At 39.9% G+C, this 144179-nt stretch overlaps 3 protein-coding genes and 1 long non-coding RNA gene across 17 annotated transcripts in view; 3 read left to right on the top strand and 1 right to left on the bottom strand.

Annotated features, from left to right (window-relative positions):
• Window positions 1-5687, top strand: part of LOC104067545 (serine/threonine-protein kinase SBK2) — a 9650-nt gene extending 3963 nt beyond the window's left edge. For both annotated transcript variants that reach the window (XM_009570299.2, XM_054059611.1), the window contains exons 2-4: window positions 3134-3323; window positions 4075-4277; window positions 4541-5687. In XM_009570299.2, the coding sequence (XP_009568594.1) occupies window positions 3143-3323; window positions 4075-4277; window positions 4541-5110 (954 nt within the window). In that variant the 5' untranslated portion in view covers window positions 3134-3142 and the 3' untranslated portion in view covers window positions 5111-5687. The remainder of the gene's footprint in view (window positions 1-3133; window positions 3324-4074; window positions 4278-4540) is intronic.
• A 19607-nt stretch (window positions 5688-25294) lies between these two features.
• Window positions 25295-33278, bottom strand: CCT5 (chaperonin containing TCP1 subunit 5). The gene is made up of 11 exons (XM_054059914.1): window positions 33106-33278; window positions 32106-32166; window positions 31849-32013; window positions 31134-31332; window positions 30162-30354; window positions 29124-29273; window positions 28689-28808; window positions 28105-28290; window positions 27038-27175; window positions 26476-26656; window positions 25295-25568 (listed from the first exon to the last, which is right to left on the bottom strand). Exons 1-11 carry the CDS (start codon window positions 33208-33210, stop codon window positions 25441-25443), a joined length of 1626 nt encoding a protein of 541 aa, XP_053915889.1. The 5' UTR covers window positions 33211-33278; the 3' UTR covers window positions 25295-25440.
• A 24-nt stretch (window positions 33279-33302) lies between these two features.
• On the top strand, window positions 33303-134242 carry ATPSCKMT (ATP synthase c subunit lysine N-methyltransferase). Of its 13 annotated transcripts, XM_054059922.1 has the most exons (9): window positions 33601-34955; window positions 37289-37426; window positions 38644-38694; window positions 44394-44645; window positions 62558-62656; window positions 64715-64857; window positions 66582-66643; window positions 82185-82353; window positions 84325-88330. In XM_054059922.1, exons 1-4 carry the CDS (start codon window positions 34677-34679, stop codon window positions 44589-44591), a joined length of 666 nt encoding a protein of 221 aa, XP_053915897.1. In that variant the 5' UTR covers window positions 33601-34676; the 3' UTR covers window positions 44592-44645; window positions 62558-62656; window positions 64715-64857; window positions 66582-66643; window positions 82185-82353; window positions 84325-88330. The 13 variants fall into 13 exon arrangements, with proteins under 13 accessions (XP_053915894.1, XP_053915890.1, XP_053915897.1 ...); XM_054059926.1 differs by lacking the exons at window positions 64715-64857; window positions 66582-66643; window positions 84325-88330 and adding exons at window positions 131784-131872; window positions 132171-134242; XM_054059924.1 differs by lacking the exons at window positions 64715-64857; window positions 66582-66643 and adding an exon at window positions 82895-83656.
• A 5612-nt stretch (window positions 134243-139854) lies between these two features.
• LOC128851402 (uncharacterized) lies at window positions 139855-142555 on the top strand. The gene is made up of 3 exons (XR_008448765.1): window positions 139855-140176; window positions 140409-140584; window positions 142403-142555. It is a non-coding gene; the product is annotated as an uncharacterized LOC128851402 (long non-coding RNA).
• Window positions 142556-144179: the final 1624 nt, after the last annotated feature.

The raw sequence follows: 144179 nt of genomic DNA, 5'->3' as shown, positions 1-144179 counted from the left end.
TCAGACTCACAGGATTGTCACTGTCCCTCAAGACACTCTCCCCATACCCTCTGACTGGCTTATTTTTCCAAGCTGACTATTTCACTTAGATGCTCTATTCTGTACCCAGATAATCTGCCCTCCCATGCCTGTGAGACCATGAGTGCAATAAGGATCCTGGCCACCTGTGTTGTAGTCACTTGAAATGTGGAGCGGAAGAGCGTTTTGGGTATTTTGATATTTGTGAACAGAAATGTTTTGACTCCCAAAGCTGGAGTGAGAACCAAGAATACACAGAGAAGCATATCCTCCCGTTTACAAAGCCAAGTTTTCACACAGTAAATAGGAGAGTATTAATGAAGCATATTAAAAAAAATAGAATATATGACAAATATAGTAAATAATTCAATGAGTATAAAAAGAGATTAGTAAATAGCTATTTGCAAATTATTTCATTATGGAATAATATATTCAGTGGATTCAACGAGAAGATTCTAAGCTTTAGGTTAGGTAGCACTAACAGGTGGCCAGCCTACAAGGGAAGAAGTTTTAATTAGCTCAAGTTTGAGAAATTAGGTTATCTGAGATGGTCATGAACCATTTGCTGACAAGAACTTGCATATGACCAATTTGATATAGGAGAAACACTGCCTCACAGAAGAGATCTTTTGATTTTTTTTTTCACAATTTGAAATCTCATGTGTTCTGCACAAGACAAGTAGACATCTCTCCTGTCATTCCACTCCCTAGTTGGTGTAGCTTTAGCCTATCTAATATCAAGTGGAGGTCTGTGTCTTTCAAAGGTCTGTTATATTTAAGTTTATTCCTAGCTAGAACTCTTTAAAAGTTTTTTGCAGCTTTCTTTTCAAGAATACCGGTTTGGAAATGTCAGAGACAGAGTGGGAGCTTTTGTGGGTTCTGTGATGCCCTTGCTGTGTGGAATTTTGAAATCTCTGCCAGCTGGGCAGCAGACAGAAGGACATCAAAGCAAAGTCTCTAAAATATTTTCCAGACCAGCTTTCCCTTTGAGTTTCTCCCAGACTTCCATTCATCTCCTCCCATGCATGCACTTGTTCAGTATGGAACTCTCTACAGACTGTACTAACTTTGGCTGCTCTCACACCAAGCCAAAGCCTGTGCAGAAAAGTAGAGTCAATTACTTGGTACTTCTGAATTGAATAAGATTTAGCAATGTAATTGAGGAAAGAAGGGAAGGGAAGGGAAGGGAAGGGAAGGGAAGGGAAGGGAAGGGAAGGGAAGGGAAGGGAAGGGAAGGGAAGGGAAGGGAAGGGAATTCTCCTACAAGTAGTCCCGTTCTCCAATACAAATCCAACCTTTTTGTAGTTTTTTCCTAGGTTTTCTAGGGTTCATAAGAATGACCACATTTAGTATTAGTAGGGGCTGGGAGTTGAAGGAACTGTAATATGTTCTGATTGCAGATAGAGCAGTGTAAAATCTAAAGGAAAAGGCCTCATTCTTCTGCTGCCACTCATATTCCTAGGATGATATCTTCCTTTTTAGCAATGCGAGGCCCCATTCCCTCTTCCAGAAGGCGTCATGTGAATCAGAATGTTTCATGGGAAGAGATCCTGAATTTGTAGGTGCAGAGGTGAGCCACTGGTTTTATACCACAGCTTTACCTCACTGCACACTGTTGTAGGCTCATCCAAGAATGCTGCAGCCCTCAGGTTCTTGGGTTGAATCTTGATCTGCATTATGCAAAGTGTTAATAGCAGGTTGAGGGAGGCGACCTTCCCCTCTACTCAGCAATAGTGAAGTCACGTCTGGAACAGTGGGTCCGGTTCTGGACACCTCAGGAAAAGAGAGGTGTGGATGTATTTGAACAAATCTGGAAAAGTCCATGAAGATGATTAGGATACTGCATCATTTCTCATATAAGGAGAGGTTAAAGAGAGTTGGGAATTGTTCAGCCTTGAGATGAAATGGGTCAAGAAGATCATCTTATTGATGCATGATAGGAAGGTGTAAAGAAGACACAGCCAAAATCTTCTTACTGATACTGAGTGAAAAGAAAAGAGGCAATTGATCGAAACACAAAACTCCTATTTAAGCATAAGAAAAGACTTTTTTTACAGTAAAAGTGATCCAGCAGTGAAAGAAATTGCCCAAAGTGGTTGTGGGGTCTCCATCCTTGGAGATATTAAAAACCAAACTGGACACAGTCCTGAGCAACTTGCTTTAGTTAACTTTGCTTTGAGCGGGATCTTGCACTGGCTTCAGAGATGCCTTCTGATCTTGACCATCCTGTGACTCTGTAGTTCTATGACCTTACTCCAAAGCCAGGTGAGCCTCCCAGGCTTGAGGTGCCTCTGTTCAGAGCACAAGGAGGTAGTCTGGGGGAGAATGCCACCACAGGTGCCTTAAAATGCTGCCTTACAGATGTCTGGGAGGACTGAAAAAAGCATTTCTCCAAAATGGGCCTGAAGCAGCTGTCTGTAACTCAAAATGCTATTGATAGCCAAGCTCTCTTCCTGCTAAGATTTCTTGGCTGCATAAATGAGTGCCTTTGGGTCAGAAGTGTCAGCAGTCATAAGGTACTGAGCTCCCTTTGGCTTGATCAGGGCATACTGCCACTGACTAGTAGTCCATTCTTTATCATGGGCTAGCTGTGCCTCTGTGTAATGGACATGTCTGTCTCTGCTGCTTTCTTCAATAAGCAGTAGATGTGTAGAGAAACATGGTCTGCTGCAATAGGCTAATGAGAACAAGAAGACTGGGTAATCTGGGACTCTGTTAACATTTGGTGTTGTCTAATACCTTGGAGAGTAGAATAAGAAGAGGTCTGGAAGGCCAAGCTTTAGTACACACATGGAAAAGGTGATCTGGGTCTTCGAAATAAGAGACTCCAGGGATTACAATTAGAGAGAGACAAGCACCTGTCTGGAGGCCAGAAAGGATTAGAGGGCTGAGGGAAGTTCCTTTTGGTACAGGGACCTTTTTATCATGATGATGGACTTTGCATAAAGGTCTACTGTATAAAAGCAGAAGATAGACTCTAGCACAGCGACAAGAGTGCTCAGGCTCCAAGTGGCAGAAACATGTCCTGCCACAGCATGAATTGTATGGCATGTCTGATCTGCTTTTCTCTGTGTGTGCTGTGATGTTCCTGACTCAGGCTGTGGTGTTTCTGCAGTGCTCAGTGATGGCCGAGAGCTCAGCTGCAGCAGCAGCAGGGAGAGTGGCGCCAACTATGATAGATGAGCTCCTGGAGATCACGGCTCAAAGTCTGGTGCGCACTGAGGTGTCCGAACACTATGAGGTTATTCGTGAGCTGGGCAGGGGCAAGTATGGCCATGTGATGCTAGTGACCCACAGGCAGAGAGGTAAGGAACCTATTGCACTCTGTGAGCTACTGTGCCTTGTCTCCTCCTCACTTGCCAGGGCACTGGGTGGGCTGATGGTTCCTTGAGACAATGGACCAGGTATGGTGGAAGGTCGCCAACGAGGCAGGTGGGACAGGGACCTCCCCAGCCTGGGACTATTCCATTGCACCCAGACAGAGAGCAAGTGATGCTAGAGGGCAGCCCAGATCATCAGGCAAGGTTATAGTGATGAGACAGGTCCAAGGTCAAGCCAGGAACTTAGTCCACAAGTCAGGATCAATAGGGTTCAGGTCTAGGTACGGGTGTGGATGTGATATAGCTGGAAACCAGCACTCCCACCACACAGCCCAGGCAGGGAGTGAAGTCTCAAACTTGAGCTTAAATAGCGCCCTCAGGTCCACAGACCGAGAGTATGAGTGGAGGTCCTAGGTGGGGTTGGCCAAGGCCATTGGCCTATGAGTGCCCACAGGACCCTCTTTCCCAGTAGTCCCAGCTCACACTGATGGGCTCATATAGACTGAATTTCCATTCCTCTGCCCAGTACTCCTGTGCATGTACTGACTGGCTTAAAACTCACAGCAGCAGCAGTTCCTGCTCCCAGATCTGGTGTCCACAGGATATAGTCACACAAAGTGCCAGGCGAGAGACCTGTAGCTGTGTGTCTGGACCCATGGCTGCTTAGTGCCCTCTTTGGCTGGCCTTGGTGTGAGTGACTTTCAGGGAAGTCTAACCCACTCTTTCCCATCCCCAGGGACTCCTATGGCTCTCAAACTGCTGCCCAAAGCCAGTACCAAGCTGCACACCTTTCTGTATGAGTATTGTGTGGCGCTTTCCCTCGCCACCCACCCTGCCATCATTGGCATGTTTGGAATTGCCATCGAGTCCAGCCAGTACTATGGCTTCCTCTACGAACCAGCACTGCACAAAGACCTCATATCTATCATCAAACCCCGAGTGAGTGCTACTATAAGGTCATGGGGGCTGAGGCTGTAGTGTTTGGCCCCTGTAGAGGTTGGTTGGGTCAGAGGGAGGGAGATAAAGGCAGTGGGTTGTGGGTCTCTCCTGTCTGGGGTCTGCAGCCTTGAAGCAGCATCACACTTGCAAGTCCAGAAATGCAAAGGTCTTCCCCAGTGCAGAGCATGCAGGTGAGAGGCCAACTGGCAAGGCTGCCAAGATGCCCTGTGTGTACTGTACTGCCTGTCTGTCTTCCCGTGCAGGATGGGATCCCTGAGCCAGCCGCCAAGCAGTGTGCCAAGCAGCTCGTGAGTGCGCTGGAGTTCATTCACAGCCGGGGGCTTGTGTACCGTGATGTCAAGCCTGAGAACGTGCTACTTTTCGATCCCGAGTGCCGGCGCATCAAGCTGACTGACTTTGGGCTTACGCGGCCCAAGGGTACCAAGCTGAAGCTGGTGGCTGGGGTAATCCCCTACACTGCCCCTGAGCTCAGCAACACTGCTGACACTCAGGGGGTGCCCATCGACACCAGCTTGGATGCCTGGGCCTTTGGTGTGCTGCTTTTCTGCCTGCTGACTGGCTACTTCCCCTGGGAGCAAAGCCTGCCAGATGACCCTTTCTTCGAGGACTTCATGCTGTGGCAGGAAACGGGTCTGGAGGAGGACCTGCCACGCCACTGGAAACGTCTGACAGCTGAGGCTGCCCTGATGCTGCGGAGCCTGCTGGCCTTAGATCCTGCCAAGCGTGGCCCTGTCAGTGGAGCGCTGCGCTATGTTGATTGCCCTTGGCGGCTGGAGGATGGACACAGTGAGGAAGCAGAGGTGAAGCCCTAGAGCCTGCTCCCCAATGGGGGTGGTCAGCGTGCTCCCCATGGGAGAGGTCTCAGCCTGCCAGAGGCTTCAGGGTCTGGGGCATTACACTGGCCTGGGTGCGAGAGGTCACGGTGACCCAGAGATCAACTTCTCCATCGCACTATCCCTGCCACCACAGAGCCATGCTCCTTCCCCAGCTGATGGTCCTCACCCCATGGCTCAGTGCTGCCCCATGCCACACCCTTGTGCTTTCTCAGGCTTTGAAAACTTCTCCTTTCTCTTGGAAATGACTATATGTGAAGCACCCACCTGCTTTCTGACCACAGGGACTCTAGGGTGGTTTTTACAGGCTGCAGCAGCTGCCTTGTCCTCAAAACAGGGGAGAGTATGTGTGTTTATGTTTCTGTATGTGGCTCTTTTATTCTTATAATAAAATGTCTGTGGGGCCTGCTTGCTGTGGGAGAGCAGGAACACGACAAAGCCTGTGGCCATCTCAGGACAACCCGTGTAAAGCAGGGGCCACCCCGGATGCTTCCTGGGCCTCCATCAGGACCTTTGAAGGGTGGCTTCAGGTGTATGAGCTGGAGGAGCTGGGCATCTTCCATCATGTGGCTGTGTATGGTAACTGACACCAGTAATGGTGCCCAAAAGGTGGTGGGCGCTGTGGAGGTGGTGTTTTGAAGAGAGAGAGACAGAGAGAACCACGCATTGTAACTTGCCAGTTGCCGTGGGTTTCTTCCCATTTCCTTGTGTTCAGGACCAGGTGACAGATGGGCTCTTCTGCATGGAGGGTTGTTAGCAGCAGGAGCCTCAGTGTCAGTTCGCACAAGTTTCCCCCACTAGTTCTTTTCACTCAGGAATCTGGCTTTCTGCAAACACTGTCAGTCCTGCTAAAGCACAACTATCCGCTCGCCTGCCTTAAGTTGCTTAGATGCAAGTTGAAAGGTGAGCTCACAGCCACTAGCACGCATATGTATGATTCATCTGAGAAGACAGCAGCACTGTCATAAGCCTGGGCATCACTGGGAAAGATTAACAGAAGACCTGGAACCACAAGTCACATCAATTTTTCTGTACAAATTCCAGAAAAATTTGTACCTCCAGAAAAATTCCCCTAGTAATACCTCCCAGCAGTGCTATGCCTTTGCCTTGCTTTTATTCCTAACCCTTCTCCACAGCGACCACAGCCCCCTCATACAGCCAGCCCCTCTCTGTACAAGCCTCCACTGCCACCTCCACTACCACGCTCCTATTCTCCTAACTCCCAAGGAACCATTTCAAAGACTATCCAATGCAGCCCAAGCACACCTGTTCTCTTGTACTGCCTAAGAGAATGGTCCTAAGAGAATGTCCATCATGCTCTTTTAGATGCCTGCTTACTTGGCTAGAAGTCCTGCCTTCTCCCATTTTCTGTCACCACTTTAACCCTTCCCCAGCAACATGCCTCTCCTAATCCCCCAATGTCCTATATGCACATTCTAATCACAGAAAGAGATAGCAAGGAGAGAACAAGAGGTCGGAAAGGTTAGAACCTCTTCTTACTTTGGTACCTCTTTCCAGTCCCCAGGATTATGCTGTTGGTAATCCCTTCCAGCTCTTAGCATGATCCTGTTGTGGAAAACATCTGCAGCCAAGTTTCCGTTTTCAGCGACTTTGTAACTTCTAAAAATGCAGTGCTCCAGCACCATACTTTCTAGCATACAAGCTATTCTTTCACCTCGGATCTTCTCTATAGGAGATCCAGTCTACACACTTTACTGTAGTTCTCCAGCCTCCAGCTCCTTTTTTCCAGCTTCTTCTCACCCACTGGCAGTTTACCATTATTTAGCTTCCCCACTGACATTTGTTTTCTACCACTCATCACCTTATAAACATCTTTCATTCATTCCTTTGTTGGCAACACCATCTTCCTACTACTTTTCCTGCTCCCTACAATGCTTTTCCTTTGTGTCTTCCTTCCAAATCTCCACCCTACCTTGTCAACCAGCAACGTACTCGCCTTGTTCAAGATACAGTTTTCATCTGTCCACTTCCATTTCTTAGAGTTTTTCATTACCCAAAAAATTAATAAATACTACCCAGATTTGGTTTTATTTACTCTCTGAGTACTGTAGGAATAGCAGAGGTATGTAAATGTCTCGACACAATTCCTGTATTTAAAATGGAAAAGACCTAAGACCAATGGATATGTAGGCCAGGTAGCTGACAACTATCCAGTGAAAAATAATGGAAAATCTGATACAGGTGCTTGCTAATAGTGAATTAAAGAATGGGAACATGGCTGTGTGGAATGTGACACACCGTGTTCTATTTGGTAGTAAAGTTGTGTTTGATGAAAAAAATTCATAGCATTATGGTAGACAATTTTTGTGAGGCGTGACCTATTGATATAAGAAAAATTACAATATTCTGTATGGATTAAAAGTATGTGCTATGCAAATTCAATAAAGCATAAGTTAATTGAGTTGAGAGCTTTCAATGGATAGAAGAAATAATTGTAAGTTGGGAATGTTCTTGGGTTGTTTTGATTGTTTTCTGCTGCGATCAACAATTGAATGAAAACTAATTAGCATTTCCATCCACAATTTGAAGGCAAATACAAAACCAATGTGAGTACAACCCTGCAGATGACACAAACATGAATAGGGTGATAAACAGCAAGAGGAATAGGCTACTCAAAGATACCTGGATAACTTGGTAAATTAGGTGTATTCAAACAAAATACATTGTGTTACAGGCAGGAGAAATGTATTCACATAGGAACACGTAGGAATAAAAGCCATCCTTATAGAAGGACTCAGGAAAAAACTTTGCAAGTCATAGAAGATACACAAGATTGCATGAGTTCTCACTGTGTTATTCTGTCAAAAAGGCTAATGGACTCCTTGCAAGGCTAAAGAGGCACATTTAACATGGCCAAATCTCCGGGAAAAGTACTTAACAAGATTTCTGCTAGCCTAAATAGGAGTGTGGGAAGTAGGAGGAACTGATCAGCATTTGACACCTCAAAGGGCACTCCTGAGGATGGCACCACATTTACAGGCAAGTTGGAATGCTGTAGATAGCTCAGGAAAGAACCACGGTGGGACTATGGTTTAAGGCTGTAAGAAAGTTATCTTAAATAAAGTAATTAGCTAAACTGTCTGAAATGAGAAGACTGAACAGTGATTTGGTTATAATATAGGATCCTGGGTAGAAAATACTTATTACCTAATGACCTACTTTAATCTGAGAAATGTCGAAGAGCAACCATGAGAGGCTGAAGCCAAACACAATCAAGTAAGCCACAACATTGCAGTAATGAGGGTTCTTGCCTGCTGAAAAAAACTGTCAGAGGAGGAGAGGCTGAGAGAGCTAGGACTGTTCAGGCTGGAAAAGAGAAGGGTCACGGTGGATCTTATACTTCTTTATACTTCTATGCACAAGTACAAACTCGGAGAGGAGTAGCTGGAGGGTAGCCTTGCAGGAACGGATCTGGGGGTCCTGGTTGGCGGCAGGCTCAATATTAGTCAGCAATGTGCCCTGGCAGGCAATAGGGCAAACCTCATCCCGGGATACATCAAACACGGCATAACCAGTCAAAGGAGGTGATTATTCTACTGCATCCAGCGTTGGTGTAGCCTCACCTTGAGTAGTGTGTGCAGTTCCAGGCTGCACAATATAAGAACAAAGTTGAGGTACCTGCATGCATCCAGAAAAGGGAAGCAAAGATGACAAAAGGACTGGAAGGAACATCTTACAAGGAGCAGCTGATGATTTTGGGCTTGTCCAGTTTGGAGAAAAAGAGGCTGGAGGGCAAACTCGTTGCTTTCTACAGCTTCTGGAGAAGAGGAGGTGGAGGGGGAGGTGCTGATCTCTTCTTCCTGGGATCCAGCGTGAGGATGCATGAGGATGGTTCAAAGTTGCACCAAGGGAGGTTTAGACTGTACATTAAGATGCATTTCTTTAAGTAGGGGGTGGTCAAACAGTGGAAGGGGCTTCCTAGAGAGGTGGTCAGTCCCCAAGCCTGTCAGTGCTTAAGAGGGATTTGGACAATGCCATTAGCAACACGCTGTAAGTTTTGGTCATCCCTAAAGTGGTCAGGCAGTAGGACTGGATGATTGTTTTTGGTGCATTCCAACTGAAATTACTCTACTCCTACTCTACTCTACTCTACTCTACTCTACCCCATTCTATTCTATTCTATTCTATTCTATTCTATTCTATTCTATTCTATTCTATTCTATTCTATTCTATTCTAATCAATGTGTATAAACCATCAACGGAAAGGTAAAAAAAGGATGCGGCCATAGTCTTCACAGTAGTACTGGGTGACGGGACAAGAAGCAATGTGCACAAATTGAAATACAGGAAATTCCTTTTAAACATAAGAAAATGGCTTTATGCTGATGGTGGCCAAACATTAGAACATTGGTTGTGGTGCCTCTGTCTTTGGAGATGTTGAAAAGCTCATTGGACAAGACCCTGGTCAACTTGCCCTAGATGTCTCTGTTTTGAGCAGGAGGCTGGGCTTGGCAATCTCCAGAGGTCCTGTCCAGTATCAATCATGCTGTGATTCTGTGACATTTTTCAATTTGAGGACACTCTGTGTTGCAGCTGGAGATGTGTGAGGCTCCCAGCAGCTCTGGTTTGGAACTGCTCAGCAAGGGAGGCAGTAGTCTCAGCAGAGCTGGGAACAGGATGCAAAACTGGATGATGAGAAACGACTAGTAATGTTTTAGGGTTTTTCCAAATTAAGGCAAATCTGGAGTGGTGGAACACTGGCATCTTAGGGAAAACAGATCAAGCTGCCCAGCTCCATCAGGACCAAGGCTGTTTTTCGCAGGAGCCAGTTACGCTGATGAGGATCAAACCTGCCTGACAAAGGTGATGTGACAGAGGCTATTGGCAGTGAGCGGTAGTGATATCCAGGATTGTTTCTCTGTCTCCTCAATCACAGTGTCTCTAAGATGTTGGCAGAAGGGGTTTCTGCTGCCAGAAAGTTGTGCATATGTAGTTAAGTGATGAAATCAGCACTGTGATGGCATTGCACACTTGATGGTGGTGTGGACAGGGTTGTAATTAAGCAAGCACAACAGTGATCACAGAAGCAAAAGCCCTGAGCCAAGTGCCCAGCCTGGGCTCTTTTTCTCAGTGGCTTAATCATCATTGTAGCTGGATTTCTTAAATCAATGAATAAACAGACCTGTTGAAGCCTATGCCCAGGGGATCTGAAAAAAGATCTTATCCTTATCACCCCTGCAGCAGCTGCTGGGAGAGGCTGAATGGAACGGGGCTGCGTGCAGACATGCTGGTCCTTTGTACACACAGCCGCTGGCTGCAGGAGTGCTGGCCAGGTGCCCGGCACCGTAAAGGGCAACATTTCAGCTAATGTAGGCACAAGGTATGGGGCAGATCTGGTATCATCCCCAAAGAGGCATCAGGTGACTCTAAAGGGGAGTGAAAGATGTGGTAGTTAACTCCTCTCCAGGATGGAATGAAGAGATAAATTGGGTGATTATAGAGCTTACTGTACTATGTGAGTTCTGGCTACAGCGAAATTTTGACTAATGGTGACACAAGGTATGGGGTGGATCTGGTGGCATCCCCAAAAGGGCATCAAATGGCTCTAAACAGGAGGCAAATATGTGATACTTCACTCCTCTTCAGAATGGAACGAAGAGATCTATTGGTTATTCACAGATCTCACCATGCTGTGCGAGATCTGGCTGCAGCAACTGTAGTCCAAGAAGCATGAAGTCCCAGTGCTGTGGTTACTATAGTATGCTGCATGCACAGGCTGGGAGCATGGATCCCATGACTTTTGGTAGGACCTGTGCTCTATGTTTCTGGATCCCCTTGTGCACCTGACTAGGGATTCTGCTCCCTCTTCCTCACCGCACACTCCGCATTACTTGTGAATCGTCACACTCAGTAGTAGCCTAGGGACTGTGATAAAGACAACAGCCTGCAGGGTGTGGAGAAGGCATGGGCCAGTGCTTTGGTATTCCAGGGGCAGGGTTATGAATTGAGCCTGGATCTGTTAACTGGATAGATCCCTTTGTCACTGCAAACCTTCCAGTTAGGAAGTGTGGTAGGATATGGTGGAAGTTGTTTACTAGATCAGAGCAGAGATGGGAAAGTGCAGGCAGATATGAAAGTGATTGGCCCAAGCCAGGATAATGGTCAAACAGTGCCACAGGTGAGTCATCTTAAAATTAAAATGTTGATTGTGGAAAAGAACACTTACGCAAATTATTTTGGCAAACCACAGGTCAGCAATACCTCCAACACATAGACCGTGTTGTGATGCTGGCTAGACTCAGGACCTAAAAGGGAGAGTTGGACCAAGTTGGATAATGCAGTTAATGACATGTCCTCCACCTACATGTTAATGACATGTTCCTCCACCTAAGGAAAGTCCCTCTTAGAGTAGCTGATCTAGTGACCAAATGCAGGGCAAAGTATCAGTCTACATGACTTCAGTTAGGCTTCTGGTGTCATTTCTAGAGGCTTGTAGCATATAATCTTCCTTCTGCCTCATCGACTCTGACACTGTGTTGCCTACATCTCCTCCACTTAAACCTTGCTCTACCATTGCTAAGCCTGTGCTTGAAGTTTCTTAGGTAGGTTGATGAAAGACTAATCCTACATATTCCCCAGAGTTCCCTTGTAAATTTGTCTCCTAAACAAGACGGTATGTTGACTCTCCTGTGCAACTCTTCCCATTCTGCATGTCAAATCTTGAGGCTGCAGACGGACTGAGCACCAGATCCCAAAAATGAGTGGGGAAAGTATCTCAGGCCAGGGAACACTACAGGGCAGATGCAAGACTGCATAGTGTCAATGCCTGCTTCCTCCCATGCTGCTTGTTCTTGAGCTTTGACTTTCACTCCAAAGACAATGCAGGTACTAGCTTTGATAAAAACCATAAAATGACCCTGTTCTGAACAAGTGTCCTCTGAGCACAGGGATGTAAAGAAATAATAGCTGGGGGATACAGCCAGTGGGAATTTGTCACCTTTCATTCTTACTTACATAGGGGCAAGCTGGCAATGACTGCAGTCCAGCTGATGTCTTCTAGAGCTGCCTGTAGATGAGAAGCCATGAGTAGTCATAAAGCCCCGTTACCATGCCAAGGGACCAAGAGCTGCAGGACTGGAGCTGGCTGCTTCAGAAGATACTCGGTCCCTCTCTGGGAAACATGCAATAGCTCATGGAGTTTCAGCCATCAGCCTTTTTCCCCCAGTATCCTGTGCCCCGGAGTGGGGATGCATGAACCAGAGAGAAATGCCTTGGACAGAGAGATCAAAGAAACTGCCTCCATTTTCCACATCCTATAGCTTGGGTTGCACAGTACCTTGCTACTCAAACTATAATTTTAAGTTTCCTTGTGCTGTGTTGGGTTATCTGTGTCAGTATTAACCACAGGGAGAAGACTGACCACAACTAGATCCCATAACAATGTTCAAATATCCTGGACTTCCCTACTTATGTCCCATGCAAGGTCTGACAGCCAATAGTCTGGACTTGACCATATACAGGCCTGCCTGTTGCTGTGTTTGTGTTTATTGTTTTTTCCCTGGGCTGACAGGCAGCTGGGCATGACTATAAGCCCTGTGCCTTGGCCCAGCTTTGTGCAAGAGAGGGAGGAAGGGGAATTTGGCCTGGCCCAGAGTGGTGACAGAAGGTGGTCACAGTTGTCACATGGACTAATTGCACTTTTAACCCTTCTTTGCTGTTTACAAGCTGCCCCCGTGCCAAGGACTTGTGTTGCTGGCTGGGTCTTGTATCTCAGGGTGGAATCACACAAGGCGCTTGCTATCACGCTGGGCTCTGGTAGACATCTTCTCTGTGCTAACTCTGATGGAGTGCAGATTCCACATGAACTTTGTTGACAGGTTTCCTAGGGGACAATGAGAAAGACATTCCGTGCAGATTTATTTAAGTGAGGTGCTTAGGAGAGAATTTAGCTTAAGTGATAAAACAGCCTGTTTTTTATTTTGTGTCACTTGACCTCTAGCTACGTAGAGCTGGCTTCCAAGTAAGCAGTCCTGTTGTGACTAGAGGCTGCTGAGATGTCTGCAAACCACTGCTTGAGCAGGCAGCTCTGAGTCCCTTGTCCTTGTCCTCAGCACTGCTCTGCGCTTGCCTTGGCCATTTATCTTCTCTTCCACTGACTGAATAGGAGATGAAAGCAGAGCAAGGACAGCAATGTGTGGACACTGGCTGACATCTGCTGAATCTGCTCCCTCCAAAGCCAGGCAGGGAAAAAGCAACAACTTTCATATCCCCTTGTTCTGCCATTAACAGTTACTGCAGCTGAAGCTCTGTCTTTTGAAATAACTTCATCTTCCTCTTTAGGACAGTAAATTTTGAAGAGATTGCCAAATGCAGAGATAGCTCATAATTATATTTGCCAGGGGTATCACAGGCAGCCTTAATTCTTGACACTTTCTTCTGCAAAGCCTCTCTCTGCTTTAGCTGCCCCACCTCTCCAGAGGTGCTGGACTACCTCCGGCTGCTCAGCCCTCTTGGTAGGAACCAAAACACATTTAATTGCTTGTAACTTTATGATATGCTAAGACCTGTATCACCTACAGGTTCCCTGAGGTTCACGAGTGTGGATGTGCTTACATGTCCCAGCCCCTGAAGCTAAGCAAGATGAGCAGATGGTGAAACTCCATGCCTTTGGACTGGTCAATACAGACTGAGTGCAGGCATTCTACTATACCCCAGATTTCTGTGGTGGATCTGACCACAGATCTGATCACAGACAGAGACAAGACTGTCTGAACCCAGGGCTCATAGCATTATGTCATGCAGCCACACGTGTATCACAGAAGCATGACAGTCATAGTGCTATGCTAAAGGGTCTGGATTAGCTGAGTGGTGAAAGCTGCTCCATGCATATGGGACTTGGAGAACATTGCAGTGCTCATGTTACTTTGGACTAATGTCTCTTATGCTGAAGAAAGGCACTTACTAGGGACTCTGTGTCACTTGCCCATCCACTATTTCAGGATCATCCTGCTGCAAAAGAAGTATCCCTTCATAGAAAGCCCTGAAAGACTTCACGCTCTCAAGAAACAATACAGGGTGCTCAGTGTACAACTCAATAACTCCCTTCACCTAGCTGGGAGAGATACTGCTCCCTTTCACTCATGACTTACTTGAATCAATTCATATCCTTGCACCACCAATTTGCGGAGTTGTCTCAAGAACAGACATGCACTTATGTTCTCAGGTTCCCCTCCTTCATGCTCATACTGCTAATTGTACTTCAGAGAAGACTGTAGCACCGTTATCCCACCAGGACTGTTTATAACTTTGCTTGAAACATAAGAGAACATTTGCATGAAGTGCAGCTGCTGGTTGGTTACTGCTGGTGGTAGGGTAGGAGTGGACTTATCAGTCAGGTTGGGCGGCTTCTATTCCCAGTGTTGGAGGAGGTTAGGGTGGAGGGAAGCTGGGCCTCCTGGTGGTTCTCTGCATGTCTTTGAAGGCCCCCATTGTCAATCTGTGTTTGAGTTTACTGTTGCTGGGCTGCTGAACTGGTTGGCCTCTTCTGGACTGCTCCATAAAGGAAATCTGGGGATTAAGTGGAAGCCATGATACACAGCAGTTCTGCCCTGCCCCTGAGCAGCCTGCCATCCTCCCACTGGTTCTTATCTGCACAAGGGCATGTCAGGAATTGGAGAGGGCTGGCAGAGACCTGGCTGTAACAGGATGCCCCTGTCCTTTCCCTTCCTTCTGTCACTGTGGGAGAGAGATGAGTTTATGGCATGTGGTATGTGGGGGGGCTGCCAGGTGGCACTGGCCATAGGAATGATGAGACCTCAAGAGCGGAAGGTAACTGGCTACCCACCATCAAGGCTCTGTTTGGTTCAATAGGCGGAAACCTCACTGATGAGAAATCTGGACACAAACTCTTGCATTGTAACTCAGGTCACCCAGCAGGCTGGAGCAGGGAACAGTAGTCCATAATTCTGACTTCAGGTCTCCTTAACCAGTAGAGCTGTCAGTGCTCTCCAAGGTTTAGGCAAGGAATTGGAAGTCCTGACCCTGAGTTCTCATTTTCCTTTCCACTCCTTGCCTTCCTACCATGATCTCCCACCCCGGGACTACAGCTTGGGACTGTATTCTTTGAAACAGGAGCCTTGGATTCCTTCCACTTTGTCTTGAATTTACAGTTCACCGGACTCCTTACTCTGCCTGCACCGTTGTTGCCATTGCTTTCCCATTGTGTGTGCCAACACTCCACTGCCTCCAGAGGTCAGAATCAATGTTGCCTGTTTTGTTTTCACTACTATGTGATTTCAACCAACATAAGAAGAATTTCAATAGAGCTTTCTGGGTTTTGCCACCTAAGTACAGGAGCAGACTATAATACTCCTTAGAGTTCATCCACAAGAGACCTTGCATCAGTTTCTTTGCACAGAGGGCTGTGATGAGTTTCATGGCTCTAGAAGACTATTTCTTTAGTCCCTAAGTGAGACTTAGGTGCAGCTTGGTCAATGCTATATCAGAATCCCCCTAGAAGTCTCTGGGATGGCCAGATTCTCCACCCAGCATGTTAATCAGACACTGAAACATTAGCAGCTGGTCTAGGCACAGCAGGACTTGCCTGGGGAGATCTGCAGCATGGTGCAAAATTCCCACCTGGGCACTCCTGCAGCAATTAGTCAAACACTTACTTGTGAAGGTGGCTAGGAATTCAGTAAAACTGCTTGTATCAAGTCGGTCCACTGTCTCAGATCAGCCCATTGCCTCATCTATGCAGCTGAATAGCTGGGCATTTCCTGGACCATCTAGGGAATTAATGCTTTGAGTATGCTAGGTGTGGATACGGACAGAGCCCTGTCCTCACTCTAGAATGAACCTGAATTTCATACTTGCGACTTAAATTCCATATCTCTTGCCACAGATCAAATAATTATAGAAAGAATGACATGAATCTTTAAGTTGTTCTCATCCAAAGACATTACCATTTTGCTGTAGCTGCAGTCATTTATGTTGTGCTGGTTATTTAATAGTTCGTGAAGTTTAACAAAGATATCTGTCTAAACAACCTCACACAGTAGTTCCACAGAAGCAGAATATTTGGTGCATGTCTATTACCGGAGTTGCATTCACAGTGAAAGAAAGGCACCAAAACCAATACCTCTCCGGTCAAAACAGTTTCCTCTGAGCAGCTCTGGTAGCTCCTTTCTGGGTCACTTAATGGCTAATCTCTCTTGTCTTAACTAAAATAGACCAGTCTATGGTCATGCCTTTTGTATCTTATATCAGCAATGTTAAGTGTATACCTCCTTGCAATTCGTATAAGCTCTAAATTCTTAATGCTGCAGAAAGCAGGGGGACCAATGCTTGCATGGACCCATGTCCTGTTTCCTGTATTACTGATTTTTGGTATGGCTACATATTTTTCCAAGCTCTGATACAGATTTTGTTGTTCTTCACTGGCACTAGGTACTATTTTCTGCTTGCTGATGGAGGGTGGCTTGGGCTATCACAGTAGCATCCATATGTTAGAATCACACAGGGGAGAGTAGCAGTTCAGGACCAATGAATGCTCAGGCTGGATTTTGATGGATTTCACATCCCTGCTTCTAAACTTTTAGCTTGTTCTTAATGTCTGAGGACAATAGTGGGGGGAAATCACTGTTCTCCTGTAGGTAATCCTGGTCAGATGAAGGTAAAGAAGAGAAATGGGTAACTTTTCACTAGAGGTGAAATACTAAGAGCAAAACCAGACCATTTGCAAAGCAGGCTTACTTTAGGATGGCTGGTGTTCAGCTTCTTTTCTTTCTTTCCTTTATTTCATGATCTCCAGGGATGCTAGCAGAAATTTCTATGCTTATTTGCAAAGCCATTGCTTTGCATCTTTCTCTCATTAATATTAGCTTTTTCTTTATTTGTCTTTGTGACCCAAACATGTATTTATTTCAGTGACAAACATACCCATGTTTTCATTGCCAGATCATTTTGTTGCAATTAGGAACTAAGGGTCACTACTTGACTAACTGCAGGCTGGGGAAGAGCTTATGTAGAGACATATAGCTTAGATTAAAAGACTAAAACTCACCCTTCAGTATAGGTCATCAAGCAAGCACTAACTAACCAGTCATATTTGGGCAGTGATTAAAGATAGGAATTTCTCAGCTGTCTTCTGGGACTTAAAAAGAATTATTTAAGAACAGAAAATCAGCCAAAACATGTCTTGAAGCAAACTTCACGGCCTCACAGATGAGGAGCTCATTGTCTTCACATGCCCACATCGTTGTTCCTTATGCGCTGTTGAGTAGACTAATGATCAGAGAATAGCTATGACTAGTTCCTGAGAAAGGGTTTTACAGATTCCTCAGTTTCACTTGTTCTGGCCTGTAGCTTAGCCGTGAGATTCAGTTATGCTAGTACGCAGAGTCATAGAATCACAGAATGGTTTGGGTTGGAAGGGACCTTAAAGATCATCTAATTTCAAATATCCTGCCATGGGCAGGGACACCTCCCAGTAGATCAGGCTGCCCAAGGCCCCATCCAGTGTGGTTTGAACACCTCCAGGGATGGGGCATCTAGAACTTCCCTGGGCAACCTGTGCCAGTGTCTCACCACCCACATTGGGAAGAATTTCCTCCTTATGTCTAGTCTAAATCTGCCCCTCTCCAATGTACAGCCATTCCCCCTAGTCCTGTCACTAGAAGCCTTTGTAAACAGTCCCTCTCCAGCTTTCTTGTAGCCCCCTTCAGGTACTGGAAGGTCGCTATAAAGAGCCTTCTCTTCTCCAGGCTGAACAATCCCAACTCTCTCAGCCTGTCCTCATAGGGAAGTTGCTCTAGCCCTCTGATCTTCCTTGCAGCCCTCCTCTGTATCCGTTCCAACAGTTCCATATCCTTCTTATGTTGAGAATTCCAGAACTGGACACAATACTCCAGGTGAAGTCTAACAAGAGAGGAACAGAGGGGCAGAATCACCTCCCTCAACCTGCTGGCCACGCTTCTTTTGATGCAGCCCAGACACATTTGGCCCTTCTGGGCTGTGAGTGCACATTGCCGGCTCATGTCATGCTTATCATCAATCAGCAGCCCCAAGTCATCCTCTGCAAGGCTGCTCTCCACCACATAATCTCTCATCCTGTATTGAAACCGCAGAGGAAAAATGTACATTTCCAGTGAGTGAGTAAATTGTACCCAAGCTAAATTCAACACACCTGGATTAGGGACTGGTAAACTCTGAAAGCATGCACACTGAAATCCATGTAAATTATTTTCTACATCCCTTTTCTGCATCCCTGCTCCACAATGGAGCACAGCCTGGGCATACACTACTACTCATCGCTTAGGTCCTGTCTTCCAAGGAAATTCTGGCACATGGACCAGAATCCAACAGGACCAGGTCTCTGATCTGGACAATTAGGACACCAGAGCTACTGAATTACCTTCTCTGTATGCTCAATAAGACCTCTGCTATCTCATTTGTGGCATTACTTAAACCCTCATAGGAGCTAGCCTGTCTTCCTTTAATGACCAAGAGCAGAGCCTACAGATCGGGTTTGGAGATCAGGATTATAGTTCCTCACTGCACTACTGCTAGCATGCAAAACTGTTGTTTCCATTCTGCCTCATCTGAAGAGCAATTTCTTGAAGCCAAATTGGATCTGTTTTTTCCAATACCTTAAAGGGACTGCTTCACTACAGTGATTGTCATTATCACATCTCAGTCTGTTGGATGCTCGCGCTGCTGTGTTGCAGTAGCTGAAGCTTCCAGTGCTGGGAGCATGCCAAGGTTTCAAACACCCATACCCACTAACCCCTGCCTCAGGAATCCAGATTTGCCTGGGACTTAGTAACATGACCTGTTTTCCACCAGCTCTAAACTGCTCCCTCCAGAACTGAATTTCATCTCCTGTGCTTGTTTTCAGCCAAGAAATGAAATCATCGCTAAACATCCACTGAATTTTGTTGGCCCCATTTGCTTTTGCACTTGTGCTCAAAAGCAATAATAGTCAGTGCTCAGTTTTGTAAAAGGCACATCTCTGCTTATGTTCTCCGCTCTTCCTAAACAAGTAGAAGTTGGAGGGTACATAAATTTTGCATTAGCAAAAGAGTAGAAATTGTTGCAAACTTTCTTTCCAAGGAAGAGAAGACAAAGCTGATTTGTCCATTTCGTGGGAACATGCATTGTTCCAGCATGAAGGTGTAAGAGAGCCTGACCCAGATTCTGAGAAGTCAGAAATGGAGCTCCCGTGGGGTTTGTAGCAGTAGCTTTTCTTAGGGAGTGAGTCAACACAGCTGAAAAGTGAGGCAGTGCAACAAGTATTAAGAGGATGCGCCATTTCAACCTTGTGCCAAAGTTACTCAGCAAAGGATCTTTCCTAAGCTGGTTTTCAGTCATTATAGTCACTCTTGCTTCCCCAGTGCTCACCACACATCACTTTCTGTCTTTCTGAGCTCACTCCCTGTCATTAGTGCTCATACTCACTTAACTATTAGTGCTGCTCTTAAATCAAAGAGTGCTGGAAACTTGCCTTTCCCAGCCTTTGGCCTTCTTCCAATTACAAGAGACGTGTTAATGAGAGGACCTCATATCTGACTGTCTAGTCAATGCCCTAGCAAAAGGCCAGCCAGCACAGTAGCTAGATGTGAAAAACAGGAAACCAGCTAAAGTCACCTCAGACCAAGGCTCAAATTCAAATAGCAGCAGAGAACAGGGAGAATTGATGACCACCTGGGGTGAGCACATCAAGATTCAAGGGTTCTCGGAGAAGCATTATGTTCACTGGAAATCCCAGCTGAGTGTGAGGACCATCAGCTCCTGCTAGTGGGTTGGGGGGACACATACCTGGCAGCAGGCAATAGGGAGTCAGTGGTGTACGCGTGGGAGAAAGGTCAGGAGACTGCAGAAGGCTTTTCACTTGTGAGCTGGGTGTTGGGAATGGTCAGTGAGTGATGAATATGAGCAGCTGGCAGAGAAGTTCACCATGAGACAGTCCAGTTAAAGAGCAGGAACTCAGCGATTTTAATGTTGGACAGGTTTTTTTTATGATACTCTGAGAAGTAGGTGCCATAAGGCACATAAATCAAAGCAGCTTCTTGAAACTGAGACAGTCTGAGGACCTGATGCCCTGAGATCAGAGCAGCTGAGGTGACACTAGATAGTCTCCTGTGCACAGGGGCTCTGTTCGTGCCAGCAGGGAAACCACTCCCTCCTGATCTGGAGTGAAAAAATAAATGACATTTTTGAGGAATCAGCCTGGTTATTTATGACCTCTAGAAAAACAGATGGTTTTCTTCACATGAGGTAAAAAACGACTATACTGTATCAGAAATCACATAATCTTTAAATTCAAACCAGACTTTTAAATAAGTGGATAATATTTATTTATCTTTTAAAAAAACCCCGTTTCACACTAAATGTGATTTCAAGAAGACCTTTTCAAGACTAATAAAAAGATTGAAAGGGGAAAGCAACCCTGCTTTAGAGGCATCTCTGCAAGTTTTAATGAGTTAATGCTTTCTTGCTTATTGAAGTGGTAAAATATTGACCCAAATATAAAGCAATTTTATTTATTTTCTGCCAGAAATTAGGGTATGAGCAGGATGTACTCTTCATGTAACTTTGGACTGTGTTCCAGGAAAAGAGGTACATTTAAAGGCCTCCTTAAACATCTTAGCCAGCTAGACAATTTTGACAATTGCCTTATGAGAGTCAGAAACAATCTGCCAGTTCACCAGTTCTTTAAATCAGCTAGTTTTATCTATAACACAAAGTCTGAAAAGGTTGCCTCAGCATAGCTGTACTTAGGTAATAAGAATGCCTGTACCACAACAGACTAAAGTTCTAATATAATCCAATATCCTGTATCTTAAAAAGGTGAACATTAGAATCCTCAAAGACGCTTTCCAGCTTTCAGTTAATTTTTACTTAAGAGCAGCCTGCAAATAGATGGCAACTTAAAAGGTAGTGGACCTTGATAGTTCTTTTCCCCAGGAATTTGAGAATCAAACTACACATGAGTTCAGGGAAAGAAATATATAGTCATTTGCAGCACAGCCCATTGGTGCTGCAAGAAATCTCTCTTGATTTTGTTGGAGGCGGAGAAGTGGTGAAGCTCCATCCAAGTGGAACGGGAATCCCTGAGATGTGACCACACTACAGAATAGTAACCAAGTCCAGCATTTTAGTTCATTCTTAGCATTTTGAAGTTCCTTGTTGCATCTCTCTCTTTAGCCACTGCGTTGGAATACTTTGAAGAGGAATCTGATGCAGTTGTATTATTTTCCTGTTGGCAGGAAACACTGTATTCTAATATGGGCCCTACTGCAAACAGAAAGAGTTAGAATCCACACTGAGCATTTATAATCCTTGACTTTTCTAAGAGGAGAGAGGGGCTATGCTTTAAATGGCTCAGAGCAGGTGATTGCTCCCAGCCCCAGCGGCAAGGCTGGAAGTGCTGGAGAGCATGAGGAGGGACATGCCTCAGCCTGTTACCTGTCCTTCCCCCACCTGATCAGGTGAGGGGCAGGGACAGAGAGTGTAAAAAAAAATCCCAGCGAAAGCCTGCAATGCTCTCTGTTTGTCTGTGTTTCTCTTTCTTCTGCTTGTCTTTGTCTTGTCTTGTCTTGCGTTTGTGTTTGCGTTTGTTGGACACCCACCATTTTCTGGACCTCTGAACAAAGAAAGATGTGCAGCCACATGCGGAGTTCCTAAGGTGGTGACTATCTGTCATCTTTCCTATTTCTCTTTTAACTATTTATATCTTTTATAATTTCCTATCCTTTCTGTTTTTCTTCTTTTTCTACTTTTCTCTTTGCAACATGTGTGGCTGCAGAGGAATGTATTGGGCAGTTTTGTTTTGATTTTGGGTTTGAGTCCAGCAGCATTAGGGCTCTCTGTGCTGTTTTCTCCACTAGGCTGTTCCTGTAACTTTCGCGGCTGCAGCTTTTCCTGTCTGTGCTCTGTCTCATACGGGTTGTTTGATGGTTTGAATCCAGTGTTTCAAGGGCATGCATCTTATTTAGTAAAAAAAGTTATACCACTCCACCGAGTGATTTTGGATTGCTCTGGTGCTGTGCTGGGATAAAGGTCTCACTTTATTTTAGAGTGGGCCATGATGCTCCATCCCACAGAGAAGATGCCTTCAGCAATCCTTGATAACATTACTTACATTGACATCTCTTTTCCCAATTCTAATATTTCATTGTTCTCTCCCTGACTAAAGTCCCAAGAGTCTACCATAATCAAGTGATGAGATTGTGTTGATTTCCTTGAGGTTCCCCAGCTTTCCTTTGCTTACTCAACTTTTGTTTGCTTGCATAACTCTTCTTGTTCATGCACTGCAGGAGATCTGTCTTCTCCCTGCCCATCCTGAAAAGTAGAGATGGCCTTCTGAGATCCTTCCAGACAACTTCTGGTCACTGTCCTCCCCCACAGCTCCTTGACATCACTGTACCCAAACATGAAAAGCAGAGCACGTCCAGCCACAGTGACCAGGGTCAGTGAAGAATAAAGATCACCAGGCAAGTGCAACTTGACAAGGCAAAGCTAAGAACAAGTCTGGAAGTCAAACCAGCTTCAATACCAACAAGGCACAGGCATAACTAAAACATAGCCCAGGCAAGGAGAAAATGCATGGGTTTGAGCTTAGATGCAGCTTTGGAACAAAAGTGGGAGGGTTTCTCCCAGTTCTTTCTCACCCCCAGCACGTTCCTGAGCAGTCTGATTCAAGGTGATGCAGCCATGCCATGCCAGAGCTGGCCTTAAGCACAAGCAGCCAAACTCCAGGGGTATGGCTTTGGAGCAAGGGCAGCAGCACATTCAGGGCCTTCACAGTAATGTCCCGTGTTCAGTGAGCAGCTGGATACCAGAGACCTGGCAGAGACCTGTTTCTCTCAGTGCTGGTGCTGCTGCCATTCAGCGCTGCAGGGCAAGAGCCTCACCATAACACAAATACTGCTCCCAAATAGCTCAGGGAGGAATCACATGAGAAAGCAGATTTGAGTGCATGTACCCCAGGCGGATATCATAGGGCCCGCTTCTTACAGAGAATGTACTAAAGCTTTACCCCCAGTCATTTGAGTTTAGCGAACTGCCTCTCTTGTATCGCAGAGATCGGTTGTTTACAAAGCAAACACTGACAGTCCATCTAATTGGCTCTTTAACATGGTGAGAAATGTTCCCTGGCAAAGAGTTCCTGGGAAACCCTCCAAGATGTGAAATGGAGAGGTACTTCCATGCGGGGAGGACAAACAAGACTTAGTCTCCCAGACCCAAACCTCACAACTGAATCATCGCTCCTTAGATGATAGCAAGAGTCCGGGGTGTGTAATAACCATCCCCATGGACAGTGTAACACTAATTTTTAACAGAGCAAGGAATGATCATGCCATTCTGTCACAGAGGAGAGCAGCTTCCATGATTCCCTCTTTTCTGTACAGCCTGAGCAGAAAGACGTACGGCCCGGGCAGGTTCTAGAGCAAGTCAGCTTAGCTTAGGTAGGTCTGGGTGTAGGTATTTTATTATCCAGGTGTGCTGATATTACAGAGGGAGTTAACAGATCTGCATGTTAGCAGGACTGCTTGATTCACTCCACTTAAGACCCTGTCTGTGGCTGCCTGCAAGCTTGGCAGATTGGATCATTCACACAAGAACTGTTCATGTTATGAAGCATCTTCATGTTATGAAGCAGAACAGTCAGAAATCACCAAATAGCAGGTTTTTTTTTCCCTTAAGCAAAGGAAAAATGTTTCTATTTAGAAGTGTCAGTTTGTAGAGAAATAAGGATGTTTCACAGATCTGTTTAACCCCATTCCTGAAAAAAATCTCCTCAGGTCTTATTTCTATGAATCATTGTGATGGACCTAAGGATCCTGGGAGCATGACACCCCACAGCTGCTGCAGGCTAGGTATGACTGGGAGGGGCAGAGAAGAATCAAGTGTGTGCTCCTGGTAGCTTTGCCTCAGGCGCCTGCAAAGATGAGTATTGTGTCAGTGTGGAGATGCAAGAGATGAGAGAAGGAGCCCAGGAACTCTAACACAGCAGGAGAGACTAAGAAACGAGGCTGGGAAACACCAGCTGCTAACAGGAACTACAGTTAGTGGGACAACAAAGTAGAGCCAGAGTAAGGGTCCTAGGAACATGTGAAACTTAGATTTAAGAGGTCACAGGGGGCCAGTCATGAAACTAGCTCAAGTAACTGAGCCCATGAGGGGAATGCCGATGACATGCGCGCCTTGTCAGCCATGCTGGGAAAGACCTGCAGGGCTGCTTAGGCTCGCTGTTAAAAAACGTGGATGCATCCTCCCCCAGGGCAGTGCTTCACCTATGTTGCCCTCCAGTGGTGAACTTTGCATTTTCCCGAGCAGTACTAGAAGGGACCACGGGGCCTGTGGCTTTCAGCCCAACAGATGAAGAGGCAAGGTGTTAATTTCCTGATGGTTACAAATACACGATTAATTTGAATATCGGATATGTTTGCTTTTTTCTTATTTGACTAGAGGCAGACCACAGCACGAAATCACAGCAGCAGTATTCCTACTGATCTGTCAAAGCACCAATCCAATTACTCCTGCTGTGAAATCACACCAGTTTGAGCTGCTCTGGTTTTATTAACTTGGCTTAACAATTCCAGTTGCACGTTGTGATGAACATATTCTTTCCTCCAATTACCTCTATGCAATAATTATTGATAATGCTACTGCTATACGTTTGTTATGTTGAAGAGCTTAAGTACAAGCCTCAAAAAAAACCCAACCCACTTCCTTTTCTTTTATCGAAGTTCCATTACCAAGCTTCAGAGTTTGCTTAACAAGATCTGCCTGGGGTTAATTTTCTTCACAGTAACTAGTACAGAGCTGTACTTCAGATATATGACAAAAACAATGCTGCTAACACACTAATGTTTGAGCTATTGCTGAACAGTGTTTGCACACCACGAAGGCTATTTTATTTCTACTTCTCACTCTGTCCCCACCCCCCAACAAGAAGGCTGGGGGTTGTGTGAGAGGTTAGGAGGGCACAACCATATGGATGATCCGAACTAACCAAAGCAATAACACCAGCAATTATAGGCTGAGGGAAAGGACGAGATGCCAAACATTCAGAGTTTTGGTATCTGTCCTCATCGGTAACAGTGATCCATGATAAAGTCTTGCTTTCCTGGAGAAACCTATCTAAAAAAAAAAAAAAAAAATGCAATGACACTTCTCAAGTCTTGAAGCCACCAGTGGTAAACTGTTTTTTATTCCCAACAATTAGCCATTACAGTATCTGAAACAGAAGTGTACAAAATAAATAGCTGAAGATGAAGCATCAGAATACTACCGTCTTCGCTACTGCTGTGGCCCCCTTAATATTTCTTGCTTTTTAATATTCATTCTTCAGATTCTCCAGGCCTACGGATATCATCAATCTTCAGAATCATTCGAACAACCTGAGTTGCCAGAGAAATCTGCTGTTTCTTACCAATCAAGGTTTCTATAACATGCTGCTCCTTCATATCTGCCAAAAAGAAGCAGAGAAATTAGATATCCACCCTCACCTAGACATAACATTTAACTCGAGATAGTAATTTCCATGTAATTCATTACTCAACCACAAGAACAATCGAACAGTTTTTACAGACTATACAGTTTTGGTCTGGGTTCTCGGCAAAGATCTTGGAGCCTTAAGATTTAAGGTGTCTTCCCAACTAAGTCTTCCACAATTGTAGATTTTTATCTTTCTGCATTATTTTGTTTTTGAAGAGTAGTTTTCATACACAAATATCAGAAGCATCCTAAGGGCTGAGAGCAACCACTAAAGAAGTGAAAGTTCTAAGGCCATAAAGCAAAAGGCTATGAATTTACATAAATACTGTGCGTTGCACTGTTCCAAAATTTACCTTCTCTTCTGAAAAAAGCAACAGAGTAGGAGTGTGAGAAGTGTATGTTCAGATGGAAATAAGTTTACATACAGTGGTTTCAGAGTCTTCACGTGCTTGTTATGGGTCTACCTAAAGACATTTCCAACCTTCTGTCTACTTCTTCGTAAGATGCTTCTCAAGGAAACTGTAGGGCTGCAGTGTAAGTTGGATCACTAAAATCGCAGTACTGAAAACACAGCCTGCTCTTGCCTCTTAGTAGCTTTTATCTTAAGGTCAGCCAACATCTTCAACTAATCCTGCCACCAAACAAAGGTTTCCAAGCAATTATACATGGTCTACCTGGTAGCCATTCATGTATCTCTCCACCTACATTACCATTTATTATGACACAGGGCAAGAGCTCATAACTGAAGTGATGCACAGAGTTAAGGAAAAAAGGGGGGGAGGAGGGGGAAGAGGACGAAGATGCAAAATATTAAGAGTTTTGATCTTTAGAGAAAGAAAACTCAGTTATGCTCCCCTTCTCCATACGGCAGTTCTTACCATTTGTTCCTTTCTGCAAACAATCAATTCCGAGGGCAGGATTATTTTCTTTCACTTGCCTAGCCCGCACTTCAGTCATTGTCTGTATTGGATTCATGCCGCTGTTCTCCGCGAGTGCCATGGGAATTACTTCCAGAGCATCTGCAAAAGCTCTCATAGCGTACTGTTCCAAAGATGGGCACTAGGGGAAAAGAAATCTAAATTCATACCGCTACTAATAGCAACAAAAGGGTATTTTCACACTAGCTATAAAATACATACATGATGTGCAGATTTTCTTGGGAATATGCATCTCAATAACTGAAAGAATACCTTTTGAGGATAACTATTTGCAAATTAAAACAATTTTAAACTGCTCTTACCATAGAAAGAAAAAGGTACTGATAATGACTTTTTACAGAGAGGGGAAGGAAACCTTTAATATTGGCTATCAGTGAGTGTCAGGAAGTTCCATAATATGCACTTTCTGGAGGCTCTTTTGTTTTCTTTTCAACCCCTTAAGACAGATTCAATCCTTATTTTCCCTCCATAAATTAAATGAAGTAGTAACTGTTCCTCTTACCTTATCTGCTGCTTCACTGACTGCCAAGGCACAAGAAATTTCTGCTGCACCACCTCCATATACAATACGATTATCACGAACAAGATTCCGAATCACACACAATGCATCATGAAGAGATCGCTTTGCTTCTTCAATAATCTGGAATTATAAATTAGCATATATTTTACAATATGCGCAGCTGAAGGACATGAAGATATATTTCCTAATACAGAAATGGAAACTGCCAATAAACTGTAGGATCTTTCCATGGCTCTAAGGCAGCTCTACTGCTGCTATGCTGTACTACTTCAAAACATAAAATACTAAGACATCCAGTGGCAGAAATGAGTTAAAAAACCCCACACGTGTTCAATGTTATTTTTTAAATCTGTAAATGACAAAAAAAACTTTGCTAAGGTTTTTAATCTTGCATGCTTCCAAGACTCAGAACGCTTTCAATGCCAACGTTACTTTTAAACTGCAATTTGTAAAGTTACGCTAACCTTTCAAGTGGTTTTACTGCTTTATTAAAGTACTCTTCAGACGAGCAGTTACGTTCTTTTCTTCTTGATGTTTTCCAGTCAAAGTAGGACTTGACCTATACTGAATGCAACTGAACACTAATGGTACAACCAAGAACCATCTCAAGTACACAAGCACTTAAAATGGTCTCATTCAGCGTGTGTGTGTGTGGTGTTATGTTTTTTCTCTTTTTTGGTGGACTCAGAAGTGACATACCTATGTCAATAGTAAAACCACATCTTTCAAAAGTGCTAATCTCTCTTTACTTACAAAAGTGACCCTCCTATGAGAAAAAACCCAAATAAACGCAACCATGGGTAAAATTGTAGATTTATGAATTACATAGTCTAATAATTGAGAAAAAGTTTCCATTCCAAAACGCAGGATCTGAATCTAACAAGCAACTACTAATACCTACGCACGACAGACTATAACTCTCCCACCCCTCCCCCCCCATTTGTCCACACTGCAAAGAAAATGCAAACAAAAATATGAAGAGTTAATATGCTTTCAAAAGAAATTATATATTCTGCAATTTATGTATGAAACATTCATAACAAACTCACCATTTTATTTCCTCCTCTAATGAAAATGGTCACAGCTCTGGAATTCTGACACTGTTCAATGACAAGCATTCTGTCCTTTGTCGTCCCAAAGGAGATCTCTCGGACAATACCAGCAAAACCCAGTTTCTCTGGTGTGAGTTCACAGAAGCGAGGAACAATGCGTCCTCCGGTTGCAATGGCGATTAACTGAAGTAAAACAACGATCAATTATTTTCAGAAGACTTTTCCATTATGTATTTCATAAAATAAAACTAGTGTAAGAGTTTCTGTCAAATGCCTAACCCAAAAAAGTTACCTTCCCATCATTTCAGGTGATGCCTTGTTTCTGCAAATAATGCGACTAAAGCAGAAACATACGTAGCCATATGAAACTTTTAGCACTTTCAACCTGCCAATAATCAACCATAATCCCATTAAACTGTAGGTTCTTCCCACAGATCCCCAGTGGTTTTCCTCCAGTACTTATTCACCCATAAACACAATTACACAGTTCTACCCAGAAAGTCTGAACTTTTAATTGGTACAACGTATTACAAATATTTGAGAACTGATACGAAGGCCTGGTTTTAGAAGATTTTACTTACTTCAATTTCAGGGCCACCAACCCAACGAACAGCAGGCAGCTCATTCTGGAGCAGCAAGTGATTTGCCTCATCATCAAAACCCCACTGGCAAATAGCAAGGTTTGCACCAGTGTCTTTTATCTGAAAGCAAGGTAAAACATCAGTCTTCTGATCAGAACTAACGCAGAAATGAAAAAACACTTTCTCCATGGTTTTAGTTATGCTAATTTTCTCAAAACACATTTGAAAAAACCATCTGCCACACATAGAAATAAAAGTAAATTTCATACCAACATATAATTCTTACATAAATTTAACTTCTATTCATATGCTTTCAACTGCTCGTGAGTTGCTCCTATGAGGATCACTAGCATTTTTCGAGAAACAATGCACAATGCTATTTTGTGTAAAGGCTATAAAAAACACAGAAAATGTAGAAACAATCTCTAAGACTACCTGTTTCACCATTTCCTCAAACTTCTCCTTCTCATATTTCTGCAGTGCCTTGTAGTCTTCCACAGATGTGACATCAAGCTTATGCTTGGTTTTAGGCTTAGGTGGTTCAAATGGACAAGTAAGAATTGCAATTTTAGCATCTTTAAGCTCCTGTGCAATTTAAAAACAAACAAACAAAAAAATTAAGTTAACATCAGTAACATCTCTTTTTTGTATCTGTGCAACACACGGATAAACCTTAAGACCCTTTGATGATTCTGAAGTAAAACTAACTATAACCAAACAATTTCACCAAGTGTCCCCAACCCACTTACAAGAAGTGCCACAACTTCAAAGCACTATTTAAGTGCTTAATAGTCTTCACCAGTGATACCTTTTCTTTATAGTTTAGATGTTTAACAAAACAAAAAAAACCTTCAATGAAACTATTATTTGCCCTCCCACCCACCATCACCGTTGAAAATACTACATATTCATCTTCACAGTCATATTTTATGTATTAAAATACTGACATTTTCCATCCCTCTTCCTTTTCATAGGACGAACTGTATCCTACTAGAAAAATATTTTAGAAAAGTACAAATTCTAAATTGCCTCCATTCCCCTTGAAGTACGTTGCACAAAGACTTGAGATGCTACCTACTCTAAATATAATAAAACGACAGGTTCTGAAGTACTCCAAACAAGGTAACACATCTCCATAAAGCTGAAGAACAGAAGCACCTCTTGACAAAGTTGCACAAGCATCTTAAGCATAGAGATGACTATTTCTGCTTCAACACAGAACTCTGCACATGTCCTCACTTAGTTGTACGCTAGTCTCCTCCCTTTTCAAGATTATTGTAAAGTCTAACTCGGTCTCTTCCAATACAAAAAAATTTAATATCCCTCTCCCCTTTCTCTGCTGCCATATGGGTGAAAACCCAAGCCAAACTACAGCAGTATTTAAATACTTAAACGCAAGGACAGCATTTAAAGCTGTCTAGACGATGTTATTTAAACCATTACAAGTGAGAGATGCACACAGACGTTACTTACTTTAGGCATCTGTGGGTGACTGAAATCTTTATCCACGATCACTCCTTTAACCAACTGTGTATCTTCCAGTCTACCTCCCACTTTGCCTTGTACTTTGATCAGCTCAAAATCAACATCTTTACGTTCCATATCAGCTACTGTAAGAACAGCATTTACAGCAATTTCTGCCATTTGTCTGTGACAACGGTTAACTCTGGGTTAAAAAAAATACAATGAAGTCACATATTTCACAGGCTGGAAGGAAAAAGTGATCCTATCAATCTCAAAGAGAAAAAAACTACTACTATAGTGGATGATTTTTGTACGCTGCATGAAAACAGGGCTTCCTGCTTATTTGTTCACAGAAACAAAACATGCTAAATACAGCAGAAACACACAGAACAGAGAATATGGTTTGTCTACACTGCCTTGTGGATGTAGTCTCCAGATGAAGCAGATTAGAAACAAGTGAGGAGAACTGACTGCTAAGAAACATTCAAGCCACAGAAACCATTGTTAAGGCAGCTTTGCAAAGGAAACCCATATGATGTCCAAATTCATATAATGCACACAGAACATAATCTGGAAAATGTACTTATGGAACCAGTAACTACCCTACAAGGTTTCTTAGAAATGAAAAGTTTAAAACATGAGATGCGGTTATTTTTAAGTTATGCACTACTCTCAGAATTTGCTACAATGCAAGAAAACAGAACTAAGAGAATAGGTAGAAAAAAAATTGATTTTGCAGTTGTTTAACCTCGTGGAATTGCCCCTTTGGAGAAAAAGGGTTTACAATTTCTTATCCCGAAATGTGAGTCCATTGAGAAATTAGCCAAAAATCAAACTAAGAAACATCAAGAGACACTCCAAATGAACACAAACTATGTAATAATCCACGAAAACACCAAGCAGACACCAGGATTTCTCCTTTCAACTCAAAGCGTTTTTAAGAAAAATGTAAGTACTTTTCCTGAAGTTTTTGAGACTTACACTTTAGAGCCTAGCGTTGTCTTTGCTGTCTGGATCAGAGGCTCAGTGTTCTGTGGATCAACTGGAAAGCTGTCACTGATTTTGTCTAGATGCTCAATAGCAATGCGGGCTGCCTGCTCATAACCATCTGCTATTCTGATAGGATGAATACCACGATCTAATAACTGTTCAGCCAGTTCCAATAACGCTCCAGCCAGAACTACAAAACAAAATTTAAAAATCATGTTTATTATCACACATACAGAACCACAATTTTTAATATATTATAAAAAAATTAAAAAGCACACGTTCCAATTTTTCCTGGAATATATTAATAGTTCAATGTTTCTTAAATGACAAAAAAACCCCAACCCCTATACAACCTCTCCTATTTGCTATGCTTAGAAAGAAAACTGTATTACTTCATACCAAAAACAAGCACAGGCACTAAGGTGGAACAGGTAGAAGATTATGCAAGAAAATGATGCAGAAAAATTTTGAAAATACAGAGATGACTATAAACTTCAAACCTAACCATACTTAGGAAAGACACAAAAGCATCCTTTTGATTAAAAGATTTGTAATACAAGAATTGACAAGAATACTGAAGCAGTAAATACTCTAAAAACGCGTTATAGAAATGCTACTTTTGCTTTACAGAAGCTTCTCAAAAATAGCTGAAGAAACATGACTCTAAAGTTGGAAAAACTAAGTTAAATTCATGATATTTTCTTACCAACCACTCCAGTAGTTCCATCCCCTATCTCATCATCCTGAGATTTAGACAGCTCCACCATAAGTTTGGCTATCTGGTGGTCTACATCCATCATATTCAGGATGGTAGCACCATCATTTGTCACCGTCACCTCACCATCTTTGTCCACCATCATTTTATCCAGGCCTTGAAAAATACATTCAAAGCATGAAGGAAAAGTTAGAAAACCTCCAAAAAACATTACTGAGAAAATACTGTTAAAATTATTTCGTTATTACCATTGGGCCCAAGGGATGTTCTCAGAGTATTTCCTACAGCCTTTGCTGCCATTATGTGAGACTATAAAACAAAGAAGAAATATAGTAAATCACTACCATGCACCTCAAAATCATAATGTGAAATTAAGTAAAATACAAGGGAAAAAGACTAACACAAATACTGTAATTTAACTGGCAACACCTAATTATGACTTAAGAAAAAAAAAATCAACATGTGCCAAGAAACATTTCCCGTGCCTTTACTTGCACAGTTTCCACTTACATAGCTAAAGCACGCAAAAGCAGAGCAGCTAAAAACCTATCATTCCATAAAATGACTGCCGTGCGGTTTAAAGCGGGTAAGCAACAAAACCAAGCAACGCTAAAAGAAAAAGCCAATTTTATTTTTTTCCAGTTATCTAACCCTAAAACCACACTCATTTACACACAACTACCACTACTCGAAGCTTGTACTTCAGACGTGAGAGGGACGAGAATGCAACGAGGGAGAGCTGTGGGGAGCGGGGTCCACGCCACTAAGACTCCAGAGACCAGACTCCCAGCCTTGGGAACGATGCCTTCTCTCCCTTTCCACCCTCTGGGCCTAGCCCTGACTTCAGGCTCCCTGTACCTGACACGAGGCACAACCCAAACCCACCTGGTCATAGAATCGCTTGGCTGGAAAAGACCTTTAAGATCACCAAGCTCAGCCGTACCTATCCACTACTAAACCACGTCCCTGTACACCTCGTCTACCCATCTTTTAAACACCTTCAGGCATAGTGACTCAACGACCTCCCTGGGCAGCCTGTTCCAGTGTCTCAGAACATTTTAAGCGAAGAATTTTTTTCCTGAGGCCTAGCCCGAAGCTCCCCTGGCACAGCCTGAGGCCGCTCCCTCTCGCTCCATCCCCCCGCCAAGACCCTCACGGCGGCCCCCGCTCCCTCCCCGCCCCTCATGGCGGCGCGGCCGGGCCACCGCGGGCCACAGCGGGCAGATTGGCGGCGATCGCGGGGCTCACCTTGAGCGCCTCAAGCCCCATGAGGCGCGTCTTGCGCTCCTGGTCCTTGAGAATGAGGAAGGGGCGCCCATACTCATCGAACGCCAAGGTCCCCACGGCCGACATGGCTGCGGCTTCCCCCAACCCACCGGGCGCGCTACAGAGAGACCGGAAGCCGCCGCCCCACAAAGCACCCTGCGCCTGCGCAGTCGGCCGCCGCGAGACTTATTTCGCGGGCGGGACTTATGCGGTGCCGCTAACGGACCTTTCTCGAAGCATCCGGGTCGGTGAGAGGTGGGTGGTGCTTGCGGCTCCGTCTCACTCACCCGCGGCGGCGGCGGGGTGGGCAGGTCCTAATTGGGTAAAATACGGGCGCCAAGCGGGGCCGTAGCGCGGCAGCAGCGACTGACGCGAACGCGAAGGGTTGAGGCTAAGGCACGCAGCGGCAGAGCGTGCGCCGCTCCTCGCCGAAGCGACATCGGAAAGGTTTGGGTTGTGTATTTCCCCCCGCCCCCCTCCGCGTACTGCGAAATGGTATCGCCCTCTTCTGTAAATGGGGTCTGCCAAGGAGCAATTTGGGAGTGTTGGGTGGGCTGTGGTTGTAGTGGCGCGTGTTTTGTTCTGGAGAAAAGCTCTTTCTGAAACTGAGAACAACTACTTAGGGATCTGTCACTGAGGGCAGGCATCCCGTGTCCCGCGGTGGAGAGTTCTCTGCTCGGCTCAGCTGGGGAGAACTGTGAGCTTGAATAGAAACTGCTTTCTTTCCCTAAGAAATTAACCCAGTGCGTCAGCATCTCAAATGCGATAATGGTGATGTTTCCCTAGGAACCAGGAATTGGCTAAAGCGGTATGGTTGGATTCAGTGATCTTAAAGGTCTTAAATTACAGAATGATTTGAGTTGGAAGGGACCTTTAAAAGGTCATCTAGTTCCAACCCGCCTGCCATGGGCAGGGACACCTCCCAGTAGGTCAGGCTGATCGAGCCAACTTGGCCTTGAATAGCTCCAGGGATGGGGCATCCACAACTTCCCTAGGCAACCTGTGCTAGTGCCTCACCACTCTCAGCGTGAAGGATTTCTTTATAGTGTCTAGCCTAAATCTCTTCCAATATAAAGCCGTTCCTCCTAGTCCTATCACTATTTGGGTTTTGTAATAAGTCCTTCTTCAGCTTTCTTGTACACCCCCTTCAGGTACTGGAGGATCACTGTAGGGTATCCTTGGAGTCTTCTCCAGGCTGAACAAGCCCAACTCTCTCAGCCTGTCCTTGTATGGGAGGTGCTCCAGCCCTCTGATCATCCTTGTAGCCCTTCTCTGGACCCATTCCAACAGTTCCATATCCTCCTTCTGTTGAGGATTCCAGAACTGGACACAATACTCCAGGTGAGGTCTCACAATAGAGGAATAGAGAGGCAGAATCACCTCCCTGACCTTAAAGGTCTTTTCCAACCTAAGTGGTGCTATGTTTCTGTTATAGAAAGTGTTTTCCTGATGCCTTGACTCTTTGGTGTAATAAACTGCCTTTGTCTTAAGTGAGCATGCAATAATAAAACTATTGGAGAAGGTGCTCTTTTTAATGTCTGTTTCTAGGTCCGATGTCCAAGTCGCTGCTGAATGACAGCCCTGCTGCAGGCCTGCAAACGGACTGTGAGGGCAGCTCCAGAAGGAGGAGCTGGGGGCTGTTTGTCACTGCTGGTGTTGGTGGCACCTTGGTGGCACTTTATGCTGTGGCCACCCCCTTTGTGACCCCGGCTCTGAGGAAAATATGCCTGCCCTTCGTTCCTGCAACTTCCACTCAGATCCAGAATGTGCTGAAGATGTTGGAAACCAGAAGTGGCTCCCTAGTTGACATTGGTAGCGGAGATGGCCGTATTGTAAGTTACAGACATTGCCTCCCTTTTATATTGCCTTTCAAAAAAGTGCTAAGTGCTCTATCTGTGGATGCTGTTATTTTCACGTATTTATGAATGTCTTGGTTTTGGCATCCCATTTTTTTGTTTGAATCTTATGAAAAGGCTCAAAGCTAAGAAAGTTTTACATTCAGTTTAGGTGCATAACCCTTATTTTTTTCCTTCAGTCTTATCTGCAGCTTGATAAGATTATGTACAAAATGATAATCTCATCATGTTGGCTGGAGGGAATAGCAGTGCATTCACATGAAAAATGCAATTGAAGTATTGGTGTTGTGAGTCTCGAAGAGCTGTGATTCCATGTGGGTTTATAGCTGCAACGCATGAGGCTGTGACATTAAATAGCACTATACTCTTGGAGCTGCAGGTCTATGCTTATTGTGTAAAGGTGATGGAAGAACAAATGAGAATGAGAAATGAGTGATGGATTACAAAAATAAAAATCTTGTTGTTAGATCTGTAGGTTTTACACACCTTTGTGCAGTGCTGGCTCCCCCGCTTCAAAATAAATGTGATGAAGCTAGAATAACTGCAAAGAAAAGTAGTGAGAATCACCAAAGCCAGAGGGGAAAACTCTGCTTCTAGGACATTGTCCGAATGCCTGTTTATGAAATGTGATGGTGAGGGTATAGTCAAGAATGGTGTGTGTTTCTTTGTCATTCTGTTGTGTGTACTGTTCCCATACCATATGCTTCAAGTCAGTTTTAGCAATGGGATGGTGCAATGTGTTTTTTTGTAGAAACAAGTAAGTTATGGAATTCTGTCACTGTATTTGATGTGAATTGAGTCAACTATGTGTTACTGAAAAACTAAGTTTGGTAGTCCAAACCTGTGGAAATGGCTTAAAAGCAGTTGTGCCTGAGTAGGATACAGAAAGGAGCATGTAGGTATGAGAAAACTGCAGTTTCTGATGACCTGTCTGGCTATTGACCCTCATCTGAGCCATCTATTTGGACTAGATACTGCATGTTTAATTCTGATTTTGCTTATATGTGTGTATATATATACACTTACAAGCAATCTATATTTTATTTACTGTATATAAAATATAATACATGATATTTTACGTATACACACACATGCACACACATACATATATATATATATATATATCTATAAAGTGCCTAAACGGAGACAGAAGACTACTTAAGGAGCCAGGGGTCTGCTTGGTGTTGCCTTAATGCATCTGTCCTGAAAAACGTTGAGCTTGTGTTCAGGTGCTTTTAAATATGTAACAGTTATTCAGATATAATTGGTGACTAAATATAACTACATTTTTATTTCCAAGCACAGTAAAAATGTTGTATTCTTTTAGCACATTTGTAAATGCTGTGTGTGTAGTGGGAGATGTGTTATTTTAATGGTGTGAAACAACCCATATAGGTAATACTGTTTGAGAACTCCTGTTAAGGAATGTGTACTTCTTCCTGATTTCACATTACCCGTTCTGTAATTCATAGTTCATCAGACTTTTTCTAATTTAAACTTGGCACCAACCTTTTAAATTATCACTCGAACCTTAATTGTAGAAACTGGTGCCCTTTTCTATTTTCTTTATTATTTTTTCTTTTTCTAAAAAATCTGTAGGCATTGATCTTGTTTGAATACACTTGCAACACCATTTAACAATTCTAGATCTTAGGGTCTAATTTAAAGGAATGTCTGTGAAAATCTAGTTGTTATCTGATTTATCTTTTGCATTTTAAAGTGATATATGAAGCTTAGTATTGTATGCTAAGCTGTACTGTAAGATTTAGGTATGGCCTTTTTTCAAATTTTTAACCTTTTAAATTGTTGACCTACTTTTTTTTAAACATACTCTTAGATCAACAGATTACTTTCATACTCCTTCTGCTGGTAGGTCTCAACTTATTTGAAAAGCAGTGATGGGTAGGCTCTTAAGTGCTCTAATTTTGAGCATTTCTGCTTGTATAATTCACTGTTCTCTTCAGGGTCAATTTTATTACTCTAATTCAAAGGTAGTGTCATGAAAATGTTAAATTAAGCTTCTATATAAGTCATAGACATACTGCAAGCATACAGCTTTACCCTCTGAATGTTTAAGTGGTTAATATTGTTCGATTGAATATCTCTATTAATTTCAATGGGTCTGGCCATAATACTAAAATGTAATCGGAGTTTTTGTTCACTATACTACTGATCTATTGGACATTAAAAGCTAAGTGATCTATAAAAGTGCATTCCTTTGATTTATATTGTAAATAGATCTATGTGCTCGTGTTTAGATGAATACACTTTCTCTGTTTCTAAGTGGAGATTAATTTTCTTCCTTGTAGGTGATAGCAGCTGCAAAAAGGGGATTCAAAGCTGTTGGTTATGAATTAAATCCCTGGCTAGTCTGGTACTCCCGATACCGTGCCTGGAGAGATGGGGTACATCAGAATGCTAAATTTTATATTTCAGACTTATGGAAGGTAGGTGGTGAGGTGTGTAAGAATGAATCTGGGTTTTCTGACAGACTTCCATAATTTGGAAATACTTCCTTAAATGAACCTGGATGCTGACTGTCTGCAAGTGCTATATTGGGCTTTGAGAAAAGTGATTTTGCCCATAGAAACTGGACTCACAGCACAGTACACTGCTCTGCTGGTTTTGTAGTTCCGCGAAGTGCTGTTCTTTTCCACTACTACATCATACTTGTGCCTGTTGAATGATGTGGGTGCTGTAATATCAGGCTTCACTGAGAGATGATTCTGTGGCGTCAGTAACAAGACTGTTTATTCACCTAATGTGCAAGATCAGTCTCATCTGATCTTTCATTAGATGCATATTCTTTTCTAGCTGTGCAGTGTGTTGCCTGGTTTTGAGTGTTGCCTTGAGGTAACTTACTTATATGTGAATGAAATTAAGTTTTTAATCACTTGAATCACAATTGCCTCTTTAATGAGGTGCAATTTTTGGGGTCATATTTATGTGAGCATCTCTCCTGCTACTCCTGTTGAAGTTGTGGGGCTGTTTTGGTTGTTTGGTGTGGTTTTGCAGGTGGGGTTTTATTTTTCTATTTATTTATTTATTTATAAGAATGGCATTTTGTAATGGGTAAGATCAATGCCAGGAGTTTGGGGGGAAAGTTATTTATTTATTTATTTATTTATTTATTTATAAGAATGGCATTTTGTAATGGGTAAGATCAATGCCAGGAGTTTGGGGGCAAAGTGTGAATATACTGTTTTTATCTTTGCTCAGAAAGGAGCATAGGAAAAATTCATGGCACTGAGTGGAAGAACCCAGGCACTGGAATGCCTGGGAAGTTTTTATAGCTAGCTACCATTTAAAAAAAGCGGAGAAAAATGTAAAACATACTTAATTTTAACGTACACAGGAGTTGTGAAGAGACTTAGCCATGAGTAAATAATGTAGATATTTTCTAAATTAGTACTTTCTGTGCTACTAGATTTGGTGCCCTATTCTTGGCCAGGCAGTAGAAGTTTTCTGCTGTTCAGCAATGTAAAACAGTCTTTATGTGGAAATTTGTGTGGTGAAAAGTTGATATGGGATCTCCTTTCTTATTTTTGGTCTAAATCGCTGTTGAAAATAGTGCAGCTAGAGGAATTGGAGGAAAAGAATGGTGAGACTATCAGCAAATATAAATGCTGTTTTCATCAAGACTTGTTCTTGAATTTTATTTTAGGTTTCTCTTTCCCATTACACGAATGTTGTTGTTTTTGGGGTACCTCAAATGGTAAGTTAACTATTTTTGCATTGTGTAATTATTTTAATACTAAGGCATTTGGTTATTACATTAATCTGCAAAATGAACCAACCTACAAAATGTCAAAGGTAATTAGTATTCTTGTATTTCCTTGTTGCTTGTTCATAGAATCATAGAATGATTTGAGTTGGAAGAGACCTTAAAGATCATCTAATTCCACTCCCCCTGCCATGGGCAGGGACATGCCTCCCACTAGTTCAGGCTGCCCAAGGCCCCTTCCAACCTGGCCTTGAACACTTCCAGGGATGGGGCATCCACAACTTCCCTTGGCAACCTGTTCCAGTGCCTCACCACCCTTTTTGTGAAGAATTTCCTCCTTATGTCTAGTCTAAATCTGCCCCTCTCCAATGTACAACCATTCCCTTTAGTCCTATCACTACATGCCTTTGTAAAAAGTCCCTCCCCAGCTTTCTTGTACACCCGCTTCAGGTACTGGAGGGTCACTATAAGGTCACCTTGGAGCCTTCTCCAGGCTGAACAAGCCCAACTCTCAGCCTGTCCTCTTATGGGAGGTGCTCCAGCCCTCTGATCTTTGTAGCCCTCCTCTGGACCTGTTCCAACAGTTCCATATCCTCATTATGTTGAGAATTCCAGAACTGGACACAATACTCCAGGTGAGGTCTCACAAGGGAGGAATAGAGGGGCTCGTGTTGAGCTTCTCATCGACCAGCACCCCCAAGTCCTTCTCTGCAGGGCTGCTCTCAATCACATCATTTTCTGTCGTGTACTGAAAACAGGGGTTGCCCTGACCCAGGTGGAGGACCTTACACTTGGCCTTGTTGAACCTCATGAGGTTTTCACAGGCCCACTTCTCCAGCCTGTGCATGTCCCTCTGGATGCATCCCGTCCTTCTGGTGTGGCAACAGCACATTCAGCTTGGTCATCTGCAAACTTTCTGAGGGTGCACCCAGTCTCACTCTGTGTATCATTGATGAAGATATTAAACAGCACTGGTCCCAGTACAGACCCCTGAGGGACACCAGTTGTGGCGGATCTCCATCTAAACATTGAGCTATTGACCACTACTCTCTGAATACGAGCATCCAACCAATTTCTTATCCACTGAACAGTGCACCTATCAAATCCATCTCTGTAATTTCGAGAGAGAAGGATGATGCGGGGGACTATGTCAAAGGTTTTACAGATGTCTATTAAAGTGTGTGATAGAACCTGTTGAAGCTCGTGACAATATGCAGACTGGAGCCCTCAAAATATGTGGGTTTTTTGATAAATATTTTCTGTCATTTAGTTCAGAACCAAAATGAAGACTGCTGTGCTCAAGCTGCCTTGGGGGAAGATGATAGATTGGTTCTTGAAAATTTCAGTTTTTCTTACTGGAAAAATAAGGAGTTTGCAGGGAGAGGATGGAATAAGGTACTGGCTACAGCTGATTCTTGGGGAACCTTGTTAGAGGAGAGTATTGAACTTTGCTTACGTTCTCTGAAAAACGGATCACCTCTAATAGGCCAGCAGCTCATATATTGCAATAAGCCGTTGCCAATGTTAGACTCTGAAGGTTTAGGAAGGGAGATAAATACCTTAAGCATAATTGCTAGACTACAAGTCTACTAATTCTTTGACTTTTAGGAAGTCTTTGTAATCTCTGTTCATCGTGTCCCTGGGGGAAAATGCGTTCTTCAAACCTTGTGTAGAAATTGAGTTGCACAGTCACTGCTTTAATGATGTATTTGGTAAATTCAGTCAGATCCTACATTCACTTTGGCTTTCAGATTGATCTGGTTTTCTTTTCTGCTTTTTACTAGAAAAGAGAAAAAAAAGTCTTAATATTTTCATTTATGAGTGGAATCTTCTACATATGTTGGATGCATATGGAGAAATGAAATAGAAATATCCTATAAATGCTTCTGTATTGCTGCTTCCCTCTGTTAAAGCAGATGTGGGATGGAATGAATAAGGAGCTTTCTGTGGTGGTATACCATGCAACGTAGGCTAATAATATTTCTGTGGTAGTAACAGGAAGGTGCAATAAGAAGCATAATAAAGCTTAGCTTCTCCGTTCTCTCCTTTTTGTTTAAGAGCATTGGAATTAAATGCCTGCTTCAGATCCAATTGTAACTCATGTTGGAAACTGAAGTGAAGGTGTATTCCCCCCCCTAGTTTTGTGGGTGGCATATTAGTGAGAGCTGTGGCGTTACTTGTGCTACAGATGTTGCCAGGTTTGGATGTTATGTGCGCTCTAACTTGAGTTCCGGTAGGGGGCAGTATAAATATTTGAATTTACAATCGGAAATTCTGCAGTTGCTCAAGGGAAAAAGTGTAGGTAAAAAAAGATATTCCTGTAAACTACAAATGAATAAATGCCTTGGTAAAATGTGAGTAAACTTAGCAGCAATACTGGCTTAACTTTAATAATATAAACTTGGATAAATTGGTAACAGCTGTGATAGGAAGGGTAGCTGTAGGGCTCAGAATAACTTCAATATACTCAGTAAATAGTAGGCTAAATTCTTCCAATAAAAATACTGCCTGGTAACAGATCCAGACATATGAATGTGTTTCCTGAGCATTAGTTTGCTTATGATGCCCTTTAAATTGAATTTGGAAGTTTTGAATGCTTAGCCTTCCGAATGACTAAATTGATTTTCTGGAAAATTTAATGTGTTTTTTCTTTTTTACTGAGGACAATAGACTTCTCTAGCTTTTTAAATAATACTGGCCTGATTTTATGCTGTCACACAGTGCTTTTATTTCATATCCAAGATTAGTTTACAGAAGCTAGGTGTCATGATATTCAAGGAAGGCTACAACCTCTCCATTCTTGCAAGCACCAGGGGAAAGGTGTGTTTGTGAGTCATTGCAGAGAGACTTCTGCTTTTTCAAAGTGAGATGACAGAATTCTTTGTAGGTGTTCATGTTCACAGCTTCTGTGTGTTTTGACTGAGTATATACGGTACAAAGGGTTTACTAAACTGTATCTGTCTATACATGCAGAAACCGCCCAGCCGTGGCTTGCTGTAAGATATAATGCCTAATGCTACTGAAGGATTTAGCTTAAAAATAATTTCAACTGTTTGTTTCAAGGAAACAATTCTTTTTTTCTGAACTATTAATGAAGTTTTCTCATTTGAGCTAGTATAGACATGTGATGTCACAAATTTTCATAATTACTCATTAAAAATAGGCTATGTCTATATCTGTAATATATGTAGCAGTCTAGGCCTTCCTTTCCTGGTGTATCACCTCAGTTTGAGATGCTGAAATAGGCTTATTTTTCTTGTTTATTTAAGGTGAAGTTTTAAAGCTGTGTGGAAAAAAATCAGAGCATAGAATGCTTAAAAATATTCAGAGGTAACTCTTTGATATGTTAGATCTATGACTATAATATTCCTAAAATATTCCATTGTAAGCCTGAATGTGGCTATATTAGGATGTTATATCAAAGGTACGCCCTGCACGTGTGTGATAGTGGAAGCTATTGGCAGCCTTTGGAAATATATTTTCATCAGTCAATCTTGTTTTCTAATAGTTTTTCCTTCTTTCCTTCTTTCCTTCTTTCCTTCTTTCCTTCTTTCCTTCTTTCCTTCTTTCCTTCTTTCCTTCTTTCCTTCTTTCCTTCTTTCCTTCTTTCCTTCTTTCCTTCTTTCCTTCTTTCCTTCTTTCCTTCTTTCCTTCTTTCCTTCTTTCCTTCTTTCCTTCTTTCCTTCTTTCCTTCGTGTTCTTTGTAACTTGAATTTAGCTCTATTTGTTCTACCCTTTTAATATCTAAATGCAGTGTCACTGTATCAAAGGAAGTAGATTTTTACATGGAATACAAGTAACCTGTGGAGCTTGCTGTTATAATTACACCCGAGATGGACATAGTATATGAGAATAAAAAGAATTCAAAACGGATGTGCACTGCTCTATTTAAGGATAACATCAAATTTTTCCAAAGGACAAACATGGCTAAATCTATAAAGTTTTTTTTTTTTTCTTTTTTCTCAGAACATAATCACTGTCTGGGTTGGGAAAGAAATTTCTTTGAAGTCTAGATGTGCTAATTGATTTCTTACTTAGTCCAGAGCAGAATTTGGAAGTACTTATTGGAGACAGAGTATCTGGCTGAGCAGCGTTTTGCTTTCTTCTGGAAGAGTAGTGATGTGTCCTTTGGCTTTCATATCTGCTCAATTGTTGTGAATGGAGGAAAGCTAGATTATAGATCTTCAATCAAGGTATTTGACATAGTGGTATTTGATCTAAGTGATCTTATCTTAGAGTGATATCTCTAAATTGGAGAGATACAGATTTGATGTATGGACTATTGGATAGATAAGGAATTGATAAAGAAATATCTCCCATCAATGACATGGACAGTGGGATTGAGGGCACCCTCAGCACATTTGCAGACGACACCAACCTGAGTGGTGCAGTTGATGTGTCTGAGGGATGTGATGCCATCCAGAGGGACCTGGACAAGCTGGAGAAGTGGGCCCATGTGAACATCATGAGGTTCATCAAGGCCAGGTGCAAGGTCCTGTATCTGGGTTGGGATCATCCCAAGCACAAGTACAGGCTGGGGGATGGAGCGATTGAGAGCCGCCCTATGGAGAAGGATTTGGAACTACTTGTGGATGAAAAGCTGGATGTGAGCCAGCCATGTGTGCTTGCAGCCCAGAAAGCCAACCGTGTGATCAGTGATGGAACACCTCTCCTATGAAGACAGACTGAGAGATTTGGGCTTAATTAGCCTAGAGAAGAGAAGAGTCTGGGGGGAACTGATTGTTGCCTTTCAGTCTTAAAGAGGGTTTGTAAGAAGGATGGGGAGACTCTTTAGCAGGGCCTGTTGTGATAGGACAGGGGGTGATGGTTTTAAACTAGAAGAGGCTAGATTTAGACTAGATACAAGGAAGAAATTTTTTTCATTGAGGGTGGTGGAACAGTGGAACAAATTTCCCAGAATAGTGGTAGAAGCCTCATCTCTGGAAGCGTTGGAGGTAAGGCTGGACAGGGCTTTGAGAACCTGATGTAGTTGAAGATGTCTCTGCTCACTGCAGGGCCATTGGACTAGGTGGCCTTTAAAAGTCACTTCCAACTAAACCACTCTATGAATCTACATGCTGTTTCATACACCACTGCTGTAGGAAGAGACATGCATATGTGAACAGGCTGAAGCCAACAAAGCTCAATTTTCATAGTATTTAACATATCTGTGCTTTGCCATACAGTGACAGCAGAATATTTGTTTTGGGTTGTTGACCATATGATATTTTGAGTGTCCTAGGGTCTGTTTTGGAGTTAGGCTGGCAGTTACGAGAGGTGTTGGCTTTTGAGTGTCACATAATAGTTCATGTGACTTCAGGTGTCATAAATAGCATAAATTCAGGGACTGAACTCTCATTCTATACAGGGAAGAATCTCACTAAAGAGAATCATGAATCAGAATGTGTGAAGTCTTAATTTGTGAGGTTTTTTATCTGAGGGATTATCTACAGTTTTTGATTGAATTTTTAGAACTTAAAAGTTATGGTTTTCTTGATCTCAACAACTAAGGCATGATAACCATTTTCTAGTTTTAGATATTCTTTGTCAAAGCCAAAATGTATGTCATGGTTTCCTGAATTTTTTTCCAAAAATTCCTTGAACATCTCTTGAACACTTGAATTAGGCTCTCGAGAGAATGCTTCTGTGTTTTTTATTGCTTCTGAAAGCTTTTTATTGTTGCTCGACAGATGCCACAGTTGGAGAAAAAGCTAGAAGAAGAACTTGAATGTGATGCCAGAATCATTGCCTGTCGATTTCCTTTCCCTTGCTGGATCCCAGATCATACTACTGGAGAGGGAATAGACACTGTATGGGCCTATGATTTGAAACATTCTAGACGATGTGAAACAAAAATCTTGGAAGTTACACCAGAGACAAAATTCTAAACATTTAATTTGATTTTGTACTGAAACTTCTGGCCTTGACTTCATCTGGTAAAGGTAAACATGAACAGTCTCAGACTATGGAGATACATATTCACTAAAATAACTAAATCACACTGATTATCTGAAAGCACAAAAAGGTCAGCGAAAAGTGTAGTTAAATGGCTTTATGTAGTTAGTAAAAGTTAGGAGAAAGTTCTACAGAAGTGGAAAATGTTACTATGGAAAATGGGATAAAACACGATTCACTGTTCTTAAGGGGAATATATGTATAAGCCAAAATGCTTAAATTGGCGAACTTAGTTTGTGCGTCCTTTCTGATCCTACATTGCATTTGTTATTGGTGTTGGAAGTGATGTGCAAGTGGCTTCTCAAGTGAGCCATGGTTCCCAGATGTCTTCATTATGTATGCCCGTAGGTATAATGCTGCATACATCAAACTGATGAAGATTGAGTTTGGTGATGATACCAATGTTTTACACCTCAGCCTTGAATGTGTGCTTTTTGAAGTTGAATATGACACAACAAGCAAATATAACAAGTTGTTTGTTCATTAATACAAGTGCAGCTCCTGATTATATTAATGTATTTTTGTTTAACTTATATGAAGACAAAATGGTGGAAACAACCTTTTATGGAATATTTGTGTGCTCATATTTTGGATAAGGGTGAGAGTTGCTCACTTGAATGTGTTATGAAGACTTGTCTCTGGTTCCAGAGCTTGTTGGTCTGCATAGCTTGGATAAATCTCACTAGATGTCATTTAATTTATTGTTAGATTGGAAGGAAGGTTTTCAATCGGGCTTCTTTTTCCCCTGTTTTCTTATCTTTGAGATGTCAAACTCGCTGCATCACCACGTGGCTTTTCCTTCAAAGTGAATCAAGTTCTCCCTTGTCCTTTTGCTGATACTCTTTTGCAGTGGGGTACTGGCACTTCCATGATGTTTTTCTTTTCTAACATGGTTACAGCACTTTCCTGTTTTGTAGCTGTCTGCTTACTTGGTCTTTCTCTTGCCTCCCAGGTAAAACTTGATTGCTTTCACACATTAGCACTTAGTCAGAGTTCATAGTTAGACTCTGTTGGCCCCATAAAGAGTATGTTGGGCAGTGGCTGCATAAGTTTGACAGACTCATGCATGTATGATATCTATAGACAGAAGCCAAAAAGGAATTGTCTCCTGACTTCTAGGCAATCATTACCTCAACTGAAATTGGCTCAGGCCAAGAGAAGTGCTAAGGCCCTGCAATTTCAGGTAAATACAAAATACATTTTATTAGGCATTGGGAAAGCACATTTGCTGGGCTATAGAGTCTGACTTGAAGCAAAGTAGATATTTGGGATGTATAGCCTACAGTTACACCTGCGTCCAGACTTTTTTTTTTTTTTTTTGGTGGATGAGGAGAAGGGTTAAGAATTTTAAAAATACAAATCTACACTAAGGAACTGAAATAGAGCAATTAAATGGTTTTGTCCTAATAATGTATACAAAGCAGGAGAAGAAAGGGGCAAACACATCTTTTCTGGAGTCAGCAAAAGAGAGATGATTTCAGCCCTCCATCGCAAGTCACAAGCTGTAAATATGGAAACTATCTATTGAAGAACACTCATTTTCAGTAAGCTGTCTTTTACAGCCTTTCACTGCAGTTTAATGTAGTGTGTCTTGTAAAACTACACTAAACTCTACCATGATTTAAGTGTTAGAATTATTACACAGTGACAGGACAGGGCTACAGTGGATTATCTAAAGTGACTGAATTTACTTTAGTATCCTAAGACCATAAAACTGGAACCTGAGACAAAGGAAGTCTGAGATGATTTCTATTGAAAAAGACTATACAAAGGGAAAACCAGCTAATTAAGCTGAGCCCTTTCCTGAATGATTATGAAGGAGAAGACTACGCAAAAGATTTTGACAAGTGAGTTGTGACTTCTCTGCAGTGCAGTGTTTTAACCCAAGTTTCTACTGCCAACTTTCACTGAAGTTAGCTTGCAGGGAATTAATCAGATAATTACTTACTCTTCTGTGTTAGACTATATATTTGTCTTTCAAGTTAAAATTTGCTTGTTATAAACGTAAAACTGAATTTCCCAGTTCTGTCTGTGTGAAGGCTTTAGGGAGTGTACTTCTTAGTTACCACCTGTTGTTCCAGAAACGTTTGTCTAGGAGGGCAAGGTAAAATTAACGATGTGATGGCCTGAGCTTAAGTAGTGCTAAGTGCTGTCCTCAAGGCAAGGAGAGATTTATGAATGCTTTTAAAGTAAAATAGAGCGCAGTTTCTTGCTCTGGCTGCTTACTTTAGGGGGCCTATTCTAGGATAGACGGTGGTCTGAAGGTTCGATATTCCTTATTATGTAAGGAAATGTGCTATCATTTCTTGTCTCTATGACTGAAGCATGAAATGGAAAGCAAATTGCTCTAATTTACACGGGGGGGGTGGGAAAGTATTTTCTCATCATATCCTCAATTTCTCTGTCACTTACTATGTTCATTTGATAGTTTACAAGATTAAATACTTAACTGTGATTTCAGTTATCACTGTATGGATTACTATGTTGATACACTTCCAATTGTTAAGGTAATGTATTATTATTTTGTTATACTACTTCAGAGTACAAATTAGTTTCTTCTGAAAACAGGAAAGCCTTAGAGAACTGGTTTAATCAAATTATAGTGTAGGTCTGAAGCCAAAAGTAGGAAACCTTCAAGCTAAATGTTCTGTTCAGTACCAAAGTAATTCAGATACACAGAAAAAACTATAGGTTATCTTTGTTTATATCTTCTAGTAGAATCACTTGCCATTTGGGAGTCCCTTGTTTTGTTCTTTCCTTGCCCTGCCAGATCTTAGCAAAAAAGTTGCTTCATTTCTGAATGAGTGATGCTCTCCTGAAATATTGTGGGATTTGATCTGTTTGAAGACATAGTTCTCTATGAGTCAGATTTTCAACCTTTTTTCTTTTTTATCTTTTTTTTTGTTGTTTGTTTGGCTTTTTGTTTTTCGCATTGAGACATGTTAAGTCCCCACAGTCTTTGTCATGCAAGATCAATTGTACCAATGCAGTGCTAGAGTACTACAGTTCTAGTTTTGTAGTTTTCTGTTTTGCATAAATCGTCTTTCTAGGGAGAAGGAGAGGAGTATGGCTACAAGAGAGCCATCTGATACACAGGTTCCTCAGTATAGCGTACTGCACGGTTGCTGCAGTTACACAGCAATGTCAGCCAAGCTTGCCCAGATTTGTTTGTGAAATGTGCACATATTTTGTGAGCTTTAGGCATTTCTGTATTACTGTGTGTGTTGAAGTTCTTGACTTATCCTCTGGAGCTTGATTATATACTGTTACTTAATCTAATATTGCTCCAAGGAAGTTAATCCTGTGTCTCTGAGCTGCTGTTTATTTCTGACTCGCGAGTTGTAGCCAGGTGAGAAGGTACAGAATTAAGCTTAAAATAAAGCATCACATTTCACAAGCTGGTTGAGGAAGTGTGGCCTGTGGGGAAAAAAGTTCCAAAGCGCAGGCTTTGGGAAAGTCTTTTGTGTTTAATGAAGGACACAGCACAGGGAAGTACAAAGATCTGAATTTTGCATAAATTTTTTAAGAACGACTTGAGCTTTGCTTGTCTGATATGTGTATTCTTTAAAAAATATTACCACTATAATACTATTCTGCAGTCTAAAGGGTAGTAAGCAGAGGTAGCATTTTGTTTATCTTTTGTATCTTGAGCTATGAGGGAAAGGTGGAAGGGAATCCTGTGGCCTAAGTATGTCAGTTTGAACAATTTCAAAAGCAGTATGACAGACTTGGACATCAGCTGTGTGCATTTCTTATTGGATAGGAGCATCCATACCAAGAATGGGCTATGACGAGCATTCAGTCAGAAACGGATTCATGACTGATACCGTTACTCTCAAATAAACACCAATTCTTGATAGACTTGATAGAAACTACTTCTGTAGCTTTACTTTTTGCAATGGTTTAAAATGCTGAAGCATTTTTTCAAGAAAGGACATGAATCGTTCAAATTCACAAGTGAAGAGGAGAGCCTAGCTTCAGATTTAATGCCAGTAAATTCTGATTTGAGTGTTATTTATCTTCCACATTTGCCACGTTTGCAGTCCTGTAGTTTCACAATGTAGCCCCAACTAGCTTTTCAGAAGTAACATACATTTCTTCTAAGAAGACTTCTTGAGTTCTTGATAAGACAGCGTAGCGTCTATATTTGACTTAAAAACCACCCTTAATGTAGCTGCAGAATGAATGTTTTCAGTATTTTTCTTTTTTTGATAATCTTTCTATTCATCCACGTATGCTTTACGGAGGGAGGCATATAGAATCATAGAACAGTTAGAGTTGGAAGGGGCCTTAAGGATCATCTGGTTCCAATGCCCCTGCCATGGGTAGGAACACCTCCCACTAGATCAGGCTGCCCAAGGCCCCATCCAACCTGGCCTTGAACACCTCCAGGGATGGGGCAGCCACAGCTTCCCTTGGCAACTTGTTCTAGTGTCTCACTACTCTCATAGTGAAGAAATTCTTCCTAATGTCTAGTCTAAATCTTCCCCTCTCCAGTTTATACCCGTTACCCCTTGTCCTATCACCACAAGCCTTTATGAATAGTCCCTCTCCAGTTTTTTTGTAGGCCTCTTTCAGGTACTGGAATGTTGCATATACATGGATAATTACAATTTTTTTTTTTCCTTCTTTCTTTTCTGAATTCTCCCTCTTATTTCAGTGCTTGCTTTTATTTTTGATATTGTCTTTTTACAGTTTGACTATTTAACTTCATAAATTTCACCAGGTATTCTCATTTCCTTTAATTTCTTTTTTTCTTCTATAAGTAATTGCTTTTTTTTTTTTTTCCCAGCAAGTTTACAAGAAGACTAAATAGGTTAAGGAATGTTCTTTTTCACTGTAACATTTTAACATATACCTAACTAAGCTCCTTGATTTATTTAACAGTCTGTTTGCTGGCATAACGTGACTTTTGTTTCCAGTTAATGAAAGAAAGCCACATCCACCCATATGGTATTTAGACTGAAAAGTAGTCTTGCTCTACAACAATTCTGTTCAAGTACCGAAGTTTCAAGTACTTAATTTCACATTTTGCTTATATTTCATCACTTGGCAAATGAATACAGGCCTTTTATCTGTTTAGTAGTTATTTAGGTTTGGGTTATTTGTTCAAGTGGGAGTTTTTCTGATTTCTTTTTGTTTGTATAATGGTGGGGTTTGGTTGGAATGTTGGACTGATGTTTTTCCTTGAAGAATCACTAACACGATCCAGTGAACTGCTAGCGTTCGTAAAAATTAAATAGAACTTGCTTACCAGTAAATGTGCAAGGATGTTTTTCAGCTTACCGTATATATTGTGGTTTTTAAAAATAAAGTAGGTTTTTGAAGATCCATATAAAGCTTGTGGCCTAGAATTTTGAGGTGAGCAGAGAGAGATCTTTGCAAGGTCAGAAGAAGTAAATTAATGGCTTTCAACTTGAGGTTTGAGGATACCATCTGGGGAATCCACAAAAAGTAATTTAAAAAGCAGATTGATAGGTTTCTATTTGCTACCTGTGGTTGTGTCCTTCAATTGGAAAATTTTAATGTGTCTGAGAAAAACCTTTAAGAATCCCTGAACTAGAAACTATGGATTTACGTAAGACATTAGCTAAATGAAAGTGAGTTTATCAAAGTGCGGGTTGTTGTTTCCTCCTCCTCCCCCCGTTGTTGCTTGCTTGGACTGTTGAGCCTTGAATCTTTGTAGTTCACAGATGTGTGAGCCTCTGTCTCTCTTCTGGTAAGCATGTAACCTTGTATTTTGCGATGTGAGCAACCACGTGTTTCTGCACATTCCCATTTTGTTCTAGTAATTCTAGCTTCTTAGTTAATCTATAATGGATCTGGTTTGAGGATCTAAGTACTTTTTTTTTTTTTTTTTTTTCCTTCCAGGAACTGCTTAGACATGGAATTTAACTTTTCAAAACTCCTAGTGAACTGCTACTGAAGCCTGTCTAAAAAGCCCATGGATGCTGTGAAACTCCTTAATACTGTAATGTCTGCAGCTGTCCATGCCAGAACTGTGGTTCAGATAACCAGAAATGTGCCTAGCTCTTGCATATGCTCTCTTGATTTCTTGATTGAAAATCGGAGTGTGAGGAGAGGACACAAAATGAACCATAAAACCTTGAAGATCATTGCAAATTCTGGGAGAGAAAAGCGATTGGTCTGGGATATAGCTAAAATGTGAGGAGTCTTCCCTGTTGCTATTACTCTGGCTACTAAGGTTGTTTGCTGTCTTTTTCCCACGACCCTAAGATTATGTAGTTCTTCTTGAAAGTATACTTCTTTTTCTCTCTTTCCCATTTTTTTCAAGCTTTTCAGAGTGTACACAAGTCCAAATAATTTACATATCCAAACGTACCATTCTCTCAAATTTCTACAGCGACCTTCATCACCGCTGTTCACATATCTTTCATTGCTTCTTCCCCTTCTTTCAGCACACATAGAAGCCGAATTGATACTCTGATTGCATTTTATGTTCAGTGCATACCTAAGCTTTGTGGGTGTGATCAATACCAATTAAGTTTATTTGCAAGCACAGATCACTCACTGAAGCAATTCTAAGGAGATTTTGAGCAGGAACAGGACAAGTAATGGTCATGACTTCAAAATACTAATGTTACTTAGTGACAGGGAAGGTAGAGTTTCCTGCCATTAAGGTACTTGTAATTTCAGTTGTCAGTCTGATGTGTCAACCAAAGCTAGGGAATGAAAGACTATAAGCAAAGCAGTGCTGTTGTGTTATTGTAAAATAAACTTACTTTCTAACACTATCATCAGAGGCTGCGTTCTGCTTTCACCTAAATTGTTAAGTACTGTTATTGTTCTGATGAAAAGAGTATGTTGGTGGGAGGATATGATTGGCTGAGCTGATAAAGCTAGTGATCATCTTGAAGTGCTTTTCTATAGTACTTTCAGGTAATTTCAGATAATTTATGCTTTCCCTTTTCCCAACAAAATTCCTTCACAGTGACAACATTACAGATTTAAAATGGAAACAATGTTTATCACCCCTAGAAGTTAAAGATTAGGAAGCAGTTTCTAATATGAAAAAAGTTGCTGGCTTCAACAGGTGGGTCTTATTTACCAGAGTGTGTTAAGTATAGAATCACTTGGGTGGAAAAGACCTTTGAGGTCATCAAGTCCAACGATACTTGTCCACTGCTAAACGATATCCCTGAGCGCCTTATATACCGATCTTCTAAATACCTCCAGGGATGGTGACTCGGCCACCTCCCTGGGCAGCCTGTTCCAGTACTTGATGATGCTTTTGGTGAAAAAAATTTTTCCTGGTGTCTAATCTGAACCTGCGCTGGTGCAACTTGAGGCCCTTCCCTCTCATCCCGTTGTCTGTCACCTGGGAGAAGAGACCAACATCCACCTCACTATGACCTCCTTTTGAGTAATTGTAGACAGTGACAAGGTCTCCTCTCAGGCTCCTTTTCTCCAGGCTAAACAACCCCACTTCCCTCAGCTGCTCCTCATAAGACTTGTTCTCCAGCCCCTTCATCAGCTTTGTTGCCCTTCTCTTGACATGCGCCAGGACCTCAATGTCTTCTTGTAGTGAGGGGTCGAGAACTGAACACAGTATTTGAGGTGTGGCCTCACTTATGACGAGTACAGGGGCAAAATCCCTTCCCTGGTCCTGCTGGCCATGCTGTTTCTGATACAGGCCAACATGCCCTTGGCCACCTGGGCACACTGCTGACTTGTATTCAGCCGGTTGTCAACCAACACCCTCAGGCCCTTTTCTGCCAGGCAGCTTTCCAGTCACTTCCCCAGGCCTGTAGCAGTGCACGGGGTTGTTGCATCCCAAGTGCAGGAGGCTTGCACTTGGCCTTGTTGAAACTCATACCATTCGTCTCAGCTGATCGTTTCAGCCTGTTCATATCCGTGTGTATAATGTAGGTCAGATCCAGACTGACTTAACGAACGGTTTGATTTTTCTCAGAAGAAGTTAGCACTTTTTGAAAGCCTCCTGGACATGCAATCTGAATTAGTTGTTTGCTTAGTCTAATAAAAAAGCAGATCAAACAGCAGCACTCCTTGTGTCTACTGCATGAAAATTAGGTAGCCTGAGGAAACCTGGATGCTGCATAGTTGTTTTCTTTGTGTTTGTCTGTACTTTGAGTGATTGTGAACATCAGATGGAGTGAGGGCTTTTGCCCATTTGAGTGATACTTAACGCTGTGTCTCTACTAAGGACAATTAGAAGTTGAAGTATACCATTACTTCCTTTCAGGCTAACTACTCAAAAGTGATCCTTTCTTTGGTATGGTTTTAGTCTGACTGGTAAAATTTTCATTTCTACAGGTATAAAACTAGATGTTGCTTATGATTCGTTTCTGTTCTGTTCTATCCCTGAAGAATCTATATTGGAAGTACCAGTATCTCTCCATTTCTGTGTGAAAAATGCAATGGATATTTTATTGGACTTGAGTTCTTATATTACTGTGGTGAGACACTGCTCCCACCTCATATTGGATATGCGGGTCATTCACTGTTTGAGCTTTTAAGAACCAGGGTTGTGAATGATGTGGTTTTCTTGTTAGGGTGCCCCAGCAGTGCTGAACCCAAGGATGCTGGAGCTCAAGCTCCACAGCAGGTAACTCATTCAAAGGTATTGAGCTTCACTTTGCTTTTATTGTTGTCAGCAACTTCCACCTCCTTGCTCACTACTCCCAACCCCCGTTCCTCAGGTTGTATATTTTGGTTTGCAGCTGCTGGTGCAAATGACCAGGTCTAGGTCCACCGTCTGTGGCCACTCTATGTAAGGAGACTCTGACCGTAACCTAACACTCCCCACAAACAGTTTTCTGTTCTGGAGAATTGTCCCTTTCTGAATGACCATGTTATTTCTAGTTTTGTCTAGGCCATGAGCCTAGTGAGACCTTCCCAGCTTATGTGTCAGCGTAAGCAGGCTCAGTTTTAGCTTCAGCTGACTCAGTCAAGGGCCTACCTAAGACATCCTCGTAGTCTCTGAAGATGCTGAAACAAGCAAGTCTGGGTGCTGCAAATTTCCCAGCCTTCTGTAAGGACTGCTTTAGTGCTGCTGAATTTGATCTCTTCCCCCAGTTTAGGGACTCTGCAAAGCAAAGGATAAATTCATTTCTTCCTCTGCTTAACAGTAGTAGAACATTGTTCTTTAGCTTCACAGTGCTGTTTGTTTCTGGTACAGCCTAGTGATAAACTTGCCTTCACTGGAGGGAAAGACCTAATGCCAGAGACTAACGCTTTCCTCTCCAGGATGAACTTAAGAGCGAGGCTCTTTAACTGAGGGACTTCTGCTTTGGAAAGTCTCTCAGCAGTACAAACATCCTGTACCAGTAGAGATGGGAAGGCTTTCTCTCAAATTCTGATTGCTGATACAGATGTTGTTTGTCAGGATCACTGCTAGGAACAACTTTGTTTTCCACCAAGGCTAGGCATAATTGCCTGTGGCCGTGGTTGGTTCATTTGGGTTGATACTCAGTCTGGTAAGAAGGCTTAGAGCAGCAGGACTCTCAGTTTGTGTATTTGGGGAATGTAGAATACCAAATTTTGCTCCTTACAGTAGCATAATTTCTTTTATACATGAGTAACAATACCACAATGTAGTGATACGAAAATCTAGGAATACTCTTCTGATAGTAATACTCTAGAAACAGACTAAACGGAATCTTATTGAATGGGGATTTCTAGGTTGGAGAAAGAGATAAGTCTGTTCTCCCTTCAGTAAGCATATGTTATTCCTATTAGCTTTGAGGGAATTTATTTGCATGTTTGTTTTGGTTTTTTTTTTAAATGTAGATTTAGAAGGTGGCAGTTGGAATGCTAGCTATTAATTTGCATTCAGCCCTGCTGTAAAATGCAATGTTTATATAGCAGCATTCATTTTCAAACTGCTACTGAATAGTAAATCTAGCAATACTTTCATAGAGTTGACTGGTATTATATTCAGACTTTGCAGTTGTGAAAACTGAAGCAGAGAGATAATTTTTTCAAGACCATTGATGTAATCGTTGGCAAAGCTGTGGTTAAAATTATTAAGTCTGCAACTGCATGTCTGTCTGGAAGTATATGTTTTTAATTGGCTGCTCCTGAGGGTGGCAGTACCTGTTCACTTTCACAACTGATGAAGCCAGAGATATACAGATCAGATGCTCACATATGACATTTGGTGCCTTCTTACTGCCTATAATTGTAAGAGGTAGGACCTGAAGAGGTTGTTTTTGTCAGGTTCATGACCTTGGTTTTGTTTTCGTCAGTCTTACCTTTTTATTAGCTGTTAACTATGTTTGATGTCTCATGGTTACTGCTTTTTAACTTCATTTGGATCCCTCTGTCTCTCTATACATGCTACTTTGGAGTAAAACTATTTGTATTGGACTGTATGACTGCATCATATACTATATCTTGGTCTATTATTGTGTGAGAGTCAGTCTGGCTCTCTCTCTTTCGATGATTTCCACTTTTAATGACAAAAAAATTCAGATCTTTGGACAACTCAAATCTGTTGTTGATGGGAGTATTAGATATAACCTGGCTGCTATATTTCTATATTTCTTTTTTTCTTTTTTTAACCCTTGTGCATGATCTATATTTTAATTCCCTAATGACGCTTCACTGATTATAAATGAAACTTCATTTTTCTCTTTTTGAAGTCACCAGATTCATCTGTCATGGCTAATGTTAGTAAGCCTACATTTTCTCCTTTCTTACTTTTATTTCTACATTTGTAATTGGGTATAAATGAGATGAACTGAGGGAAAAGCCATTTTTATTAAGCCTTAATAATTTTATTCAGCATCAAAATAGCAAGCAAAATTGAATGAAAAAGTTTTCTGTTGGTGTGACTTGTCAACAGCTCTTGCTGTCCTGACAAGCTGAAGCTCATTTTACCCTGACATAACCATCAGTTTTAAGTACAGTTGCTGTCTCAATATTCTGGTTTAGAAGCTGTTTTGCAGTGATCAGCTTATCCAGTTCAAACCCAGCACCTTGCATGTTATGTACCTCTGTTTGTAAAACAAGCTGCTGAAGTTACGCATGCAATCTTACTAGATTAGTTGCTTTGACTGATTTTTTTAACAGAAGAGGCGGCAACTTTATATCATCTCTAAATATGAACAAACCCAAGAAAAAATACTTCCTCTGCCATATGCAGGAAAATGCATATTGCGCAATGTATGAACAAATTCCTTATCTACCAGTAAAGCAAACATAGTCAACGTTTGTAGTCCAGAAACAATGCAGTAAACAGCATTGCTGGTTTCTGCCTCTTGTTACTGAATCGTGAAAAGCAATCACAAAATCAGACTGGTCTTGCCAAATAAAAAAGCAATTCATAGTGGGTATACAGAAAAGGCTGCTTGAGAGGGTTTCTACACAGCAACATGAATTATCCCCCCTGCCCTGGCTGAAAGATTAGTGACAGCCTTACCCCAGCCCTGAGAGTGGAAGACTTGCCTCTGCATCACCTTATGCAGAATACTGCTTTGCTTCAATATGGTGGTTCATGGAATTCATGCTACTAGAATTACATAAAATAGGAAAAGGTGCTACGGAGTACAGTAGTTACCATCAATTAGGTAGCGTTATCCAGCTATAGTAACACTTGGTTGTTTGACCTGCTCTACTTTTGTAGTGCCACATTGATGGTACAGCAAGAGCTGTAAGATCAGGTAAAAATCAATACACTTTTTCAGCTAGGGTCAAGAAGGGAATGAACAACGCAAAAAGGGCAACTCAATTGCAAAAGTTTAAATCTGCTTCTGAGGAGCAAGGAGACCATGTGCTGCCCGCTTTCAGAATGTTTATTGGAAAGTGATAGAGATGAAACGTGTATCTCTTGATTTAAGCTTCCCCCCCCTTATTACAGCATTGTTATGCTGTCTATTAGATCTGTATGCATTAAGATGTGTCTCTTCTATAGACAGCTTTCACATTAATGGATTATGCTGATAAAAACTATTTGAAAAAACATTTGTCTGGCAGTTTGTATTAAAAAGAAAAACGAGACCTGTTCATGAAGGGTGAAAAGAATGTAGGAAGTTGGTAAAAACTCAGTCTGTCTATAGTGTAGTTTTGTCGTAAAGAAAGCTTATTATCATAAGCAATTGTACAACAGCGCTCTGATTTTCAAGGATCAAATAACTAATGCAAATGCCGATTTTCCACATGTTTAGATGGATAATCTGCTGGAATAGATTACAATCCTTATATTTCAAATTTTTTACCCCACAGAGCACTCTGGATTTATATCATACACTAGTCAATCTCTTTAAAAATGTGTTTTCTTCTGTCTTGCAGTTAGAGATGTCATTGGTACATGGTACCAAGAGGCACCAAAGATTTCAGAAACAGATTTCAGCTCTTGTATTCAATATGGAAGGCGTTAAGATTTCAGAAATTATGTCATTAGTGTACCTGTTTGTTAAAGAATAACTTGATACTGTCTCATTTTAAAATAAGATCTTTCAAAATCTTGGCAAGTTCTGTGAATGATTCGTATGTTATAATTATAGTGGAGCTGTAAGATGCAGGACCTGCAAAGACACTAATACCTGTTCTTTCCCCTTTGAATTGCTTTTGCTGTTTTCCCTTATCTTTCAGTTTCTGAGACAAATCCTGTTTGTTGGTCTCCAGATAGAAGTCAGACTTTTACCTGTATATTGGCAGTGCCTTATTTGCCATCCCTCCCTCCCTTTCTCCTTGCCCCTTTTTTTGCTTCCTAGGTGCTGTGTTTATGGTGTTCTAGTTAAATTAGAACAGGTTTTATTTCTACATTAGATACAACTTTTTTGTTTCAAAGACATCAATACAAGGATTTAAGTCAATGCTTTTACCAAATGGGTTAGCATATTTTAAAGCAGACTTATTCCTGGATAGAAAAGCCATTTATGAAAAATCTTTTTCAAGGTACTGGACTGAAGAAGCAGCAAAGTAGATGGTATTTTCTAGAGAACAAAGCTTATGCAAAACTGTCTTAATGCCTGGCCAAAATGAAGCTTTAAAGTACACTCCAGGCTGTAGTTGTCAGTTGCCTCAAATAAAGAAGGTGGTGGTGAGGAAAAAAGCAGGGACTGAAAATCAGATGATGGCTATCGTGAATATTGCTAGACCAGATGTCCATCAAAAAGAATAAAGAAGAAATAAATCTTGAATATACAGGCTTTAGTGAATGATCTTCATGTTAATGCTGGTCTTTCTTAAACTGTCCTGCTCTCCTTACTACAAGGATCAGAGACCATCTGCAAAATAAACTGACAAGGTGGCATTTGTCCCTTTACCAGAGGTCTGAGTTGTACTTGTGTGTTAGCAGAGCTACAGCTAGAGCACCTAAAAGGCCCGGTTTAGTGCATGTCCAGTAAGTGAGGAGGACATGGATGTTCACACAGGAGAGATTTCACATGGTCTTCTGCCTCTTCTGGAAGTATTAGGTTCTCTTAATCACTGTCTTCTGGTATTTTCTGAAACAAACTGGGTTAAGCGCATGCCAGTATGTCAAATCCAAACATGAGACCTAGTTACAAGTATTGAAATACTACTAGATGTGAAGAGAAGGTGCAGCCTTCTCTGACGTGCATACTGCAGAGTCGGCTAGCAAGGTCACATTATAGTGGGAAGTTCTGAACTTTTGTCTTTCTATTGGCAAGACACTGATAATTGGTAGTGTTCTTGTGACTTACAAAGTAGAATTAACTTTCTGTCTCCTAAAATAAATCTAGATGGAGGGAGTAAAGATATTAATTAGCCTTTTGTAGTGATAAATCCCTATGAAATGTAATTGGTTTGGACCTACTATACTTTTATATTTGCTAGCTTTTAGCCAATTGAACAGTTTCTTGTCGTTTGGCCTACAGAAAATGAAGCTGATATCCACACCATGGTTGCAGACAGCCTCTGCAAGTGGGCTGAATCCTTCTGAGCTACTCGGAATTCCTCAAATTACTATGACAGAATTTAATGAAACTATAACAAAAACAAAACCTGAATTAGTTTTACACTGGTCAATGTTCTATGTCTAATTTTTACCTGAATTTAGATAATTTAGAAGCCTCATTTTGATTCTTCTGCTTATCTGGTTCTAGATGTAAATTATACATTCTTCTTTATTAGTATTCATTCCTTTCATTGATATTCAGTTGAAAAGCAGCAAAGCAGTCCTTCGCTGCCTTCTGGGTAGTATTGCATGTTACAATATTTGTAATGCAACATATGTTTTACATGTAACCTTTATGGAGCATGTTCAGTTTGTTTCTTTTAAGCCTTTGCAGGTGTGGGGGAATCTCTTCTCCTAGGCAAGTTATTAATGATAAGGTAACCTAATAATCGTTTTCTTGTATTATGCAATTCTGTCCCCTTAAATATGGGAATGTGAGATATTGAAAGTAATTTAATATAAGGCAGATGTAACACATATCACAAAATTCTCTAGGTAAGTTCTCATACTTAAATTGTTTTATCCATTATAACTTGTATTTCAGTAACAATTGGAAGACTGAACTGTGACTGAAGCCTTTTGTACTCTTTAGTCTTCACCTATAAACATATGTGAAGAGAATTCATTGGCATAAATAAATTGGGTGCAAGTGTTTGCCAGCTTCCTGCGTACGTCCTTAATGATATTAATTGCCATTAAGGTGATATGTATCTGAAATTACTGTTATTTGTGTTATAGGATATTTTTAAAAGGTGAATTATTATAGAGGTGAAATATTATAGGATATTTTTAAAAAGGCATGAGTACTTAGGTTGCCCTTTGCTGAAGTTATGCAATAGAGAGAAATTATATTGATGCTATGAGATTTAAATCTTTGATCACTAAATGTGGTTAACACCATTAAAATGGCAGACCAAAAATGGTTTATATAGCAAAATGAACAAAGGATAGGTATTCTTTGAACCACACAGAATATTCAGCTTGCCTGCAAACAAAGTATTCTTGGTTTTAAACTTTTTGAAGGAAAAGGTGCATGGAAAGCATTCTGACTTCTGCATTTTTTTTCTTGGTTAAAGCTTTCCACAGAATTATGATCTAATTCACAAATAGAACTCATGTATTATATGTTATTTGGGAGAGTACTATTTAATGTAATGGGAATAATTATGTCTCATTTATGTAAATGCCAGATCTTTTTATTACATTGCATAATTTTCCAAGTTTTTGGACTAAACACTATTTGGATTAAAATGGATATAACCAGTTTTAAAGGAATTGAAGTATTTTTTCTCGCTGAAACGAAACATAAATAAGTGTTCTGTTTTCAGTGGAAAATACTCCAGTTGCCTGGATTGTAATCCTTTCTCTGCTAGAGGGAATTTGAAGGCTGTGGCGTTTAGTGCTAGGGCAAAGAATTCTTTCATTCTGCATGAATAATTAAGCAACCCCGCTGCAGGGGCTGTGAGTTCAGTGTCCCATATCTCAGCAACCAGTACTGAAGGATGGCCTCGGGACTAAGATCCTAAGCAATGATTAAGTGATTTCTCTACCAATAGAGGTAAAGACCAAGCAGCAACTCCTTTAAACTTCTCTTAGCTTTTGTGTCCCCTGTGTTCCCCATGTTTTCAGAAAATCCCTGTTGTCCATCCATTATCGCGATGTGGAAGTCATATAGAATATTATCTGTTCTAGGGAGGCTTTGCTCCAGCATTTTCCCACCAAGGAACTGCTCTTTAGTCTGCTGTCTCCCCCCTCACCCAAATGCAGAATGAGGGGTGCAGGAAAACGTCACTGCCAGCAGTGGGCATGATTCTCCTTGCTTTGCCCAGCCCCCTGGTTTCGGTGGTGCAGTTGGTGGTGAGGAAAAACATGTTAATTTTCTGTCTGTGAACACTTCAGACAGAGTATGTCTTCCTTTTCTGTCATCATAATTTATTTATTTTTCTTAAGCAAGAAATAAGAGACAGTCACACTGGATGCTGGATACCTTCCGATCCAGTGAAGTGTCACTTTGGATCATGTCTTAAATCCTTAGCTCTAACCTCCAGTTATGTGGGATGTGTAAACTAGAAAGGCTGTCTTGATTTCCTGATCTTATGTTATGCATCAGTTGATATAAAAAATAAAATATGGAGGATAATTAACAGCTTCTTAATATGCAGTCCTTTATGATGTTTTATTTTATGGTCTCTTGCAATGCGTAATTCAGTCAAGCATTCTGCCGTAGCACAGTGCAAACATGCACTACTATGTTAATACACTTGTTGTAATCCACTGTATTTTAAATACGTGGTATTTTTGCTTTTGAAATACTTTGTTTCTTTAATATGTTTTGGGATGACAGAAACTAAAGCTGTCAAAGCTTTAACTGCTACAGTGTTGCAAATGAAAACATTATCCTTTGTGGTCACTAATGGAAAAGCTTTTATTTATTTATTTTCAAAATGATTTGAAATATTAAGAGATTTCCAACCAGTCTTTTCAAAGACAATATAGTCATGTATTTTACTTGAGAATAGTTGGGTAATGGGTAGAACTAGGATGCCTGTTTTCTTACTTACACAAGTTTGCATCTTACATTTACATCAAGAAGGTGAATAAGGTGTTTCATATTTAATGTAATTTACTTGAAAACTTTCAACAGTCAGTCATCAGTTCCTTTTCAAAAATGGAATTCAAAATCTGAATGACACTCAAAAGTATGATGTAACTTTGTTAATTTGGAAATGAATAAACATAGATGCTTAAAGAGAAGAAAGAATTTGAGATAAAAATTGAAAGAAAAGCATGTTAAGACTTTGAGTTACGATTCTTGTAGCAATAAAGTGACTGTGTTAAGCAACCAGAATTTTAGAGTGCACTAAGTTTGCTAAACGGTAAGAGAACAAGAATGGAATGATACCAAGAATGTAATAATTTGAAAGCAAAACTTGCAGCTCAGTTCCTGCATGTTGTAGTGCTTGCTTTGCTTTTTGTTATGAAGATGTCCTATATAAATCCATTTGTAGCATATCTATTTTTATGTCCTTTGCTCATCCTGACAAAGACTTTCTCATTGAACTCTTTGCACATCATGAAGAAGAAGTGATGGTTTGTTTAAAGAGTCATAATTTTCCTGCAATTGTTGATAAAAGTCTGCAGCTGGAAGATTTTCAAGCAGTTACGGTTCTTGGATTGTTTTTCTTTAAACGGGAAATCAGTAAGCGTTAAGGTGTTTCTAAAATCAGAAGTTTTCATGCAGTGTATCACCTCATGCTTTAGTATTATGGTAAATAGCTTTTTTTAAAAATGACCTGTTTAGGGAACCTTTACCTTAACAATAATGATTTGAGGTCATGCATGGATATACTTGCCAAAAGTTGATTGCAAGCATTCCCTAACGACTTGCTTGCTTGGCTTTGTTTTTAGTAGTTGATTTCCCATGAAAGAGTGAAACCATGTTGACATCAAACAAAATCATAATTTACCAACTGCGTTCCAATCTGTTACATAACAAGAAGTCTCTGTTTTGATGTTGGACAGGGAAATAAAGGATTTTTGTTACTGAAAAGCAGTTTCAGTAAGGTGATTTTGCTGGCTAGAGTTAAGTTGTCATGTGAACACAACAACTGGAAGAGAGCTATTGATTTCCTTACTGCAGAAAAATTGACAGATGCATCTTAAAAAGATATGTTTACATATCAGCTTACATACTAGATTTCTTCAAATTTTGGTCAGGTTAAATTTTTTACTTTTTCAAAATGTATGTTTTGTCCTAAAAAAATGAACATTTATTGTACAAAATATGGATGACATTATTAGGAGGGAAAAACAAAAAGAACTTTCGTTTTGATGGAAGCTTACAGCTGCATCTTCTAAATAATGCAAATTATAGAAGAGCTGTTGTTTTCTTAATATGCTCAAGGATAAACTTTGATATAAGCAGAAATGAAATGTTTTAGTAGTACTTTGGAGACATGAGCTTAGCCAATAAGAGATGTTATCTGTTTTCAGAAAACTGCATGTCAGAAGACAGTTGTATCTGCATTAATGTTCCATAATTTCATGCAAATTTGAAGCATGATTCATCTTAGAACAGAAAACCACATAGAGGTAAGCAAAGAGATAACTGCATGAGGTTTTCAGAAAAGTGAATTCAGTATTCTGCCAATAACGTGTATGGATATTGAGCTTGTGTTCAGTTTATTTTAAAAGTTGAGGATAAAAGATTACTTTATGTTACTTCAGGCAGGTGAATGCACTTCTAAAAAGCTATTAAAAATATTCAGATGATTTATGAGATAGACTTGTCTGTCAGTTTGTAGTCTGAGAGAAGAGTAGTAAGTTATTAATTTTAAAAAATAATTACTATTCATGTATCTTGAATTTAATTATATAAGTATGGATAAAAGTATACCGAAGTTCTTAAGTCAATTACTTTTTGAAGCCTGAAATTTCAGCTGTTGGAAAGGCAAATGCTTAACCTCTTGCAAAATTTATCTTCCCAAAATCTGTCTTGCAAATAGTTCTATAAGAATCTCAGGTATTACTTATGTATTTTTACTTAGACCGGACTTAGACTGTCCAGACAGTTGGCAGTTCTTTGGACATCGTAAACTCCAAAAGTACTTGCAGAAAACTGTGGAGAACGCAAAGGATTTTGAAAGCTCAAGTGTCCTCTTCAGTAGTCAGAAGCACCAAAAGAGATTTTACAGTAGCTGTAAACCTTTCAAGGTTCTTTCTGACTGCTGTAAAAATTCTGGATAGCATATCTGACATGAATTGCATTTATTAGCAGGTATTTCTTTGGCAAGTCATTTTGCAATCTGCTACTGGTGCGAGCCCTGTCAGTCTCCTCTGTGGAAACCTCTTTGGTCATTTTAAAATCTATTCAAGAGTTTCTGCTGCCCACTCTTTAATACCATATTGTTGCCAACAAATTGAATATGCAGGGAGCATGCAACCTGTAACACAGATTTGAAACCAGGAGTGCTTTGGGACACTGGGCTTATGTGCAGCATTAAAAGCTCTCTTGTTTATATTTAGACAGACATCTTCCCATATTCATTTTGGTATATGTAAAAAGTTGTACTTCGCTTAATCTCACATACCACCTTAAGCTTTATGCTTTGTCAAGGGCTTAGAAAATATGGAAGTACTCCTCATCTTCCTTTGAGTGCTATATTTGAAAGAGCTCTAAGGTGATGAGAGTACCACAGTTCCCATTGATACCAACTCAAACTGTGAAAACCAAAACTCAGGCTGAAATCTTACTTGTTTTCAAAATTTATATTCCCACTGGAACCAGGCTTGGAGTTAATTTGAGTAGTTAAGGAGGAAGAACTGCAGAGAAACCTTCAAGCTCAATAAAAACATTGGTATCTGAAAAAAAATTATTTGTGCAAGCAAAAGCTGTTGCTTTAATTTAAGACTCTTCCATGAAATGTACAGAAGATAAACTTTGATCCCTTACAGACAAACTGTGATGATAGAAGTCTTGTAGGTTTTCATGCATTTACAGGTTTTGTTTAATTCCTTTGGTTTGGTTGTTTTTTTTTTATTTGTTTGTTTGTTTTGTCAAGATGGATTTTCTAACCACTTTTTCACTGATGTTTTATTAAATTCCAGATAATAGGAGTTCAGCAGCAAAGTTTCTGCCCTTCGTTTCTTACATGTTTCTTCATTGTTTTATTTCTTAGATTTCTTCCTTTACAGAGTTTGCCTTTTATTAAAGATCCTCTAGCTCTGCCAGTCAGTAACTGAGTGTCTTGCAGCATTTCTGTGCATCTGAGGACAGTGAGATGGCTAAAACCAGGCCACGCATGGTCTGAGGTCTGACAACAGTGTCCATTTGCCAAGTGCTGAAATCACTGGTGAGGCTGTCTGCTATGTTCAGCAATGAATTTGAGTGAGACAGTACCAAAGATTACTGAACGTCTTTATTTTTTTGTATTTTTATTATTATTGTATATAGTCTTGTGTTAAGAAAAAATGGTTCAGATTTTAACGGGAGCTTTTCCCAGGTGAGCTGACATTTTTTCTTCTGAATACTGTCACATAGAGGGGGAACATTCTTGAAATGTTTTGCAGCTGAAAATTGTCCTGTTGAAATGTTTAGTTAGGTTTTAATTTTAAACTTAAAATGTTCTAGTTGTGTTTTCTTTATTAAAGGTTTGCAGAAAGATTTACCACTGGCAGTTGTCATGAGACAAAGCAGATGCACTCAGCTTTTTGAACCACAGTTAACATCTTAGGGCTGAAGAATGACAGGATCTTGCTGGCATCATTGACTCCCTGAGCTTATCTATTTCATGGTAATTAATACAACACTTTTCATTTAGTTTCCTGTCAGTGCAGGTTCCATTGCCTCAGGCTTCATTTGCCTTGGTGCTTGATGTAGAGAGCAGCTGCAGCCCAGCCCACAGCTTTCTTACTGGAGTATTTCTAATCACTATGAGTTTGTGGAACAGGAAAGGGATTGCAGAAACGTCAGTATTCCTGAGCTCATGAGAAGGGATACATTTGTACTTGGGGAGGAAAATAATTTGTATGATTTATCTTCCTTATTTCCCTTATTCTTGTTTTGCTCGCATCCAGCATTCAGATTGAAAAAAAAGGGACTTGTCCCTTACTTCATCCTTTGCCTTTCCAGGAACCCTTTTTAATCCTGCTGATTATTTACAGTATATTTGTCCCTGTAATTTATATTCCTACCTTTTTTGATGTTATTTACTTAGATTCTAAATCTTGGTCTTCCAAAATGCCTTGGTTTCTCCAAAAGACCTATATATTCACCAAAAATTTCTCTAGAATGTTTTCCTGTGTTCTACTTTCTCTTACAACTACTTTGTGTCTGTGGAGACCATTAAATGGTTTCCTCAGGCTTCTGTATATCTCATATTTGTTAATCAGTTTGGCTTGCATCAAGGAAGATTATGAAACTAAGAGGAATTTGGTTCTACAATACCTGTATATTTCAAAATCATGCCTGTGGCCCCACTCTTGCAAGCCACGGCAGGAGCTGCTATTTGTCCATGACCGCATGAACTAAATTCTGAGAATTTTAGAATCATAGAATCCTAGGCAGGAAAAGACCTTTGAGATCATCAAGTCCAACCATACCTGTCCCCTACTAAATCATATCCCTAAGCACTTCATATACTCGTCTTTTAAATACCTCCAGGGATGGTGACTCAATAACCCTCCTGGGCAGCCTCTGCCAGTGCTGGATAACCCTTTCAGTGAAGAAGTTTTTCCTAATGTCCGATCTGAACCTCCCCTGGTGCAACTTGACTCCATTCCCTCTCCTCCTATCACCTGTAACTTGGGCAAAGAGACCCAAACCCACTTCTCTACAACCTCCTTTCAGGTAGTTGTAGACAGTGGTAAGGTCTCCCCTCAGCCTCCTCTTCTTTAGGCTAAACAACCCCCCAGTTCCCTCAGCTGCTCCTCATAAGACTTGTTCTCCAGCTCCTTCACCACCTTCGTTGCCCTTCTCTGGACATGTTCCAGGACCTCAATGTCTTCTTGTAGTGAGGGGCCCAAAACCAAACACAGCATTCGAGGTGCGGCCTCACCAGTGCCAAGTACAGGGGCAGAATCCCTTCCCGATCCTGCTGGCTGCGCTGTTTGTGATACAAGCCAAGATGCTCTCAGCCTTTTTGGCCACCTGGGCATGCTGCCGAGTTGTGTTCAGTTGGCTGTCAACTCTGCCAGGCAGCTTTCATGCCGCTCTTCCCCAAGCCTGTAGCGCTGCATGGGGGTTGTTGTGTCCCAAGTGCAGGACTCTGTACTTGGCCTTGTTAAACCTCACCCTGTTGGCCTCAGCACATCGATCCAGCATAATATGTTGGCATTACTTTTATAAATTATAATGTTAGGAGAATAGAATGTGCTATAACTTCAATTTATAACTTCAATTTATAACTTGAGAGGTTCTAAATTCCACAAAAGGTTGTTTGGTATGTGGTTTCATGCTAGTGTCATGTTTCTTCTAAAGTTTCACAAAAATTTGTTTATCTTTCTCTCCTCTAAATAGTTGCATTGATGTGGATATACAGGAAGAGCTAGACAAGACATGCCTGAAATTTTTATGCTCAGGTAATTTAAAAACTGATTTGCTTGAAAAGATTAAAAGTTGTATGACTTGACCAGGGAAAGATTGGATCGTTGTATCACCACACTGTATACTGTGGAAATAATGTCTTTCAGTAATGTCTAATAGGTCTTATGCAATAATATATTACTGGCATAATACAAAGCCAACACGCATAGCTTTCCAATTAGATTAACACATAGAAGACTTATTCTAGCATAATTTTGCATTATTTTCGAAAAAAATACATTATTTAAACATAGCACTGCCTTCCAGATTTCCCATAATTCTTCTGTTTCTGAGGAGACAGCTCTAAACTAGGTTATATAAATGTATCAAGCTGACTGTATTCTGAATAAATGCTCTGCTTACTTGAATGTGATGCTTCTATGAGCTATCGTTCTGTTGTGTTTCTCTGTATTGGACTGAACATAATGTGTCAAACCAAATGAATGAATTTGTAGAAGGCATACAATTACTTATGTTTGCCCCAACGATCCTGATGTGGAACATAGCGTTTGTGTTATGTGGTATATTGTGTCAGCTGATAGACCAGAAGAACAAATATCAGCTCATCATGCAGGTAAACTGGTATTTGCGGATTACTTTAGCTTGTAGTAGTAGATTTGATTGGCTTGTAGTTCGCTACAGTAGATGACTTTTTAAAAAAAAAAAAGTTCTTAGGCCCTTGGCCTTCATGGCTACTTGGGCGCATATAAGTGCTCAGTACTGGGTCCAGCTCTGTTCAATGTCTTTATCAATGACCTGGAGGAAGGCATTGAGTGCACCCTCAGCAAGTTTGCAGATGACACTAAGCTGGGAGGAAGTGTCGATCTGCTGGAGGGTAGGGAGGCTCTGCAAAGGGATCTGAACAGGCTGGACCGCTGGGCCGAGACCAATGGGATGAGGTTTAACAAGGCCAAATGCCGGGTCCTGCACTTGGGGCACAACAACCCTATGCAGCGCTACAGACTGGGGGAAGAATGGCTGGAGAGCTGGACGGAAGAGAAGGACCTGGGGGTGCTGGTTGACAGCCGACTGAACATGAGCCAGCAGTGTGCCCAGGTGGCCAAGAAGGCCAACGGCATCTTGGCTTGTATCAGAAATGGGGTCACCAGCAGGTCCAGGGAGGTTATTCTCCCTCTGTACTCGGCACTGGTGAGACCGCACCTCGAATACTGTGTTCAGTTCTGGGCCACTCACCACAAGAAGGATGTTGAGGCTCTGGAGCGTGTCCAGAGAAGAGCAACAAAGCTGGTGAAGGGGCTGGAGAACAAGTCTTATGAGGAGCGACTGAGAGAGCTGGGGTTGTTTAGCCTGGAGAAGAGGAGGCTGAGGGGAGACCTTATTACTCTCTACAACTACCTGAAAGGAGGTTGTGGAGAGGAGGGAGCTGGCCTCTTCTCCCAAGTGACAGAGGACAGGACTAGAGGGAATGGCCTGAAGCTCCGTCAGGGGAGGTTCAGGTTGGATATCAGAAAAAAATTCTTCACGGTAAGAGTCATTGGGTACTGGAACAGGCTGCCCAGGGAGGTGGTCGAGTCGCCTTCCCTGGAGGTGTTTAAGGAACGGGTGGATGAAGTGCTGAGGGACATGGTTTAGGGAGTGTTAGGAATGGTTGGACTCGATGATCCAGTGGGTCCTTTCCAACCTTGTGATTCTGTGATTCTGTGATTGTGTGAAGACCATCTGAAAGTTCTGAAGACTGAAGAAAATGTAATTTCGGAACTGCCCCCTCCCCACAAACGTTCTACAAATCACAGTTAAGTCCCGTGGGCAGATATTGAACTTTTGTTACTGTCCCTCGTGGGGAGAATATGATGAAGGTGATTATAACCTTATTTCAGTAGCATTTTTTCCAAACTAAAATTTGTCGATTAAAACTAATTTATAATTAAAATCTTTAGGTAAATTATTAAACAAAAGTAATGTAACTAATATCAGTATTAGTGGTAATTATATACCTTTATATTATGGTCTTTTTACTTATTTGTCTTCTTGCATCTTGAAATGCACGGACTCATTCTGGGATGCAGAGTGAGACAACTTTATTCTCAGCCCGACTCCTTTTATGTTCTTCTCCATAAATAACTCTAAAACTCATGTCCAATTATAATCGTTAGCATGTACCTGTAAAACAATCACCTAACAGATCATGCACTGGTCACACACCTATTAACTGTTAACATAATATTTTGATACTGTCTTACTGCTATCAACAGGCAAAGCACAAGCTAACTGTTAAGTATTTTGAAACACTTATCTAAGCAATGTGACAATGCTCTGTGCACTTCATTGTGTGTACTGAATTCTTGCTTTCTCATCCCAAGGTTTTGTTCTGTGAAGCATAGCAGTGTCGTTCTCCCAAGGCTGCTCTCTCTCGATCAACATATTTGAGCTTGCTCTGGAAATCCCCACATTGTCTAAAACGTTGGGCTTCAACTTTTCATGGATATTGTGTTTACAGCCCTTAGCTACGTTTTAGGAATGAGTCTGGGGAAAAGCTGTAGGCTTTTGTAATTTTATAGGGAACAGTAGGTGTGGACGCTGGGATCAGTTTGGGATCTTGTGTTCTCAAGGTCAGTTAAGGCTTTTGGCACACGCTATGCCCTTTTTCTTCTCACATGGGAGTGAACATAGAGCTATTTTATGACATTGGGGGACTCTCAACTCAATTTCACATTCTGAGAGTTTTCAGTGCACCCTCCTGCCTGTTCTGCTATTCGCTTATGTAACAAATGGACGTGTTGTTTCTGCTGAATTATCAGCTGTGAATTTAATAGCACTGAATAGTGCTATTGATGCCATAAAATTAGTAGTGGAATATGAAGTTGATACTAAAGTCTGTGTTGAGAAGATCATGGCTATTCAAATTGTGCACTACCCTCACTCCTCACTGTATTTGCAGGCTAACGAAGCCGTTTTGTTTTATGTTGTGTGCTACATTTGCAAGGTTATGTGTGCAAGCATTAGGCTGACGCCTCTAGCTCTGTATTTATAGAGTGCCACTTATAATGGAACAAACGCACGACCAGACTCATATTAAGTGGCCTTGATGGTGATTCTGTGTGTTAGCCGATTTACTTTCGTGTTACTTCATAGAGACCTGTATATTATTGTTGATCACTATTCAATTTTGTCAAATTTTTAAAAAAATTTGATACACAAATAAATATTGTCACAGGTCCAATAGTATTCCACTCCTATTATTGTCTTGAGACAAGTACTAGAAATAAATCATACTTTGTGCAATAAGGGAAGAGAAAACCTGATATGTTAGATGTGAGCCTTAACGTGACACAGTGATAACTATAAAGTGGAGATCTCACACGTTGTTAGTTTATTCAGTAAAATGCTTTCTTTGCTTTTGAGTTTTTCAAGAGCCTTTTGAGCTAACTTAAGAGACCATTACACTGATGAGCAATCCAGGGCACATATTAACATGCTGATATGAAAGATGGAGAATAGGGCAGAAAGGGAAAGGGAAGATCAAGGTCTAGGTAAAACCCATAAGCTTTATCAGCTGCTTCATTTTTTCCCTAGTTGAGGCAAGCAGACAAAAAAAATCTAGCTTGTACCTGAACATCTTTTATTGCAGCACTAAGCTTAACTTCCAGCTGTGGGACATAAATAGAACTCCATGCTGCAGGTAGAATACTCTCCCATGCCTTAAGGCAAATACACAATTTGCCTGAGCCTGTGCACTGTAAAAGAAAACCTGTGTGGTTCATGGGCAGGAAATAGGAGTGACTTCCCCAGTTTTCCAGTTAACTGTAAACATAGGACCAGCCATGGACATACATGTTGCAGTCAAGCAGTTTATATGTGTTTGATTGTTGGTTTCTTGTATAATGGGAAATGCCCTAGAAATTTCTTTTATTCCTTTTTCTCTGAGATTTCCTCTGCTCCTTTCATATAAGCAGATGACAACATTTCTAGATAAATTTTTTTTCAACCGCATAATTAATTCTGTCTCTTGAAGTACGAGTAGAAAACAGATATAAGGTAGAGTTTAATTCTTTATATTTCTGTGCTAAAATTGGCAAAGAATGATCATTTAGTCAGGTATTCAAAAGTACTGTGGTGTAGTATAAGGCTTATATTGGTCTGGATCTGTATTAAGAACCCTATCACATGTTCTTAAATAATTCAATGCCTGACATTTGATTTCAGTGGAAGCCAGATGTCTAAGGTACTGAGATCCAAGTTCTGTTAAAGCATCTGACTTCTGCTACTGTTGCTCCTCTTGTTGATTCTGCTAGTAATAGTGCCTTTCCTTTTTCTAGATTTGTCTGTAAAAATATAGACATATAAGAAGAGATATTTGGAAAATGCTAAAATGCAAATGGTAATGAAGAAAAGCTATTTTGTGATGTTAGCCACTCGTATTCTGGGAAATTTTATTTTTTGCCTGTTTGCAAAAGTGCAATCTTTTATTTGGATAACGTATCAAAGGAAGATTGGATTGGATTTTTTTTGGCTGTTTTTTTTTTTTAACTGAGAACAATAAGCGTACTTTCACAATAATTAAACTTTTTCCTTAAAGGGCTTGAAAAATGTGTTTATATTTATTACAAGATGGCCATGCATTTTGACCTTTCCTGGACAGTTAATTCCCCAGGAGAAAACATTAATTTTGTTTTGATGAAAAGGATGTCTTCAAAATTTATATAAGACATAATAATAACAACAATAATTTAGATATTATTATGTCTGCGTGCTCATTTTTTTTGTGTTTTTATATTTACCTGCAGTTACATGTTTTTGAATATCCAAAAATACTATTGCCAGGGAATAAGTTAGAATTGTATAATGTTAGCAGGAGTTTGTGAAGAACTTCTAGAAATATCAAGAGGGTTTTTTTTGTGCTACTCTAGGAAAGATAACAATCCATATGGTCTTTAAAAGGCTTGACTGACTCAAAGAACTGATGATTATTTTTTTTTTTCTGTAGAGGATTTGGAAATGGCATGGATTTTTTAATCCATGGCTGAAACCTCTGGTCCTCAAAGGGGAAAACCTTTGGGGTTTTGTTACTCTAGGATTAAGGTCTCATTGTTTTCTGAGTTAGAAAACTTTAACCTAGCCACACTCACGTGAATGGGATTCATTTGCTTTTTGCCTGTTACCAGAAAGACCTTTTTGTTGACCGGGAAACAGAGAAATACCATATAGTTTCCACAAGGAAAAGTTAGGAGGAACCTCTTTCTCACCAAAGCTAACAACAAAATCTTGAGGAAACTTCTAATGGGGAAAAGATTGAGAGTGTTACATTTCATTTTTATTTGCTTACTGAATTGAGTATTTAGAGAAGGAACAAGTCACTCCGTAGGTATTTTCTTTGGACATCTCACTTCCACCTTGAGGTCTGAATTCCAGATGCGATTTCTAACTGCAGTTTTACTTTTCCTATGACCCCCTATTTCTCCTTTCCTCAAAACTGTTACAGTTTCATTAATTTGCGAATTGTTGCTGAGATGGAAGTTTGGTTTGAGATCTATCAATCAAACTATGTGGGAGAAAAATTTTCCCTCCTTCCTCTCTGCTGGTTTTGTATAAAATGTTTAAAAACTGACTAAACTCCCGAGGCTGCAGGAATTCCCATAGACTTCCTTTGCAAACGGAGATGCGAGACCACGGTGCCTAATCCAACTTTTAAGTGGTAGTTTGGCATTTGAATGAACTATAAGAGTCTGCTGGAGGCTTCAGGATAAAGATAAGAGGGATTTGCTATAGAAAGAGATATTTAGATCTAATCCATGCTGGCTTCACCAGCGAAGTCTGCTGGCTGTAGGTGCAGTTCACTCTTGCCAAAAGATACTTTTTCCACATTGCTCAAATAACTAAGTTACTTGCCTACATGCACCACTAAAAAGTGGCTGTCTGGACTGAAAAACAGGGTAACTTTGGGGTGCTCCTCTTCCTTTCCAGCTTTTTTTGGATCCAGGTGCTGGATTTCCTTGACTTATAACTTGGAGAGGAGAGGAAGGGCAGGCAGATAATTATATCTGGGTCTTAGCATGACGTGGAATTAAAGACATGTCAATTGTATCTGCAGTGTAGTCATAGTCAGTAATTGTTCCCAGGTCTTTTACTGGCTTATAAATATTTGAGTACTTTCATGCTGATGTTATGCTAAAACTGTCTCTATATTTTCTATAGAAAATATAGTTTTAAGTCCTGAGCATAAAGTTGTATAACTAATGCTTTATGGGTAAATGGAAAAAGAGCAAGACTGGAAAAGTGTAATTGAACAAATGACTAAATAATCTAACATTGGCTTATGCTGTTTAACAAACAAAAAACATCCTTTCACCAGAAGTAAATCACTAAACCACATAATAAATGGGCATTTGTTTTTTTCGCAGTTTTTTACTGAGCTAGGGCTGTGTAGTAGTGTCCATATGGTAACAGAGGATGGTAACAAAGAGCAGCTATCAAAATGTGCATTTTCCTAGCCAATTGTGGGATCTAGAATATAATTTTTGGGGGAAAGAAACCACCCACCCACCCACCCAACCATGCAGAAAAGCTTCCATATAAGCACGCCTTTCTTACTGTTGTTTCAGTACTGCTTCCTTTAAAGAGTCTGTGATCATGAGCTGATTATCAAAATGTCATAAGCCTCAATTAAAAATCAGGATTTTTTAATTGGATGGCTTCCAGCTGTCTTTCATAGCTATTATTGCCATGTAACTTTTCTAATGTGCTGTTTCCACAGACTTACATTTAAGCAGGCAGAAACTTTAGTGAAGCCATGAGTAGCTTTGCTAAGTATGGGAAACCGAGGGTATAGGACAGAAAATGTCTGTTTGAAAAAAAACCCATCATGTCTGTGATGTGCATTTTCATGGGTGAGTGTATTTTATTCTCTCCTGGTACCTCTACAGTGAGGGAAAAAAACCTGCAAACCACCAGCCTAAAAACTAAACTAAAACATTGTTCATTCTCAACAATCATTTACAAATATCTTGAGAGGTTTCCCTGAACAGCTTGCGTGAATGCGTCTAATATGCTAGGGCTGCATTTCTTAAGTGTTTTAGTTGTAGTCTGAGTTTTTGCCAAAATGGATGAAAGCTTTATATTCTTTAAGAATAAAGCTCCTTAAAGTGTGACTGACTCTCTCAAGATATTTGTAAATAATTGCTCTGATTGAACATTTCTTTAGAAAACTATAAACAAACTAAATGATCTTTCTCATTCTTGGTTACTGGAATAATTAACATTTTTCAGTTTTAACAAGCACTTTGCTGTTTGTCTTTTCTTAATTGATAGGATTTGCGTGTAGCAAGCCAGGCTTTTCATAGACTCAGTTTTGTCAGAGCAAGTGCATCTTTCTTGTTGGGAAATAATTTTATCTTATCTGAAGTTTTAAAAACTTTGCTGTATTTCAGCACATTGTTTTCATGGCACTGAAGGATCCAGTCCGTCCTCCTTTTGAGTGCTTTTATCGGAGTTGGCACTGGCAACAGAAACCATGGTCTTTTATCAATCTTTCCAAAACTGCTATGTGGCAAGTAGCTGGAATGGGCATGTGATTTAGAAATGAGTAAGTCAAGCAAGCGTAATAAATGAAACGCTACTCTCTAAATCTTTATTGGCAAATGTACAAGTTTTAATTGAGAAGGGATGAGCAGGAACACGTAAAATATAAATTACTGTGGAAGTTCAATCTGAACTTGAAACCGAACTCAGTAGTTTTTAATATTCCATAAGTATTTCTCATTTCGATGTCCTTTGATATATTTTTTCCTGTGATATAAATCTTCCTGAGCTATGGGACAGCAGAGAGGCAATATGAGTACCCGGAAACTAGGAAATAGAGAAATGAAAATTAGTTCAGCAATAGGATACTGTTGAAGTGCAAACTTTAAAGTATTCAGCAAACAGATGAGGAGTGCAGTTTCTGCATTGGTAGTTACATTTGAATGGTCAGAATTTTTTTTATTTTTAAAGTATAACAACCCCTTCATACCTTACCTGATGCCTTATTTGATGATTTAAATTTTCTCCTGAAAAGACAATTTCTAAACTTAAGATTCTTGCTGTGGCATGAGTTTCGCAAGTTTTACAGAAATGCTGTGAAAAGAATACGCTGAGAGGAGATAATTTGTCTTTGTTTTACAAAGAAGATGAGATACAGAGAGATTTAAAGCTAAAATTGTCATGTTTTCCAATCTTGTATGCTCTTTTAAATGCCCACAGTAATTGGAATGACTTAATTTTTAATTGTGAATGTAGACATCCCAGTGTCTTCAGATGTACATTTTTGCATGATCAGCATTTCTGTAAGTCTGGATCTCAGCAAATGGATGCATGGAATATTTAGTGATCAGCTGTGAGAAGTTTAGTTTGCTTAAGACTGAGAGCTCCAAGACTGAGAAGGTAAAATACTAATGAGTCATGTCTCCCAGGAAGGCATTAAACTGCTTTAGCCACATGACCCTCACTCTGTCTCCTGCAGTCCTGGGACTCAGGTACAGACTTTTCCAAGTACTATAAGCAAGGGTGCAGACATCCTGCAGACAGAAGACCACTTCGGTGGGCGACTCCCGGGAGAAGAAGCTCTCCATCATGTGCATGGAAGATATCAGGCTTCATTTGAAATGGAGGTGAAAAAACCTGAATGGTACTGCATTAGAGTTGCGTGCAAAAGTGGGGAGAACAAAAGCTGCAAGAGGCTGAAGTGGAGATTAAGTGTGGAAACAGACTCTTTGAAGTTTGGCAATATTTTGAAGTGAAAAAAAGTGTTTCAGCTAGTGAAGTGTAGCAGCCTTCTTGCTGTATATGTTGTCTTCTTCCAATTTTAACTCTTGGAAAGAGCCAAGCATATTTGGTTTGTTTTACATAAATGTGTGTTGTCAAAGGTCGTGAGGTGGACCCAGGTGTCCTGAGTTTTAGTCCAGAGTTCCGTCCGATGGATCATGGTTGGGAACCACGTATGAATTAGTTGCCTGTCTACTAAAAAGTATTTGGGCTGTTTTCTAAACTGTCTGATGAAGCTTAGTTGTAAAAGCCTTACTGCAGTCCAGTAATGCTGTGCTGTAATTCCAGACTTAATTATGGATTTAATATAATTCTAGTAAATGACTGTAAACTTTAAAAAAATTAGAGCTTTTGCTGCGTAATACATTCTGCTTCCTCTGTTAGCTAATTAAGAGCATATTACAAAACAGACACTTATTTAGTGTACATGGGGAGTTTCAAATCACAATTAATATGCTGTCTTATACATGCTTTTTGAGTAACAATCAAGTTGAAAGCCTTAAATCATTAAGGTGTATTTTGTTCAAAACTCAGATGAAGGGACAGATTAGCACTGTCACTCGCTTGATTAGTGTTCTCATTTGTTTGACTTTCAGCACTGAAATGCAATGAATGAGGAGAAGAGAATAGCACATTGTAGTTGCTATCTTTGTGGTCCATAACTTTATGCAGTCATACAGCAATGCTCTGATAGCCAAGGAATTCTGCAGTGTAATTCAAACATTATAAATTGGTATGAGTTCATTGTTTCTTCTCATTGCCACGCCTTTCAAAATTAGTGCTAAAACATTTTGGAAGGAATTTCAAAGTTAAATGGTGTGTTGTGTTTCTGTTTATGTGCAGTTTAGTCGAGTATTCTTCTAAACAAAACACCTTCAGTCTGTTCTGATGAGCGCATGAATTTATTCATGATCACATTAGTAAAAAAAAAAAATGTATCAACCAGCTCTGTACAAGTGTCATGGTATGCTTTGAGTCTGCAATATATCTGTCTGGAAAAAAAAATCCTGCTTCCTTTTGCATTTCCACTGTAGTTACTTCCACATGTAGCACCTATATAAACAGCCCTTATAATAATGCCCTAATTCTCCTTTACAAATTCATTGAGAGCATAATCTTGACCTCCCTGGTGGCTTGTTTATCCAAATGAAGTAACAAGAACAAGCACAGCCCATCCCCTAAAACTGGCTCATCTGGCAGGCTTTGTGGGCAGTTCCAGCCAATTGAGCTTGTCAGCTATGGTGTGAGGAGAAATGAAAGAACATGGCTGCTTGCAATAGTTTGTTTTACACCTTTTACCATTGCATTTCATTGCTGTCAATACTGATGCAACCAAGAATTTTATTGCTGCTCAGGCATCAGGTTCAAACCAAGGGATTGCAATATCTGCACAAGAGTGTGCAGTGAAGGTGTTGCCAGAGGCTTTCCTGCTATACTTTATTCTCACAGAACAGCCCCAAATATTTTAACTTAGCAGTGCTTGTTGGAGGCTTCAGCCTGGATCTGTTCTGGAGAAGAGACTAATAGGACCAGGTTTCTGCTCTGAATGTCTAAAGGAAGCAGTGCCTGACAGCCTGGGTAGCTGGAGTGGCCACGAAAAAGTCTGCCCCAGGTCTGCTCTAATACATGCTCTGCTGTACGGCAGCCTGGCTTCCCTACCCTTCCAGGAGCAGCTGCCACTTCTGCTGAGCTGCCACCTGCTCCACTCCTGTTGTGGCTGCCTCCTCATGAGGTGTGGAAGGGCTTGATTTTTCATCCCTTTCCAGGCTCTTCTAGTTTGCTTTTTTATACAAGGAGATTCTTATGCTATATGTGAGCAAATATTTACCCACATAGACTAGATAATTAAAAATTATTCAATTTTTTTTTTCATCTGTTCCTTGATAAATAATTCAAGCCAACAGAAATATTAGTGCCAATTTTCTCTTCGAGTCTAAGTCTTTCTAATGTACAGAACTCCATACTTGAGCTTGCAGGTTGGGAGCACTAGACCTAGTCTTGTGGCCACAGTGGAAATTTTTTCATTCCTGTGTGAAACTCAAATGCATGACATTTAGTGGGATGTCCTTGCCTATGGCAGGAAGGTTGGAACTGGATGATCTTTAAGGTCCCTTCCAACCGTAAGTATTCTATGATTCTATGACATGATCTTAGCAGAAAAGCGTTACTAAAAGTGTAAGCATTTATCATCTTTGTAATTATCTTTTCACTGGCTCTTTTGTCAGCAAGGTCTTTTTGTTTTGTTTCTCTGAGGGAGGATTCTTGTTTCCCACTATTCTGCAGCCCTTAACATTGCTACTAAGTCTGCAAAGCTAAAATAATAGGAGATTCATCCCATATCAGGACATGGCTACTTCTAACTCCAGTTTCAGTTTTTCTAGACTGGATCTCTTGTCTTCTGGGCAGGAATATCACTTGCATACTGGCTTAGTGTTCCTTCTGCCAGTTCCATACTGTTAGATTGGTTCCTTCTGCTTTTATTTTCCTTCCTAGGTTTCTTGTATATACTCTGGTTTAGCTGGATACTTGTCCATTTCTTCTCACTTTTTAATAGCAAGAAGGACAATTTTTGAAGGGTTATCCGTATAATGCAGAAATAATTACAATTTGTAATTTAAGGAGAATTTATTCCATTCCTCTGTCATCGGTGAATGGGTGTAACTTGCATCATGGAACCATCATGCATATGTAATTGAAACGTAACTTGATCAGAGCACTATTAAGTTTTGCATTCCACTTAGGTTTTGGAAGGAGATCACAGCAGCAGTAAAATTACAATTTCAAAAGCTAAATAGAATAATTATTAATCCATTTTGTATATTTCAATATAGAGACAAAGTAAACATTCAGGGTTACAGTTCTGCTTTCATTTTCATTAGATGTCATATGAGATCTCTTTCATGTTAACCAAATGTCAGTCTCACCTCAGTGCCAGGGAAAGTCATGGAACAGGTAATCTTGAGTGCTATCATGAAGCACACGCAAGAGAACCGGGTGATCAGGCCCAGTCAACATGGGTTTACAAAAGGCAGATCTTGCCAAACTAACCTGATCACCTTCTATGACAAAATCACTCAACTACTGGATGGGGGAAAGGCTGTGGATGTAGTCTTCTTGGACTTCAGTAAAGCCTTTGACACAGTTTCTCACAGCATTCTGCTTCAGAAACTGTCAGCCTCTGGCCTGGACAGGCGCACACTCTCCTGGGTTGAAAACTGGTTGGATGGCCGGGCCCAGAGAGTGGTGGTCAATGGAGTTAACTCCAGCTGGAGGCCAGTCACAAGTGGAGTTCCTCAGGGCTCAGTACTGGGTCCAGCTCTGTTCAATGTCTTTATCAATGACCTGGATGAAGGCATTGAGTGCACCCTCAGCAAGTTTGCAGATGACACTAAGCTGGGAGGAAGTGTCGACCTGCTGGAGGGTAGGGAGGCTCTGCAAAGGGATCTGAACAGGCTGGACTGCTGGGCTGAGACCAATGGGATGAGGTTTAACAAGACCAAATGCCGGGTCCTGCACTTGGGGCACAACAACCCTATGCAGCGCTACAGACTGGGGGAAGAATGGCTGGAGAGCTGCACAGAAGAGAAGGACCTGGGGGTGCTGGTTGACAGCCGACTGAACATGAGCCAGCAGTGTGCCCAGGTGGCCAAGAAGGCCAATGGCATCTTGGCTTGTATCAGAAATGGGGTCACCAGCAGGTCCAGGGAGGTTATTCTCCCTCTGTACTCGGCACTGGTGAGACCGCACCTCGAATACTGTGTTCAGTTCTGGGCCCCTCACCACAAGAAGGATGTTGAGGCTCTGGAGCGTGTCCAGAGAAGAGCAACAAAGCTGGTGAGGGGGCTGGAGAACAAGTCTTATGAGGAGCGGCTGAGAGAGCTGGGGTTGTTTAGCCTTGAGAAGAGGAGGCTGAGGGGAGACCTTATTACTCTCTACAACTACCTGAAAGGAGGTTGTGGAGAGGAGGGAGCTGGCCTCTTCTCCCAAGTGACAGGGGACAGGACTAGAGGGAATGGCCTGAAGCTCCGTCAGGGGAGGTTCAGGTTGGATATCAGAAAAAAATTCTTCACAGTAAGAGTCATTGGGTACTGGAACAGGCTGCCCAGGGAGGTGGTCGAGTCGCCTTCCCTGGAGGTGTTTAAGGAACGGGTGGATGAAGTACTTAGGGACATGGTTTAGGGAGTGTTAGGAACGGTTGGACTCGATGATCCAATGGGTCCTTTCCAACCTTGTGTGATTCTGTGATTCTGATTCTGTGAAATGTAGTTCTTTTCTATCCTACTTGAAACAGCTCCTTGCAAGTTTCCTATACTTGGGGCAGAGATTATTTCTTGCCACTTTCATTTACATCTTTTTCAAAGAATTTAAAAGAGTAAAGGGCAACAAAACTGGTGAAGGGTCTGGAAGACAAGTTTTGTGAGGAGTGGCTGAGTGATCTAGGGTTGTTTAGTATGGAGAGAAGGAAGCTGAGGGAAGACCTTATCACTTTCTACAAGTGTCTGAAAGGAGGTTGTAGTGAGATGGATGTTGTTCTGTTCTCCCAAGTAACAAGCAATAGGGTGAAAAGAAATGGCCTTAAGTGGCCACGGCAGGTTTAGACTGGATATTCAGCAAAGTGTCTTCATGGAAAGGGTTGTCAAGCATTGGAACAGGGTGACCAGGGAAGTGGTGGAGCCACCATTCCTGGAGTTACTTCAAAGATGTGTAGATGTGGTGCTTAGGAACATGGATTAGTGCTGAGCTTGGCACTGTAGAGTAATGGTTGGACTTTGTGATCTTAAAGGGCCTTTCCAACGTAAATGATCCTATAATTCATCTGCAACAGATGTTACATTGCTGGTTCTTCAGGTAAATAGAATTTTGTGACTAAAACAGTCATATATTTATTTTTAAAATTCATGCTGTTTCCCAGATATTTTTAAATTTCAATTTATTTTGAACGGTCTTTTAATCAGACCTAAACACTTATCCTTCCACCCCACCTTTGCACACTTGTCTGTTAGACAGATTAAACAATTGAAATGTTCACAGCATAGTGAGAAATCCTTTTGCTATTTTCGGTCTCATCGTTAATATATTGTGGTGTCATTCCTTCCTGAACAAACCCTTACTTTTCCAAAATACTTATAGTACTCGTATAAGGACCATTCAGTGGTCATTACTGAATGCCCCCCCCCGGCAAGGGGGCCATTCATTTAGAAGATGAGATCTTTCTGATTGTGGTTTCAGCAAAGGAATGAATTTTACTGGCCACCCAAATGTCAGACTTCTGTTGTAGGTGGTTTGTATGTTATTTATCAAGGAGTATTGGAATGGTAGAGCATTTAGCTCCAGGGTTTTAGTCTCAGAACTATTCATGTGTGTGCACAGTGTGATTAAGGTTTTGAGAGAGCACTAGCAGAGCATACTGAACACCATGTTCACTTCAGCTACAGTAACAGTTCTATTTTGGAGGAGGTGAAAGATGTCATACTCTATTCAGGATGGTATTGAGAACTAATTTTTACAACAGCTGATTAGGAATTCCATCCTTGATTAGCACACTTCAGTTACAACTTAGATTTCAGGTCCTTAATATGCTGCTTGTGAGTTAGACCTGAAATATGGAAGCGCTTAGCTATCTTGGAAGCTGTCGATTGTATTTCTCTACATGTTTCTACCAAGAAATCATCTTGAATTTATTCTGAGCATTCCTGTGTAATTCCACATTCTTTACTTCTGAATTACAAAAGTAAACACCAGTAAATTTAAAAGTGAAATGAAGCACATACTTCTGAAAATGGGCAGAGTGCTAGTATTTTTTTAGCAAAACATCACAGTACAGAAGTGCAGCAGTGTGACTCAAATGTAAATCTACCAATTCCAGTTTTTTCTGGAATGATTTGTTTAATTCACATGACAGCTGCTCAGCTTACTGATTGACTGACTGAAATGAATGATGTATATGGCATATTAATGTGCAGTATGTTTTGGAAAATGAGATGAATTCTGTTACATGGCTGATGTTCAATTGAAACATTAGAACATAGTATTTTGGAAACTGCAAAATAAATTTCTTGGAAGATCCCCACAAATACAAAGCTACAGGATATAGATATTGAATCAAAGATGTCTTAGAAAAGGTTCAGCGGTGCATTTTGTACCTAATGTGGTATTAAATGGGAAATTTGAGTAGTTTCCTGTGTATTTTATTTTCCTTTTTTAGTTTAAATTCTTTTAACTCTGCACCAGTTGCCCTGTTCATTGATTTATTGCGCTTCATTATTGTTGTCATTAACCAAAGGCTTTGTTTTCTACACAGGCAGTGGCAAGCTCAGTTTTTGTACAAAAGTTTAACCTTATTCTTTTGCCCTTTTTAGATTCCTCTTTTGTAAGTCATTCCTTCCCCACAGCTTTTAGGTGCCATATTGAAATTTAATATGCTTATCTCCACAAACTCAATGAGACAGAAATATTAAACAGGATGAAATTCTACCCTCCTTCTCCCTCTCCTCTTGCCTTTTTTTTGTTAATGCCACAACTGACCTAGCGGTACCTTACTATTGAAAAGTCCTATCTGCAGCAACCATTATATACATGATATTAAAGATGCCAGTTAACTGCTTTTCAGCATACGGTGGAAGAAGCTTACTTTATCAGTTTTCAGGACAGTACCTTAAAAGAATTCCTCACCAGCATCATAGTTTTGCACTGTTAAGTGGTGGTTTTTTGTTTTGTTTTGGTTTTTTTTTTCCCCTGTCTTCTTGAATTTTGATGATGTTTCTCTTCATTTTCTGCCAGAGGCAGTGGGGCCACTGAACAGCACTGCTCTCTGGATGAAAGCAGATCTCTGTGGAAAGTCCTTCATGAAGTATTGCTTCTGGCTATGTTTTTGTGTCATGCCAAGAGCCTGATTGCTTCTCCTAAGAAGACATAAATTTGACCCTTCCTTCCTGAATATCTGATTGAGGTGGGTAGGTCGTTAGTGTTTTGAATTTTCTTAAGGGTTTGGGATGTTGATCAGAACAGGGATTTTCAGATGGTCTCTCCATTTTGGAGCCTGTCTAGTTTTTTTTTTTTAAAAAAAAAAAGAAAAAAAGGTGCCTTCCTTGCTTGCTTTCAGATCTGATTAAGACTTCCAGAGAGAGATACTGAACTCATGCCACTTCTCCCATGCTGAGGTTCAGTCAGAACTGATGAGTTGAAGTCTGGGGTCAAAAACTGCAGAGAAGCTTGAAGTAGGCACCAGACAGGTGTGCAAATTAGGGTTTAGAAAGGACTTACATTGTGGTTATATCAGAAGGCACTTATTTTACTTATTTACAGAAGAAAGGCCTGATTTGGAGGCTGGGCAGTAAAATAAAGGAGTTGGCAGGGAGCTAATAGTATTTTGACATTATTGGCAATATTGAAATGGTGTCACGTAGGCACTATTCTTTTTGCTTGACCTCTACAGTACCTCTCTGTTTAGTCTTCTGCGTGTGTCTCAGCCCTTGGAATTGCTTTTCTAGATGAAAAGAGGACATGGGAGCTACCAACACCGCTCTCCCTAAAACTGCATGAAGCCTCAGAGCAAAGCTTTTCCTCTACTACTACCAACAGAGCATCTGCCCCATGACTTTTCCACTCCATACCTAGACAGTTTGCCAGCCTCACAGGGAGGTGAATGCCTGTAACACAAGAGATGATACCTACAGCATGCCATGAGGAGGGAGCAGGAGAGACAAAGGAAGCTCACCACGTGTAGCCTAAGCCCCTGAAATAACAAGGGGTTTGCCATGTGAAAATAGAGCTAGAACAGCTACTTCCTGAGCCTTGCACCAGACTCTTTTTCTTCTGGCCCTCCATCAGGGTGGCTTGCAAACTCACTCCAGCTGTATCAGCCTCCAGAGGAGGCATGCCTGCTCTCACCTCCACCATCCATCCTTCCTAATCATTTTCCGCAGGGTTTAGCATATATGAGAGTTTGGGGTGTTTCATACAAGCAGACCAAATGAGTCCCTCCTATTTCTAGTGAGAGTGTGGGTGAAGCCAATGAATTCTCATCCCTTTGGTTTCCTCAAAACCTTTTGAAAATGATGGAGAGCCACCAGTTTTATCTCAGTTTGGTGGATTGAGAGGGGAAAATGCATTGCCATCAGTGAAGACCTCTTCAAACAAGAAGTGCTGGGCCAGGCAGGACCTCTGCGTGTTTTTGCAACTGAGAGCATGAAGACTTTGATTTGACAGCTCAGTCTCTATGGATTCATCAAAATGTAATGGGATTTCCAAAGGTCAGCTTCACTTTCTGGATTCCTGGCAGAAACAGCAACGGCTTCTGCTCACAGCAAGGTGCAGCAGTTGCTCTGCACATCAACCATCTGACATTCACATAAGTCCTTGCAATATAGGAGACTAGGATGGTAGTGAGGATCTGGTTTTAAATTTCTTCTCAGGTAGTTTTCAGGAAGTTAGTCTTTCTGACTAGTAGAAATGTAGATAAGGGCATTTTGGTTATTCTGCTTAGATTGAACCTGTTCAACGGAATGACAGACTCAGTGTAATCGGATTTCTTTGAATGTATTTGCTACGTGTCTTGCTGTACCAAATCTGAAAGCTTCCTATGGCACCTGCTTAATTACGAGAAGATATATCTAAGGATCATAGTATTATTTGTGTGCTCCATCCACACTCAGGTGGCTTAAAAGTATTGGTATTTGGCTTTCAAAAGTAGCTATGCTTTTGGAAACCCTACCCTGCTCTGCTCCTGGATGGCAAAAACCCCAGGGTGTCATTATCTTAACAGAACTATCCTTTAATGTGTTAGCCTATGCTTTGGTTTTCTAATGCCCCTGAGAGTCCTTTTCAAAACCCATGTTTTGTCTTTAGCAATTCAAAGTCTTAGTTCTCAAAGCTTGGGATTTTCCAGTGGCAACTAACTCTTCTCACTTCCTTTCTTTAGTTGCTCTACTACCGCAACCCCAACTTTAACAAAGAGCATCCACAGCTGCTGGAGAGGTGCAAGAGAAGTGTTGGCCTTCAGCAGAGTGCCCCAGCTGCATTGACGCAGGATATGGAGATGGATAGCCCTTTTGAAGTCCAAGTGGTCAACCTGCAGGGGTCACACAGGCATCTCCACCTGTGATGACCACACCCATGAAGCAATAGGCTAGAACACCTCGTGGCATTGGCCATGCCCATACGTCTCCACAGGCAGCTGCTCTGACACTTCTAAAGCCTGCTGGAGTAGCAGGCAGAGTTCATCCCTCTGCCCCTCTTCTTTCTACCAGCACACTTATACCTCTCCACCATATTTTGCAATATTTTCATGTGGGCTTATGCAGCCAGAAGCCCTCAAGGCTGGCCTGCCCTCCCAGCTGTCAGCCATGGTTTGCAATGCCCATGCTGCCAGAAGCCTCATGACAATGCCAAAGCCCGACAGTCCCCTACTACTTGATCTGTACCTACAGCCCCAACACTGCAGAGGCAGGTGATGGCTTTGGACTCCAGTGTGGCACACGCTAAAGAGAGTCCAGCTAGTTAGTAGCAAGTCAGTAGTGTCTAATAGCATTGCTAATAAGTAGAGCTTAGTAGAGTTGGTTAGAAGTAGAGCCTCGTTAGACTTGCTAATAAACTGTTTGAACAATAAGCTTTTTTCAGTTGTTCTGTCCTGTTTGTACAGTGTGAAGCCCAGAGTGCAATTGAATTTCACACATCTGGTAGACACAAACACTTCAATCATGTCGTACGGGGAGCTGGTGCTAGGGTGGAGAAAGTTGTTCACACCAGTTCTACCAGAGGATGTGCAGTGTCTGCTTGCAGAAAGTCCATCTTTGCTAAGGAAAAAAAGCAACTAATCGCTGAAGCATATCCCCACATCTGCAGAGCCTGTACATCTCCTCAGGTGGCTACTTCACCGCTTCCTAACTCTGCTGGAACAGCAGGCAGGGAGAACTTCTGTCTGATGGTCTGATTTACAACACCGGTGTGATTACAAAGAGAAGAAGGAATTAGGAAGAGGAAAATCAAGCTTAGTATTTTTGCACTGTTTTTATGGAGAATATTTGCTTTAGGTGATCGTATGGTTAAAAGTCTGATCCACAGCCCACTGAAGTGAACAAACACTCTCTGTATCAGGTAGTGTTGGGAAAGATCCTAGAGAAGGTGAAGAGAATTTAAAACCAAAAAAATAAAAGGACTAATAAGAAGATGTGAAAATTCCTTTATGTAATAGAGACTTGTATCTCTTGAGTAGAAATGTTCTTTTAAGATTGTCAGAAAGTGGTGCCCAAATTAAATTAAGTCTTGATTGCCTTTCAGGTGTTTAGTGTTCTTTACCCTGTAAGAGGTTCATAGACTGAAAGATTTTTTTGAGTTTCCTAAGAGATAAGAAATCCTTTGGGCCTGAAAATATTGGAATATTCATATCATAATTATTTTTAGATGCATCTGGAGCTTTAATTTGTTGCAAATATGTTTTTCTTTGTGTCTTTACTCTTTTATAGGGGGGAAGGGGAGACACATTTACAGAAAAAACAATATTTCCTCCCCTCCATAGTGATACTTATTTAATAGCATTTCTGTTCCTATGGAATATTGATCATGTGCATGCTGTTCTGTGCAACAAATGCATAGATTCATTGATGAAGGATTTGAACTTTTGAGATATGCATCTTGTATTAATCCTACATAGATTTCTTCCTTTAACAATTCTGAATCATATTAATTTTTAATTACTTGGGTGCTACAGCTAATCTTGAATTTAAAATAGAACCTTTTATTTAGAATCATAGAATCATAGAATCATAGAACGGTTTGAGTTGGAAGTGACCTTAAAAATCATCTTATTCCAACCCTCCTGCCACGGGCAGGGACCCCTCCCACTAGATCAGGCTGCTCAGGACCCCATCCAACCTGGCCTTGGGAATGTGCTGTAAGGGTTTTTTTTGGTGGTTAAATTTGTAGAGCAAATCTTCATATGTATTATGCTTGTGAAACTATGTAAATGTCTATTTTGCTGGATGTAATTTTGGTGAAACACGATAAAATATAGTAATTTTTATGATTTAGTTTTTAATCGTGTTTCTTTCCATTTATATTCAAGCCTCACCTTAATGTACTTTGTAATAATTGAATCATAGCTATGAAAAATGCATTTTTCTAGGTACAATTTCCTTGCTTTTGTCATAACGTATTATCTTTTTTTATAGTTAGTGTTTCCTTAAATTGCATTTTCTTTGTATTTCTTCTAAGAACAAATCTTACTGTCCTCAGTAATGCAGAGTAATCTTCCTGTACTTTTCTGTGGTGTGAATTCTTAAATCAGTGTTGTCTTTGTGAAGGATATAAAAAGCTTAGGCTTGGCTTAACCGATTCCAAGTCTCTTTCTAATGAGAGAAAGTTTGCTTCTGATCTTGGTCATGTTGACCTAAATGAGGAGCTCTTTCAGCCCATCAGCCCATTCAGCCATGAAATTAAAGGAAAGATATGCTATACTAAATGGAAATACCATCAAGCCATAGGCTTCCTGTCTAGTAGTTATTTTTACCAGGCAAATCTGAGGCTCTTGTCATGAGACAGTATAATTATTCTTATTTTATGATTGGATTGCTTGGGGGCTACATGAAAGTTGTGGTAAAGAAAAACTAGAATTAACGAGGTGAAATGAAAAATGGAAATCTCGTTTGCTTTTCTAAGGAAGACAGAATTCCAGGCTAAAATTTATGTAGTGCATTTTTAGAGATTACTGCGGTCTTGTGCTGATTTTGGTCAGTTAAGATACAAGATATAATTTATGTGGCTTTTGTGCAATGCTTTGTTGGGGCAGCGTTCAGGCAAGACTGTATTTGAGCTGGCAAGCATTCTGGCAAGACTGTATTTCAAGTGGTATCGTCCAGCCACAGTGCTGACTCTTTCATCAGTCTCTGTACTTCTTGTTACAGTTCAATGTTTTCCTTGTTGCAGGATCCACAGCCATCACAGTTATTCTTCTTGAAGCGTTAAATCAGAGAGGCATTTTCTGTGGTGCCCTCGCCCAACTTTGTTATTGATGCTTATATGAAAGTAGTTGATTAAACATACCTGGTAATTGTAAACAGTAATGTTACTGTAGCTATTAAATGTATAGAACAGTACTGTCAGTGCTGAAGCCCAATTTAGACATGTTCATTAAAGAAAGCAATAACCTTTGAAGGATGTGCAGGATTCTGCAGCACCTGGTAATGAACAATGTTATGTATTAACCTTTTTCCTTCTTTTATCAAGAAGCCAATACCTGAGGTTATGCATTGAAACAAGAATTTATTGCTAATGAATTTGTAGGTCAAGATGCCATCAAAGTAAGTTGAAGAGAAAGTGGCCTTTTAAAAGATGTTTATACATTTCTTAATAGCAGCCTGTCATCTGTGATGCAGCTGTAGTAACAGCAAGTGGTGTTTATGGCTGTCTGCACAGTAGGATGACAGCAGAACAGAGTTTTGCTGGGTTAAGCAAGGAAAATCATTCTTGCATGCAAGACAACATAGATCAGTCACTAAACAACCTGCAGACATAGTGGTGAATCTTGGAAGATGCTGAGGACCCTTTCTGAGGTGCTGGCGAGGACCTTTCTATTCTATTAAGACTCCCTAGTTTGATCTTTAAGCATAGCTAAAGCAAACCTTAAACTTGGTGTAAGTATTGCTTCCTGCGATGGAAAATATTTGGTAGACATAGTTACTATAGTAACTTTAGTGCCTGTTCCTCTAAATACCACCCGGTTTAAGGCTATCCAGTGGTAACATTAACGTGTGAACCTCGTGCTGGTCATTTAGATGATGATGAATTACATGGTGTGAAAGTAGTTTTCTCACAGTCACAAAGTTGAGTTTTTTATTTAATTTAAAATTGTGACTCCATACAGCTTCTTGTATGAACATTGCTATATGTGTACTATGAGGTCAGAGTATGCCTTCAAGGTAATAAATACAGAGGAGGAAACCATACCTTCATGCTTCTGTCCATGTATGTTGTTCTTTTCATCAGAGACGTTCTCGGTGGCTGCTTACATGGCTGCTACTCGCCATCATAGAGCAGAGCTGTGTTGTATTTTGTGGCTAGTTATGGTCAACTCAGAGCCTGTCACTCAGTTCATCAAACCTTTTTTGGTTTTCCATATGCATAACTTTACATTTATCAACAGTGAATTTCATCTGCCGTGTAACTCCAATCTCATAAGGTATTTGTGTGAAGACGAAACCAATGCTGAACTGCCTGCCCTTTATACAATTTATTTGGGGGACCTTTTTTCTTATGCAATTGCACAAACATTTTTTTTTTAGAATTTTCCTTCCCCTTCAAGGGTCAAATGCTATTTTTTAAGAGACCTTCTGCCCCATTCCTCTTGGGGCTCGCTCTCCGATTTTCTAACCTCAGTGTTAAGTAATTAGTTTTGGAAGGCTGAGCAGAAAATAAACCTAAATTAATAGATGCATTTGAGTGGTAACTTTGTGCAGTTCCTCTTCTGCTATTAGTAAATTGTCTCAAGTGCTGGTCTTCCAAAGGTAATTATGAGCAAAAGGTTGAGTTCACTTTTATAATGAGTTCTGCCTGATGCTGAGAAGAAAATCTAGTCTGGTGCAGATTATATTCAATAGTTCTAATTAAACTGTTCCTCCCACTTATTGTAAGTCAAATTAGTTTGATCCAATTGAGAAATTAATGTTTTACTAGGGCAGCTGTTTAAGCCTTAACAAAATACTTTTATGTCAGCTTAAATAGGAGGGTTTTTTATGAAGCGAGTATCAATCTCAACTAAGTGAAATGAAGCTTTTTTGTTGTTTTTTTAATATGTAAGTGGGACTCTTGAGCAGCCTCTGCTAGTTAAGATCCTGTTACGATGTTACCAATGGTATGATGATACCAATTATAATCCCAGGTGTGTGGCATTTTTTCACATTTTTGCATGGAATTACTGTTTGATTTCTTTTATTAGAGTGAAAATGAAAAAAGCAGACATTATTGCTGTTCTCTCATATCTCAGAGGCTTAACTTGTTTTCATCTACTTATGTGAAAGTAATAAAAACTTTACTAGAACTGCAGGAGAAAGCTTATTGGAGCAAACATCACCTTGAAAGCTCTTTAGAGTATTTAAGATCAGAGGTTAAGATGCTAGCAGGATTGACTTTTTTGAGGCGCTTAAGCTGTAGTGCTGCTTATTATCAAGAAGTTGAGAGTTTGTATCAATATCCTTTGCAAAATTTGCATTTACTCTTTTGCTACTCAGACCTGCCCAGGCATATTAGATTTAGGTAGGAGCGCTGCAATAATTTGATGGTACACCATCTAGTTCTGGACGTTCTGCTTATGGAGGACATTGAATACCTTTCATGCTGTGGTTGTACGACTGTGCATGGACATGTTTAGAATTAGCTTAGCTATGCCTGGCGTCACTGGAGGGAAACTCTCTGCTTTGGTAGGGGAGTAAACTTGCCCCTGCCTGTTAACTTGAGGGGCTGATGCTTTGGGCGTGCTTGGTGTTTGGGTACATTTTGGGCTGGAGGGGGGTGCCACTGGTGATCTCTGTCAGTGCTGTAGGGGCCTGCACATGATGCCAGCTTCTGTTTGGCAAGAGCGGTATATGGGCTGTTCTCTGCATGTCCGTCTGTGACCTCCAACCAGCCTGGGCTCCAGGGTTGGTCAGCAACTGAGAGAAGCTTTGGAAGATCCCTATGGCTTCTGAGTGCTGAACTGTGTGGTATGTCTGTGTTACAGCAGCTGCAGATGGGTTGAACAAGTTTGAGCTAGCTAAAAGCTGCTTAGCTCAGGTACTGTTGACATTCTAGCTGCAGTGGGAAAGCCACACAGGAAATTGGTTAAAAACTCTATCCACCAGCCTGAGCTTGGCTCTTGCTGTGGCTGCATTGTCAGCAGTATCCAAGCTCTGTATTTTGAATTTGTCTAGAATGTCTACATAAGCTGTGGTTACAGTAGTGTGCCAGACATACCCATTGCTACTTCAAGGAGAAGTTAAGTGAATATACGGTGAAGAATAAAGAGCAGGAGAGTTCTAGAATAAGGACAAACTAACTGCATTGATGCTATCTGATACTATCTGTGATTTTGGTACCCATTCTGATTTTAGGGTATGGGAGAATACAGTGCTGATGCTTCTTCTTAGCAACTTTCTTGTGCACTTAAAGGTTATGCCCATGGTAGAAAATAAAATGAACCATAGCATATTTAGACATCCACAATACACAGTCCTTGGCTGGTCTTATCCTGCAGACTGCATTCAATCTCACACTGTCTGGGAGACTACTAATTGCTAACTGTTGATGAAGTACATATATTGGCAGTTAAATGTTATGGATCACTGTAGGCTGGTATTTGAGCCCCTGCCCTGCCCTTTTTAAAATTTATTAATATGGACATAAGCAGCGAATTCAGTATCTTTTTACTACTCCCAAGTATTCTCTATGGCTTTCTAGTATTTGTTCCTGAGTGATTTTTGTATTTTATAATTCCACTACAAACTGGCATTTTTTATCCCTGTGTGCTCTCAATATGTAGCTGGATATAACACTGAACTCAGTAAGACCAAATGACTGCTGCAGCGGTACCTTTTTGGCTTTGATGAGTGGTTCAGTTTTAGTGCAATGACTAAAAAAGAAGACTTTTGCTGAAGGAGATAAGGTGGATCCCACCAAATAATGCAGTTTACAAATAAATTTCTATTTGAAATCACTAACCAATAGTAGGCAAACCTGCTTATGCATTTGGCATAATACTGGAATATGCAGATATTAAATAATGTGCATGGTAGGAAGTAGGCTTTTTAAAAGACACCTTGCCAGGGCAGGCATTGTATGCAGGGGTTTCCTTCATATTCAGTGAGGAGAAGCCAAATTCAGTGGTATATGTTTATTACTTGGCACGGGAATGCAAGACTGTGCCATACACATGTCAAAAAACATGAGCAAAATTCAGTATCTCATTACTTCCTTACAGATTGTAATTGACTTTTAAAATCTGTAGTTTACCAATTCTTTAAGTTTTGGGTTTTTTTTTTTTTTTGTTTGCAAACTAGTCTCATTTAAAAGAAGTAAAAAATACTTGCATGAGAGAGCTGCCAAAAAGTTGGGGGGTAATGTTCATGATACTTATCTCTGAGCAAATACTAGACACATTTGTCACCCTTGTGTTGAAGGTACCATGTTTATAAGACCAAAAAATGTTTAATGCATCTAAGCATATAGAAAGGGGTTGGCATTTCATGCTCTTTTCTGATGGAAGTCTAGGCCACATTCCACCTATGAAAAAAATTGCCTTTCAGTGTTGATTTGTTTGCTTTCAGTTCCTAGAGAGGGAAAGTATTGTCCTAAACCATTAACATGGTTTCTTCCCATGTGTAGTGTAAAGGGAGGTCCTGCCATTTTGGACTGGTCCTTTCTCTAACGTGGTTACATTTATCCAGGGCACTCATGAACAAAGTGCATATTTCATAAGCCTTCCAAGCATTACTATAAAAAGCAACTTACACTGGCCAGTGTCATTTATTTCATAGATTTTCACAGAATTGTTACGATTTTACTTGGAAGACATCTGAAGGCCATCTAGTCCATCCTCCTGTTTAAAAGCAAGACTGTTATCAACTCTAGATCAAATTAAAAGCAGTTTTGTCTAGCCAATCTTGAAAACCTCTAAGGATGGAGAATCTGTCTACGTGAATAATGAATTCCAGTGCTAAACTATCTTTCCAGTGAAGAATTTTTTTCTAATGTCTATTAATCTTCCTAAGTGCATGTTCTGGTTTGAGGTAAAGCAGAATTAATTTTCTAACTTTTCAGTTAAGCCTTGTCTAAGTAGCTTCATTTTCTGAAAGTTAACTACAGTTTTTTTCAGATAGAGTCTGTCTCTAAAAGTGGTAATGCTTGAATTTTATGATTATCACCAAAGTAACAGGGCATTGGTATGCAGATAGTCCACTGCTTGTACTTATCCCTGTGGAGACCAGAGTTAACCTTGAGTTGGTGAAATGCCTTAAGTCAAAGGGATAAAAAAGGGTTGCACCTGCAGGGAGGAGTGGACAAGACAGGTGACCTGAAGCTGACCAACAGAGCATTCCATTCCACATACATCATACTCAATATAAAAGCGAAGGACTATAAGAGTCAGACCTCTTCTTCAATGACTGGCACCTAACGGGGACCTCATCTCTCCTCCTGCCCCCAATCCTGGATCTGCGCGTTCCTCAATCCAGTTCCCAAGTCCAGCTTCTGTCTGCTGAGTCTAGTTTGGGACCTTTCCCTGTGACAGCTCTGCAGCATCAGTGCTGATATATACTCATCAGCTGGGGGTCTGATTTTGTATACTTGTATATTTTTTATTATTTATTGATATTATTTTCTTATTAACATTATTTTCCTTTTTAGTATTGTTTCATTTAAAGCTGTTTTAGTTTCTGGCCCACAAGTCTTTCTCCCTCATTTTCCTTTCCCCTTTCTCTGGGGGACACAGGGATTGAAAGCCACAAATGCTCACATTTAGCTGCTGACCATGCTGGGAGGAGGGTTAAACCATGACAGTGAAACCACTCCCAGTTGCCTCTTGTTTTGCTATCAGCCATACCTGATAAAACTTTAGCTCCAATGCTGTTGTAGTGGCCTTTCAAGTAGCTGTAGGCTGTCATTAGACCTACACTTACATGACCGTCTTAGCCAGACTAAACAAGACCAGTTCCCTCAACATCTTCCAATGGATCAAGTGCTGACCATCTTCATATGCTTCTACTGGATTCTTTTAAATTTCTCAGCATCCTTCATGAGCTGCAGAGGTCCAAACTGAACACCGCTTTCCAGATATGGTCTCTTCAAAAAAGTAACTCCCTTCACCTGATGGCCAGATTTTTCTTAATGTAGCCCAGCATTGTCTTGCCACCTTCACAGGGAGACAGCACCATGGCTCATACTAACATTGACATCCACCATGGCCCCTGGTCCTTTCATGTACTTGTGCATGAGGTTATTGTTTCCTAGGTGTAGACCTTTGCAATTCTCCTGATTGAGTTTCAGGAAATTCCTGTTCGTCTAGTTCACAAGTTTCTCAGGACTGCTGTGAATTAAAACTCAGCATATCAATTTTCTCTCCATTTCATACTGTCCTCATATCTTATGGGAAGCACATTCTTCCACATCACCCAGGTTGCTTATGAAGATGAGGAATGATGCCAGACCTAGAAGGAACTGTATGATTCCCTTCTTGTTATTGACTGCCAAGTAGACTTTAAGCCATTGATTACTGTGAGCCCAGTGTCCAGCCAGCTTTCGGTCCATCAAGCAGTCCACTCAGCCCATAGTTTCACAGCTTCCAAACTGATATTGTGGCAGGTTATGTCAAAAGCCTCATGAAAGCTAAGGTGTTTCTTATTCACTGCTCTCCCCTGGTCCATACAGCTAGTCGTTTCATCATGGAAGGTAATCAGGCTGGTCAAGCATGGTTTGCACCTGGTGATTTCCTGCTGACTATTCCTAATGAACTTCTTGTCCTTCATAGTCTTGAAAATCAATTCCTTTTTATCTTAATATGAGTTGGTGGAGAAAAGATGCATTCTGTTTGAGACAAAGGCACATAAATGCGATGTTCTACTGGCAGCAGCAGAAGTCTTTCATCTCCAGAGGAGAAAAGCAGGGCTAATCTACTTTATTGGTATAGATAACTTCCATTTTAAGGAGAAAGTGAGCTAACTCCATAAATGCTAGAGATTAGTCTTTTTTGGCTAGTGTAAGACTTTACAAGGAATATCATGACACCTTAGGAAATTTATCTACCTTGAAAGAGAGTCCTAGAAGTATTATAAAGCCTATATTTTTAATTCGCTTAGGAAACATTATATTACATGTTAGATCCAGAACAATTACTAAATTAAAATGAGTTATGAAAATGAAAGAGTGAATCTTCAGATCTTTAACAAAAACAATAACTTTCTCTGTTTTGTATAAAATATTGACTAGAGATTGTGAATTTTGAAATTTATCTGTTCCTAAGAAATCCTTGAGCACTTGAGTTGAGAAAGCATAACCTCTTTTAAGGAAGTAATATACTGTCAGAATATCTAGCAATTTTAATTTTATTCTTTAGTATGTTTAAAATTCACCTTCAAAAACAACTTTAGGAATTAATTAGTTGTTTTCTTACTTTCTCCTATGCCTGTATTAATGTGGGCAGAAGCTATCATTCATAATATAGGAAGACAACTGCACAAATATCAAGTTCCGGGAAATGTTTCAGTTTCAACAAAGCCCTGATCTGCTGTGCTACTACAGTGTTTGACAATTACAACTTAGGGTTCCATATCACTATTTTTGATTGTTCTATGAAGGATTTTCTTCCTAGCTTCAGCTACGTATGTTGCAGTTAGGTTTAAATGAGTTAAAAGAATATAAGTCCCCAAAGGTTTGCTTGGGACACTTTAACACAGAACTTGGAGAGACAAGATGCTTTCTATTTCCATAGGAAATATATGTCTTTCAGTCATCTTCTGTTGGACTTGCACAGTCCTGGGACTACACCAACTTTGTGCTAGGAGGACTGGTTTGTTTTTTTTTAAAAAAACAAGAGTTTTAGGGGAGGAAAGGATTTTTCTTTAATAGCAGAATGAATGAAAAATTTCTCTGCGTATGTTGCTTCTCCTGGGCAATCTGTACTAGCTGACCTCACTCGTGCAGGAAGATTGGGCTAGACATCTTTAGAAGTCCTTTCCAACCTCAACGTTTTTGTGATTGATTTTGTGATTCAGCTGTGATCTCCAATTTTGGTCAGGAGGAAATGTGATGTAGCATATTCTGGAAAAGGCTTGTTGGACTGCCTTATGACAGTACTGGCAAGAAGTCCAAAACCTTGATGTAGAGAAATTTTGAGACCTCCTATACTAGACAGTCATTATAATCATAGCATCATAGGATAATACAGTTTGGAAGGGACCTAAACAGGTCTTTAGTCTAAATTCCTGTTCAAAATAGAGTCAGCTACGAGATATTACTCAAGGTTTTATCCACTTCTGCCTTGAAAATCTTCAAGGAAGGAGACTGCAGAACCCTCCTGAGTAACCTGTTCCAATGCTTGTTTTTGTTCCAATGCTTGTTCTTTGTTCCAATGCTTTCCCTTTAGTCAATCTCAATATTTCATTTCAACTCATGCTTGCTGTGTCTCTTCTTCTCCCTATGCATCGTTACAAAAAACCTGTCTCCATTGTCTTTCTGACTTCTACTGGAAAATAAGTTAATGTAAGGACCTTTAACTAGATGTTACAGGTTTTCCATGTAGCAGGTAAAGTTTCTTCAGTGACTGTGAAACTTGGAAGCTTTTAAACAAATACTGTCATGCGCTCCTGTTTACAGCCCTTGCTGCTGGTGGTGTGTAAGCCGTGATAGCCCGTGGCATGTCACCAGCCTTGACTGTCACTGCCCCAGTGGTGACAGAGCAGTCATGATGCAGCCCTCTGCCCTGCCTGGCCATGGATTCTGCTGACCTAGGCCCACACCTTGGGTGATTTTCAGCCCCAGGGAGGTGCCCAAATACCCAGAACTGGGGTTTCTAGTCTTTCTAGTGGGTTCTTTTGGGGATCTAGTCTTATTTTTCTCTAAAAGCAACCAATACCAACTTTTATGGAATAAACTGTCTTCACTCGTGAAATGATGGCAAATTTAATTGTTCAGGATTAAACAATAATTGGTCAGGTGTTTCACATATGTTCTTAATACATTACCCCAGAATACCCTGGTGTGTAATTCTACATGCATTTATTCTACGTATTAATCATATCTATAAATTCTGATGCAGGAAATATGGAACGTTACTAAAGTTAATCAGGGCCAATGGACCATTGTGACAAGGACACTATGACTGAAGAGTGGTAATGAGACACTAGGTTTAATTATCTGGGTTTTTCATTTAAAAATGATGCAATACTAATTTCTATATTGACATCTTTTTTTTTTTTTCTAAAACACTAAGGAGAAAGGAGAAATAGTAAGAATGCATGAATGAAAGGAAACTAGATGTCTTAAGAAACAAAAAAAGAGATTGTTGGTTATGCTCAGACTTTGATGTGTTAAAATTCAAAATGGCAAAGATTCCAAATGCACTTTACTCTGCGTATAGCTTAATACATTACAATGTCTAAGATTATGGGTTTTTTTTCACATCAGGGCATACCGATTTAAAATAAATGGGGAAAAAGGCACTTTTCATTTCAAAATTCGTAATCTTTTTTTGTAAGCTTGAAACTTTTTTTATAAGCTGGATATTTTTCTTATACTTCAAATGATGCTCCTTATCTGTGTCTGTATTGTAGACTTCCTGGACAAATCTTACAGAGTTTTGCAGTGTATAAAGAGGCTATGTTTTTCTCCTATTTCTGTTGTGCATGATACAGATAAGGCAGGTCAAGAATTATGCTATTTCAGTTACTCTTAGTTTTGTCATGAGACATTTTTTTGAGGATGATGGTCTCAATCATCTAACACGTTGCTGCCTTTCTCTTCAGAAGTTCTTGAGTTTATTGCCAGGTTCTGCATCTTCTGCCTTAGCAGAGTATATTGAGGACACTGTTGAAGGTTTTACCTCTTGGTTTTGTTTGATAGCCACTTGCTGAGCCACCTCCTGAGCAATATATTAGCTGTTTGTGTTGTCTAGGGAATCTACTGCCCTTTGTGTTGCTGCTTCTCAGTTAAACACAGTGCTAAGTTAGGCTCTGATGGAATCCAAGCCCAGGAGAACCTGCTGAAAAAGTCAAGGTAATGACTTCAAATTTTAGACCTCCCTCTTGCCTCATTCACCTTCCTTGATGATGCCACATGTTTTGCAGTCCTAACTACAGTTCTGGTACTTTAGAGTACAAAAGTTTAAGAAAAAGGAACTTGCCTTAAACAGGTCAGTTGCTATATTGACTGGTTTTCTCACTGATCTAGCTAACTGAGGTGTCTCAGCATGTAGTACTAATGACAAAGGCAGAAAGGCTGCATAGCCTGGCCTTTTGACTTTGAAAGTCTTTGTAACCCTTGTGCTATGACCACTATGTACTACTCATGCCTTTCTGATGTTAGTGCTTAACAGGAGGTAGAATAAGGATAAACTTTAAAATACTCTTGATAAGAGATCTTCATTGTATCATCCTTGAATACCAAATGCTTCACACTCAGCTAGGTTGGTGCATGCAAACAGATAACAGATGGATTTTTCTCACTGGGAACCTCAGCTGGTCCTGCTAATTTGCAGTCGTCAGTGATGTGGTGCTCACAGAATAATTCTTCTGATTATGAGCCTGTTGCCTGTGTGCAGAAATGGGTTCAGGGATGTACCGGAGCTCTACTGATCTTCTTGAGACAAAATTTTTCTTCTTTCCTTCTACTCTGCCCTGGGACTTGACCTGTGTGGCACTGTGCCTGATTTTGTCCTCTGAAACAAAACAGAAAAAGCCCCACCAGTACCGAAATCTTCTTAATCAGGTTCAGATAAAGCCTTTCTAGCTGTAGGCAGGCTTCTGAAGAAGGATGAGCTATTTCTCAACGTTACAATGTCCCTGCAGTTCCTATTGATTTCAGCAGTATTTGTGGGTGCTCAGCAGTTCTCTTCTGCTTGCTGTGACTGTGCTTGCACAGGCTCAATCATACTCAGCTGCATAATGAGATAAACTGGGATTGGGGGGAGGACGGAAAGCAAGCCCTGATCTTACCTTCATTTCCTCATTCAAATTCAGATGATGAAAGGTCGCTGCAGAACACCCAAGAGCATGCTTTGATTCATTTTAGGACAGTTAGGTGTAGCACAACTCAAGAAGAATGACACTGAAGCGGGCAACTCCTAGGTAGCTAATAGTAATTTTTCACTAGACGCTCAAAATTATGCACATTTATATTACCTTTCTTCACTGCAGTGGATCAAAGTCAGTCTTTAATATGAGGACTCCAAAAGTACTTCCAGTGCTTTTCCCTTTTTTATTCCTTAGGATCTACCACTTTTAGGAAACTCCAACATTTTTCAATAGTCTTCCTTCCTCCTTTTCCCCTCTGTGTGACATAAATTCTGGGTTCCTTCCCCACCTCTTATTGCTTTCGATATTGAAATGATGAAATTTAGAAGCCTGATAACTTCATTATTACTGGGGCAGAAGAAGTCATTATGAATATTTCTCTCTGCATAACACTGTGAGGTGGGGTCTCTGCTTTCACTGTGCCATGCCTGTTGTAGCTTTGGTCTGAATAAAGATGTGCTTCTATGTATGATGCACATGCATCAGCTGTGCATAAGAACCTGAGCCAATGCATAAATGCATGTTGCTGAGTGCTTAGCATTCGATGTGATTTGGTTTTTGTTTTGTTGATTGTTTTTTTTAATAACAGTAAAATAAACCATGAGTAATAAGTTTCTGAGCTGCAAGTCTGATTTCTGCTGAAAGATTATGATCCCAGAGTGTTAACTGCCATTGCACTAGAGAACAAAACTTTGGTGACAGAAGTAATAAATATACTATGGCTGCACAGTGGATTAATTGATTAGGTGTTCATAGAACAGTTTCCTTCTTAAGGCCCCACAGCAGTGGTCATAGCTTTTCTCTAAAGAAGGCTTCTGCCAGTCCAAAATTGAAAGCATTTTCTCTCTTTGATTCTCTAGACCTGGGAATTGTTTACATTTTATTCTTACAAGTTTTCTGCTGTTCCTTATCAGTATGTTGAAGTTCAGGGAAGCCTATCTCTCTGCTTTGAAGGATTCCATCATTCTGTGCACTTAGTTCTAATATTCTGTAGGTTGCTAATTAATTTTCTTAATGGTTAGAGTCACCTTTATAAGACTTGTTGAATGACACTGAGAGTCTTTTTTTTTTTTTTTTTTTTTTGCTTCTTGCTTGACTGGGCAGGTTCTCTGCTATTTTGTGTTCTCAGATAACTAGTCATCACTTTACATGACTCTTCCCAGTCTAAAAGCAGGGATCTAGAATCACATATGTCTGCCTGGACTTGTGAAATGAAGTCTGTTTATTGTGTTTATTTTCTTAAGTGGTGGGTTGACCCTATTGGAAGCAAAGCTCCCACCCAGTTGCTTGCTCAGTAACTGCAGTGGGATGGAGGAGAGAATTGGAAGGGGAAAAGTAGGATAACTTGTGGCTTGAGATGAAGACAATTTAATAAGTGAAGTAAAGCTATGTGCACAAGCAAACCAAAATAAGGAGTTCATTCAATGCTTTCCATCACCAGGAAAATGTTTAGCCACTTCCAGGAAAGCAGGGCTCCATCACACATGATAGTTCCTAGGGAAGACAAACACTGCAGCACCTACTGTTCCCCTTTCTGCCACTTTTTGCTGAGATTTTATTGCTGAGCATGATGCTCCATGGTATGGAGTATCCCTCTGGTAGGTTTAGGTCAGCTGTACCCACCCCCAACTTCTTTCTCACCTAGGGGAGCAAAGCAGGAAACGGGAAGTAAAAAAAAACAGCAACAGCAAAAAAAAAACAACCCCCAAACCTGGATGCTGTACAAGCACTGCTCAGTCATAGCCAAAACACTGATGTATTACCAACATTTTTAGTCACAAATTCACAAATCCAAAACATGCTACCATATGGGCTGCCATGAAGAAAATTAACTCCATCCCAGCCAAAACTTCTATACCTAATTAGACTCATAAGTCAAACTCAGTATGTGCAGAGTGATATAATTAAGACATTATTGGTCTGATCCATAATAATTAATAATTTAAATTAAAACTCAGCTTTATTTTTTTTTTATAACATGTATTTTATTTTGCCGTAAGTGGCTGATAAATGGTATTTTTTTTTTGATTCCTGTTTCAGAACTACTAGGGAAAGGGCCTGTATCAATATTAGTGTTCCCTTCACCACTGACTGAGTTGTATTTAGCTCTGATCAAGGCCTCCTGAACCGGAGGACTGTGGGCATGTTTCTCTTGTTTATATGGCCATGCATTGAGAATAAATCCTAGCACTTCACTAGTTTGGATGTGGTGTAAAATAGATGTGGATCAAGCTTCCTCTGCAGCTGTCACAGGTTATGCCAGCTATAGTTTTTCAGGCCTTAGAGAAGCAGAAATGGCTTTTGGTGTTAAACTCTTGGTAAAGAAACCTCTCTGCTAAACTTGAAGTAATGCAGCAGAGTCCTGCAAATATGTTCATTTAGCATTTCCTTTATTCAAAGGTCCTCATCAGGTGAAACAGGAAAAGAGAAGACAGACAAACAGGATTTATCAGTGAAAATATTAAAGCATGAATTTTGGGAGAGGGTAAAATAATGTAGTTTTAATTAAAATATTAACTTCAGTGTAATTTGTCCTGTGTACAATTTATGCATAGTTCTGACTCCTTCATGTTCCCTTAATTTAGGGATACGTGATATACCTCCATGCTCTTGGTTTTAGTATTTGGTATCACAAAGATTAGTCCATCCCCTGAAGAAGGATTAGGATTAGTATTAGCTTTAAGAGAATGCCTGGCAGTGCTCTCTGTGAACAGATGGCTTTCAGATGTTTTGCTTTCTAGATGGCGAGGTGGCTTGGAAATTAGAGAATCAAAAATGACAGAACTGAGCATCTTTCTTACTATGTATCAAAGTGTCACCAATACTGTGAGGGGAAAAAAAGTCTACCTCATATCTGAGAGAAATACAAAACACTGGTAAAATGAAAAGACACACTGTAAAATTTCAGTTTTATCCTGTAGAAAATATCCAGTATTCCTAAGGCAACTGGTAGCTCAGCAAGACTCTGAAAGACCTGAAAGTTTTGGAGTAAGGAAGGAAATGGGATTAAGATAGTCATTACTTTGGACTCCATAGGAGTTGCCAGATTTCTGCTTAACCTGTCACCATTGAGAAGCAGGGAAATTTTCTCATGCTTGAGAAGAAAATGAGAAGGGAATGTGTTGGTTCCTTCTTCTTTATGTAAGTGTTGCCTGAAACTTTAAATTCGTGATGGAGTTTTACTGGGAAACACGGAAAAGAGCAATACAGGCCACGCAGGATCAAGGGAGGCCTTTTAAGGAAAGGAGCTGTGTGGCCTCTGGTACAGACAGCAAACCAACAGGCTAAGGCTCAGCTGCATTTTGTCTGATATGGAGTACTTTGTAAAACCACAATTCAGTTTTGAATTTGTAGGACATAATTTGTAGGACATAATTTATTACTATTCTTGTTGGACAGTGAGCAGGCAAGTGAGCAGCATAAATGTTCTTACAGCAAGCCATTTGCTTTGGCAAATGCCTTTCTGGAAGCAGACAAGATAAGCAGGACAGCCTTTACAGAGAGAGAAGGAAATAATGTGCTGCTGCAGAAAAGGTGCTTTTTTTTTTCTTTGGATATGTCTACATCTGCTTCCCTTCTGAATAGCAAGAACAACATAAATGTGGCGAACTGGCTTCCGTCATAGCTGCAGTGAGGAGCAGCCCAGCTAAGGACACCCGCTGGCCTCCTCACTTGTGCTGTCACTGTGATTGCTTCAGCTAGCAGACACCCAGGGCCTCTGGGATCCTTCCTCTGAAGTGTGGGAGATAGACCTGCCCATGTTTTTGGGCATCTACAGGAAACTGCAGGTGGTGTCAGAAAGTGCTGTTGAATGCTCTTGTGCTTACTTTCAGCAAACCTTGTACTCTGGTTATGCTGCTACTGCATCAGCAACTGAGAGAAGAAGCAGGCATCGTGGTGAGATGTAAAATGGGTCAGTTTACATCAGCTGTGAAGGTATCTGAGTGATCTTAACTCACTTTGCATTGTATGAGAGCCTAGTCCATTGCAGGTTTAGCTTTTGCGTCTCAGCAAAATGTTTAGTAACTGCTTAAAAAGTCAGAAGCCAAATATAGTACCAGTCTTGAAGAGCCATAAGAATCCCCTTGTCATTGGAGGGTAATTTGTAAGTATTACGGACTTAATATTGGAATTCTACAGGCAATAGTTCCTTTCTCTTTCCTTCCTCTAAGACAATGCGTGTTTTACAAATTTGTGCCCTATTAGCAGGAACACCCCAGATAGGATTTTATCTTCCTAGATATTTGGGTGGGCTGGCATTTGATTTGGTGTTTTTTATTATAATTTTTGGTTTTTGTTGTTGTCATTCCTCAGAGCATTTTATAACAAGTTGAATCCAGGTCCTTTTGCCGCGAATTCTACATAGTCATTCTTTCTTTAAAAGAACAATTTCTTATTTTGCACGAACTAGTAGCGGTTGCTGTTGCCATTTAACTCTGAAGTATCTGACTCTCAATGGTTAAATAGAAATTTGAATTCCTGGTATCTCCAAACTTTAGCTTTTGAGGTGCTTTTATTATTGGAATTTCTGAATTTTTTTTTAGACTTCAGAAGAATTTCTGAATGTCCACTAAATTTCTTGAAAGTTCTACAAATTTGGACAGAAATGCTCAAAATTTTCATTGATAATTCACTCTCAGTTTCTTCAGTTATCACAAAATCTCCTGAAGTTTGTCTTATCTAGTAAAAATCACAACATTTCCAGTGTTCCATATTTAGTGGTCCCAACAGTGGATTGTACTGGTAAGCTACAGAATATTGTTAAGATTATAACATAAAACAATTGAGAAAATTTACATTCTTCTAGTGCATCAGTTAAACAGTATAGATGCAAAAAGTCAGGCAAATTAAAAAGTATAAAGGTTTCCACAGTAACAATTACTTGGCTATGCTGAGTGATTTATATTATTTAATGTTGCTGTTAGTAGTAATACGTGCACACAATTATATGAAAAATGTGTTCAGTGTGGTAAGATTAATATTGCTCTGGGAACCATAACTTTTTATTTTCTTGACCTCTGCATATTTAAATGTTTGCCCTCAATGTTAGATTAAGTCTGTTTAAATTTTATTGGATTTTCAAAGAAAAGAAGTGTTGAGAGGGTGGGGCAAGAGCGGAGAGCAGAGAAGCACAGCTAAGCTGGTGACACAATTATATACCTTAACAGAAATAAAAGTAAAATAGGCTGTAATGCTGCAGAACTGTGTGTTTTCTGTTGGTGTTAGAGGTGCAATCACGTTGCGCAAGAAAAACACAAGCAACTGGCCAACAAGAAACCCCGTGAAATATTTTCTTATATGGCAATAGGTGTAGTGAGTCTCTTGGAATGCCATAATTTTAATTTGTGTTGTAATGACTGTCCATCAGTTTTCACTGATGCTTAACCTGAATTACTGGACTGGGTATGGGATCTCAAAGAGTGGAGAGGAACAAAGTGTAAGTAGGTTTGCTTTCAGCTTTCTAGCTGTAGTTCACATGAATTTTGATGAGGTCTACACTTCTATAACTCAATGAAAATTATGTTGGTCCTATTGTATTTCTTTCTTACATAGTTAACAGGAAGTAATGATTCTACATAGAGTGAAAAAAAAAATCATTTATTCTGGTGGTTTCTTAAGTGTTATAGTTTTTCTAATGGCTAATTCCATGAAGCTTAGATATATTGCTTTTATGCAGTAAATATAGTACCTTACCACTCAGTCAAATGGGGCCATTTGTGAAGTAAAGTACTTTTCAACTTGAAAAATAGTACAGCACATTGCTCTGAGATGATCAGTGAACATTGTTCTTTACAGCATTACATTTGTTGGTACAGGTAAAATAATATCTTCCTTTTCATGTTCAAGTACAAGAGCAAAATCCAATCAAATACTTTACTGATTTTTTTTTGATAACTAAATCTCAAGGTTCAGGGATTTATTAGTCTATGTATTTCCTTATCTTTTTTCCATCTTTGTTGTGCTCATAGCACTTAGCCTTGGCCTTTTTTTTGCACAACTAGACAAAAAAGCATCACAACACAGGTATCAGCTGTCATGTTGATGACTGCTAAAATAAAGAGTTCAGTACCTCAATACTTATGTATTCATAATATTGATTAAATGAAAGGCAGCTCTGTGCTTTGAACACTACATGTAAAACCACTTGTCACAGGAATTGAGATCCTTGCAAATGTGCAGAATGAATGTGCAGTATGTAGGATAGAAAAGGACAGATTAGAGTAGAGACTCTTGAATCTTCAAACAGTCTGAGGTGCAGCCTAGAAATCTATTCCCACTTTTTACCTTAGATCCAGCATTTAGAGCAAAATCTGCATTTGGGGCCTCTGATTCACCTTTGCTTTCTGTAACAGAGAGGTTCTTCCTCTTTTGCGAACAGGGAGAGTATCCTAATATGCCATAGGTGACCTCAAAGCCTGCATTTTCTACAAGGACTAGAGGATGTGCCATTGGCATACAATCTGATTTGGAAAAAAATGCACAAAATTAAAGCGTGGAGAAATAAACAGTTCAAGATTGCATAGAAATTAGTTATCTTAAGCATTTATGTTTGACGAGAAAGCCTAGTTATTTTACATTCCATTGAAAGCGAGTGACCATCAGTGGGTGATTAGCACAGAAGTCAGTCTTGGGGCAGAAGCTGAAAGGAAGCTATGTTTGATGTACCGATGGTGTTTCACCATTGGTCATACCAGTTTCTGCTGCTTTATGTCTAGGCTTTGCACTTTAACTATTTCTTTACCACCAACAGCCTTTGCTCCACAAAATAAAATATCTGGCCTAGCTTTTGAAGTTGCTTTATGCATAAGGGTAGCTGGCTCTGTTATGAGTATAGGACAGAGGTGAAGATTTTGTTCACCTTAGAGCACAACGCACCTGCTCTTTTTTCCAGGACAGACAGGCAATTTCATATGCTCAAAGTCCACCAATGCCTGTTGCATAATTTCCCAACAAAATTATGGACAAGTTTCTCGTCAGTAATTTGGAAATCATCCTTGAATGGTCTCTTTGGAGAAACAAGCAAGTAGAGTGAGGTTACAGTAACATGTGAAACTTTACTGTGGAATCTTCTTGCTTGAGGTGTGCTCAACAGTGGCTGCCCAGTTTGCAGACTCTTCAGTACAATTGTAAACTATTCCGTGGGACAGCAACTGAGCTTTCAGGAAAAGAAGAATGAGGCTGAGGAGCAGAACTGTGAGAAACAGACTGCGATTTCTTCTCTTGTTGGCTATAGCTAGAATTGTGTGTTTTTATTTTACCCAAATCAGTTGCTGAAGTAGGGGTTAGGACCCAGTGCAGCAGATAAAAATGGATAAATAGATAAATGAATGAAAAACCAGGAAAATGCTTTGGCGATTGAAAGGAAATCTTCTGCAACCTTAACAGGCTATTTATTTTGTGTACTTGTAATAAAAGCAAGGGTAATATAGGACTTCATGCTAGAAACAAGAGGTCAAGGAGAAGCCAGTAGCCTCCAGGTGGGGGTATTAACCTGCATTTGAAACACAGAGTGTCAGTCTGGCTCTTTGCCCAGGTATCTATACCTCCAGAGTGCTCTGTAATTCCTGGGCTAGGACATCCTGGGTGTGGTGCTCTATGCATCATGGTGCCTCAGGTGCTGCTGAAGGCCCCTTTTTCACTGACACCTTAAATGACCATCAGCTATGGTGAGTGGGAAAGTCTGAGCCCATTGCTTAGAGTCTTCTTCTGGAGGAAAGTGACATGAAACCATGGTTCCCTTCAGAGAAGGGAAAGAAAGGAATCCACATAGCTCCCAGCCCTGCTGAATGCAAAAATGAAGCGAATGACCAAAATGTGAGTGCTTGCCTTCCTCAACTACATCTGTGAATCTTGCTGCGGACCTTTTATATGTGGCTTTTTTTGGAAATGCCCCAAATGAAATATTTTGAAAATTTCAGATATTTGAAACATTAAAAACATCCCCAAACCCTAATTAGGCGTGGGAAAAAGCTTGAGGTTACCCAATTTTACCTCTACCTCTACAAAGGTTTTTTTGGTTTTTTTTTGTTATTATGGGATGGGAAGATTTTATTTTGGACAAAAGTGCTTTTTTTTTTTTTTTAATGTAGGCATGCAAATCACTAAAAAATTGTCTAGATATCATACGTAGAATATTTTCAGTGACATAAAATTCTGATGTGGTATACTGTTTTCTCAGAACCTGAGTATCTATATTGGCTTTAGCAAAACTTTAAATTTTTTTCTGTTAAGATCTTTGGCTTGCTTATAGTTTGCTTGCTTATATTTCTGATCAGAAGTCTGGATAGTTAAAATAGTGCTTTTTGAAAAGTGTGAAGTTTTTTATGTTTCAACACGAAAGAAATTTTTAGTGTTTAATTGTTGATAAGAAATGGAATAGTCCTGATGGAACATGTATTATTATTTATTTTGTGAACCAAATGATGATTGACATTCTTAGAATGTTTTTGAAGCAAAGCTGAAGACTCTGTGGTATCACTTTTTTGGTAGAATGTCTTAATAAACAATTTGCCTTTACTCGTACACTATCCAGAGTACCTGATCTCTGTTCTGGCTGAGGATTGCAAATAAGAAGACAAATAAGAAATAACCAAATAACTTGAGGGGATTATCCTCGTGGTGCTTGTTAAATTTAGCTAAATTAACTCGCCATCACAAAATATGCTTGAAGAGGAGAGAAACGAAATATTGTTTGAATGCTCAACACTGAAAATTTCTGCCGTTTATAGCTGAAGGATTTGAAGTGCTCAGTAAAGAAGTAGTCTATTGTAGGGGTTTTTTTTGTGCACCGCTCAGTAAATTATGGTAAAGTGATTGCTCACCTAAGGCTGAAATTGCCAGTGGTGCATTACATGGGGCAGTTCTACTAGAAGAATCATTTTTATGGCCACGTTTATGATAGCAGGTACAGGAGTAGCCATGAAGCACCAACACTGAGGATGGTATGCTCTCATAAACTATATGAAGGAGTAAAGGGAGGGGGACAGAGACAGAAAAGGACCATTAGTTGTGCTATACAGTTGGCAGAAAAACTGTACTGATAGATACATAGGGCTCTCCTTTGCTCTGATGTGAGAAGCAATCAGCAGAATGCACTTTCTGGAAGTGTACTTCTATGGTGATAAGTCTGTTAGCTGCAAGAAAAAACACCCAGAATAGAGCCATAATTCAAAATGCTCTACTGGTGATGTCCCTTCTCTCCCAGAAGCACCACCTTCGACATCACTGCCTCTTTGTTCATGAAGCTATTAAACAGAGGAAAAATCAATACATAATTTATCTTTCTACCTGTAGCAGAGTTCAAGAAAGTGGACGAAACTGATAATAGCTAAAGAAAAAGGCAGTGCTTTTGCTATTGTGCTGGGAAGGAAAATCAGTTTTTATAGGAGATGCTTTTGCACCTGTTGCATACATGAGGCCTTACGTGGTAGCTGGATTTGTGCAGGGGTTCCAGGAAAAAAAATCCAGGAACTGATGTGCAATATTAGGAATGGGAGGTGATAACAGTAGCATTCTTCTAATCAAAATTCTAAGTCTTAGAGTATTGATCTCAAAATATTCAACAGGTTAGTAAGTAAGGCTTTCTTCAGGAAGCTGTGGCATAAACTGTACATGCTGCCGTGGTCTGTGCAACACTGAATGACATTTGTAGTCCTGCACTGCAAACATTCGTGCTTCTTTCCCAGACTCCCCACTTGTCTTTGTTCTGCTTGTTTGCTATGCAGTGGGATGTTGCAGGCCCTGTAGGGACCAAGAGCGTTTGCAGGTGCTCTGCAGACTCTTTGAGTTCATACTTTGGCCTGTTTGCAAAGGTTTTCATCTATGATCCTTACTCCGTGGTCCACTGATGTATCAAAATTGCTATGCAGTATAACAAATAATACACAAAGGGCTTGTCACCTAGACTTCTGGTAGGAGATTCTAAACTTCAGCCAGACAGAAAGGACTATAGGTAAATGCTGAAGGGATGAGAAGGTTTTAAAAAAAATAAATATTATTTTTTCTTGCTGTTTCAAAAGCTTGAATAATAAACTGTTTCTCATTTTTAGTGAAAAGCTGTGTGTGTGTATAACAGTGTACACAGGTCTGCATTTGCACAGCAATATGTATTTGTGATGGGTTACACTGTTATCCTTAAAGAAGGCTATAATGAAATAATTATGACATCTAACATGTACAGCAATGGGTTTTGATATAAAGTATGGAGCAGAATGCACTTGTTGATACTGTACATTGATTTACAGTCATGCCCTGGTGTTGTTATGACTCTTGGTTCTTAGAACCATGGTGTCAGCTTAGGTCTGGAAGGGAACACTAGAGGTGATCTAATCCACCTCCCTGTTTAAAGCTCAGGAATTTCATAGTTAGATCCATCTGGGGCTTTTTGAAAGCTTCCAGAGGTGGAGATTTCACAGCTTTGCTGAGCAACTTATTCAAGCTCTTAATTGCTCTCATCATAAATTTTCCTTTTCTTTATATATAGTCAGAATTTCCTTTACTGCAACTTATGGCCATAACATTTGTCCTTCCACTGTGCACTTTTTAAAATAGTTTGGCTCTGTCTTCTCTGTATCCTCCCCTGCTCACCCTTCACTAAATCAGCCTAAAGCTTTCTCTTCTGCAGTCCAAATAAACTGAGTTCCCTGTCTTTTGCCTTACAGCATCTACTCTAGTCCACAACTGTTATAGTGGCCTCTGCTTGTCTTCTGGTTTGCCAATAGTTCTCCCATGTTATTGGGAAGGCCCCAAATCTTGTCCTGTGGACTGTTCAGATATTTCAAGATGTCTCTTACCCTTTGGTGGACCTTAGCTGATGCTAAGAGCTATGTGATATTTCAGAGTATCTACAGGCTGAATAATGCATTTCAGTTGTTTAATGAAGAAATATCCTTTTATGTGGTCAGAAAGTTGTGCTTTGCAGGACTGTGTTGATTTTGATGAAAACTAATAATAAAGGCTGATATTTGTACTTGCGCACTCTTCTGAGACACACTTTTACTTTCTCCAGACTGTGGCAGAGTAACCTAGTTCGAAATTTTCTTTTAGTTTTTCTTTGTGCCCCCCACCTCCCAGAACTGAGAGTTTGAATATCAGTATTCAGTGACCTGGCAGAGCTATAAGAGGCAGTACACCCCTTCTGTGTACCACACCGGGGTATGTGAACAGACAAAGAATAAGAATGAGTTTGGGCTTGACATTGCCAGACCCCAAGCCAGTGAATTCAAAGAATAGACTTTAGAATTAATTCTGGAAGAATTTATTGCCATGCTTCTACTGAGAAGCGCTTTGGAAGGCTAAAATTAATTGTGCCTGTATATGTGTGCAAATGAGTTAGTTAAAAGTAATTTACCTTAGTTAGTTAACTGTCTTTAACAAAACACAATTTTCCATTTGCATACCTACTGTACATCTAGTGTGCTGTAGTGACTCTTGCAAAAAGACAAGTTGTCTTCTCCCATTCTTCTGCAAATAGGAAACAAAATCCACGAGGCTTCTCCTGATATGGACAGATTTTATTCCCTTGACCTGGGTTGAACTCTATAATTTTATATTGACAGGGAATTTTGGTATGGTAATATCTAGCTTATTCAGCTGTCTTTGTTCCTGTTCATTGCTATAGTATTAGATTTGCTTTTCAGTTTACTTTGTTTTGCTTTACTGTATATCTTTATTGTGCTTGATTCACCTCCATGAGTTTGATGTGATAGCTTAAGTACTAAGATACCTCTCCATGGGAATTCTGCATGAAGGAGTGATTCTTTGGGAAAGGAGACAGATTGCAGGATCTCCAGGTGGCTTCCTTAGAGGCTTATTTTTGGACACACTTGTTCCAGATTTTGTGGAGCTTATGGAAACAGGCGGGTTGTCAGCTCCCCTGTATTTTAGTTCTCTGTTGTTGTTAAACTGAGGCCTTCCTCATAACTGTGTGACAAGGAGTCTGCCTGATGAGTGAGTAGTCCTGTAATTGTGGCTATCACAAATAATCATTTCACTGCTAGTTGTAAAGGATTAGGAATGCGTGGTTTGTGCACACCGTGTGCTGTGAAACTAGTTGGCTAGAGTCAAAATGGAAATGGTTTGTCTTTTGTGCAGCTATTTCCACTTTATGCAACAGAAATGTTGAGCCACTGTTAAACTACTGTGAAAAATGCTACCATATTTTTTTATCTTTGCACATCTCTGACTGTGCAAGAGTGTGGGAGACTCTTGCCTAGTGTATCTTGGAGTTTCTGTTGAGTTTTGGGCACCTAGTGTCAGGAAAGACAGGTCAGCTTTTCTGGCAGATGGTATCTGTGACAGCGTCACTGTACCTTCAAGATTTCTTCATTTAAGTATATTCTTTATTGTTCGGTGTGATCTAGAAAACTCACTGTTATTGTTGTCCTCAAGCAGAAGTACCTTAACTATAACGTTCACAATTTTCTTGCAAGCGCCATGTAAACAGTGTAATATTTATGTAGGATTGATTCCTTTCACTGCTGTTTTGAATTCAGGTAAACAAACTCCTTAGACTGGCAAGTTGATGTTCTCAGGTAGGTCAGGAGCATGGGATTTATACTATAGCTTCACTCCAGGCCCCGGTTATGACCAGGTTCGTTTTGCAATTAGTCTTTGCTGGTATGGGCTTTGCAGGCAGCCATATGAAGACATTTTGAGGACAAGATATCCAGATATGGAAGCTGTTAGATCATGAATTTATCAGTGCCTATACTTCGTCATACAACCTTAATCTCTCCCCCTAAAGGAAGAGTTTGCTGCATTTCTTATTTCCATTTAAAGATTTTTCAGATTAAAATTTTTAGTGACTTGGTGCTAAGTTCTAACTCATATTTACAGTTCTCCTTTAACAATAACATAATCTCAGTTCAATGAGTGTAGGTTTTTATTTGGCATATGTGAGTAATTTTCAGTCTCAATACTACAGTAATTTAAACCTTCCAAATAAACTAAATGTTTCCAGAGATGAGCTCTGTATTTACATAATTTAGGGTTGTTGCGATTGAGTCCACTTAAATAATGTATGATGGAGAGATCTTCCCGTATCCAGTCATGATGATGAGACTGTAGCACTTCCTTTTGCAATTAGGGAACTTACTGCCATGAAATTATCAAATTGGAGTTAATTGTTTAGGGAGTGCATCATCATGTACTGCTCCAAACATTTATATTGGTTTTCCTGTATGTTTAGGTGTCTATGTTTTAAGGAAACAACAGCTGAATATTGATCTCGGTCACTGAGGATGGGCATACATTAGCAGTCTGGTTTGGAGTTGAAATGATTTTCCGAAGCAACACCACTGACTGTATCCATATACAGCACGGTGGGCTCAATTTTCAGCGTGGTCATGGTGCCTGTGAGCTGGGTATCTTTCAGAGGTTTTTAATCCAGAAAACTCTTTAGACACTGGACTCCCTTTGGAACAGCCATAAGGGTCTGAACCAAAAAAACATGCTGCTTAACCATGAAGCAGCTGACATGCAGTAGGAGAGTCTTGAACCACTGAGAGACCCTGCAACATGTTGAAGAGGTTCTCACACAGTATCAAAGACTAAATGTAATTCGTATTTATCCTTTACCAGTTCTCAATGCTTTGTTCCCGCTGCTGCTCCTTCCTTACCCATCCACACTCTTCCTGATCTGCAACCCCCTCTCATTTTACCCCTGTTTTTACCTTCTGTTACCATGGTCTTTTGCAGAATCCCTTTTTTCCTTCTTCATAATTTTTTACGTTCTCTTTTCTCCCCACCTCTTCTCTTTTGCAGTGGAAAAGTCTACCTACTCAGTTCTGGTGAGATGCCGCTTGCCATGTTAGGGAGATCCTGCTGCTTACTAATCTGTGTTATTAGGGTTGGAAATTTCTCACATGGTAGAGTGTTCCAATGGCTCTATTAGGCAATTATAAATCTTATGACTACTGTAAGATACAAAAGACATGAGCAACATTGGATAAAATTACAGAAAATAAGGTGGTAATCTGGGAAGACCCAGGACAGCAATGAACTTTGAGGTAGCACAGATGTACATCTGTTCTAGAGAGCCTGAGATTTTTGGGTAGGCTCACATCACCAAGCCTGGTGCTACTTTAAATCTCTGTAGCCTGGCTTCTGAGATCATGATGTAAGAGAGAGTCTGGAAGAGCTGCTTAGGGATTCATGACCTGAGATCCTGCACAAAACCCCTGGCTGTGATAATAGATCCAGGGACAATTTTCTGATACTTGTTAGCAATGAATTCTTGGTGCCAGCGCTCCTGACTTCACCCTGGTTAAATTTAGTGCTTTTTCTCCACATGTCCTATAGAAGCACAAAACGCTTCTGATAGAAACAAGGCATTGGAATCTGAATTCTGGGCAAGAAACATGCACCACCTGTCTAACTGGGAGGGATCCTGTGCCCTTTAAATGCAACTCCCTGGAGTAAGTGATCCATGATTGCAAAACAGCTGTGTCGGAAACTGATTTCCTGGCTGCTGTCCTGTATGAGTGCCTAGGTCAGCACTGATGATCAAGTAAGTGATGCACATAACTACCATGGTTTTACCATCTTCCTGACCTTCAATACGGAGACCCTGCCACAGAGCACCTTCAGCTCCTCAAGCATAACAGGTAGACTTGTGCTGTTGTAGTGGCATTGTTCACCATAAAATTGTGAATCTGTTCCCTATATCACAGACAATGAGAGGAGGTGGAGAGTCCTGTTTATCTGGCATGCAAAAGGATTGCCTGCAGAAGCAGTAGTAGCTTGAAATGACCATTTTCCCTGCACCTGCACCTGCACCCTCCCACGGTGTTGCATGATCATTTCTCTTCAGGCAGTCTCTGAGGTGGTTGATTCTGAGGGTTTCCTTTGTAATGCATGTTGCTCAGTGCAGATGGCCCTGAGTCCTCTACACATGATGCTGAGTGACCACTTCTATGAGAAGAACTTGGGATCTACATGGAGGGCACAGGCTAAGGAGCTGTAGATCTGTAGGAGACACTTCGTCATGCAAGCTGGCTCTTAATTGAGAAGAACAACAACTGTTTAGCTATGCGTGTGACTGATGGGACAGTTAACAGCTGAGAGTGAAGCTTTTTATCACCACTGGAAGACCTACTGTTCCAAAAGATACATCGTGGCACAGATGGACCCTATGGCCTATGTAATACAGAGGCTAAAACCAGACTGATACCCTCTTCCACTGATTCGGGTGGATAATTTTAGCTAGTGATTGATACATGATCTCTCTTCCTTTTTCCAGTAGGGAAGAAATGATGCTGTCACTGAAATGTGCTGATTGTTTACCCTCCGTGGACACATTCTGTTAATGGATGGAGTGGAATCTGGTGTGTATCCATTCTCCATATGCACAGGACAGTTGAGGGGCTATGGGCCCTTCTTCCTTTTCCTTTGTCCTAAGAAGCCATGGGTACCCTTTTCATTTGATTGACTTATCAGTGAAACTTTGGTGTTTAGCCAAATTGTGATCTTACAGAAGATGCAGCCGCTCTGTGTCCAAACCAGAAAATGCTGGCAATAGATCTCTATTTGCATAGATCACATTATTCTGTTCTTTGAATCTTTAGACTTATTAATGAGCCCTAACTAAGAAATTAATGGTGCTATAATGTCATAGCTTCTGTGTCTGACACGGTTAGGGTAAAAATTATTTCCCATGCAGAGGGATTGTAAGGGCTTTCTCTTTCAACAAACCAGCGCAACCTACTTTAGAAACAGTAAGTCGAATGCTTTGAGGTATTTTGTATGCTGTCTTTATAGGCCTTTGATTTTATACAATAGCATGCATTGCTCTCAGAGGACAGCAGAAACGAAGAGTGATTGGGAAAAGCCAGTACAGAGGCTGAGCACAGTCAGCTCTGCCAAGCCTGTCAAATGAAATGTTGTGTGTAGACACACCAGTTTAGTACTTGCAAATGAGTTTTGAAACTCTTGGTGTCTCAATCATGTCAATTTAAGGAATGTGTTTCACGGTGATGCTTCTATTCTAGTCTGTCTTAATATATTGTAGAGAAGGCTAAATGTGGTCAGCAGAAGAATTTCACAGCCCTTACATACAGTAAGTTGCAGGGGCTTATTTCTGTGAAGAAGCTGTATTCATCAGAAAATGTTAAGGTGCTTGCCATGCTGCAGTAGCTTAAGCTGAAGTGGGCAAAACAGGAAGAGGAATGGGAATTGCTTGTGTATTATACTGAGAATGTAGTATGGCTCTGTGGCAGTGGGTTCATGAGCAGGAGTGATGCTGCCATCAATAAATTCTGCTGTTCAATGCTTTAACATTAAGACATACGAAAGCTGATAAATTTTTCATTTTACTCTTAGAAGACAATATGGCAATTGTTAATTGTATGATTGTTGTGGGAATAATGATAATAGTCAAAAAAAGTGAAAGTCTTAACTACTCAGAGATTGCAAACTTTTATAGAAAGTGATGGTTCTGAAAGCTCTTATGGGTTATTGCACCTTATTTTTCTATCAAACTCCAAATTCTTCTGGCATACTGCTGAATTTTCTATTTACTCATCAATGTTAAGGCATGTTGTGGGACAAAATATTAGAAAATGACACAGATTTCTTTCAGGCACACAGAAGCAAATTGACTTTATTGTGGTTATTACGTACAAGAGAATTTCAAAGTGTCACTGTTTTGCCATGTCTAAACAGAGACACCAGCATCTGTACACACAAAGATGATAGCTGTACTCCAACTTTGACTGACAGTGAATGTACTGTGCTGCAGATTCAAAAGGAACTGGGTTGTCTTCTTAGTGTGGGAGGTAAGTTAGAAGCAACTCATATTGCCTCATTCTCAACAATCTTTTAATATGGCTGGGGGAAATTGGAGATTTTGAACTTCCGCCCATCTACTGCTTGATGGGTATCTTATTTTGTATTGGTTTTTTTTGACAGTGCGTGCCAGTTGCTGACAATTGTTAGAAGGCACGATATGTGAAGTGTTACTAATACTTTTAGCAACCACTATGTGAAAATGTGATGCTACTGCCTGAGTAGGGCATGGTACCTTGTTTTTAGTGTTACATTTTTCTCCTGTATGGTACTTATACCATATGTGTAGTATACTTATACATAGGTATACTTATACCTATGTGTAGTATGGCTCTTTATATAAATATATTAAAAAGAAAAATGGACAAAATTTTTTTTGTACCTCAGCATAAAAGGACTTTCTAGAATATTCATTAAATAAGGAAATAACATAGCTTTTTTCAAGAACAGGCCTTTATTTTGAAAAACAGAACAGAAATGCGTTGTCATTTGTAAATGGAAGTGATTAACCTTTAAGTATGCAAACCTCATTTATGTACTTAATCATAATCACACTGCCACAGGGCATGGGATTATGTTTTGCAATTCCCTACCTAATTATATGGATCCAGAATATAAAAAGTAAAATGCCTAAACCAGTATAAATGATAAATGCCCATGTAACTACCTTTCACATTTTGACTGCTTTTAGGATACACTTATATTTGGAACTAAAGAAAGTTCAGTGGTTTGTTCCTACATTATTTATATTCTCTTTCCAGTCTCCAAGAAGGAGTTGATGACTGGTTGCTGTGAAAGCTGTATTATTCCACTCTGAATCCTATACTGGTAACAAAAGATGAAATTTGAGAATATTTAAACAATTAAAAAACTCCAAACCTATATGTCTCATGGCCTGGTCTTTATTAGGCAGACTAATCTCACATTAGTATCTTATGTTTGAGCTTCTGCATGCTTTTTCCTTTTATTTTCATATTTTTATCTGCTTTTTCACTCATTTGTCCAGTTATTCTACATTTGCGGGTCAAATATTGATCTACTCTGTCGTACTCGTTTAAGAGTTACTCAGACTTTTTTGGACTACATATACCAGTTAGGTAAATTCTTATTACTAAATCAATTTAACTTTCTTAATATGTTTTAAGGCACTGTTGATTAGGGATGGCTTCTACTGCTGGAGCTATGGCCCGTAAAACTAGTTCTTAGATTATCAAGTTGCAAATACTCTCTGATGGGGTTTTGCTTCCATTTGGTTGTTTCATCAATAAGTTAATCAAGAAGGGTAACATAACTATGCCATTAGTTATTTAACCTTTTATAGTCTCCATATTTTTGCATGCTCTGGGGAGTGTAATCAGTATGTTTAAATATAACCTGATGAATGAATGTATATGCAAATCCTGGTTGTTTATGCGTAACCAATATGGTCAGTTTTAATAATCAATTAATTAGATTTTGTTCTAACTCTGCAGCAGGTCACAGCCAATCTTGCTTACCACTTTTCCAAGTGTTATTTGAACGAGTGTCATTAATGCTGTAGTGCATTTCATTACACAAGCTGTGGCTGGGCAAAGGCATAAACCAGACTTTAGCTGGGTGTGTTAGTACTTATCCTTATCTTGGAAACAACTTGTAGACAAGAAATTTAATAAATTTAAAGCTTTGTTATTCTGATGCAGAAGTCTGGAGTTAAGATACAGTTGCAGTCACCTTAAAGATGCTTTCAATTCATTGTTTAATCACATCTTTCCCTCAAATTCCTTATAAACATTTTAATTAATAAAAAGAATATTGTGGCTCTTCAGGTCAAGTAATTAATAGCTTGAAATCTCTCTGCATAACAAAACCCAAGCTATATTAGACATCAGGAAACCTACTTCCCACTTTCCTAGAGCAGCTGGAAAAGCAGGAAGCTTAAATGACTGCTGAGAGCTGTGTTTTACTTGTTCTCAGAAAACCAGCCAAGGAACAAAGAAATTTCCAGTTAGGTAGTCAAAACAAACCAACTTTGGAAAAATGGGAAACCACTGGAACCAGAGGTCAAATGAAGCTGAGAAGAGATTTTTATGATCAAGATATGACATATGAAAACTGAAGAACAACATACAGAGAGAGTGAGAACACACTATTCAAAGAATTTCCCCATTAAAATGGACTATCTTTTCTTGTCCAATGGTTAAAAGGTGAATTGTTTTCAAATCAAACTTACAATGAAATGAAGAAAAATGACAGGATTTGCTTTAGACTAAGATGGATGTCTCTTCTTTCATCTAAGGCAGATCTATTGTACGAAATAACTTGGCTTTATATGAGTAGCTGTTGGAAATAATCCCTAAATATCTCTAGGTCTCTGGAAGGCTTCTACACAAAAGACAATAGTTTTAGACTCCCTGTGTTTTGGGCAGTCAGACCTCCCACTAATAGAAAGGGATGTATTTCTGCAAAACTGAATTGCACTTTTTTGCTGTATAATGTAAACAACATTAACATTACTTTTAGAAGGTATCTGTTAACCTTAGAACACTTTATCCTTTGTGCCTAGTTGAAAACACTTATAATGTACCCAGAAATCCAATGGTGATTTCAGAGGCAAATATTGATTTCTCATAGTGGGGGTAAAAACCTGATTATAACAATTGTGACTAAATTAGATTTGTCAAAACTTACATCATCAGGGAGATTTTTCCTGGGGTAAGTTTCAAGATGGAGACACTTGGTTAATGAGAATGGGTAGTTATTTGGTAAATCTGTGCCTTGGTGGCACAAGGGAGGATTCTATGGCTTAAGCAGTAGACCTGATTAGGCTTCATTTTTTTTTACTTTTTGAGTTGTGGAGAGTAGGGACTTATATTTCCTGCTGTTCCAAAACTTCAAGAAGGCATAGGCAGCCTTAGTTGGTCTCTGTAGACACATGAATTATTTAAAGTTATCTTACCATACAAATAGTTTTTTTTCCAGTTCCTGCTGCAAGTTTTGTGTGTGTTTGAAAAACTTTCCCAAGATGAAGTCTCAAGGGAGGTAAACCATCATTTTTCACTCTTAGAACCTCACCTCTGAAGCCTACCACTGCAAGAAAACATACTCTAGTGATCTAGGAATTAATCACAGAAACAAAGTATTACTAAGATTTCTGGCAGCAGGGCTTTCTTTCAAGCTCTATCTGTTTCCTTCATTATCAGTAAAAGGAGAGGGCTAGAACAGATCTCAGGAGGCCAAATAATTAATCCCCCACCCCCAACAGATTTTATTCTTCTGCAAGAAGATTTCAGCTGTATATTTTATTATAATAGATGACAACCTGATCTGTTCTTGGATGTCTCCAGTACTGGTGATTCCACAGCAGATTCAAGTTTTTCGAATACCCTGCCTAACTCTTCCTTGCTCTAGTTCACTTATTTTACTTTCTGCTGTAAACATAGAAAACAGTTCATTCTGAGAAATGCTAAGACTGTGGTTACCTTCCCTGCATTTTTCCCCCCTAGCATATCGGGAAAAATAAACACACATGCATGAGCACACATGTACATATACATATACATATACATATACATATACATATACATATACATATACATGAATGAACATAATTTAGTCTTTTGTGTGACCATTCTTGCTTTTCTCCAGGAAGTTTCTATCTAGTGCAAAAAATGTGGCTAATTCTAGATAGTCTACTCTTTCCTTGACAGTTCGGTGGAGAATGGAAAGTCTCATTTTCCATCACAGATACTTCCACACTGAGCATGTATTGATATGCAGGCATTGCTGAAGAGCTTTTCCCTGGAAATACTTGCTGGAGAGATCCCTAGCTCATATCTTTGCATGTGTTATCCATGAATCATCTCTGGTAGGGACAAAGTAGATAGATAGTCTTCTGTCTGAGTTTGCCTCAGTTGCTTCACTGAGAACTAAATTTTCCTTCTCTCTAAGTTTGACCTGCATCCTAACTTCAGGTAATACAGAATATTTTCTTCTCTCCAGTTCTTAAGCTTTTATTAGGAAGCCTTCTTTTTGTGAGCTTGGTTTAATTTCTTTAGATTAAAGAACTTTTCAGCCTTTGTACAGTGAATGTCTGCTATTTGCCCTGTTAGCTCCAAACATTGTGTTTGTTGTGGAATATTGATGTAGCTGCAGTTCCTCCTGCTGTGGTGTGAAGCACATTGTGAATGCTTGATCATTCCAGACATGAACAGAGGCTCATGGTGACATCTGAGGCATATCTTATAGAAATCCACAAAGTCTCCTGCTAGGACAGTTAGATCTAGATCTACACTAACGGGTCATCATTGAAAAGAAAGAAAGATAGTGTCTTATTATCAGAAATGTCCATCTTTGGTCCTTCACTCATTGAAAGTGTATTTCTTCCTCTTTCTATGGTACTGGCAAGCAGTAATTTTTAATTACTTTTCAGGAATCCCTGAATGTGACTAGTGTTACTGTTACCACAAGAGTAACAGTAGTTACTCAGAAGTTTCAGGAGACCTCAAATTTCTCAGAGGAGCTCCAGATTTTATAGAGACTCTACATGGTGGAGGAAAAGGACTTGTTCTGTATTTGCAGTGCTGAGATGCTGCACTTCATGCAAGTGTATGAGTGCTAAGTAGCATCTTTTGAGATTTTGCAGAATCCTCCAGACAACCTCTGAAAGGAGTCTGACCTTTTGGGTTCTACTAATTGCTTTCCAAATTTCAATACTATTCTATAACACCATACTCTTTTATATATAATATATATATATAAAAGTACAAAATTTGGGATCCTGAGAGACAGGCAATATATGTATTTTCTGAAAGGTCACAATATTAACACAGCTATATTGACTGTGGCACCTGACTTAGTTGTTGCAGAACTAGCTTTCAGTGTGCACATGAAGCACAGCTTTGTGCTTTCTAAATGCTAGTATATTGCTAGAAAACAAGGATGATACTGCAGCTGTCGTGTGTGTGATGCTTGCTGGCATTACCGAGGCAGGTAGTCCTGATCTCTAGATGCATTTCCTATGTACCTCACATGCATTTACTTTTTCATGCAGCTCCACTAGTAATGGTGAAGGGTGGGAGAGGAGGGCATAATGCTCTGTTCCTGCTTAAAGATTAGCTAGGACCTGTGGTAGAGTGCTCACACAGGATACCCAGGGTACAGATTGCACACTAGCCTATATCTAGACTGGCTAATACATCTTACATATAACATTGCCTAGATTAAAAAATTAGAAATAGCTACTGAAAAGGGAACAAACCCCTGCTCTACAACGCTCCTGAATGTGCAGCTTAATCACAAGGCTAAAGAATGTTTCTCACCTCTTCCCCTTCTCTCAGCTCAGCGAATCATTTCTTTCTGTATGCAAAGTAGGTAAGAGTGACAGTGATCTTTTCCCTTATGACTCTGTAGCCAAGTCTTTCTTTTGGAATATATTGATTTGTTTATATTCCCTTCCCTTCAGCACAAGCAGAGCTGAATTCAAGTTTCGAATGCTGGAGTGAGATTCACAGGAGAGGAGGTGCCCTGCTCTCACCGTGATTTAAAGAAAAAAAAAATCCTTGTAGTGCAATTTGTTATCTGGGTTTTTTTGACTTTTTATTTTCTTTTCTATTTTAAAAGAGTATATCCTGGGGAAAATTTTTGGACCTGAGTTCAAAGTAGAAGCACATATTTCCTTGTAACTGTGATTCAGGTATCTAACCCAGGCCTTTCAGGGTGGTAGCATTTATCTGAAATTCATTATAAGGATGTTCACTGTCCCTGTGAAATTTATTAGCATTTTGCACCTATTGCATCACTGCAGTCACTAGGCCCCAGCAGCTCTCGAGTTAGTCCTTTCCTAGATCTGACCCAGTATAGATACCCACAATGTAGGTGTTTCCAAGGAAAACTGCAAGTAACCTACAGTTGAAGGCCTAATCTTGTAAAATAACAGAAAACTAAATATAAACAGATTCACCAGGATTTTATGAACTGAGCCTAAATCTTCTTTTAGCAGATGCACACTGCAACTGAAGAAAGGATGGCAATAACAGCATTACTCTTAAACTATCTACAGTCTACAATGTGTGTGTAAATTATGACAAAATATCAGAATTTTGCATAAAAGTAGTGTTTGCCAGATATTTTTTCATCTTCTGTTTCACCAGTCTCTAGTCCTCTACTACTTGCAAGCTGTAACAGTGGAACCTGTCAAAGGACAGACTAAGAGTAAGTAGTCATAACTTTATGCCCTTAACCTTGTTCTGAATAGATGAACATGAAAGTGGTCTGTAAATATATAAGCAAACACAGATATGACTTCAAATTATACCAGATAAGTTCCGTGCTCCCTATTAGTTTGACTCTAAGTCTTCAGTGAACAAGATGTGACCACTTTTAGAAGAATATTCTTCAATATAAATAAGTAATGTAGCATCTTCTTTTACCTTATAAGAACCATATTAATTAAAACTCAAAGTAGGGAAAGTGTTCCTCTCCGCCCAATCCCTTCTCTTAGAATTTTTATTTTGAGGGTCTGAAAGGCTTTTTAAAGTTTTTGGTTTGGTTTTTTTTTACAGTAGAAATTAGTCTGTTTCCTTAGTCTTGTTGCCTCTTGTTTATCATTTGTTCTTTGTGTTATAATTTTAGTGGAGAGAAGCCTGCTTAAACACATAGGGTTCTCATCCATTTTATTTAAATGCAGTGAATGTTCTCAGGCCCTTCACAAAGTCTTTTAAAAATGGATAATCATCAACTTTGATATTACTGGTGTATTTGCCAATAAAGCACATCTTTCCTAAGATGTGCTCATGACCCTTCTTTGTTTCATATCTGAAAGCATAAGAGAAACAAGCTGGTGAAGGATCTGGAGCACATCTTATGAGGAGCAGCTGAATGAACCAGGGTTGTTTAGTCTGGAGGAAAGGAGATTGAGGGGAGACCTTATCACTATCTACAACTACCTGAAAGTAGTGTTGGTCTGTTCGCCCAAGTAACAAGTGTTGGGACAAAAGGACAGTGCCTCAATTTGTGTCAGGTGAGGTTTATATTGGAAATTGGGATAAATGTCTTTACTGAAAGGGTTGTCAAGCTCTGGAACAGGCTACGCAGGGAAGTGGTTGAGCCACCATCTCTAGAGGTGTTAAAAAAATGTGTAGATGTGGCACTTCGGGACATGGTTTAGTAGGCATGGTGGTGACATGGCTGACAGACGGACTTGATGACCTTAGACCATAATATTTCTATAATCCTGCGATCCTATGATAAGCTCAAATCTCTGTTTTTCCCATGCCTTCTTTTAAATTAGAGGAAGAAAAATCGATAGACTCTTCACTTCTCAAGATTTTCATTCTGCAAGTCCACTTCCACTCATCAAGAACCAATGCTTGTCGCGATCTGAGGATAAATATGTGTGCATGACTGGTGTAAGTGAACTCCTTGTTAGAATACTGACAGCAAATCACCGACTTGCTTTACCATTAACAAAGGCAGTCTCAGTTTTAAGGTGTGATGTCAAAAAGAACAGGAAAGATATCCGAATGTGAAGTTAACAGGGCAGCTTTTTCACTAAGGACAGATGGATGAAGTATCTTGGCAACCTATATAAAAACGTTATCTTTCTACCTAAACAAGATCTTCCTATCTAAATGCACGGTAAATAAACATTTGCTCAGGACAGGTCTTCATAACCATATATCCTCTCTTTGCATTCCTTTTTGAACTCTGATTTATGTTCCTGAACACTTTTTGTGTTCAATCAAATTTTTGCATTTTACACCTTGTCATTTTGGCCTCTTTAAAGAAATCATACTGAGTTTAGACAGCAGAATAAGCAGTATGTAATCATATCTGATTTGTTCATCTGTCTCACTGTATTGTATAGTTGCTTTAAAGAATACCTCTGTCTACAGAAATTCCAATCAAATCTCTGATTGAAGTTTACTGTTTGACCTAAGAATATCCGTGAATGAAGTCTATAAATATGCAAGATACAATCAGTTTTTCCTTTTAACTGTAATATATGATGTAGTCTGCAAATTGCTTTTCATGTTCTCAGGTACACCTCAACAAAGCCAAAAGACTTTGTTTTTGTGTAACTCCCTCATCAGAACCTTTATTTGTTTTGATAGCATGGAAATCTAAAATTTTGAGGCTGATGCTGCTGTTTTACTTCAGAGCTTACCAAACTGCATCCCCTCTGCCCTCCGTTTCGTTGTGCTTCCCAACTTACTTTTTTATGTTTGTCTCCCATCATAAATACTTAACCATCTCAGATAAGGGCTTCTTTTTGTTCCATTTCTATCGTGTCTGTCAGAGCAGGGTCATGTTATGATTAATTATTAATGATTAAACGTTGTTATTAATGTTGAGCAACAATCATCAAATAATTTATGGCAATATCAGATTCCAGCAGCAGTGGCTGTATGATTGGCACCTGGAGTGTAAAGTCATATGATCATTACAGGTTTCTTATACTAAGCCCCAGCATGGCAATAAGGTGCCCCCTTCCTCAGTACATCTACTTCAGCTGCATTGCACGTATTACCTTTTTTCTTTGTACTTGTTGTGCTAAGAGGAGTATTGTGTAGGGTGACATGGACAGGTCTTTTTTGTTTTGATCCTATCTTCTCTTAAAATATCAAATCACCTCTTGAAGCTTTCCACCTGTCAAATATAAAGTGTTCAAATATCTGCTTATCATTTCTTCAAGATCTTGGGTGGTTCCTCCGTACTAGTCTTTTGTCAGGTAGAAATCATCAAAATGATATGTCTAAAAGAAACTGTACTGAGAACTTCCAGGTGAATGGGTGATATCAGCTCATTCTTTTGGAGCAAAACAGACAGTCCTGCAGTAACATGTTAGATATGTTGCAAATCTCCGATAACAGCATATGTTCTTGAAAGTACTTCTGAATTAATCAATATGAATTGCCTTAATTATGGCATTGTAGAAACTGAAGATGAATGAAGGGAAAAAGAGGGAAGATTTGTGCATATGGAACTGTTTCCACAGAAAGGATATTAAGGTTTGTAGTGGGTGAGAAATGTTCCAGGACTTCCTTATTGCTTTGAAGGAAAATGGCAGGAGAAGGTCAGACAACAGCTCTAGGTGATGCTTGTGGATAAACATTTCAAAACAGCAAATTCCCCACCCATTGAATTATGATGCAAACCACAGTGTGACTCTCGACTGAATCAAGTTGCAGAATGGAGGTATAAAGTGTTCCTATTTTTCATGTTTTTTGCAATAAAAAGAGTAAAAATTGTAATCAAAGAACTAGATTTGGAGAAAGAATAATTGAAATTTATGATGTCTAGTCAGTATCATAGCCATCAAAATGAAAATTACAATCCATAAACTATTCAAATTAAAAAATTCATTTGTGCCATGTACATTATATTCACTTTCAAGCGACAGAAGTGACAGGTTGCAATGCAGGGAAAAGATCAGCTCTGATATTTCATATTTAGACTGACTCATAGACTGACACATTCAGATAACTTTATATAAGGACTGCATTTTTCAGAATTGTCTGTAAACCAGGTGTCATTTCCCAGGATTAGAACTGCATTTCGAGACCTGCAATGGGTTCTTTTCCTTATTTGTCCTGTGTTTACTAATGCAACTCAACATCTGCTTTGTCAAAAAATGTTGTATTGCCTGTTCGGTCTCAGAATATCTTTTTTCCACTCTTCTTGCTGGTTCATTGATTATTTTGATTTAATGTTTCTTTTGAGGTTGCTGCCACAGTCTCTTTGCAAAAGAAGTAGCCAAAAATTCTCGTCCTTAGGTAGCTGATTTTTTAATGGGCTTTTTAGCTCAATTAGTCTCGAAGGTTAATTATTCTGGATGCATCTGAATTTGAGGATTTAGTGAAAGTAATCATAGTTGTGATGAATTCATATAAGCCAGTATCTTTATTGTGCCACTGTTCACATCTCTGTTTTCGCATTTGAATTACAGCATTTACCATTACATTTGAAGTCAGTCTCTGATGAAGTTCATGAGTAACTATAAAAGTAAATGGCCTCTTAGAAGCATGCACTGAAATGCAATGACTATCAGAAAACTGCTTTCATCAATTAAGAGTTCTTAGATTGATGAGCAGCCTGAATAAATTCTCTCCTGCTCTCACAGCTTTTTTTTCCTCTCTAATGTTTAGCTTACCTCTTTCATAATATTTAAAGAATGATAATTCTAAGATGTAATAGAGTATTCTTAATCTTAGAAGCATTCTATTACAACTTTATCATTGTCTTAGCTTCAGTCTGTGAATAAGATTGTGGAAGGTCTGATGTTTATAATGGAAAAAAAAAGTCTTCAAACTTGTACTGCAGATTTACTGATGTCAAATAAACTCTGTGAATATCTCCTTAGAAAATTTTTTCTGATATCTCAAAGTTGCCTTTGGGTTCAGAAAGGCCAAGCAAGTAGCTAAAAAAGGATGTGAGTGTCATTTGAAATATAATTTTTATTTTTCAGGACTTCTGTTTTTAAGACCTTTTTGTTTTCTAATGCCCACTTTTTGCTATTTTTTTTTTACAATTTTCATCAGTCTTAAGAGAAAAGCAAACTTTGTAATTCACAATAGCATTAAATTCTAATTAAGTGCTGTTTGTTCTTAATATAATAGGTGGACCTTCTGGAGGGAAGTAATTTTGATAGGAAGGCTTCAGCAGACATACATGCACTGCTGTCTTGGCTTCAGTGTTCTGAAAGCAAATTAGTATGTTTCTGTCCTACTGAGAGTTTATAACACCTGTCAGTTTGCAGTGCATAAGCTGCTAAAATTATTTTCTAAAACAAGAAAAAAAGCAATTTGAGACACTAAATTCTGTAAACAAAGTGCAGTGAAGTTACCGATTTAATACTGCTTCTCTAGTGTGCTGTGTTACAGGACCAAATATGTCAATAGGCAGCTCTTACAGTAACTACTTCTTTTATTTTTTTTTACAGATATATAATTTTTAAAAGGTCAGAAATGTCTACAACATTTTTAATTACCCCAAAGTTCTCTTTCTTAAGATGTACTTGATTGTCTTAAGTGTTTCTGAGAGATCCAGGAGGAACATAATATAATACAGAGTTCTTCTAGGCAATGTAAGAAATAGTGGTCTCAATCAACTCTTAACACAATATATCACCAGGGCATATACTGCCTGACAGCAGTGACAGTAGGAGTTTCTGAACTTTTTCTCTTTTGGACTTGCAAGATGATTCTTTCTGGGCCATCTGGAAGCAGACCTGAACACTGTGTCACCTTTGTGTAGGCCAGATATTGCCTGGCCCTGAGAATTCTGGTTTTGCATATGACTTTTGTGAGCCAACTGTTAAGCAGGCACAGAGACAAAACTTCCTTTTCACTCCATTGTTGTGGTCACTTTCTTTTTTTTTTTTTGAAACTTTTGTTTTCAAATGATTTCTGCCAAGAACTACAACCTCATGCTAGTGCTCTCAGGAGTGCTGGAGACTCACTTGCCCTCCCTCCTAAAACATTACTAATATGAAATTGTAGGTTAGGTGCTGAGTAATGAAAATAGCAGCTAGACCTGCCAATATGAAGGTGCTTCATATTGGCTAATCATAATTGGCATAGATGGCCGAGTGCTATTCCACCTCCTTTGTCCTCTGGTCACAGAAAAACATCAGGTATCAGGGTTTACAGATATATAAAAATTTGTTTTGAAAAAATATTAGTTTTGGAAAAGTATCTTGAAAAGTTTCTCTTTTGGCATCTCTTCCTCAGCTGAGTTCATTTTAAACAGATTGTCATCAGAGCTATGGTGTGAATCTGGAGTTAACTTGGCAAAATTTCACCAAACTAGCATAGCTACTGCTGACAAGTAGTCTGGTTTGAATTTGTCCCTCATCTGCTTCCATCTCTCATGGCTCTTTGGAGAGAAAACATTACTTTTTCTGTTTTTTTTTTTTTTTTTTTTAAGCTTACTTATTGGCAGAGTTTTACCCACAGAGCTACAGCTGATATGCATGCCTTACCAAAAGCAGTACATTTATGAAGCCCCCAGCTTCAGAGCATTCAGTGTCTGAACATTTGCAATCTACCCCTCAAACTGGATTTCAATACAGTGTGCACTCCCTTTGCCAGTTGGATAGTTATTTATGAGCATTGTTATGCTGTGCATACAGCCTGCTGCCTTTAAGTTGTTCTGAGAATTGTGCTGATGACCTACATTGGAAGGCAACATTTATTCCAGATTTTTAAATAAGGCATACGTTTATAAAATTTCTGAATAAAATTACATTCTGGATCAATGTGAGCAAGAAGATCAGTAAAGCTCCCATTTATCTCTTCCAATATGTCAGAAAAAAGAAGAGTGAGAATTAAAGGTTCAAAAGCCTGAGATTTATTATTTTTCATGCCAACTAAAGGCTGTCTTCATGTTCAGAGTACAAAAGGCCATTTGGTTGTTACTGAAATTGCTGACTAAAATACCCAGGGCTGTCACATATGTCAGAAGATTGACAAGCATCTGATTCAATAAAGGTTTCCAGCCTTTTGTTTGACATTTTGGTGATTGGTTATCATTGTGAAGGGGATTGTTAGTGCATTATTTTCATCCTGTAGCTGATGCAGATATAGCTTATTTTATAGCTCTGCCATCCCTAAAACTTGAGGCAACTTTTTGTGCCTTTACACGTGCACTTAGGTGAACTTTGTGTTCAGCAATACCACTGCTTTGAGAGAAAATATTTTTCAAAATTTGTAACCTCTCAACACTGCAAACCATCATTACCATTGCAGGTAGATGAGAGCCAGATCTGTGGGTCATTTTGCAGCATTTAATTTTTTTAATATATTTATTTGACAAGACAAGTACTTCATAAGTCACACAGAATGCCCATGATGACTAAAAAGAAGCGTAAATGTTACTCAAATATTTTTCCTCTGTTGATAGGAAGCTAATCTTTGAGGCCCAGTTGATATGGACAGATTTTAATATGTTAACTAAGTAAATATTTGTGGAGTGGTCTAATCCTTGATACAATAGAGCAGCTATGCTGGGGATTGTAATGGGTTATCTTTGTCTGCAGAACTAAGGAAGTGATAGTCCAGCTGTACTTGGTGCTGGTGAGGCTACACCTTGACTATTGTGTTCATTACAGGGAAGACTTTGAGCTGCTGGAGTGTATCCAAAGAAAAGTCAGCGAAGGGGCTTGAGTACAAGTCTTTTGAGGAGCAGCTAAGGAAGCTGGGGTTGTTTAGTCTGGAGAAAAGGAGGCTGAACGGAGGCCTTATCACTTTCTACAGCTACCTGAAAGGAGGTTGTAGAAAGGTGGGTGTTGGTTTGTTCTCCGAAGTAACAAGTGATAGGATGAGAGGAAACATCCTCAAGTTGTGCCAGGTGATGTTTAGGCTAAATATTAAGAAATATTACCTCAATGAAAAGGTTGTCAAGCACTGGAACAGACTGCCCAGGGCAGTATTCTAGTCACCATCCCTTGAGGTATTCAAAAAACTTTTAGATGTGGTACTTAGGAGCATGGTTTAGTGGTGGATTTGGCAGTGCTAGGTCTTAAAGGTCTTTTCCAATCTAAATAATTCTGTGATTCTGTGAATAGTTTCTTTATTGTCTACAGAATACACTCAGTTCCTAGACATTCAACACTTCGAAGTTGGAGCTGCAAAGTTTAGACATATCATCTAACATACTTCACACCTGACTGCGATGGCACTGGGTACTATGACAAAGAAAGCCTACCTATCTTTAACTACTTTCCTTAAACTAATACTACAAGCTGTTTTATGATAGTCACCACCTTATCCTCACTTTGTTTTAAGATACAGTGCACTTCTAAGATGCCTTAAGGTTACTATGCCTTCATATTCTAGGCTGTTTGGCTAAAGACACCCATTTCTCAGGCACTCGTTGTCTCTATCAAACACAACAGTTCTCACAATAATGAATTGTTTGGAGAGTCCAAGCCAGCATCTGTAAGCAGGTGCCTTTTTAAGCTTCTCCTACAGTCCTGCTTTGATATGACAGACCCTCCCACAGACCTCCTGTTTGTGTGAACTATTTCTGCAGCCAGAAGGATGACACTAGTTCCAAGGAAAATGAAAACTCCACGTGAACATGGGACTTAAGAGTCTGTAGATCATTTTGGATCTACTTCTGAAGTTGTCGTGTGTGATGGTGACAATGCTGTTATGCTCTATGTTAACAAAGTGGTACAGACTTCTTGCTTTTCTTCAGGTGCAGCAGAACAACCTTTGGTGAAGTGGGAATTTGAAATGAGTAACCTGGGATGAGGAATACCTCTGTGATAAATATGAACTAAACTAGTTAGATTTCAGATCCTTAAATTGGATGGTGTCAAAAGTACATCTCAGACACATTTCTGACACAAATCCTGTGTCTTTTCTCCACCTTTGCCTCCCCAGAAGTAAATTTAGAGCCTGCCCTCCCAGTCTGTATTGTTCACTCAGTTTCAGTAAGATAAGGCATCCTTCTGTAATCAACTTTACCTCATGGCATATAGGTTGATTATATCTCACCGCTAGCACCCCCTTGTTTTTCCTAGACAAGTGGAGCTTACTGGCAAAATATGAAGTTCTCATATTCCTCTTAATTTCTTTGCTCAGTTCAAATGTGTGTATCATCTACAGGGTCATACTTGCTGTCACTGAAGGATTCTTATTTCTGCTTGGCTGGAGTTTCTCTGGCTTTCCTCTTAGACCATCACCCTCCAAGGCATGTGTAACCTCAGCTTTCTCACTCCAAGCACTCCTGAGCTCCTGTGAACTTTGGGTAATATATTTCCATTCTGGAAGGATCTCAGGGGGAACTGAGGACTCTAATGGCCCAATTTTTTGAATCTCGGTAGTTTATTCACTGTTGAGTTGTGCATCTGAAAGGGTAACTTCTGGCAGCAACCTTCCAGTACCTGAAAGGGGCCTATAAGAAAGCTGGAGAGGGACTGTTTACAAAGGCTTGTAGTGGTAGGACTAAGGACAACAGGCATAAACTAGAGAGGGGCAGATTTAGACTAGACATTAGGAAGAATTTCTTCAAGTTGGATGGGGCCTTGGGCTGCCTGATGTAGTGAGAGGTGTCCCTGCCCACGGCAAGGGGATTGAAACTAGATGATCTTCAAGGTCCCTTCCAACCCTAACTATTCTATTATTCTATGATTCTATGATTTTGGCTTACAAAGGGAGAGGAAGTAACCTATATCCTTCTGCCACCCCTACACAGGAATTTCAGAACTAATGCATCCCTATATACCCCTGCAAATTTCTTGCCAAGATAGTTTACAAATGTTACTTCAAGACAATTTTCTTGGCTAAATTCAATTCCCATAAGATTGAAGCCACACCTCATATCTTTGGTTTTAAGAGAACTCTTCTTATGTTTACAGTGATCATTCCTTCAGACACTGTAGAGTCTGTTGGAATCAATAACTACAGGTCCATTTTCACATTGTCAAAGCCTTGGCAGTGCACTCCGTTAGAGATCAAGCTATGTCTGGGACCTCACTGAAAAATGCTGCCCATCTCACCATTTGCTTAGTGCATCTCTGGGGCTGAATTCCAGTCTTTTAAGTTTTGCATTACTGCAGAAGTATCCACTGTGGACATGCCTTGGAAGGATGATCCCTCAGTTATTGTCTAAATGCAGGACACGGGGTTCCTGATAACTGAGCCTGGAGTTCTTTTGAACCTTTCTGTGGAGTTCTTTTTACCCTTCCACAGAAACAGATCTGAGCCCTCACTGGAAAAAAGGTTTAAGTTACGTCCTAGTATCTGAGCTTGCACATAAATGCTACATGTACATGTAACTGTTTTGAAGAACTTCAGTGATGGATAAGTAACTTGTTTTGTCAAAGATGTACAGCATCAAGGAGTGTGAACAACATAACATGTATGCCTTGACAGCGTTGGTAAAAGTCCTAGGGTTGCATCTTCTGGATACTGCTCAGAAGAGATGTTTTGCATTTTTGTTCTTTGCTTTAATGCAGTCAGTCACAACTGAATGAACTGAGCGGGGAGAAGGCAGATATATGCCTCTAACAATTTCTAATAGGACTCTGGTTACAGTTTCTTTAGTCACAGGAATCTTTTGTATTTTTAAAAGAGTAAGAGAAGTACTTGTCCTCCTTTCAGTCTCCGTTCCTGACTGATGGTTTCTCTATTAGTACTCTCCCTGGATGAATGTCTGGGCTACTCTCTGCATTTCTTCAGTTGCCCCAGAAAGGGGCCAGATCTGATGAGGTGATGTTATTTAGAAAACCAAATTTCTGTTAATAGCAACCAGAAAGTTTAAAAAGCTTGAAGGGAAGGCTGAAAATTTCAAAGTTGTTTCAAGGTTAGTTAATAATATAATTTGTCCATCATAAAACTGTACTATATAAATTAAGGGAATATGTCTTATTTTGCTATAATTTGCAAAGTTCTTTGGGTTCTGGGGCTCTATGACATGTTTTTTATTCCTAGCAGTGTCATGTACTATGAAAATGTCTCACAATTTTTATGATTATATATAAACATTTAGAAAAATGTCTAGTGACTATAATTTGTGGTAGAGCTAAAACTGTTATATTGTATTCCAGCTTTACTTTAGTCATCCTGTGACAGAGCAGACTACAAAATTAAAGTTGGAACAAGAATTCATTTTGAATTAAATCTTAATGATGACATTTGGGTCCAATTGAATCAGAAATGGATGAAACTTTCAGTGTATGTTTTGAAATATGAATGCATGGGGAAAAGCGTATCTTTGGGAAGCTACCAGAGATGACCCTAGCACCCAATCAGTTTCCCCAGGAGCTGTAACAGGTCCCTAGCAGACAGGAAAGAGTGAACAGAGAAAATAAGGATTTCAATAAAAGCAGTGACTTTAATACGAACCTTTCCTGTTTCAGGAAACGTTGGCTGATATAGACTTGTCTGGTTTTGAGCATACCACAGACGGGTTGCTGCCAAGGTCCCCATTGAGACAGAACTGACAGTGGTAAGTATACGTAACCTAGAGCTTGTTGAGACTGTATTATGAGTATGTTGTCTTACTTCCTGATGGTCTACTTCATGATGGAGTTCATTCTATACACTTAGTCCATAGAGGATTGTTTAGCTTTGTGTGCTACCCTCTATTTGTCAAAAGTGAGAGACACCACTCACTTTTGCTTATAACATGTCTGGATGAAAATCTATTAAAAAAAAAGCTTGATGTAGACATTTCTCATATTTATGCCCATCTGTTTGGCTGACCTGATGCCCTTTAAGAAATGTTACTTCCCTGTGTGTTTCAGACAGGCATACTTGCTAGCCAAGACTGACTTCAGAGAACAAACACAAGCAACAGAAGCTTCCACAAGAACCTTCTGTGTGAAAACAGCACCAGCCTTGGACCGTAACACAACAAATTGCATCTGTTAGCACAGGGTAACTGTTCCAAAGTTATTGTCTTTTTGATGTGTCCTTTCTACAATCTTATGTCTGAGCTTGGGATGGAGTTCATGATGAGACCAAGATATGGAAAGCAATACTATCTTCCTTTATAGACAATGGAAATTTTGCTAATGACCATTCATGTTCTTGGAGTACAAAATGTATTTTTACTGTATATTCTGTCCTAATGGAAAGAAAGCAGCTTCTGTTTCCTCTCTCTTTTCCTTGGTGGGAAAAGAGCTGCTTTTGTCTTGGAAATGAGTAGCGTCTACATCAAGTATCTAAGCCTCAAATCAATTTCCTCTTCTGTTACCTCAGAGATGGGGCTTTAGTGTCTGTTGAAGATCATAGATCTATCTTCAGCTTAAATATTTTCTTTTTGTTGTTATTTTATTTCTGACATAACCCCTTCTCAGGATGTGTCTTGAAGCTTTGCTTACTTTAAAGAACTTGGAATATTGTTACTTCTAACTCTTTGCACCTGATACAGTGTCAAGTGGTCTTTCTTGTCTTGAATTCATCTGGATTCTAGCTCCCTATAAATACTCAGAACTTGGTTGAGTCTGCCACTGATTTGGTTTCTTGTCTGCTTTTAAGTTAACTATTAAGAAAAAAAGCCCCTCCAACCCTGTTGGCTTGAATCCCATCCTCATTTCTCAAAGAATAAGCTGCAAATTTTCAGAAGGTTTGGCTTAGAGCCCTGGAAGCAGTTCTAAGGTTGTGAGGATTTGGATCTAATATATAAATGTATTTATACTAAGTTGTTTGTAGAAAAGTCTAACCCTGAAGCTGCACCTTCTCACCAATGAAGAAACGCACCAGAAATAGAAACCTGGGGATAATATTGTAGAGTGGTTAGTCTTGACTTTACACTGCAATTCCAGCCTGCTGACTCAAATGCTAAGCAACCAATTGTCAATCACAATGCTACCATCCTGCAATAAGACAAAAATCAATTTCTTTCATTTGCTCTGTTATCTGCTGAGTGGTTGGCATCCGTTGTTTCCCTTCCCTTCTCCAACATATTCTGGCGTTCTGTTGTGAAGGCAAATTTGCATAGGTAGTGAACAACAACAGATTTGTGAATCTGCCTGAGCATCACATTATTACCAAGAAAATTATTTTTATACTTATTCTAGAATGTCTTGTACAGAAAATAATGTTTCTTTTGAATTATATTTGAGTGAACAATAGCTGAGACATATGCGTATGTTGACTGTTTCCCTCTTAGCCCTGTTTCCTGTTGTTCAGGTAGTAATGTTGCTCCTACTGCTATTCTTTTCTTCTAGTTGAACAATTCTCATAGATTAAGGTCTTGCCATGATCTCAGCTTTAGTGAATTTTAGCTGAGAATAAATATCATTGTGCCTTTTAAGTGCAAAACACGAATTGCAGCATTCTAACTTAAAGAAAGTTATTATAACTTGAGGTAGAGTGCAGGAGTACAGTCTGAGAATAGTGATTTAATATTTCTTATTTAGGTATAATTTTTAAACTTCTGTTTGTATAAATATTAAAGGAATGCTTTCAATGTAATAATCAACCTTGAAAGAGATGATATACATTAATTTTATTGATGTAATAATTTAAAACAATAGTTTCAGTCCCATTATAAAATTTTTCTTTATTGCTGCTGTGCTAATTGAGAATATTAGTACACCTGATTTAGAGAGTGTCAGCTTCTTCTTACAGGTATAAGCCTGTACTACTTCATGGAGTGAATGCATTGTAACTGCTTTGAATGTTTTGTTGGTAGGTCCTTTGCACTTCATTTCTTTTGCTTTCTTTGCTAAATTAGTGGATCACAGGTATTCTGTATAGAAAACATGTAATTTTATATGGTGGTTTCACATGCTTTTCTACAGATGTAGGTCTGTATCTCTTATCCTTGTAAAATCTAGCATTTATGGTTTGAGATCAGGACTTACTGGATTGCAATGTAATAAGCACTAAGGAATATAAAATTGTTGATACTGACATGATGAGTTTCATTTTGAAAATAATCATATCCTCCATTTTTATAACTACAGCTTTGTGGTTAAGATGATTTCAGGTGATATGTTTTTGTAATGACATTTTGCGAGTACAAGATTCCTCATTGAGATGTCTCAGATCCTGTCTAGATACGCCTATTATGAATCTAAATATCCAACTGTTAATATTGTGTGTTCCTTCAGATAATTGCAGGCACCTGTAACACATGAGTGCCAAAGGAAAGGCAAAGTTTAAAAAAAATCTGTAATACCTTTTGTCTGTCATTAAAAAGGCTGGAAAGCAACATACTCTTTCTTTTTGCAAATTACATGCTGTGCAAGTGAATTTATATTCTAAGCAAGAAATACCTCTCACCACATGAGCTTCCAGGCTAATGGCCTCAGTGAAATGGGTATAGAGTTTTTTTTCCTGTAATAGTAATAACATTTGCAGAGATGAAATTGTCAAGATAACTATTAATACCCCAAATTAAATCTTACTTGTAATCTTCCACGCGCTTAAGATAGTTCTTGATATATCCTTCGGGAAATCCATACAAAATACATTGCCTTGTTTATGTCTGCCAAGCTGTAGCAAAGATGCACACTTCTTTCTCTCCCTAACTTTAGCTGGTCTTTGGTAGCTGGAAATTTTTGATAGTACTATAAGAAAGAATGCTATGCATATCTTAAATTAATGCAATGACATCATGAATTCAGGTTTTATTCACGTGTTAATTAGAAAGGCCCAATATTGTGCATTTATCTGGGAGTTACTGAGAAGGAGACAATAGCTGGCAAGTTTATTCTTGGAAAAAGAGAAATGGAAGCACTGGGCTTATGGTTAGGTTACATGTGGGACAGGAATATCTGAGTTCTGTTTTTTAGTCCCATTAGTACATGGGTTTTCAAGAGTAGTGAACTGATGCCATCTGTAAGCATAAACACTTATTACTGACTGCTAACTGACCTGAATTTTAACTGACAGAGGCATATGGATGTAGAGGTTTAGATGTCTGCAAAGCTTGCCAGTGACTAAAAGATCTTTCTAAGGTACTTCCAGCATCAAATAGAGCATTGTAGCACCTAGTTCCCCTCCACATATCTAGGCTGAGAGTTCCTGTGGAAATTTGACTAATTTTGATGAGACTTTTTATGCACTGAAGGGACTGTGCTGATGAAGTGGAGAGGAAAAATAAAATCTCTGTAGCAGTATGTTACTCGACAGCCTTCTGCTTAATGCAAACAATTAAGCACCTTTAATTTTCTATAACGGTTATCATTGCTCTGTATCTCACTCTCTCATGTACTGGAGATGGTCTGGATGGTTCTGATAATGTGAGATTTAGTTTAAAATCTTTACTTGAACCTCAAGGCAAATGTTAATTAGTGCTTGAATACTTCTGATTTAATTATTTGGTCTGCCACATCTCTTTCAAAACAGGTGCTGCACTAAGGAATGCAGCTCTTTTCTGTTGTTTAACTGGGCACAAGAGTTGGTTGAACTTCTAAGGGAAAGCCTTTTTTTGATGGAATTCTGTCCCCACTTGCAAGCCTAAATTTTATATACTTCTGAAAGACCATGAAAACCAGAAAAAGTTTATGAGTTTGGTTGTTGTATTGGGTTTTTTTTTTTTTTTAATGTGATGTGGAAGAATAAATATATAATGGCTGGAAGGAAATAGTATACATATAATGCAATTCACATGGTGCTGATATTCAGCACTAGTTCGTAGTTTCAGTACTGCATCTTCTGAGTTCTAGAAATGTGTATATATGCATTTAGTGGTGTGCCTCTGCAGGATAATTTGCAGAAGTAGATCCTTTAACATTACCAGAATATCAAGATATGAGTCAGATAAAATTGTACATTTCCAGACAATGTTAATGAAAATGTTAAATAATTCACGCAAATCATTGCATCGAAAGTAGTTAGAATAGGTTTTGTGAAATTTATTTTCAGTATTGTAATATACCCACTGCCATTTTTGAAAATTGTAATTTAAAATGTATAATTCAGTAATGCTTATAGGATTATTATCCTGAATTAATACTTCGGCATTGTAGAATGTGCTGTATAAAACTTTAATGACTTTATTTTTATTAAATAACTTCTGAATAATTGTTCAGCTCTTTGAGAGATCTTCATATTTTCTTTATCTAAGACAAAAAAGTAAACGAATATAGTGCAAAAAGTTGTGATATTTTATCTTTTCCTATGAAAATGTAAATGATTATTTAAGTTGTTGTACGTCAATGTCCTACCAGTTTGGAAGTATTACTAATTTGAAAAGACTCAGCATGATAGAGTTTATTGTACAGATCGAGGATGGTGGAGGATGTCTACAGCCCATATGTACTGCCTTTATTACTGTAAATTTTATTTCTGTTTGACAGCTCTTAGAAGTTAAGTCTCATTTGCCCTAATGTAAGTAAGGAGGTAATTTGTGTCCACAGAGTAGGTGGAATGCTGTGCTAGTTAAATTAGCACAAGTTTTAGTTACAAACAAAGACTCAGATGCAAGTATGTGAATTGAATATGAATTGAACCAGTTCCTGCTTGTTTTATTTAAATCACTGATAACTCCTGTCCTGAGTGTTATTTTAAATTTCAGTGACCTATAGATTTGGAGTAGAATTAATTGAAACAAAAAGGGCAACCAATTAAAGCATTCAAAGGCCAACCACTTTCTGGGTTGTATTAGGATGAATATAACCAGCAGCTCCAGGGATGTGATCTTTCCCCTCTATGGCAATTGTGAGACTGTATCTGGAGTATGGTGTCCAGTTTTGGTTTTCTTAACAGAAGACACTGACACGTGGGAATGAAAACACTGAAAGACCATCTAGATGGACAAGGGAGTGGAACACATGACATATGATGAGAGGACTGTGTTTCTTCAGCCTGGAAAAGGGAAGGTTCAGGAGAGACCTTACTGCTGTCTACAATCAACACAGATTGGAAGATGCAGAGAATATGGAGCTAGAATCATTTTGGTGACACACAGTGGTAGGATGATACGTTAAGGACAAAGCTGGAACATGGAAAACTTTAATTAGAAAAGGGTATAAATTTTTGCTATGAGGGTGATCAAACACAGGAGCATGTTGCCTGGAAGACTGTATAAGCTCCATTGTGGAGGTTTTCAAGGCCTAACGGGACACAGACTTAGAAATCTCATCTAATGAGACTTGTTTTGAGCAAGTGTTTGGGCTAGGTACCTCAAGCCTATACTACCCTGTATTTCTGTGAAAACATACTACTTGGAAGCCAAATAAATATCCATACTGTAGTGTGCTTTGGCTTCACAGGACTATCTTAAACCATTGTAAGTTTCTGTGTAGATGAGGCCTTCGCTGACCTTTTTTCCTCTGATTTATTGAGCTGTAAGATAATAAAAAAGGGCTTGCAGGTTCACTAGCAAAGACAGAGATTTGGAGGGCATTCTGTCCTCTAGCATATCGTATTCCAACAGCATTCTTCACGTAGTGGCTGTGATTGCATGACCTCCTCAAACTGATCAAAGCAAAAAAGAAGGTGGGCAGCAGGGAAGTAATTTAGAGAAACACATTGAGTATGGAGTTTCCTAACTTTTTTAATGTAACGTGTGATACCTATGAAAAACTGGTTAAGGTCTGGAGGCAAAGGGTAAATTGCAGGCATGTGAACTTTTCTTATGATATATAAATAGAGTGTTGTACCAATGTGAGAAATATTTGGCCTGCTTGCAGATCACGTCAGCCTGAAAGGCACAAAAGCAGTAAGAATGGGGATGTAAATTCAGGCAGCCAGTGAAGGGCACCATCCCACTTACACTTGCATTTCATATCTAGGATCCCAATGCTAGGATCAAGGTGCTTGAAGCACACTTAGTAAGTAGTTTGGTGTCACTAAAGATGTATTTCTGAACCTCAGCCTCTATAGGATGTACAGGACACTGTAAGACTGGGAGTCGGACGTGCTGCCCCACCTCCTGTGGCTTCAGGCTGCCAGGCTGAGGCAAAGATTACTGTACCTGGGGGAATACTATTTCTCTGTGTTTCTGCTGCTCAGGCTGCTCCACCAACACCAGCTGAGCCCACTCCTGGTCTTCCACTGGTCCACACTGAGACAGCGCTGTCCAGTTCTACAGCATGGGATCTCAGACCATCAGGGAAAACATTTGAGTAGACCCTTCTATTCCTTGCACTGTTCAATTTAACATAAATTCTCCATGGCAATATTTTTATCATTCCCCGGGACTGGTGTGGTGCAGATCACTATAAGGAGCTTTTAGTCCTCTCCCAGCTCTAGACCACCCTGAAGTTTCAGCATCAAGATGAATGATTCTGCCTTTCCCTTTTCTCATTTTTCATAGACTCAAAGATTCATATAACAGGTTGGGTTGGAAGGGACTTTAAAGATCATCTAGTTCCAACCCCCCTGCCATGGGCAGGGACATCTTCCACCAGATCAGGCTGCCCAAGGCCCCATCCAACCTGGCCTTGAACAACTCCAGGGATGGGGCATCGACAACTTCCCTGGGCAACCTATGCCAGTGCCTCACTACTCTCATAGTGAAGAAATTCCTTGTAATGCCTAGTCTAAATCTGCCCCACTCCAGTTTATACCCATTGTCCCTAGTCCTATCACTACAAGCCTTTGTAAGCAGTCCCTCTCCAGCTTTCTTGTAGGTCCCGTCAGGTACTGGAAGGTCGCTATACGGTCTCTTCGAAGTATTCTCTACTTCAGGCTGGACAATCCCAACTCTCTCAACCTCTTCTTTTGGTCTTATTTGAATGAGATGTCCTCTATAGAAACCAGAAAATTGACATACCCCACATAGCTTTGGTTGCAGTACTGCTATCACCTTTATGTGGACACTCTGTTCTGGTCCTGTCCTCAATAACTTTGTCAGGTTCCTTGAGCTTTGAACTTCACTATTCTCCAAGCACGCACAGGAATATCTAGATTATATTCTTATCTTGGATGAACAACACTTGTTCAAAGATTTCTTCTATGAAGTTGTCTAGGTCACCATAGATGATCTCACAGCCTCATCTTGTAGAAGCAAATGCCTAAGTAGACAGATATGGCATTTGTCTATGAGCTGAGACTCCCTGATCCTCGAGGAAGACATCACTGGCCAGAAAGAAGGTAATTCATTCAGTTTCCTGAAGTAAACATGAGAAAGCATTTTCTTATTTGTACTGTAAACTGTATACAGATGTACATTAGATGCTATTTTGCTGATCGCATCGCTTCTGTGATGCTGGGTTGTACTGACTTATTATTAACAATAAATATGCACAGGTACATACATGAAAAAGCTTTGAAAATACTGGAGTTTTACTTAATTGATAGTTCAATATATTTGCATGATCAACTTTACTTTGATAATATTTTATGATGGTTTGTTGGGGTTTTTTTGTGTTTTTTTTTTTTTTTTCTGATGTGTTTCTGGGATCCAGGACCAACCTTGTTTGAAGCAAGATGACATTTAATTAAAAAATGACCCATGAGACTTTTCATTCTCAAAGACTTTTCTGAAAGTTGGTTTCCTGTTTGCTTTCACATTAGGGCAGAGGTAAGCATTTCTGCTTTAATAGGAAGGATGATATTAAAACCAAGAAAAATAAAAACAACTGCGTCATAATAGGATATTTTTGAGTCAGTTTGTGGTGTAAATTAAACCTTTGTAATACTGCTGACCTCTGTCTCGTTGTAACAAAAGGGGAAAGCAGCAGGCACTATATGACTCATTTTACCTCCCACTGCATGCCTGTATTTTTCACCAGGCCCAGTTTAAGGTGTGGAGAAGGAACATTAACACTTTACTGTACAGGAATTCTGCCTGATCCTCGACTGGTGTGCAGGACAAGCAGCTTCTGCCTTGCAACAGGTGATGCTTCACGTAAGTCACGTTAATTGCATTGCTTGGGTAACTAGTCTAACTATAAGCTCTGATGAGAGCAGGAAAAATTGCTGCTGGCAGTGATGAGCTTGAAAGATCATAGGGGATCTTTGCTCTAAATCTCTTCCGGCGTTCAAGGTTTGAGTGGTGTTTGAGGCATTTATACATATGTCAGAGGGTGCTGTATTTTAACATCAGCTTCTCTTTACTCCTTTCATTTTCTTTGTTGCAGAAATCCAATGTAATGAAGCGATGGGTAGAAGTTATCTTTCTAAATCAACAGATTTATTCCTGTGCTCCTGAAATAGTTTTCTTTGTGCTTAGATCTGCATTATTTCACCAGCAGTGCATGAAAGCATCACTAGTAGGAGATGAGAAGGTAGAAACTTAAGACAGTGAGAGCTCAAGGTAAGGAAAGGATCTATCATTTATGCTGTTCATAGTATTCTGGTGATTTCTTCTTTCCCTTTCCTAGGCAAAATGTATTCAGAGAAATGCTCCTGAAACTGAATGTTTCACAGAATGTGTTCAGCTGTGGTATTGGAAGAGATTTGCTTTTCTCACCTGGACAGAAGAACTGCAGTCATTATATCCTATGCCTTTGTTAGCATAGGATAGTTAGCATGTAGTTTAGTTTAGCTGACTGATTTAAGCTGACTGATTGAATCTTTATTTTGTCAGTATTTTCCTAATCATCTTTCGTTTATTTCTTTGTATCTTACAGTTCTTTTTCCTAAGAATAGAAGGGAGCTTTTTGTTTTGTTTCTTTTTTTTTTTTTTTTTTCTTTCTGATGAAAACAATCAGTGAATTGGGAATAAAGATGGTGCCTTATTTTGGCTACTGAGTCAAAGGCTCTGTCTTGCAGGCTTTGGATTAAAGCCGAACCCTTCTCTAATCATAGCCCAGTTCCTGAGTTAAACCTTGCTCGGAGACATTGTTGTTTAAACTCAACTGCCCAGTTCTGTGGCTGTGTTCGGTTCTGTCTCTCTGCATTATCTCTAGATGAATTTTATTATTCTAGTACTTTATCTTACAGGTGCCTGAAATTCTCTCTAATACCTTGCTGAAACAGTTTGGATAAACTAATGAAATATTCTCACTTTTTCTTTTTTTCTATTTTTGTTTTTGAAAAAAAGGCTGAAATATTTTCTCAAAAGTTTGTAAGCATTTCAGATTTAAACAAATTTGAGATTAGACATCTGCCAGGTGGTTTGAAGCTGTGATTGCACTTCAGTATCAGTACTGCCTTATTTTCAAACTAATTTGTTTTTTTCTTAAAAAACTGCCCCAAGCTACTTTTACCAAAAGACTTAATTAATAGGCTTACTTTGTATTATATTGTCTAAGCAGCAAGTAAAGTAGAACATTTTAGGAATTCCATTAGGTTATACAGCTTTTTAAGGTCTATCCGGACCTTTAAAGTAATGGAAAAATGCTTCTTTCCCCCTGCTATCATGAAGTTACTTTGCCATGGAGGTACAAATGTCTGTATTAGAAAGGGAAATTGGAACAGTATCCAAGAGATGGAATCTCTGATTATAACTTTGATTTTTGTCCTTCTAGTGCTCTCAAAACTCTTCATTTCGTGACAGAGAATCTTACTGAATGAGTGAATTGAGAGGGGTGCTGCAAGGGGCCTCTACTTCAGAAGCAAATAAAGTTCTTTTATCATACTTCTAAATTACTAATGGTTTAATGCTAGAGACGTTAAAGTAGATTAATAACTTTACTTGTACTGAGTTCTGTTAGCTCTATGTGCTGTACTGAAAAGAGAAAGATTACCTATGCATGGATATGTACAATGGTAGATCCAAATTAAGGCTAAGTCGTTGTAATAGAAAGAGGATGTATTGATTAGTTTGTATTGGTATGATATAATCATTCCAATAGTTTAGATACGTTTATTTTTTTCTACTTTTATTTTACCTACACAAACTTAAAGCAGAATTCATTTAGGAAAATAATATCTTCTATAGCAGATAGCAAATGGTCTGGTTAGTCCAGGATGCTATTTTGTATTAGAACGAGTATGAAATGCTTAATGAGAGAGGTAAAAATTGAGCAAGAATGGAGTAACATATCTCCTAGATATGGGCCATCAGGTACAGAAACATATTTCTCATCTTTGCTTTCATGCTTTGAAAGAGGACAACAGCTGACGATAAACAGTGTGTTGATTGGATACATAAGCTTTTTTTTTCCTCTCTCCTTATATTTTTGTCTAGAAACCATTATGTGTCCTCCATCTTTCTGGGAAGCTGCTTATCTTCATCATTTTTTGGGAAGACGCAATTTAATACATTGAGCCATTTCAGGATTACTTTGAGTTCCTCGAGTTTTGTGTTTGGAATCTACGTGTAATAATTAGCTGTATGGGTAAGAACGCAACGGAATAATTGGTGAGAATTTTAAAATAAAACGATTCGTCGTGTAGATATATATGTTGTTCCTGAGGTTTTTGGTCTTTTTTGTGCAATATTATCAGCAGGGCACTAAAGACCAAATATCTACCCCACAGCAGAGCTCTTTATTTTTGCAAAGGTGCTAAGGACATCAGAAATAAAACCTTCTCAAATTAGCAATCCAGTACCCATGCTTTCCAAGGATCACATGTTGAAAGCTTGTCTCATTGCATATATAATTGGAAAAGAAGGGAAAGAACCATTTCTTCATCCTTTGGGATCATTTTCTCCTTGGCCACCCAAACCCATCCCTTTCCTCATATATTCTTCTAACACAGCGAACACATTAGTAGCATTTGGTGAGATAACTAGTTTTTTCTTTCCCTGAGTACAGAAAGTATTGACCTTGGGTTTTTATCTGCTTTTCAGAAATTCATGCCTCTGAGAAAAATGGGTCACTGTGAGTTATGGTAGGAAAAAAATATCTAAAGTTGAAATGTTCATAAATAGGATATTTTGTTAGAAAAATGAGGGGAAAAATTATATCAAACCTCCCAAGGAGGTCAAAACCTCTACTTACTTCCAGAGAAGAAATATGCAGTGGTCAGAGCTGCAGCCATGACCCTGGGGTTGCACAGCCCCAGCTTCTCATTCTCAGAAACCCACTACCAGCTGTCTCAAAGGCCACTCTAATATATGATAATTTTATTTCAGTATGATTTAATGTGAATATGTATGTGTATTTTGCTGTGTCTTATACTGAATTTTGGGCAACAGAAAATTTGTCAACAGTTGTCATGGTTTACCCCCCCTCTCCCCTCCTGGTTTGGTTGGCGGCTAAGTGTGAGCATTTGTGAACTCAAATTGCCCAAGAACAGAGAGAAAGAGTGAGAAGGAATAGAGAAACTTGTGGGTTGGAACCTAAAACTAAAACAACTTTAATGAAACAATAATAGTAAAAAAGAAAATAATATTAATAATAAAACAACAAAATATGTAGAATTATAGAATAGTTTGGGTTGGAAGGGACCTTAAAGATCATCTAGTTCCAACCCCACTGCCATGGGCAGGGGCATCCCACTAAATCAGGCTGCCCAAGGCCCCATCCAACCTGGCCTTGAACACCTCCAGGGATGGGGCAGCCACAACCTCCCTGGGCAGCCTGTTCCAGTGCCTCACCAATCTCATAGTGAAGAAATTCTTCCTAATGTCTAGTATAAATCTGCCCCTCTCCAGTTTATACCCATTCCCCCTGGTCCTGTCTCCACGAGCCTTTATGAATAGCCCCTCTCCAGCTTTCCTGTAGGCCCCCTTCAGGTACTGGAAGGTCACTATAAGATCTCCTCTGAGCCTCCTCTTCTCCAGGCTGAACCGGCCCAACTCTCTCAGCCTGTTCTCATAGGGAAGATGCTCCAGCCCTCCAATCATCTCTCTAGCCCTTCTCTGGACCCGTTCCAACAGCTCCATATCCTTCTTATGTTGAGGATTCCAGAACTGGACACAGTATTCCAGATGAGGTCTCACAAGAGAGGAATAGAGGGGCAGAAACACTTCCCTTGACCTGCTGGCCACGCTTCTTTTGATGCAGGCCAGGATACTG

This window comes from Cuculus canorus, chromosome 2 (assembly GCF_017976375.1).
Source record: "Cuculus canorus isolate bCucCan1 chromosome 2, bCucCan1.pri, whole genome shotgun sequence".
In the NCBI taxonomy this organism is placed as follows: domain Eukaryota; kingdom Metazoa; phylum Chordata; class Aves; order Cuculiformes; family Cuculidae; genus Cuculus; species Cuculus canorus.
The sequence above is the reverse complement of the archived record's forward strand: the minus strand, read 5'-3'. Positions and strand labels throughout refer to the sequence as shown.

What these genes read in the sequence shown, in the direction of transcription:
- ATPSCKMT (XM_054059929.1), top strand. Translation starts at nt 34,677, where the DNA reads ATGTCCAAGTCGCTGCTGAATGACAGCCCTGCTGCAGGCCTGCAAACG. An exon ending in GTAGCGGAGATGGCCGTATT is followed by an intron (nt 34,956 to 37,288) that starts GTAAGTTACAGA and finishes TCTTCCTTGTAG; the next exon opens with GTGATAGCAGCTGCAAAAAG. An exon ending in ATATTTCAGACTTATGGAAG is followed by an intron (nt 37,427 to 38,643) that starts GTAGGTGGTGAG and finishes ATTTTATTTTAG; the next exon opens with GTTTCTCTTTCCCATTACAC.
- CCT5 (XM_054059914.1), bottom strand. Translation starts at nt 33,210, where the DNA reads ATGTCGGCCGTGGGGACCTTGGCGTTCGATGAGTATGGGCGCCCCTTC. An exon ending in ACAACGCTAGGCTCTAAAGT is followed by an intron (nt 30,355 to 31,133) that starts GTAAGTCTCAAA and finishes TTTTTAACCCAG; the next exon opens with AGTTAACCGTTGTCACAGAC. An exon ending in TTGGTGGCCCTGAAATTGAA is followed by an intron (nt 28,291 to 28,688) that starts GTAAGTAAAATC and finishes GTTTTACTTCAG; the next exon opens with TTAATCGCCATTGCAACCGG.